This window comes from Dendropsophus ebraccatus, chromosome 13 (genome assembly GCF_027789765.1).
Source record: "Dendropsophus ebraccatus isolate aDenEbr1 chromosome 13, aDenEbr1.pat, whole genome shotgun sequence".
Lineage (NCBI taxonomy): Eukaryota > Metazoa > Chordata > Amphibia > Anura > Hylidae > Dendropsophus > Dendropsophus ebraccatus.
Window position 1 is genome coordinate 12,359,307 of NC_091466.1, and position 144,179 is coordinate 12,503,485.

The window sequence follows — 144,179 nt, forward strand, 5'->3', positions numbered from 1 at the left end:
TTAGGGGTATCCCAGTGTTCCACAGCCGAGATCTTCTCTGGATCGGGTTGTATCCCCTCAGCACTCACAACATGCCCCAGATAGTTCACTTGGGGTTTGAGAAGGTGGCACTTGGAAGGCTTGATTTTCAGGCCGTGATCGATTAGGACCTGGAACACTTCAGCCAGATGATGGACGTGATCTTCGTAGGTACGTGAATAGACAATCACATCATCTAGGTAGAGCAGGACACTCTGAAAGTTGAGATGGCCGAGACACCTTTCCATCAACCGCTGGAAGGTAGCGGGGGCGTTGCACAGACCGAAGGGCATGCTGGTGAATTCGAATAGTCCCATGGGGGTGGTGAAGGCCGTCTTCTCACGGTCTTCGGGTGCCATGGGCACCTGCCAGTACCCACTGGTGAGGTCCAAGGTGGAGAAGTAGGCGGCTGACCCCAAAGCAGCAATAGACTCTTCGATCCGGGGCAAAGGATAGGCATCCTTGTGGGTGATTGTGTTTATCTTCCTATAATCCACGCAGAACCGGATGTTACCGTCTTTCTTCCTCACGAGGACAATAGGGGCAGCCCACGGACTCTGACTTTCTTGGATAACGTTAGAGTCTTTCATCTCCTTGAGCAGTTTCTTGACCTGCTGATAGCTGGCAGGGGGAATTGGCCGATGTTTCTCTTTGATAGGCAAATGGTCCCCTGTGTTGATCCGATGCTGGACCAGGTTGGTCTTCCCGAAATCGAGGGAGTGTTTGCTGAAGGCCTCGTGATACCTTTTGGCCACCTTGAGGATGCCGTGGAGGTATTCAAGTGGGGTATTGGCATCGCCAATATGGAGTTCATCCCACCAAGGGGCGAGAGCCCTGTTTGAGTCCCTTTTAGTGCCACGGATGGAACTCTGATAGGCGATGGTCTCCTCACAGATGATGTCCTCAGGATCGAGTTGGTATAACATGGCCACGGTGGTGAACTTGGGTAGGTCAGCTGAGGAGTCTCCAAGGTTCACCAGACGGACAGGGACCTGACCATTGGAGACGGTCACCAGGCTTCTAGCGGCCCTGACAAGAGGTTGCCCCTCAATTTCAATAGCATCCAGAAGGGCCACATAATCAGCATTGTTGAGGCCTGGACGGACCCTGCACCAGATGAGGAACTCACTGTTAGCTGGGATGGTGATCGGACGAGCATCTCTAGTGCGGACACGGCAGATTTCTCCTCGAGGATTGGCAAATTTCCGCTGAGCGGCGAGCACCTTTATGGTCTTCTGAACGGCTTGCCTGTACTGAGGAGACATAGCACAAGACATAGAGGCATTCAAGGCATCCAACACTTCAGTGAATACATGACGGATAATATTCATGCCTAATACCACGGTCCCACTATCTCCCTGAGCCTCAGTAACAATGATACCCTGACGCGCTAGCTCCCGCTTCCCTATGCAGACAGTGGGTTCCCAGTAACCTAGTTGCACAATAGGACGACCATTACTAGCAATAAGTTTCAGACGGTATTTCTCAACTGGACCTAGGGTTCTCAGATCCCAATGTTCTTCAAACACATGCCTCGGGATAGTGGTAACCTGGGAACCTGTATCTACCAGAGCCTCCAGGGGGACTCCGTCCACCCAGAGAGTCACATGCGGGCATTGTGAGAGGAACCTTGAGAACCACTGTGCTTCCTGCGGGCCTGGATCTCGACCTCCTGGGTGTTGGCCCTCGGACCCAGGGGTAGCCCGTTTAACTGATAGCACTGAGAGCGGTAGTGTCCATGTCGCCTACAGTGGCGGCAATAGGGGCGCTCAGGGGATCTAAGTCTCGGTGGAGGAGGCCGATCGGGAACTGAATACTCAGGGCAGGGGTCCTGTGGTGGTGGAGGTGTTGGATAGGCCCCTTGTAGCCCCCTTAGGGCTTGGCAGAGAGAGTCAACCACTTGCGTAAGGAGAGCAGGGATCGCTGGTGAATTAGCCGGGATAGACTGTTGGGCAGCTTGTATAGCGGAAACTGGTGGAACCATAGTGGGCACTGGAGGTGGGGGTATAGGTCCCACCGGATCCGGGCAATCTGAACCTGGAGTACAGCCGGCACAGGGATTGTCAATGCCAACCACCCTCAGAGCCAGAGTCTTGAAGTCCAGGAAAGGCATTGTAGGGTTTTGGGCAGCTAGCATACGCAGTTGGCTCTGGATGAGTCTAGAGTCCACCCCCTCTATGAAGCGGTCAGTGATCATACTCTCCACAGCCGAGGGGTCTATGGTATCAACTTGTCTCAGGGCCCGGTAGGCAGATTGGAGTGCTAGTGCATAGTCTCTGAGGGTCTCACCTGGCCTTTGTCGTCGGTCATAAAACTTAAGGCGGACCTCCGTGGGTGACTGTACCTCAAATTCTTTACTCAGCCGGGTCAGGATCTGTTGTACATTAGCTTTCTCCGTAGCTGGCCATGACCGCACCTCCTCAGCAGCGGGACCCTCAAGTTGTCCTAGCAGCAACTGCACCTGCTGAGTGGGAGAGAGTGAGACAAGTTCAAGGGTGCGGGAAATTTTTTCCTTGAAATCAGCCAACGTGTGGGGTTCTCCTTTATAACTGGGAAGATTGTTGGGCCCAATGAAGAATGGGACCGCTGCGGTAGCCATAGCAACGGGAGCCGCGGGAAGCCTTCTTCGGGCCGTCGGCGAACTGCCGGACCCGTCAGAGTCACTGTGATGGCCGGTGGACATGACGAGGGGTTCTGGTGTAAGGCGCCTGGAAGAAAGTAGGGGCGAGGAGAGCTTGCGGGAACAGCAGGCACCGATAGGCAGGGTGTCCGGGACCGGAGAGGAATAGGGCGGAAGTCAGCATCAACACTTCCGGCGGTCCGGGCACAATCTCCTTCCCTCCTGCAACAGAGGCTTGGATACTGCAGGGCCGGTGCGGAGCGCGCGCGCGCGCGAAGACAGTGCGTCACCGGCTGACTTGACCCCTTAGCAGGCCGCAGCGCGGCAATAGCAAAGTCTCTGGGGGGGATTAGCAGTACAGTTCTGGGGACACTGACAGTTGGCACAACACAGTCTGTATCCTGTTCGTGACGCCAAAAATGCGATGCCCTGGCCCCTGGGGGCCACTTCCGCAGTGCTGGTGTTATGAGCGGGCAATGACCGGGGCAGCTGCAGGGGTTATACTTGTCACGGTATAGGCCCGAGGGCGGCACAGCTGTAGGGCCGGTCTGTGGAATCTGCGGGTGATGATGGGCATGCGATTCTTCGCTGCACTTAGTCAGGGCACCAGTTAGTGGACACCAATGCCAGGGTTCAGTAGCAGCGGTTTTATTATAGATGAGGTAACTAGTAGCAACAGTTCTGTCCGGATGCAACCGGGTATATAGCAGGCTTTGACAAATAAGGCAGGAGTGGTGCTGCATAGGCTGTGAGAATACGTGCCGGATGATGGGAGTAGGAGTATGAGAGAAATAGCGGTGCTGGGTGGATTAGCTTGAGAATAATACTTGCTGTGAATCCTTGCAGCGATGAGGAGAAATAACGGAATGACACCCAGATGAGAGAAAAGAATCCGGTCACTTGAGCAGGCAGAAACAGCCGAAGACTGGTATATAGCAGCAGACTTAGTCACTCTTCTGTGGGAGAGGATAGAACCACACAACCTCCTTGCTTGGAAGCAGGGGCTGAACTGACTTGTCAGCAGGAAGTGGGAGGTCACATGGTTGCTCCTGGCCAGAGCTAGTCGGCCATTGGAGGAACCATGGTTACAGGTCACGTGATCAACAGCCTTGCATACCACTGTACACTGTAATAATACACAGGAACACATGAGAATACACATGAAAATGCACAATACCAGAGAATACTAGGGGAAAACCAGCAGCAGTTGCAGTGCAAACACTTACCAGAACAGGCATTGACACAGCAATAGAAATGGGCATAATAGGAGTAGTAGTCTGCATGTTCTGGGACACTGCATAGTGTCATCTCAACAGCCTACAACACTCCATCAGTTGCCCCCCACCTCAGGTACCACATATTCCTAACGCCATCTATGCTTTACTCCCCTAACAGGACCTATAGCACCTTCTTACACAGACCCTTATATATGGGAAATGTGTGGAAAATCGTTATAGCGTTTGGATTTAAGCGATAATCATTCCGAGTAATTGAAGGCAATGACCGAACAATCGTTCACGTGTTGTTGATAGTTAATTTAGATCTGACCCTAAAATCATCGTTAATCGTTCGCTGTAATTCCGCATGCGTTCACTAATCGTTCAGGGTAATTCCAAATCGTTCCTTAAATAAATCTCGTTTGCCATCGTTAATCGTTAAAAATCGCTTAGTCTAATACGACCCTTAAGCCCCTATTATACGGGGCGATCTCCGGGAGCAAGCGAGCGCCGGCCTGTCAGGTCATCGCTTGCTTGCTCCTCATTCCCCGCGCTATTACACACACTGACAGCGAGTGAGGAAAAGGGGGGAGCGCAGAGAGCTGCGGTGGGGGGGGGGGGACGGGTGGACTATAGTCTCTATGGTCCACGGAGCTCCCACCACCTTCTCTCCTGTGTCTGCTGCACTTCACAGTATATATAAGGGATCATCTTTCCTGTCTAGTCCCCTCTCATCGAGCTTTTGCGCATAAATGCCAGAAGTATGAGGATCCACGGACCAATGCCCACCTGTTACAAATGCAGCCACCCTTTTACTAACATTGAGGGATAATTCAGCGGCAGCACTTGTTGAGGTGGGCAATGCTACCATGTAGGGGTACAGTGGCCCCCCAAATAAATTTGGTGACCCAAACTTACTGACATGGAGTCAACCTTACAGAAACAAGGGCAGGAATTCCCAACAGGATGCAGAGAAATGGGGGAGGTGATTACACGTAAGCCCTGGTCACCCCGTGTCGACACTGGTGAAGTACAGTATACTCAGATGATTTTCCGTTTCCCTGACATGTACAGTTTTTATTTTTTTTCTTCTTTCGGTTTGAATAGGTAAAAGATTTCCTGTTCTAGATTTGCAAAGCTGAGCCCCATGAAGCAGTACGGCTACACAGATGACTATACTGGAAGCATGTCTGTGTTTCGGTGTGTGCTATTTTATACGGCCGTGTGTCATTTTGGTGAGTATGTTTACATTTTATAGAACTTACTACACTGGTGAACTGAGGAGGTGTACCTGTTACTGTCCTTCTCATGCGGCTCCTCATGTAAGTGTATATTGGGCGGAGAGATTACATTTAGGAGTATTTTTGGACGCTCGGCAAGGTTTTTCTGATTTAGGTTTGGACTATTCTAAAATTTTAGGACCGGACAGTTCCTCGTAGCTTAATGGCTATATTTTTTTTTATAATGTAGGGGTTTTTGTAATCCATATGAGTTTTTTTTTAACTGATGCAGGGTTCTTTTGTGTTTTGTTTTTTAAACAGTTGTATACACTTAAAGAGGTTGTCCAGGCAAAATAAAATAAAAAAAATCAGGACAGCAGGGGGTAGTATACACATAATAAGTGAGACTCAACACATCCCACTCCCCCCAACCTCTGCTCCTGGTCCTTCTCTGGTCTCTATCTCTGTAGCTGTGTCCTGCCTTAGCCACTGATTGGCTGAGCGGGCAGTTCCTATGGTGACCTGACATCACAGGAACTGAGAGATAGAGGAGACCGGCAGGGGTCTAGGAGAGTAGGCTGTGGGGGACAGGAACAGGTAAGTGTGGCTCGTTTATTATGTTTACACCGCACACACACACAATCATGAAATGTATATTTTGCCTTGAACCACCTCTTTAATTAAATTTTTTTTTTTTTTTTTTTAGATGTATAATACTGAACAAAATTCTTATGTACAGTCAAGTGAATGTTTTTGGCAGTTTCATTGACTTTTACTTCATGCTTTTTCTCATCTAATTGTAATTTTGATATATTACGTTTGTATGAGGGGAATTGGGTACAACAATAACAACCAATAATCTTGAAATTGGGATTTGTCCTTTTTTATTTTTTGGGTTTACGGCACAGCTCGAATTTTCTTTTTTCTTCTTTTTTTCCTTCTCTCTGTTTGAATTGTTTTGTGTTTTCTTTGGTTTCTTGGTCTTACAATACAGCCGCATGACCTATGGTCAGCCTAACTAGTTTACCATTTATCATATTTTAAGCTTATTGATTCAGGATTTTTTTTGTCAGGTTCTTTAACGTAGCTTTATTTTTTTTTTATTAGGGTTAACAAACTTTTAAAACGATCTTAACCCCCTTAGAACGAAGCTATTTTTGGCCTATCCGAAAGACAATGTTTTTCATCTTGGTATTCCGGAATTACCAACAATTTTACTCCACATGAGGGCTTTGTAGACATACCATGTTAGGTAGAGGACCCCTTTAAGCCTATACACACTTGGTAAAGCCAATATGACTATAACCAATGTAGTTTTGAGATTCAGGATGTGGTTCAGGAAGTGAAAGGCAGAGCAGAATTTTTGACAGTTGATTAATGAGATAAGATACGGAAATAGGTTTATTAAAGGTGTTAACCCTTTGCTACCACAGCAGTTTTTATTTTATCATCATTTTTTTCTTCATCTTACCTACTAAGAGCTAGTGCTAGAGCTAGAAGCTGGTTAAAATAATTTTGGCGGAGTGGAGTTTTGTTTTTTAAAACTTCAAAACTTATTATTATTATAAAAGTATTATTCAAGATCATTCAGGAGAGGAGGAAGATGGTCTGGAGACCAAGTCTTCAGGAAACAGTCATCTTAGCCTTCTCTTTTAACTATACAAACCACAACCCCAGCCACTCACATGCAGATTATTATGCTACATTACTGACACCTACTATAGCCAGCAACCTTAAATGAGTCGATTCAATATATCTACATATTTGACAAAATTTTAATTTCCAAAATTGTGACATTTAAACCACACCCCTAGAATTGCTCCCCAAATGGCTATGAACTCCACCCCAAACTGTTTACTTTTGGGTGGGAATTTCAAAAACTCCTTACCTTTGTTGGCCCATTCAAGACTTCTTGTCTTCTGCTCCATTTTGGGTTCATCCATGTGATGTAAACATGGAAGCTCATAGTGCAGGGGAGGCTGGTGCTGCCCCCCTCAAGGGCTGTGTGATCTGCCGCCTGAGGTGAAGTCTTCACTTCGCGTCATGGCAGATGCGGCCCTGATTACTAGAGATGAGCGGAGTAAACCTGCCGAACCCAGATTTGTTTCAAACTTTGCAAAAAATTTGGTTCACTACCGAACTGAACTTTGTGCAAAGTTTAGAGGGGTTCTGTAAGAGGGCGCTGCTCATGTAGAAAAAACAAAAATAAACATTATTCTCCTGTCCGCAGTCCCCCAGTGTCTCCTGGTGGCTCTCTGGTCCCGTACCGGGTCTTTGTGGTGAAGGCTCACTCGCCCAGTCAGCCAATCACAGGCTAAGGTGCTGTCCGATTCCAGTTAGCCTTTCATTGGCTGAGCGAGAATCACTTTTGTCTTTGGCAGCACGCTCAGCCAATCACAGGCTGATTAGGATGGCATAGCACCTTGCCCTGTGATTGGCTGAGGGAGATGTCACTTCTGAGAACAGAGTGACAGCCCGCTAGGCCAATAACAGACTGATTAGGGCGGGACAGGACCGCAGCCTGTTATTGGCTGAGTGGGCCTTCACCATAGAAGACGCCGGGACGGGACCGGAGAAGAAGGACCCTGAGGGAGTGCAGACATGTAAGTATAAGAAATGGCCTTTAGGAACCGTATTAAAATAGCTAAAATCTGCAGTTGTTTAGCTGTTTTAGTGAAGTATGTTTAAGTTCGGTTCGGCACGAACCCAAACTTGACATTAAAGTTCGCCAAAACTGCCGAACCGAACTGTTGAAAAGTTTGCTCATCGCTAGTCCTCACCCAACTTTCCAGCAAATTTTTACATAATAAATAATAATAATAATAGTATTTTACATAATAAATAACAGGCGATCGGACTCTCACAGTGCACTCTTCTGTTCTTAGGTGAATCTAAGCTATGTGAACATGACATCAAGTTGGATGGGATCCTTGGAGAATCTTTAACCATATTTAAATTATCTACACGATCAGATTATGAAAAACTTCTTCTGAAATCCATTGCGAACAAAACAAAGACAAAATTACTATCATACAAGCTGAAAGGCCACGAGTCACACCATCATGGTCTCCACAGTAAATACATTTACCACGAAAATAATAAATCAGTCATGATAAACAATTTACAGAGAGGCGATGAAAAAAATTACGAGCTGACAGTGGAACAGACAAATGGAGAGGAAGAATTTTGTAACATTAAAGTGAAAGTCTACGGTGGGTAAAAAAAACTGAAATGACATGAACAATGCATTTAATTTTTCACATTTGGTTGTGTTGCGGCCTTGTGTTAGGTTTTGTTGATCATCCTGCACTCAATACTCAATAATGCGTTTGTTTGCGCTTGTTTGCTCCTCTATGTCGCCATGTGTAATAGGGGCTTTAGTCTTCTATTTGAGTCAATGGAGAGAGACACCACAGAGCTAGAGATGTTTCTTCTATGTTGCTTACTACAGCTAGCATGCAGTGCTAGAAACCCTAGGAGGAAGTGGTGTTCTATGAGAAAAACCTTGTCCACGCCAGGGATACCTTCTACAAGACGCAGGGCAGTCACCTGGAGTTCGGTACTGACCCTAGTAGGACAAATAGTGTTAGGAAGCTGAAGTATCCTACTGCTAAGCACAACTCTGAAAGTCTGCTCAACCCAGCGCAAGGTCCTGGGACCTCATACTACCCTATTAGGACGGGAAGCCGACACTGTAGGGCAAAAGGTGGTCAGATTAGTGAATCTATACATGAGTACAAGTATCTTCTTTTTCTTCTACTTCTGTTATCCACTATGTTATCCCGGCAGAGTACACTGCTACATTGGACAGGGCCCTCAAGACATTCCTCTACTCTACCCTGCAGTTACAGCTCTTACTATTACCTCCTGCCTGCACCTGCACCTATACACCTGTTTATGTGGTGTCCCACTGTGGGTGTTGCTATTCTTCACAACCCTTGTAAAAGTCTATACTTGTCTGTGGTCTTGTTGCAGCTGTAGTAGAAGATCACCACTAGATGTCGCTGTCTTTTGTAACTAAGGTCTAGAAGCTGCATGGCTGAAGTATCTCAAGGGTTATTTGTATGTGTATGTACCAGATTATGTTACCCAGTAGGATCCCTCCTTTCTTCTATCCTGTCCTCTCTTTCTTTCCCCCTTCTCTATTGTACTCTTTCCACCCAACCACAGCACATCTTACACGCTGGTTAGGAAGTCAGTCCCTTGGGTGAAGGAGGAGTCTTAGCTGAGCTTTGGTGGAGAAAGGATGCAGCTCAGATAGCTCTCCACCGGGGTTCTACCTGGGCCCTGGCCCCCTGCCCAGTCCCCTCTACAAGTTAGTTCTTAGTCAGTACTCTGCATGGGTACGACACAGAACAGAGCCCGCTTACAAACTTCTTTCTTGAGGCACCACACACGCTGTGTGATGCACTGTTAAACACTTCAAGAGAGGACTAGCCTACAGATCACCTCAACCCACGCCGAGGACTAGGAGTAGCTACAGTGCAGGACAGTCTCCGCAAAAGAGCAAAAGAGCTAGGCACTGATCCAGTTGGAGCAAAGATACTAAAGGTCGATGAACTCCATCTCACAGCGCGGGTGTACTTAGGAAACCCTAACCATTCCACTTATCCCAGGTAACAGGGTCTGGAGCCTGTGTCACCCATCAGTACGGTTCAGCCAAAGCTAGTGGGCATAAGGTGGTGTAAAGACTATAGGAAAGGTCAAAACACAGACCCAGGTTGTTTCTTCTTCTTCTTCTTCTTCTACAAGTATTCTTCTAAGCACTCCAACCTCCCGGCAGAGCACATTACTACTTGGGTTGAGACTGTCATGGCACCTTCCTCTCTACTACCTCAGTACAACCTCATCAACTCTACTACATCCTACTCAGCACTTATCTCGCAGATCTGGTGGTTCTAAGTTCGTGTATTTATTGGAACTGTATCAAGTGTATTTCAAGATTCGTTGTATTCCCTGCTGCACATTTACAAAGAGTAAAGCAAGTCAACCTTATCATCTAAGTCTGTGATTACTGGCTACCACCTGCACAGCTCGTACACCGCAACCTTGGGACATTTTCCCTCTCTGTGGGTGGCGGGTCCTACCACTATTCGGGAGGGTTACTACACCGCTCTGCCCACCTGTGACTACACTATCCCAAGGGACCCGGCAGCAACCCGACAGGACACCGACCACAAGAGAGAAGGGTACAACCTGCCTAATACTCAAAAAGCAGACGTGCCATCACACCTGTGTGCCCACCAGGCACTGGCTCCTTAAGGTCCGGCTGTATCTCGGCCATCCACCACCAACAGTGGCGTCACACTTCCACCTAGCAAGTGACCGGCCGTCCTACCGCTACAACATCATCGTGGGGGACACCAAATTTACACTTGAGTAAACCTCAAGCACAGTGCCCGTTTGTCCTGGGTTAGGTTCCAACACCACTCCTGGCCACCGTGAAAAGTGCCAAAGTGACCCTGCACCCACGCAGAAGCCACAACATCACATAGCTACCCTGGCATATGGTACTTAGAGTCATTGTCTTGTTGGAAAATGAACCTTTAGTCTAGTCTAAGGTCCAGAGCACTCTGGATCAGGTTTTCTTTAAAGGAGAAGTCCGTCGATTGTTAAAATTCCTCAGCTGATAGAGGCAGGGGGGAGGGGGGGGGCTGCGGAGGACATAATAAACAATCACTACTCACCTTTCCCTTTGCCTCTGCAGCGCTGGCTTGCTGCTTTGGGACCCCCGCCAGGCTCTGGCATCTCCTTTGACAGGAACATCCCAACCAGGCTGTGGCTAATGGGGCAATCCATCAGCCAGGTCGGGTATTTCCCCCCCGAGTCATGATAACATTGGAACTCTAAGTAAAATGCCTTCCCAGGGCCTGTGACACGGCACTTCGGGGGGCACAGGCAGAGGCAAGTAGTGATTATTTATTATGTCCTCCCCTCTCCCTGCCGGCTAACAAATTTTACAAATCACCAGACATTTCCTTTAAGAATATCTCTGTAGTGTACTCCAGTCAGCTTTCCCTCAACCCTGATCAGAGCTCCACGGCCGGCCGGATCATCTGGCCGGTACTTAAGTACCGGCCGCGATGATCCGGGCACAGACCGGCTGCTCTGTGACCCGGCCGGGGTCACGGAATGGCCGATCTGATACGCCGTGGGAACATAGCCGGGGGCTGGGTTCACACTATGTATATTTCAGGCAGTATTTGGTCCTCATGTCAGGTCCTCATAGCAACCAAAACCAGGAGTGGATTGAAAACACAGAAAGGATCTGTTCACACAATGTTGAAATTGAGTGGATGGCCGCCATATAACAGTAAATAACGGCCATTATTTCAATACCACAGCCGTTGTTTTAAAATAACAGCAAATATTTGCCATTAAATGACGGCCATCCATTCAATTACAACATTATGTGAACAGAGCCTTTCTGTGTTTTCAATCCACTCCTGGTTTTGGTTGCTATACAGCCTCACAAATACAGCCTCAAATATACATAGTGTGAACCCAGCCTAAGTTAAGGTGTATGGTTTTTTAGTGCAAATTCCCAGCAGCTTTCATGTGTCTGTCACTCAGGAGCATCTTCTTTCCGACCACTCTGCCATAACCCCTAGATTGGGGGAGCCTGCAATGATGGTGACCTTCTGGAAGTTTCTCCCACAGGATCTTTGGAGCCGGATTGACCATTGGGTTCTTGGTCACCTCTCTTTCCAAGGCTCTTCTCCTTGATTACTTAGTTTGGTAGGACAGCAGCTTTAGAGAGAGGCCTGGTGGTTCCAAACTCCTTCTATATTACAATTATGGAGGCCACTGTGCTCTTGAGAACTTTCAGAGCAGCTGAAATGTTTTTATCTGCTTCCCTACACAATCCTGTCTCTGAGCTCTACAGGCAGTCCTTTCCTCCTCATGATTCGGTGTTTGCTCTGATATGCATTGTCAGCTGTGAGACCTTATATAGACAAAGGCGTGTCTCTCCCCATCATGTCCAATCATCTGAAAGCAAGGGCCAAGAAGAGAAGGAAGCAATCCCACAAATAGAATGGCATTTTGATGTGAATGATTTATTATGCTCTTATATTTCCATTGGAACAGAGGGAATCTCAAATTTGACGGTCAGCGTAACAGAGGATTCTCGGAATGACACATGTAAGGTCATCATGAAGTGCTTGATGCAGACAGGAGAGAACGTGACCATCAGCTGGATGAAGGATGATGAGAACCTGAGCCATGACAGCAGCACCTTAGAGATCAGCATCACCAGTGACAATGCCAACAGCACCTACACCTGCACAGCCAGAAACTCTGTGAACGAGCAATCTAGTAACCACACCTTGTCATCCGCATGCAACCCCAGCAAAGGTAATATGGGAAATGACTGCACTTACTGATATGTGTTATGTACCTTCTGCTGGGATTGTTTGCTAAGTGTTTTATACCTTTTATCATTGTCTGTATACACTGAAACCTCTTTTGAGAAACCACATAAAATTACATTGAAAATTTTTTTTTTTTGTGGGGGTGTATAATGTATGGTAGACTGAAAATCCATTACATGAAATCTGAATAAGGTGGTCTTCTCAAAGAGCCGGTCTTTTCAAGAAGTTTTATTGTATGTGTAAATTGTATATTTGTTTTTTCGGGAATGAAACAGGAGCTGATGCTAAACTGTTGGTTGGGTCTTGTAAGTTGTTGCTGGAACTGACACACTTGGTGTTTGTTATTTTTGGTGCTTTGGTACATGGAGTCAGTGGGATGCTAATGTGACTTGGTTATACACCTCTTCCAAAAGGTGACCCAAGGTTATATAGGCTGGAACCAGCAGGGTGTGGTATGATAGGCTGCTGAAATGAGAGTGGAAGCTGAGGATGATGAGTGGTGTGGTGGTGATGAATGGTGTGGTGTGGATGAGTGGTGTGGTTGTGATGGGTGGTGTGGTGGTGATGAATGGTGTGGTGTGGACGAGTGGTGTGGTTGTGATGAGTGGTGTGGTGGTGATGAATGGTGTGGTGTGGACGAGTGGTGTGGTTGTGATGAGTGCTGTGGTGACAAGTTGTGTGGTTGTGACAAGTGGTTTAGTGGTGGTGGTGACGAGTGGTGTGGTGGGGATGAGTGGTGTGGTAACAAGTGGTGATGCGGTGGTGTTCATGAGTTGTGTTGTGATGAAGAGTGGTGTGATTGTGGTGACAAGTGGTTAGGTGGTGACAAATGGTTTGCTGGTGGTGACACGTAAGGTAGTGGGGATGAGTGGTGTTGACAAGTGGTATGCAGGGGATGAATGGTGTGGTGGTCGTGAGGAGTGGTGGTGGTGATGAGTGTGGTGGAGGGGATAAATGGTGTGGTCGTGAGGAGTGGTGTAGTGGTGGTGATGAGTGTTGTGGAGGGGATGAAAGGTGTGGTGGTCGTGAGGAGTGGTGTAGTGGTGGTGACGAGTGTGGTGGAGGGGATGAATAGTATGGTGGTCGTGAGGAGTGGTGTAGTGGTGGTGATGAGTGTTGTGGAGGGGATGAAAGGTGTGGTGGTCGTATGGATTGGTGTAGTGGGGTGACGAGTGTGGTGGGGGGGAGGAATGGTGTGGTGGTCATGAGGAGTGGTGTAGTGGTGGTGACGAGTGTGGTGGGGCGAGGAATGGTGTGGTGGATATGAGGATTGGTGTAGTGGTGGTGACGAGTGGTTAGGTGGTGACAAATGGTTTGGTGGTGGTGACGCAAAAGGTGGTGTTGATGAGTGGTGTTGACAAGTGGTGTGGAGGGGATGAATGATGTGGTGGTCGTGAGGAGAGGTGTAGTGGTGGTGACGAGTAGTGTGGTGGTTGTGGCTAGTTGGTGAGGCCAAAGCCTAGAGGTACTGTTCCCTGAATCAGCACTTTATAATACAATCTCATTATAATTCACTACCTAAGACAATGTTTGCTTTCTTTCAGTACATATTGTCAGGAACAAAAGACTCCTTGGCTGGTCTAAATTTCCTTATTATTATTAAACAGAAAAAGTCCCCCCATGGCTCCCTTTATGGGGCAAAGGAGAAAGTTTGTTTTTAATACTATATGGTTGGCTGGTGGATCTGGAGTAGGATCATTCATACATATTGTACTATTTGTGGTTTCATAGATATAAAATGTGGAGGTCCTATGTAGTGGAATTAGCCTGAACCCCAGGAGCATTTCAGGAGACGCACATGTTCTGAGTCATTGTAACAAGAGCTGCGTCATGATGAAAGTGAGACAATAAGGGTTCCTGGAATCACTGAATGTTTTGTCTTGCCACATGTAGGAATCTATGAAGACATTCCTATATATATCTATGGGTGACACATAGCAGCATTTCCTACGACTGGCACGTTCTTCGCTTTGTCTTCCTGTGTTTGAGGTTTTCATTGCTGCTCAGGATATCTTGCTGGGCGCTGGGGAAGGAACCATTTTTTTTTTATTACCAGAATGGTCTATGGGGAAATTACTGAAAGTTTTTCAAAAGCAGCGAGTAAAAGGAAAGGCTTAGCCAGAAGAGATTATGGTCTCCATTGGTCTAACTATTACTTATGATGCCCATAGCAGAATCTCATATACTGACATGAATGTGGCAACCCAGGGAAGGCAGCAATGGTGCAGCTGGGATTTGTAGTCTGTGTCATGCCAGTCAGAGGCGTAAAAGCTTCTATAGTAATTTCCCATGCTCCATGCATTGGCACAAGGATGTGATGGTAGCTGGAAGTCCCATGGGGCACAATATAATAAACATAAGAAAGAAGCCGTACTCACCTGTCCCCATGCCCCCCTAGTGCAGTGTCTCCAGCTCGATCTCAGCCTCTGGTGTTCAGTTTTCTCTCAGTTCCTGTGTTGTCATGACCCAACAGGAAGTATCCGCTCAGCCAGTCAGTGACTGCAGAGGTGTCCTGCCCCCGTCACTGACTATCTGTATGGACATTTCTGAGCTGGTTCGTGGCATCGCAGGATGGGGAGCTACAGGAGACTGGTGGTCTATAAGCGGTGGTGACTCTGCAGGGGCAAGGGGAAGGGTAGGTATAGCTTCTTTAATATGTCCCTATATTTTTACTTTTTCCCCGTATTCTCTTAAAAAGGGGAATGTGTCATCATCAGAAAATGACTTACTCTATAAATAATGCTTTTTTTGTTAAACATATTTTTAAAGAATTTTTGGTGATTTTTTTTTTTCTAATCTTCCATTTTTCTATCTATAAATATCTATCCATTTAAAGAAGAACCCCAGGATTTTTTTTTTTAATTAAAGTATTGTATTGCCTCCAAAAGTTATGCAAATAACCAATATATACTTATTATACAATATATACTGTACTTATTACGGGAAATGCACATAAAGTGTTTTTTTTCCCCCTGCATCAAGGCTTTACTTCCTGGATAACATGGTGATGTCACTTCCTGGATAACACAGTGATGTCACTTCCTGGATAACATGGTGATGTCACTTCCAGGATAAAATGGTGATGTCACGACCAGCCTTCCAGAGCGGACGGGCTGTGGCTGCTGGAGAGGATGATGGCAGAGGGATGCTTAGTGTCCCTCCAGTGCCCTGTGTCCCTCAGTGTCCCTCTGCCACCATCCTCTCCAGCAGTCACAGCCCGCACAGCTCTGGGAGTCGGGTCATGACATCACCATTTTATCCAGGAAGTGACATCACCATGTTATCCAGGAAGTGACATCACCATTTTATCCAGGAAGTGACATCACCATGTTATCCAGGAAGTGACATAACAATGTTATCCAGGAAGTGAAGCCTTGATGCAGTAGTAAGTGCAGGGAAAAAAGCACTTTATGTGCATTTCCTGTAATAAGTGTATATGGGTGATTTGTATAACTTTTGGGGGGCAATACAACACTGTCACCTGGGACGCTGGCGCAGAGCCCGCCCGACCCCCCGATGCAGCCCCGGATACTTATCTTTTCCTGCAAGTCTCACTCCTGGGACCGGACCCGGGACGGATATATCGGCGCCTAATCAGCAGAGATGAGTCTGATGCCCATAGAGAATGAATGGAGCTGTCATTCTCTATGGGCATCGGACTCATCTCTGCAGTGCGTGTGCACCGCTGTCGATGGGGATATCTTTGTCCCGGGACCAGGTCCAGGAGCGGGACTTGCAAGAAAGGGTAAGTATCCAGGGCTGCACCAGGGGTCGGACTGGCTCTGCGCCTGCATCCCGGGTGACAGGTTCCTCTTAATAAAAATTTTCCCCGGACTTCTGAGATCATGCAGTTTTCATTCTCACCACTGGGGCAAAAACTAAGCTGAGACTTCGTGTTGTGTCTGTGGTGATAAGAGGAGGCTGCTGTAAAGTGATCTGTACAACATTACAGTGTCATGTGACACCAGCAAATAGAGGTGACAATAGCAGCTCCCTGTGGAATGACCTCTTCACAGTGCACAGAGCACGCTTAATGATGTTTCAAATTCATCTCAAGGGCACATACTCTGTCTACTGGCGGCTCCAGCGCTAACAGTTGCAGCACGTCCCTGGCTATCACTGATAGCCGGGACCTGCCGCAGATGACAAAGGCACAGCTTTTGAGCCTTAGTCATGCAGGGATCGTAAATTAACATAGCTGCAACCTATGCCTGAGGCTGCAGCAACGTTAATTTACGATCCCTGGAAGTTAATTTACAGTGTAGTGGCGGTAGGGGGTTAAAAAATTTTTCCATTAACCACTGCCCCCCCCCCCCCCAAAAAAAAAGGATTAAATACAATTAATCAATAACTTACATGAATCTCAAAATGGCACCATAGAAAAGTAAAATTTGTCCCACAAAAAACGAGCCCTCATATGGCTGTGTCAACAAAAAAAAGTAATGGCTCTTGGAATGCAATGGTTAAAAATTTAGACAATAGGCCAATCACTAAGGGGTTAATGTACACTATTAACATACACTAAAATTGTAATGTGAGCCAAGCCTTTACCCTTTAAGAGACAGACAAACCTACCAGCGGACCCAGGAAATGACTAACACTGATTGATGGACTATCTAAGCCAAAAGAGTTTGCCAGAAAGATTGTCAATAATACAGTCTATGGAGTGATGTCATTCTGAACACCAGAGATGATTAGATGATTGATTTTCCTGATTTGCTGAACTGGCACCGGTTGCACCATTCGCTACATACAGTGTGTGAGTCAATAATCCTGAATCACGACGAGCAGACTAGCAATGGTAGAATGAGTGGTCTCCGCATCAGCTTAAACCATGCGCTCATCTCTAATACGATTATTATATTAACTGTAGATGGGATATACTTCCGGATTACTATGCTGAAATCTGTGCATTTGTTTTCTCCTCTAGATAACAGTCTTTGGTACTTAATGCCGTACACTCCAGTACTCTTGGTCATCTTTCTTCCTATAGTTGTTGTGTTGGTGGTGGTGATCAAAAGAAAATGTAACAAGGGTAAATACATGTAAATATTGTAGAAACTGTTTATAATATTATAATTCTATACGTATATCCAGATATGGCAAGCTAGGTGACAACTAATACGACCACTATTACAGCTCACATAGGGCAGAACAACCAATATGGCCACCATTACAGCTTAAGTTGTACAGGACAACCAATATGGCCACCATTACTGCTCACATAGGGCAGAACAACCAATATGGCCACCATTACTGCTCACATAGGGCAGAACAACCAATATGGCCACCATTACTGCTCACATAGGGCAGAACAACCAATATGTCCACCATTACAGCTTAAGTTGTACAGGACAACCAATATGGCCACCATTACTGCTCACATAGGGCAGAACAACCAATATGGCCACCATTACTGCTCACATAGGGCAGAACAACCAATATGGCCACCATTACTGCTCACATATGGCAGAACAACTAATATGGCCACCATTACAATTCACACAGCGCAGGAAACCAATATGGCCACCATTATAACTCACATAGGGCAGAACAACCAATATGGCCACCATTACAGTTCAGACAGTGCAGAAAACCAATATAGCCACCATTACAGTTCACACAGGGCAGGAAACCAAAATGGCAACCACTACAGCTCACATAGGGCAGAACAACCAATAAGATCACCATGAGGGAATGTACACACTACGGAAATCACACGAATAACCTCCAGCGGATTCCGCTGCTTGCCCCCTGCGCTCCCACTTGAAGTTCCGCCCATTCCATAGGCTCCATTCTATGTTCAGGCAGATCCCGCTGTCCACCCAAATGCCCAGCATAGAATGGAGTCATTGGAGGCCAGTGGAGGTCCAGCAATACGCAGCAGTAGTCATTGGAGGTCAGTGGAGGTCCAGCAATAGTCATTTGAGGCCAGTATCGGAGGAGCAGTAGTCAACATGGATGACAGGCATCAGCAACAGTAGTCAACATGGAGGCCAGACAGGAGCAGCAGTAGCCAACATGGAGGACAGGCATCAGCAACAGTAGTCAACATGTAGGTCAGGCAGGAGCAGCAGTAGCCAACATGGAGGCCAGGCAGGAGCAGCAGTAGCCAACATGGAGGCAAGGGCAGGCACACCAGTAGTCAACCTGGATACCAGTTAAGGTCCTGCACCGGGTATTTTTGTCTTTCAGGATAAGACGGATGTGATATACACACTATCAGAAGGGTCCAAGTATAGAAATTGTCTATATGTATAGCACTTTTTTAAAGACTTTTATGCTATACACCTGAACCAGGTATTTTTGTCTCTCAGGATAAGACGAATGTGATATACACACAGAAATATAGAACTTGTATATCTGTAGAGCACGTTTTTGTTCCGTGCACCCTTTGCTGTCCTATGCCTAATCTATCTTTTGCCCTCTCTATATTTCTCTCTCAATCACTAGATGTTTCTCCTCTCCGCTTTCCTAATCTTTTCTTTCCATTCCTACAATATTTTCTCAGTAGTCTGTAGTACACAACAGCAGCAGCACCAGCAGCGTTTTGATAATCACAAGCTGTGTGCACTGCAGCCAGTAACAACCTCCTTCCTCTCTCTGTGCAGACTGCGTGGTGCGGTCATGTGACCGCTCCTCTGAAAGCAATACCGACGTCACACAGGGGGTGGGCTAGTGCAAGATCCCTGCTGATTGGATGTGTTCCGGGCATCATGGGAAAGCACTTTTCCTGCTTTCTAAAATAGCGGCTGCCATTTTAGAAAGCAAGAAAAAAAAATAAAAAATCGGAGCGGATTTCCAAAAATCTGAATCCGATTGGACTCGGATTTTTGGAAAAATCTGAACAGGATCCCATACCGGCCGAACCGGTTCGCTCATCTCTACTTATAATGTGCATGTTCTTTTTTGTGACTTTTGATAGGTCAGCATAAAAAACAATGCACCAATCCTTCAAATGGCGAACAAAGTAGACCCCCAGCCCCCGCACCAGTATTAGAGGAAACGCCTGATCCCACCCATACAGTGTATGCCACAGTCAAGAAATCTGAGGTACGTGGGAAGCAATAATATCTAAGAAGTATATCTTCTATTAGTTCACGTCACTAGTTTCTTAGGACATAGTGTAGAATTAGACAAGGTATATGGCTTAGGGCCCTATTGTATGGCCCAAGCTACAAAGATGCATGTCTCCTGTTTGATACCATTGATGATGGAATCTTTTTGCCGATTATTTTGCCAAAAATATCATATTCTTTAACTGCCATTCAAGCGAGCCTACGAGGAAGCTGAAAATAGGAACATCAAGTAGTTCTTTATGTAGACCAAAGAAGTAGCCATAGAATTAAGCACAGCTGTCCTGTAGTCTTCATCTCAGTTATATGTTTTTCGTTTTTCATTTTTAAGAATTCAAACCGCCCTTTCTCATCGGTGTACGAGCTGGCTGGTCCTAGTGATGATAACTCACATATACAGAGCAGGAACAGTGAAGATACAAGGATATGTAAGTAAAATGGTGCTGCAATGGTGGGGGTGGGGGTGGTGTCAGGCAGTGGTCACCTGGCACCATGTATCACAATGTGACAGTTGCCTTAACGGGACTTTGTTAGTGATCACAACAGATCACACAGGATGATGGAGATCATGTTCCCCAAGGAATCCATATAGATGGGGATAAGTGATACCACTGGCTCCAGTCTGCACCCACTATGATTTCCTAAGATTGTTAGAGGCACTGGTTTCTGTTGGAAAGCCCTTGTAATAGAATTTAGAATTTCATTGCACTTGAAGACCAATCAACCTCAATTGAAGCTAAAACAACCAGTTATATTCCAAAGTCCAAGGGCATTTTTCAGCTTTTCCTGCTCGGAGGAGTGAATGTTTGAGTGCCCCATCTTTGTATGGTGGGAGCCACCTGACCAAGAACTTCATTCCCTGTCCAGAGACCGCCTATTACTTGTCTCATAAGTCTTTATCTGTAGACATCACCACTGTTCAACTGCCAGACGGTGCAACTCTTCAGGCCAAAGATATGTAAAGCAGGTACATGGCAGCTTCTCCGGCAGGCCCAGGGAAACACCATTATTGTCTTTTTTTCTATGACAACAACCAAAGTGAGACACCCACAGTCCTGCCCCAGCCACAGACATTGCCCTGGTACACAGGTGGCTACTATGAAGCCTATTCTGCAACAAACAGGCTTAAAGATTTTGGTTGAGGACACAAGTCTTGAACCCAGAGCTCATCCACTCAATGAGGCCAAAATACTGGATGGACCGAGGCTAGAAACGTTGAGGTGGGAGATGAGGAGACAGTAAGTGAACCTACAGTAGTATACCCCTCATGTAAATATTTTATTATATCTTTTCATGTGACACTATGTCAGCCTGTATAACCCTCAAAATAACTCGACACGCAGCTATTAATGTCTAAACCCCTGGCAACAAAAATGAAAATGGCCTGTGTGGCCTCCATTATTTTCCAGCACTGCCTTAACTCTCTTGAGCATGGAGGTCACTAAAGCTTCTCAATTCTGATCCTCATGGCCACCAACAGGTCATGTTTTGAGTATTTCCTTAGTATTTCACACATGATAAAATTATATAGAGTCACCATTGCACGAAGGAAGCAACATGGGACCACACAACACCGATGACTCTGACTATGGTAATGCTGGCCGGGGGGGGGGGGAGGATGGTTTGGGGGATGCAATGCTTGTGGTGTTCTGGTGGTGGTGGTACTGGGCTCTACATTGTGATGGCTTCGGCTGATGGGGGTGCTGGACCATATTGGTACGCCGCGGCTGACGGGGCAGGGTGGGGTGATTATTGTTATAGTGGGCAGTAAATTAGATAGTGTTCATAGTTTATAATAGACATAGTCCATGACAGACAGCGGGTGTGGGGTGAGGGAGCCAGCAGCTGATGCACGGGGGAAGGGGCTGGGATTAGCCCCGACCCTCAGAAAGAAGATCATATGTATTGCGTGTACAAAGGGAGAGGAGAAGAAAAAGCTGAGCGTGGTCAGAGTGGACACAGAGAAGAAGATTTTAGACACCCAGAGCAGGTAGGTGTGAGAAAAAAAAAAAAACAGGGAAAGAGTGCAAGATAGGTTATACATGTATATTAGACATAGGGTGGTATTGGGAAGGGGAATCGTTTGGAATATTGTTTTTGTTACCCGTATAAACCCTTTAATGGCTGTGTGATGAGATTTTTTGAGAGCATACCATATTACACTGGTATACAAGCTTTACACTGACTACTTTACATTGTATAGCAGGGTCATATCCTCAGGGTTGTCCCATCAAAAGATAGAAAAACATATTTACATGTGAGTGTGGACTCATTCTTGTAAAATATTGTACTTTCTATGAGATCTCCCAGCAGTGACTTGGCCTCTTCTGAAGCTTCTGGGAAGGATTAAGGAAGTTAATAGTGATGTCGGGCTTCTTAAGTAAGAAATGCAGAACTTCCACAGAACACATATCTGACCAGTTAGAAAATATAAGAATAAATAATCGGAGCATCATTCAACTACATGAAAATGCAGAGACCTAAAGTTTTCAATAAAAACTTGCAAAATAACAGCGGTAAAGACCCGGCGCACCCAATAACTCATCTTTGCACTGAAGGTCACACAAGGTACAGAGTCTTGGTGGTTGTAACCTTACAGTAGGTGTTACCCACAATCAAGTAGTATTTTCAGTATATGTTTTGACTCTGCTGACGCATCTGTTTTGACTCTGCTGACTCATCTGGTTAGCTCTTAGTCTCTATATGGAGGCTCTCCTCAACCCAATGGGAAACAGTTCAATCCTCCTCTGCTTGTTTCTACCGTGACACTTTCTTTCTTACCATGGAAACCTGCCTGTTTTATTAGCTTAGGTCTACCATACTCAATGGAAACATGTCCTTCACTCTACCATCTCCCACATCGTTTAAACCATGCACTCTACAACCCAAGCAGATTGTACACAGTAAGGAGATAGTTGTACCTTGTAAAGGGTAGGATGCCCCCCTGCCCCCAATTGATTAATGGATAGGCAGTACCTAGGTACCCCACGTGCCTTCAGTGGTATAGCTATAGGGATTGCAGAGGTGGCAGCCGCAACTGGGCCATAAATCAGGGGCCCATAGGCCCTCCTTACAATCATAAGGTTAACTGCTTATGCCTGACCTGCAAAATGTTAACTCTAATGCTCAGCAGTATATGGAGGTCTGTGCATTGGCACTGACAGGAGCAGAGGTGTCACACAGTTTAGAGGTCAGAGGAGTAATTTCATACCAAAGTCTGTGTGTTAACCCCTTCCTCCTAATTTGCTGTCTGCCTACGCTGTGAAGATCCCTTGAATCTTTATCTACGGCCTTGGCAGTGAAGTGCCTATTAGCATACTACTACTTTAATGAGGAGGGGCACTTGAGGGTTGCTGATCGGTTGGGGTTATGGCAGTCAGACCCCCAGTGATAACACATTTATCAACTATCAAGTGGATAAATAATAAATGCTATGACTGGGCTAACTCCTATTCTTACACTCTCTACGTAATGAATCACTATATGTACACAAGTCCTCCAGCCGTGTGGTGTTGCAGCTGCGACCAGTCACTTGCTAGATGGTACTGTGTGACTCCACTACTGTGGTGGTTGGTTGGTGGAATATAGCTCAGCCAGGTGGTAGGTTGTGATGGGTCCCTTGGCCGCTTATCACGGTTGTCTGAAGTGGAGTTATGACCCACCCGGAATGTTGGTACCGCCACCCACAGAAAGGGGAGATATCCCAAGGACGGTAAAATATATAAACTCTTCCTTTACTGACGAATACATTGGCATACAAAAAGACAATCACTTTGGACTTGACTTGACTAGATCAGCACCGAGGACTGTAGAGGTAGTGAACGTAGAGTAGCAGTGCCGACTTGGTTGCGTGCTGAGAAGAGTAGAGTGAGTTCAAAGAAGTGGAGAGAAATAGGTCATCACGAGAGTTCAGAGTAGTGAAGAGGAGTGTGTCTTGAGAGTCCCAACCCAATGTAGTACTGTGCTCTGATGGAATTTTAGAAGAAGAAGAATACTTGAGAATACTTGAGACCTTTGACGCTGTAACCACCTGTTGCCCTACAGTGTCGGGTGACCCATCCTTCTAGGATGACACAGGCCCCAGACCTTGTTACCTGAATTGAGCAAGGTGTCCAAAGTTATCTGGTTTCACCTGCGCTGCGAGATACGTAGGCTCTTGGCTGCTTTGCTCTATCCAGATCAGTTCCTCTAGCTTGTAGGATACTGTCCTGCACTGTGTTTGAGTTGTTTGCGGTGTGGGTTGAGGTGATCCCTGACTTGTCCTCTCTGTTGGTATTAAGCACTGCATTAGAGGTAGAAGTGTTGCTTTAAAGAAGAAAAGGGTCTCTGTGTCTTCCATGTGTCTGTCCACTACCAAACTCCAGACTAGACTACACTAGACTGACTAAGTGTTCCTGACAGGGGACCTGGCAGAGCCAGGGCCCAGCGTGACTACAGCAGGGAGCACCCTGTCTTGCGTCCTTTCTCTACAGAAACTTGACTAACACTCCCTAGGTGTGGGTGTACACTTCCTTTCCCCCTGTGACAACTTCCTACAGGGTGTGTAACAGCTCATGTGAGTGGTGGAAAAGAGTGTGTAAGAAGAAAGAAGGATAGAGATAGGTTGAAGAGAAGAGCAGCTCTCATTGGTGCGCAGATCATAAACAAAACAATAACCCTTTGTTCACTCCAGCTGAGCAATATACAGACATGAAAACACATACTACTGACATCTAGTGGCAAAACTTATACATAACTTCATTACCACTATACTTTGAGTACAGGCTTTTGTGAGGGGTATTCAGACTAGTAACACCCGTGGTGGGACACTATATATCTTTAGTGATGTCCATGCATGCCCTTGCATTAAAACTGTAAAATAATAAAGTAAATACATACCCATGCATACTCCCCCGTGTCTTCCTGGCCTCCCTCCGCTCCCTGCAGCCACTGCTGGAACTTTAGAGCCGGTCTCCTAAATGACAGACCACTCAGCCAATAACTGGCCACAACGGTCCCATCCTGGCCGGTGATTGGCTGAGCAGGCAGTCACTTCAAAACACCAGCTCTGAAGTTGCTCTGGCGGCTGCAGGGAGCGGGGAGAAGCCAGGAAGACACCGGGGAGTGTGGAGAGGTAATGTATATACGTTATTATTTTCCGTACACAGTCATCAGCCGTCCTTTGTTGGCTGCTATTACATGTGGGTTTGAAGTCAGTGGGTTACAGTGTAATAGATAGTAACACCAGGTCCTCCATATTTACCCCCCAGCCGTTTTGGATTCCTGTCTGTGACATCTTTAAAAGTCATATGGTCGGGGGGAGGTACAGGGGGTGGTTGATGCGTGAAGATATTTGCAATAGGATCTCCAGCTGAGCACATCTCATCTCTCTATATTACTAATTCTCCGATTGTTTTTCACCAGGAGAACGTTCTCTCGGCTGTAAGATATTGCTGAGGGAACTTCAAAGCTTCGTTCAGGAAATCAGACATCACCCACATCCTCCAACCTTCAAAACATGTTTTTATGCTACAATACAACCTGCGTAATACAACGTGGAGGTGACTGGATCCCAGCAATTGTCTCCCGTGTTGGCAGAGGAGGACTCATCGGGCCAGAGCATCATAATAGTTTCCATTTGTTTTCTTTGAATGGGAATCAAGTCTACAGATCCGGCCTGCGCTCATAGTCAGAGGCCTACGGAGTTATATAGACGTCATTGAGGGGGTCTGTCCAGGAACCCTTCTCCTAGATTGGAGAGACGGGTTCGAAGCAAAGAGTTAAAGGGCTGTTTTTTAAATCAACTGGTGTCAGTTATATAGATTTGTAAATTACTTCCAGTACCTGCAGAAAGTGGTGCATTGTCTCCAGTCTGACACAGTGCTCTCTGCTGCCACCTCTGTCTATGTCAGGAACTGTCCAGAGCAGGAGAGGTTTTCTATGGAGATTTGCTGCCGACATGGACAGAGGTGGCAGCAGAAAGAACTGTGTCAGACTGGAGACAATACACCACTTCCTGCAGGACATACAGCGCTGATAAGAACTGGAAGACTAGTTTTTTTTCAAATACAAAACTTTATAACTAACACCAGTTGATTTGAATTTTTCTTTTCCTCCGGAGTTTCACTTTAATGTTTCTCCTGGAGGAGAGGACCAAAAAAGCAATGTGGAGACCTATAGACTATTCGTGCTCAACTGGGAATTCTGGGAAGAAGGATGTGAGAAGCAGCTGTCTGGTGCCACCACAGTGAATTTCTCCCTACCCCGACCTGTATACCGCTGCCATTGCTCTCTCTCTATATATAGTAGCTATACTGCTCCTCTGAGGCAGTGTTCACACATTGCATTGTTACTGCATTTGGTTCTGCAGCAGAAAGAGCCAAAGTGCAATAAACATTCCCTAAAGAGTTCAGACCCCTCAGCTGTGATTATAGGGGGACTATATGGAATATGGCAGCTTGAATAATGCATTAAAACTGCACATGTGAACGGACACTGACCACCCATGGGTCTCACCTGTTTACCTAACTAGCCAAAAGTTCCAAAATGCTGACACTGTTAGATGCTGTTAGGACAAGGAGACACATGGGACCTTCCATATATCTGTCTGCTCTTCCAGAACATAGGAACTTCTTTTATTCTCCCTTGTAAAGAGTCAGAGAGGCATTCTCAAGTGCTGACGGCTGTAACATCTCCTCACTCCCCCTCCCATCCCTGTCCCTGTTTGAGCAGGAATAGAGGAGTCTCAGAAATCTACACCAGTTCTCAGCTACCGTATGTGAGCACTATAGGGGAGATTTATCAAACATGGTGTAAAGTGAAACTGGCTCAGTTGCCCCTAGCAACCAATCAGATTCCACGTTTCATTTTCCAAAGAGTCTGTGAGGAATGAAAGGTGGAATCTGATTGGTTGCTAGGGGCAACTGAGCCAGTCTCACTTTCACCATGTTTGATAAATCTCCCCCACTGTGTTAGTGCAACATTTATGGCTGAACAAATCTCCCCAAATTTACCACCATAAACACATATCCCACCTGCTGTAATTCTGTCAAAAAGGAAAGAAAGAAACGCTATATGTTATGCTATAAGTCTTAAGCAATGAAGAGAGCCGTGAGTGATGTAGAAAAATATATATTGAGACCCAACAGGTTTCTCTGTGTCATCGCAGCTTCCTCAGGGGTAAATGAGAAGTTTACATGTGGAAGATACAATCATGCAAGAGCTTACAAAGATGCGAGAGGGTTAAGACAGTGGTCATGTGATTATTTCTGAGAGACTGTCCATGAACAGGAACATCTACTGCACATAAGGACACAGACTGGACAAAGTTACACTAAATAAAATAATACTAAGAAAAGGAAAGACAACGTGTCCAATATGAGCAAAACTATAAAAAGTAGCTACATAAATAGCGCTCCAATACAGGCGCCTGACAGTCAGAATAAATATCCAAGTGGTAATCCCCCATACACTATTAGGATTTCCAATCATAGTTACAGATAGCGATAGCATATAGACAGAAATCGGGAAGTCCTGAGACCTCGAGCCGAGAGGAAGCTACAATGACTGTCCCATAGTATTACAATAATGGAGGCAGCCAGTGGGGGGAGCATCAGGGGAGAAGCAGGGAGGGTAGTGGTTAGGGCTATATACTATATTGAGGGGTCTGTTAGGCCCCTCCATTATCCATAATGACAGCTGGTGGGAATAAGGAGGGTCCTCAGGGCAGTAAAGGTCATACAGAGTCCTATGGGAAATGGGGGGCTCCTCTGAGGGAAACAGGATCCGGTATAAAGATAGGAAGATTTGGTGTCAGTGAGGGTAACGGGACGGTAACATAGTGGTAACAATGGTGAATGACTTCATGGCCCTTCGTATTCGGTTATCGGGCAGGAATCTCCCTTTACAGTCATGTTTTAGTATATTTTTATTATTCACAATGAAGCTTTCCATATAATGGACATTTATGTAATAAATACGGCGGCCATGGCCTCTCACCACCTCCTGTTCTAGTGTCTTCTATGGGGTAATGGTTGGTAAAAACAGTGGCTGGCCGCCAGTCCGCTATCTACATGGTTACACTCGTATTATATCTGGATATAATAACTATAAATTCTATGACGTATGCTGGAGATCACAGTGTGGTGATGGAACCTAACTGGATGGTCACTGGAGGTCTAATACAATGGCCGGATAGCTGGGATTCACCTGTTTTTTTTTATAATGGATATTACAATCATCTGGATGAGGGATCATTTTTGACCATCTGGATCCCCCATTTGTCCTTGTACATTGGGCACGGTTGGACGTGTATGATCATTAACATAAAGGACGGTTTATACCCTGGATACTATTATAATACAATGGGACAGTCATTGGACCTTCCTCTTGGCGCTCATTCAGGGGACTTCCCTATGTATGTCTATAGGCTTTGTCTGTAACTATTATTGGAAATCCTAATATGAGACACCCTGATAATAGTGTAAGAGGGGGCTCCCTGGATATCTATAGTGTATGGGGGCTCCCACCCGGATATGTAATGTGAATGGCAGGCGCCAGTATCAGAGCCGTATGCTTTATGTAGCTACTTTTTATAGTTATTTTGCTCATGTTGGACCCGCTGTCCTTCCTAGTATTATTTTATGTAGTGTAACTTAGTAGGCTGTATTTGTTATGTGTTGCTCAACAATTGTGGCGTATTGTCAGTTTGTTGAGTAAGGATAGCTATTACTAGTTTTATATGTATTCTAGATGGAAAAACATATACATCAATGTGTCCTCTATATATCGCCATCCTCTTGTATATTAAACAGCTATATGTTGAGATAGATAGATAGATATACAGTGTGTGTATACATATGCACATATAACTATTGTTTAAAGAGGTACTCCAATGAAATGTTCAACTGGTGTCAGAAACTTATATAGATTTGTAATTTACCTTTATTTAAAAGTTGTCAGTATGTTGCTGTATGTCCTGCAGGACGTGGTGTATTCTCTCCAGTCTGACACAGTGCTCTCTGCTGCCACCTCTGTCCATGTCAGGAACTGTCCAGAGCAGCAGCAAATCCCCATAGGAAACCTCTCTTGCTCTGGACAGTTCCTGACATGGACAGAGGTGGCAGCAGAGACCACTGTGTCAGACTGGAAAGAATATACCACTTCCTTCAGGACATACAGCAGCTGATAAGTATGGAAGACTGGAGATTTTTTAATCAAAGTAAATAACAAATCTATATAACTTTATGACATCAGTTGATTTGAAAACAATTTTTCCTCCCTGGAGTACCCCTTTAAGGAATCCTATTGCTACCATTACTGTTATACATACCTAGTGCTTTCTTATTGCAGCTCAGTTCTATCTATATTGTTCTAATCCTGGATAACCCCTTTAAGCAGCCAGCATGTGACTAATTTCTATGGTCTGTGCCACAAATCTGCTTATAAGTAAAAAAAAAAAACTGTGCAAAATATACATTTTTTTTTTTTCCAAAAAATCATCCACTGCCTACATGTGGTATAGGGGGACTTTTTTTTGTTTTTAGTGATACTGTAACAGATGAGTGAGCGCTCCTGTGCGGGGGATGCTTTACCTCACACCCCCTCAGCACAGATGTTATTGTAGCTTTTATGCTAATTTTAGAACCTGAGAAAGTTTCTCTTCTACTTTTAGAACATGTAATTTTTTTTCCTTTTTAACATTGCATTGTAGAAATGACTTTGTACAGAATTTCTGAAACTATGTTTGTGCTTTGTATATAACTGTGTGAAACCTGAATAAAATGTTTATGAAATCTCTGTGTCATAACCATTTGCTACCACAAGGTGGAGACATAGCACCACTAGATCAGGGTAAGAGTTCTGCAATCCATGGCCACATAACAGTCTTTATTTGTGAGTGTAATAGAGCTTTTACACAGAGAGATTTATCGGACAGATCTTTGAAGCCAAAGCCAGGAACAGTCTATAAACAGAGAACAGGTTATAAAGGAAAGACTGAGATTTCTCCTCTTTTCAAATCTATTCCTGGCTTTGGCTTCAAAAATCTATCAGATAAATTCTCTTAGCGGCAACTTTACGTAAATAAGTCATTAAGATCAAAGTCAATAACTCAGCGACCAGACTGATCCTAATTCCAGATGAGCCCCCCATGTAGGATCATTATACAAAAAGGAAAATGTTACCTGGTATCTGTGGTCAGCATGTATTCCAGAACTAATAGTGTATCCATATAGTAGTTAGACAACTGTGTCCCTCATTAAGTAGTTAGACCCTTTTCTACCCCCCATATAGTAGTTAGACAACTGTGTCCCTCAAGTTAGACCCTTCTCTACCCCCATATAGTAGTTAGACAACTATGTCCCTCATTAAGTAATTAGACCCTTCTCTACCCCTATATAGTATTTAGGCCCCTCTGTGCCCGTATATAGTAGTTATACCCCGCTGTGCATCTGTATAGTAGTTAGGCCTCCCTGTGCTGGTGGTCCCTCTAGTAGGTAGTATCCCCCATGTAGCTATTTCTCCCATAGGTAGTTTCCCTGGTAGGTAGGCAATCCCATGTAAGTAACCCCCCTGCCCCCTATGTGGGCAAACCCATGCATGCTAATTCCCCCCTCTAATGTAGGCAATCCCATGTAGATTAACCTCCTCTCTCCCATGTAGGCAATCCACAGCGTACCTGCCCTGCAGCTGGTCCTTTCTTGATATTGCAGCCAGTAAGGTGCAAACGGCAGACCATGTGACAGACAGCCGGCTTGTAGCTGCTCTCCTCAGCCAGAATGTCCCTGTCTGGGAGGACAAGCGTGTGGAAGCCACTCTGGTCCGTAGGGGGACGGGCTGAAGACGGGCTGTCATGGAGGAAAGCTGCTGGCCGGGTGAAGTGGCGTGTTACGTGCACGAGGGACGGCGCACTGCTAGGCGCGCAACAGGCTGTCACAACCGTGGGGGGGGGGGGGCGGGGTGCTGGCGCGAATCACGCTGTGACAGGAGGCCCAGCAGATTGCACTGTTATACTCAGCACAGCATGTTTTAACGCGGGGGCCCCCTGCCCCCCTAAAGCCCCATAGCGACGGCGTACCCTGCCCCCTAGATGTCGGCGCCCCGTGCGGTCGCCCGGCCCTCCCGCCTCTAGAAACGGCCCTGCTTTGTGGTCCCATGTAGTATAAAGACCCAATTTGGGCCCTAAAATCATATTTAGGCCCCTCTATGCCCTCATTTAGTAGTAAGGCCTCTCTGTGACTCCATATAGAATATAAGCCCCCACTGTGCCCTAAATAGTATTCTGGCCTCTCTGTGTCCTACATATTAGTTAGGTCCCTTTGTGCACCCATCTAGTACTCAGGCATCCTTTTGTGCTTTCATATAGTAGCTAGACCCTTGTACGCCCCCATACAGTAGTTAGGTCTCTCTGTCCTCCCATATTGTAGTTAGACCCTTCTGTTTCTCCATATATTATAGGTGCTCTTTTTGCTCCCATATAATAGTTAGGTCCCTCTATGCCGCCACATAGTAGTTAGGCCCTATTTGTGGCCCTATAAAGTGGTTAAACCGCCCTGTCTCAGTATAGTAGTAACACCCCTCTGTGCACCAATATAGTCAGGACCCCTTCTGTGTATCAATATAGTGGTTAGGCCCCCCTGTAGGTAGTTTCCCTTGTAGGCATCCTCCTGTAAGTAAGTCTCCAGTAATAAGCCCCGAGTATGTAGATTTCTCCATGTGGACATCCCCTGTAGGTAATCCCCTCTGCCAATTACCCTTGTGGGACTGTATGTTAGGAGGGGAGTGGGGTCATCCAGAGTGATATTGATCACTAGTTACATACTGCCTATGACAAGTCACTTTATTTATTGTAAAATTTATTTTCACTATATACTTGGGTTTTTTCGTGATTCTTCACTCCGCTGTGTTAGGGCTGAAGCAGCATAGAAGAAATCTGATGAATCTACAAGAGAAAAGAGCAGAGTGAGGGGGAGTATGGTCTATACTGGGGCCAGGATGGGGGAGTAGGGTCTATATATAGCTATTTTATCCTACCACCACTAGGGGGCGCTCACTGCATAATGCTCTACCATACAGATCAGTAGGAGCTGTAGAAATCCTTGTGCAGTGAGCTCCCTCTAGTGGTAGCAGCATCAGGTAAACTATCACTCACTTGTTCCTCTTCCTCCTCAGATACTTGGGGATCCTGGAGTTTCTCTGTCTGCGCCTAAAGAAAAGAGAAAGATAAGATCAGCGTCATTTGATGATCTCAGGATCAGTCTATAGGGGTCTATACAATGAGAGGAGACTCAGTGAGAGATGAATGCACAAAAAGTGAAGTGTTCTATATACTTACTGGGCCTCCTGGATCCCCAATGATTCCTTCGATAAGGGTTGCTTTTTTTGCTGTATGTAGTGGCCTGGGTCCTGGTCCGACTATAATAGAAAGCACAGAGATCAATCCCATCATTCTCCCTGTACTATAATGTCTGTCTGTCTATAATGTCTATACTCACCTCCTCCGTCCTTCCTCTGTCTCTAGCTCTGTCTTCCTCACTGTTACACATAGAAGATAAATGGTCTCCAGGGTCTGCAGGGTGCTCAATCCCTTAATTGTTCTTATCCTTTAAAAGAAAACACAATTCCCTTAACTGGAGCTGCCCCAAATGTGTAGGAGTCTACAAGAAAGGCGCCCCCCATTGGTGATGATGACATCATTCAGCAGTGTTAATTCTATGGTATACTTACAGAACTGGCCTCTTGGAGCGTTGCACTTTCTCTTTCTATCTGTGGGGAGAAACAGGACGTATTCAGGTTAAGACTATTCTATGGAGCAGTTGCCCATAGCAACCACAATACTTTATTTACTGTAAACTTTATAAACCTATAAAATCAATGTCACCTATAATAATAATAAAAAAAAAACTTTACGTACTTTTCATGTGGGTAGTCCTCCTCCTCATCGCTCTTCATCTTTAGCACCTGATCCTTCTCCACCATCTCCTTTCTAATTTTCTTGTGGTGAACTCGCATTATATGAGCACCAGGTGGGGCCAATTGGGAATCAGGTGTGGTGAGCCAGGACGTTCTTTCTGTAGTCCTTGCATGAGTTCTTTCTGTGCTCCCACATGTCTGCCAGGTCTGAAGTCCTTACTTCCAGGAACAGCGGAACGTGAACCCACTGTGTCTTCTTCTCGTCTATCCCTAAGGGCGTTGTCTAAGCGAATCCTCTGTTCTTCACAAGATACTCCTGATGGTGGAGATAGACTTTGCCAGAGGATACGCCAGGTCGCTACTTTATGAGATAGACAATGGGACAGCTGGTATGTGTTGCCAACCTGACAGTACAGACAAATATGCACAGGACACACCGGATAAACATACCGGATACAGGTGACAGATGCTGGGGACGAAGACACAGGTGCTGGTCACAGTACCTTGCAGGAATGATAGCAGGTGCAAACACGGGTTGGGTCAGGTTCACATTCAGGACAGGAATTTGGAGCCACTGGGAGTGTAGATTCACACAGCAGGAAGCAACAGGACACCGGGACACAACAGCTAGAACACTGTAACAGGAACGCTTTTGCAAAGCAACCACAGATACACCTTTTATAGTATCGACGCTCGGGCAGAGCACATGTGCAAGAAGCCTCCTTATATACCCAAGCCACAGGGGTGGAATAATAAAGGCACTAAGCCTAAACTCTAAGACTGTGCTTTCTATTATAGTGGAAGAGAAGATAGGCCACGATACCTGGGTAACAGATGGACATCCCCTCTGCCAGGGAAGCGGCACTACTATATGTCCCATATGGAATCAGGCCCTGATAGGTGTCATTGAGTGATCAAGGTGAGGTAACAGGGAGGCCATTTCCAGCCATCCACCAATCACCTTAGGTTAGATTGTAACAGACACGGCCATTAATTCATATACGCCTGTCCTCTTCTTTCATACACAGGAAATTCCATGAAAGTCGGACCAGGGACCCGGGCCACTATATAGAGCAAGAAAAGCAGCCCTCATCCGAGGTGAAGTGGGGATCCAGGAGGCCCAGTAAGTATATAGAACACTGCAGGAGGAGCCCAGGGGGTCACATACTTTTTGTGCAATAATCTCTTCCTCACTGAGTCTCCTCTCAATGTATAGAGCCCTATAGACTGATCCTGGATCATCACCACCTCCTCCATGTTGGAGATCAACATGAACGATATTAGGAATTTTATATAAAATATTGAATAAGGCCTAATATCAAGAAAGGTGACAGGATGGACAAAATCTGTCTGAGACATAATTGGAATATCAGTCCAATGGACAATGGGCATTCATCAAGCTTATGTAAGGTCGCCTAGGTGCTTGCTAACATCAGACCACTACAATGGACAATGTAAGGTCGTATGTGAGATTGCCGAGGAGTATGTTATCATCAGCAAGCTCATGCGGATTCACATACAATGGACAGTGGGATAATCAACAAGGTATATGTGGGGCCAGATCATTTGCCTTGGATCTGGATCATAAACTCAACCCCTGTTGGGCACTTCAGAAGACTCAAGGAGTGTGATGTCCTCTTATCTGTGTGGAGGGAAATTGAAGGGGCCAACTAATATATACCCTGGGCTAACGGAGGCTGCCTCAGGCCCAGTGGGTATACAGAAGTACAAGGACGCCACCCGCAGGAGATGGAGGATTATTGCTACAAACTGGTGAAACGACCCCTATCGTATTACCAATAACCTGATTGGAAGGACTGTTGTAAGGAAGGCTGGAAGTTACATGTACCAGTACCAAGTCAGCCATGAGTAAGGGTGTATAGGCACCAGAAACGCGTAGGCGTCGCAGCCTGGAGTTCGTTATTGGAGTTCTGTTGGCATTACCCCCACCTCATTCATCATCGCCACCCCCTCCTCCTCCACAGCAACCGCTTCTCATGCACCTCATCCACCAATTCCGCATCCTCCTCCACCACCCCCTCCTCACCACCTCCTCCTCCGCATCATCCATCACTGCCACCTCCTCCTCCACCACATCATCCACTACCGCTTGCTCCGGCACCTCATCCATCACCTCCTCCACCATCTGATCCTCCACGACCATCACCTCCTCCACCACCTCCTCCTTCTTCGCCACTACCTCCTCCTTCTTCCTCTCCTCCTCCACCACTTCCACCTCTTCAGCCACCACCTCCTCCTCCTCCTCCTTCCTCTCCTCCTCCACCACTTCCACCTCCTCCTCCTTCCTCTCCTCAACATCCTCCTCCTCCTCCTCCTTCACCTCCTCCACCTCCTCAGCCACTTCCTCCTCCTCCTCCTTCACCTCCTCAGCCACTTCCTCCTCCACCACTTCCTCCTCCTCCTTCACCTCCTCAGCCACCACCTCCTCCTCCACCTGCATCTCCTCCTCCACCACCTCCTCCTCTACAACCACCTCCTCCACTTGCATCTCCTCCTCCACCACCTCCTCCTCTACAACCACCGCCTCCTGCTGCACTACTCTCTCCACAAACACCTGCTCTCTCACAACCACCTCATCTGCCACCACCTCCTCCAGCAGCACCCACCCCTCCACTATCACTCTCCTCACCACCATCACCTCCTGCATCACTGTCTCTCTCACCACTCTCACTACCACTCCGTCCACTACAAACTCCTCCACCACTCCAACCACATCCTCCACCAACACTACCTCCTCCTGCAGCACCCCCGCCATCTCCTCCTCCTCCGACACTATCTGCTCCAACAACTCTGCTCGCTCCTCGCTTTTCTCTCTCCTACAAGTAAAGAACAGTCAGGAGTTACTCAATGAGCTTTACTGATGCAAAAGTGAACATCAGACAGTAGTGGATATAGGAGTAATGGGCAATTCTCATATATCAGATCTGTCCTTAAAGGGGTTATCCAGCGTTATTAAAACATGGCCACTTTGTTCTAGAGACAACACCACTCTTGTCTCCAGTTTGGGTGCAGTTTTTGCAACTCAGTTCCATTGAAGTGAATGGAGTTTAATTGCAAATCGCACCTGAACTGGAGACAAGAGTGGTGCTGTCTCTGGAAGAAAGTGGCCATGTTTTTCTAATGCTGGATAACCACTTTAAAGGCTTAGAAAAACATGGCCGCTTTGTCTGCTTGTCCTAAGTTTGGGTGCGGTATTGCAGCTCAGTTCTATTAAAGTAAAAGGAGCTGAATTGTAATACCACACACAACCTGAGGACAGGGGTGGCATTGTTATGGCAGGAAAGTCTTCAGATCCCGTATAACCCCTTTAACTTGTAACTGCACTTAAAAACATGGCTAGATCTATTACCATAACTCCGTCATCTATACCAGGGATGGGCGCCCCCATAGTAATGTATAGGAAATAAGATCATCAAAATGACATTGACTTATTGGGCTGCTGCACTATATAAGGCACTAGATTATTTATTGTGTATCCAGCAGGGGGAGCTCACAGCATATGGCCTTATCAGACACATTGTACATCCAATATAGTTATACCTGTAGGGGTCAGGATAGCGGGGTACTCCCATCATACATAATATACTATATACCTGTAGGGGTCAGGATAGAGGGGTACTCCCATTATATAATATACTATATACACTGGCGTAGCTACCATGGGGGCAGGGTACGCCGTCGCTATGGGGCCCGGGCCCCCACGGTAAAACATATGCCCTATTTCCATGGTGGGTGCTAAGAGTGCGATCTGCCAGGCCCCCTGTGACAGCACCTCCCCCCCACCCCGCGGGTGAGACATCTTGCCGTGCGCCTTGCAGTGTGACATCGCGATCGCACGTGCAGCCGTCCCTCCTGCACGTCACACGTCACTTCACCCTCCCAGCTGCTTTCCTCCATGACAGCCGCCTTCAGCCCGTCCCCCTACGACCACAGCTGCTCCTCCCAGACAGGGACATTCAGGCTGAGTATACATATAATACCATCCTATATACCTCTCCCATGTGTAATATCCTCAGTAATAGTACAGTATTATCCTGATATACAATATCAGTAGGGCTCAGGATAGAGAGGTAATTACATCATATATAATATACTATATACCTGTAGGGATCAGGATAGAGGGGCAATCCTATCATATATAATATAGTATATACCTGTAGGGATATAGTATATACCTGTAGGGATGAGGATATTCTAGCAATAGTTTCACCCTATAGTACAGAAGAGAAGGAAGGACACAGCAGACTTACCTCCACCAACCACTAAACACCTCTGGAGATTATATAGCTCTGCAGCTGCTTATATACTGTGTGTGATGTCATCATGACCTATACAGGAGCCTTTTGTGATGTCATCACGTGTGGGGGAAGGGCCAACAATAACCAGTGATGTCATCATGTACAGGAGAGACATGATGGCCCCGCCCCCTGTCCCTGCCCCATGCATAGAAGCTCAGGCCTATAGATATAAGCAATGTGCTGTGGCAGTTATAGCTGGAGGCTGTATATTCTCCCTGCAGCCACTAGAGGCCGCTCTCTCCTCCTCCCAGCTCCAGTATATTCTCCCTGCAGCCACGAGAGGCCGCTCTCTCCTCCCAGCTCCAGTATATTCTCCCTGCAGCCACTAGAGGCCGCTCTCTCCTCCCAGCTCCAGGGCCTGACAGGGAGGACACTCCTGCAGCTAGACCATAGAGAGCCTGAGGGGAGAGAGGAGGCTGCCGGGAGCCGGGACCTGTGTAATGGGAGATGGTGCCCAGGAATGGTGCCTGCCTGCCGCTCATCCCCTGGGTATAACATGTGTGGTGACCAGTCATCTGTATACAGTATATACCATGTGTGGTGGGTGACCAGTCATCTGTATACAGTATATACCATGTGTGGTGGGTGACCAGTCATCTGTATACAGTATATACCATGTGTGGTGACCAGTCATCTGTATACAGTATATACCATGTGTGGTGGGTGACCAGTCATCTGTATACAGTATATACCATGTGTGGTGGGTGACCAGTCATCTGTATACAGTATATACCATGTGTGGTGGGTGACCAGTCATCTGTATACAGTATATACCATGTGTGGTGACCAGTCATCTGTATACAGTATATACCATGTGGTGAGCAGTCATCTGTATACAGTATATACCATGTGTGGTGGGTGACCAGTCATCTGTATACAGTATATACCATGTGTGGTGGGTGACCAGTCATCTGTATACAGTATATACCATGTGTGGTGGGTGACCAGTCATCTGTATACAGTATATACCATGTGTGGTGGGTGACCAGTCATCTGTATACAGTATATACCATGTGTGGTGGGTGACCAGTCATCTGTATACTGTATATACCATGTGTGGTGGGTGAACAGTCATCTGTATACAGTATATACCATGTGTGGTGACCAGTCATCTGTATACAGTATATACCATGTGTGGTGGGTGACCAGTCATCTGTATACAGTATATACCATGTGTGGTGGGTGACCAGTCATCTGTATACAGTATATACCATGTGTGGTGACCAGTCATCTGTATACAGTATATACCATGTGTGGTGGGTGACCAGTCATCTGTATACAGTATATACCATGTGTGGTGACCAGTCATCTGTATACAGTATATACCATGTGTGGTGGGTGACCAGTCATCTGTGTACAGTATATACCATGTGTGGTGGGTGACCAGTCATCTGTATACAGTATATACCATGTGTGGTGACCAGTCATCTGTATACAGTATATACCATGTGTGGTGGGTGACCAGTCATCTGTGTACAGTATATACCATGTGTGGTGACCAGTCATCTGTATACAGTATATACCATGTGTGGGGGGTGACCAGTCATCTGTATACAGTATATACCATGTGTGGTGGGTGACCAGTCATCTGTATACAGTATATACCATGTGTGGTGGGTGACCAGTCATCTGTATACAGTATATACCATGTGTGGTGGGTGACCAGTCATCTGTATACAGTATATACCATGTGTGGTGGGTGACCAGTCATCTGTATACAGTATATACCATGTGTGGGGACCAGTCATCTGTATACAGTATATACCATGTGTGGTGACCAGTCATCTGTATACAGTATATACCATGTGGTGAGCAGTCATCTGTATACAGTATATACCATGTGTGGGGACCAGTCATCTGTATACAGTATATACCATGTGTGGTGGGTGACCAGTCATCTGTATACAGTATATACCATGTGGTGACCAGTCATCTGTATACAGTATATACCATGTGTGGTGGGTGAGCAGTCATCTGTATACAGTATATACCATGTGTGGTGGGTGACCAGTCATCTGTATACAGTATATGCCATGTGTGGTGGGTGACCAGTCATCTGTATACTGTATATACCATGTGTGGTGGGTGACCAGTCATCTGTATACTGTATATACCATGTGTGGTGGGTGACCAGTCATCTGTATACAGTATATACCATGTGTGGTGGGTGACCAGTCATCTGTATACTGTATATACCATGTGTGGTGACCAGTCATCTGTATACTGTAAATACCATGTGGTGACCAGTCATCTGTATACAGTATATACCATGTGGTGAGCAGTCATCTGTATACAGTATATACCATGTGTGGTGACCAGTCATCTGTATACAGTATATACCATGTGTGGGGGGTGACCAGTCATCTGTATACAGTATATGCCATGTGTGGTGGGTGACCAGTCATCTGTATACAGTATATACCATGTGTGGTGGGTGACCAGTCATCTGTATACAGTATATACCATGTGTGGTGGGTGATCAGTCATCTGTATACAGTATATACCATGTGTGGTGACCAGTCATCTGTATACAGTATATACCATGTGTGGTGGGTGACCAGTCATCTGTATACAGTATATACCATGTGTGGTGGGTGACCAGTCATCTGTATACAGTATATACCATGTGGTGACCAGTCATCTGTATACAGTATATACCATGTGGTGACCAGTCATCTGTATATAGTATATACCATGTGTGGTGACCAGTCATCTGTATACAGTATATACCATGTGTGGTGGGTGATCAGTCATCTGTATACAGTATATACCATGTGGTGAGCAGTCATCTGTATACAGTATATACCATGTGTGGGGACCAGTCATCTGTATACAGTATATACCATGTGTGGGGACCAGTCATCTGTATACAGTATATACCATGTGTGGGGGGTGACCAGTCATCTGTATACAGTATATACCATGGTGTGATCTGTATAGAGGTGACAGTATGGGGGAGATTTATCAAACATGGTGTAAAGTGACACTGGCTCAGTCGCCCCTAGCAACCAATCAGATTCCACTTTTCTTTCCTCACAGACTCTGAAAAATGAAAGATGGAATCTGATTGGTTGCTAGGGGTGACTGAGCCAGTGTCACTTTACACCATGTTTGATAAACCTCCTCCTATGTTCTCATATACAGGGGTATAATGCAGTATACAGTATATACCATGTGTGGGGATCAGTAATCTGTATATAGGGGCATAAAATAACTATATAGGTCACAGAGGGGGCAGGTAAACACTATACTGGGTGTAATGCTCTGCAGCATCTGTGTACACCTGGTAAGTGATATCACCGCTGTACAAGGGGACGTGTATCCGGCTACAAGGGGACGTGTATCCGGCTACAAGGGGACGTGCATCCGGCTACAAGGGGGCGTGTATCCGGCTACAAGGGGGCGTGTATCCGGCTACAAGGGGACGTGTATCCGCCTACAAGGGGACGTGTATCCGGCTACAAGGGGACGTGTATCCGGCTACAAGGGGGCGTGTATCCGGCTATAAGGGGACGTGTATCCGGCTATAAGGGGACGTGTATCCGGCTACAAGGGGACGTGTATCCGGCTACAAGGGGACGTGTATCTGCCTACAAGGGGACGTGTATCCGCCTACAAGGGGGCGTGTATCCGGCTACAAGGGGACGTGCATCCGGCTACAAGGGGGCGTGTATCCGGCTACAAGGGGACGTGCATCCGGCTACAAGGGGGCGTGTATCCGGCTACAAGGGGGCGTGTATCCGGCTACAAGGGGACGTGTATCCGCCTACAAGGGGACGTGTATCCGCCTACAAGGGGGCGTGTATCCGGCTACAAGGGGGCGTGTATCCGGCTATAAGGGGGCGTGTATCCGGCTACAAGGGGGCGTGTATCCGGCTACAAGGGGGCGTGTATCCGGCTACAAGGGGGCGTGTATCCGGCTACAAGGGGGCGTGTATCCGGCTACAAGGGGGCGTGTATCCGGCTACAAGGGGGCGTGTATCCGGCTACAAGGGGGGCGTGTATCCGGCTACAAGGGGGCGTGTATCCGGCTACAAGGGGGCGTGTATCCGGCTACAAGGGGACGTGTATCCGGCTACAAGGGGAGGTGTATCCGGCTACAAGGGGAGGTGTATCCGGCTACAAGGGGAGGTGTATCCGTCTACAAGGGGAGGTGTATCCGGCTACAAGGGGACGTGTATCCGGCTACAAGGGGACGTGTATCCGGCTACAAGGGGACGTGTATCCGGCTACAAGGGGAAGTGTATCCGGCTACAAGGGGACGTGTATCCGCCTACAAGGGGACGTGTGTCCGGCTACAAGGGGACGTGTATCCGCCTACAAGGGGACGTGTATCCGCCTACAAGGGGGTGTGTATCCGGCTACAAGGGGGCGTGTATCCGGCTACAAGGGGACGTGCATCCGGCTACAAGGGGACGTGTATCCGGCTACAAGGGGACGTGTATCCGGCTACAAGGGGGCGTGTATCCGGCTACAAGGGGGCGTGTATCCGGCTACAAGGGGACGTGTATCTTGCTACGAGGGGAATTATGCAGCTCCATGGGGCATACCTGTCTGCAGGGGGCACATACAGCTGCAGGGGGCACATACAGCTGCAGGGGCACATGTGACTACAGGGAGGACCTGGCTGGATCAGTGTGGGACCATCGCCTTCCTGTTTCCAGTCCACTCCTGGTTTTGGGTGAATTATACTGATGCAAACATACTGTGTGTGAACATGGCCTAAGGGCTTATTCCCGCACATATCCCTGCTGGCTATGGGACTAGTAAGATCTCTGCTTTCTCTCTCAGTCCCATAGACAGTGACTGGAGCAGCAGTGTGTATGTGTGATGGCAGAGCAATCATACAGGTCCCCTCCCCCAGTGCTGTGACCGCTGCTGGTCCCGGCCATCAGACACCAGGGAGTATATGGCTGCCACATATCCTGTGTATAGGTAATAGAGAGTCTTTATGCTCCGGACTCTATGAAGGAGTTTTCCTAACATAGACGACCGGCAGCTGTTTTTGAGATGATTAAAATTGTCTGATTGCAGATGGCCTCACTCCTGTGTCCTCAGTCATCACTTATCCTGTGATCCTGTGTCTCCTATGAGAAGCAGAGTCCCTGAGAACACTGAGGAAGAGCTCTGACTGCAGAGAAGAGGCCGTGTAGGAGTATTGGTGCCGGGACATCCTCACATCCCGGTGTCCTGGTGCGGCCAATCAGTGTGTGGAGATCGGATCCATCACAGGTGCAAGAACTTTTCTTCTAATGTGACAGATGAAACCCCGTACTGTGAGCTTCAGCTCCTGAACCTGCAAGAAAGGCTGTAACCTGTACAGAAGAAGGGTGACTGTCTTCCATCTTTAGCACATAAAAGGGGTACTCTGGTAAAAATCTTTTTTCTTTCAACTGGTGTCAGAAAGTTATATAGATTTGCAATTTACTTCCATTTAAAAATCTCCAGTCTTCCAGTACTTATCATCACATGTCTCGACGTCAGTGAACTAGCCAGACCTTCCCTCCGGGAAGCAGGGGTGATTCTAGCCTCTCTGCTGCCCGAGGCGAACTATAGAATGACGCCCCCCCCCCCCCCCGGTCAATCCGCCCACATTATAATCCACTACTGCCCCCCCCCCCCCCCCCCCCCCCCCCACTGCTGTCCCCAATAAACATAATGTTTGGTCCCTTGCTGCACAGAGGATGTCAGGAGAGGAGGGGGCTGACTTTATAGGAGAGGTCCCAGCAGCACAGAGGATGTCAGGAGAGGAGGGGGCTAATCCTATAGGAGAGGTCCCAGCAGCACAGAGGATGTCAGGAGATGAGGGTGCTAATCCTATAGGAGAGGTCCCAGCAGCACAGAGGATGTCAGGAGAGGAGGGTGCTAATCTTATAGGAGAAGTCCCAGCAGCACAGAGGATGTCAGGAGAGGAGGGTGCTGATCTTTTAGGAGATGGTCCCCCTCTTCCCCCCTTATAGATGGTCCCCCTCTCCCCCCTCCCTTATAGATGGTCCCCCTCTCCCCCCTCCCTTATAGATGGTCCCCCTCTTTCCCCTCCCTTATAGATGGTCCCCCTCTTCCCCCCTTATAGATGGTCCCCCTCTTCCCCCCTTATAGATGGTCCCCCTCTTCCCCCCCCCCTTATAGTTGGTCCCCCTCTTCCCTCTCTCCCCCCCCCCCCTTATAGATGGTCCCCCTCTCCCCCCCCTTATAGATGGTCCCCCTCTCCCCCCCCTTATAGATGGTCCCCCTCTTCCCTCTCCCCCCCTTATAGATGGTCCCCCTCTTTCCCCCCTCCCTTATAGATGGTCCCCTTCCCCCCCTATAGATGGTCCCCCTCTTCCCTCTCTTCCTCCCTTATAGATGGCCCCCCCCCTTATAGATCGTCCCCCTCTTTCCCCCCTCCCTTATAGATCGTCCCCCTCTTTCCCCCCTCCCTTATAGATCGTCCCCTCTTTCCCCCCTCCCTTATAGATGGTCCCCCTCTTTCCCCCCTCCCTTATAGATGGTCCCCCTCTTTCCCCCCTCCCTTATAGATGGTCCCCTTCCCCCCCTACCTTATAGATGGTCCCCCTCTTTCCCCCCTCCCTTATAGATGGTCCCCTTCCCCCCTACCTTATAGATGGTCCCCCTCTTTCCCCCCTCCCTTATAGATGGTCCCCTTCCCCCCCCTATAGATAGTCCCCCTCTTCCCTCTCCCCCTCCCTTATAGATGGTCCCCCCCCTTATAGATGGTCCCCCCTTATAGATCGTCCCCCTCTTTCCCCCCTCCCTCATAGATCGTCCCCCTCTTTCCACCCTACCTTATAGATGGTCCCCCTCTCCCCCCCCCCCTGCACAGCAGATAAAACAAAAACAAAAAACAGCACACAACTCACCTACCCTCCGTTCCCCCGTCGAGCCTCTCTGGTCTGGTCCCGGCTGATGTGCGGCTGCCCGGGGTGTCCCGTCCTGTCCCCGGCAGCGCCCGCATCACAAAGCTCCCCGTGCGCCTGTGACTTCCGGCGCACAGGGATCTCTCTGATGCGCGCGCTGCCGGGGACAGGACGGGACACCCCCGGCAGCCGCACATCACCCGGGGGACTAAGGCTGCATTCCCACGTTCCGTGATCCTGACGGATCACGGACGTGGAATGCATGTACTGGAGCCCCCCCCGCGCCCGGGCAGTATCTGTAATGAGATGCTGTGAGCGGGGGGGACTGTATTCATAAGCGCCGCACTGTAGTATCAGCACGGCGCGGCTGATTCATTACAGCGCGGCGCTTATGAATACAGTCTCCCCCGCTCACAGCATCTCATTACAGATACTGCCCGGGCGCGGGGGGACTCCAGTACATGGTACAATCAGTGGCGGATTATAATGTGGGCGGCCGCCGAACCGCTCATATTATAATCTGCCACTGAATGCCGCCAGAGCCGTTTTAATACATTGGTGGGCCCAGTGCACAGCCCTCAAGAGTGGGCCCCCCCTTCCCTTTCGCACATTGTATAATGTACTGAATTTGCCCCCACACTGTATCAAGAGCCCCAATACATACAGTAGTTACCTTATAACACTATTTACACAATACAGTGATTACATATTACATAAAAACTGCACTAAACAAAACAGAAAGATATCACCAATGATACCATTACATAATACCGCCACATCATGACCCCTAACACTACAATCCTATAACAGAGTGCAGTTACATCCAGTGACTCACCGGGGGCGTTTTCTCCAATCAGAGTCTGTCACCTTTTCTTTTTCTCTCCATCCAGCCTGGGCCACCTTGAAGTCTTCTCCTGGCTGTGAATCTTCTCTCCAGAATCTGCCAGACAAATATTTTAGGCTCCAACACATACAGTAGTTAGGTCCCTTGTACCCCTATACAGTAGTTACACCCCTCTGTACTCCTACATAGTTACACCCCTCTGTGCCTCCATAGTTTTAAGGTGTCCCTGTAGTATATAGACCCTCATGTGCTCCTCCAGTTATATACAGCCCTCCTGTGCGCTCCCCCATTAGTATATAGCCCCCCTGTGCACTCTCCCCAGTAGTATATAGCCCCCCTGTGCTCTCCCACAATAGTATATAGCCCCCCTGTGCTCTCCCACAATAGTATATAGCCCCCCTGTGCTCTCCCCCAATAGTATATAGTCCCCCTGTGCTCTCCAATAGTATATAGACCCCTATGCTCTCCCACAATAGTATATAGCCCCCCTGTGCTCTCCCCCAATAGTATATAGCCCCCCTGTGCTCCCCCCAATAGTATATAGCCCCCTGTGCTCTCCCCAATAGTATATAGCCCCCCTGTGCTCTCCATAATATATAGCCCCCCTGTGCTCTCCCCCATAGTATATAGACCCCTGTGCTCCTCAATATGATATAGCTCCCTGTGCTCACCAATAGTATATACCTCCCCTGTGCTCCCCAATAGTATATAGTCCCCTGTGCTCCCCAATAGTATATAGCTCCCCAGTGCTCCCCCATAGTATATATTCCCCTGTGCTCCCCCATAGTATATAGCCCCTCTGTGCTCCCCAGTAGTATATAGCCCCCTGTGCTCCCCAGTAGTATATAGCTCCCCTGTGCTCCCCAGTAGTATATAGCTCCCCTGTGCTCCCCAGTAGTATATAGCTCCCCTGTGCTCCCCCATAGTATATAGCTCCCCTGTGCTCCCCCATAGTATATAGCCCCCTGTGCTCCCCCATAGTATATAGCCCCCCTGTGCTCCCCCATAGTATATAGCCCCCTGTGCTCCCCCATAGTATATAGATTCCCTGTGCTCCCCATAGTATATAGACCCCTGTGCTCCCCAGTAGTATATAGTCCCCTGTGCTCTCCCATAGTATATAGGTCCCCTGTGCTCCCCCATAGTATATAGCTCCCCTGTGCTCCCCCATAGTATATAGCCCCCTGTGCTCCCCCATAGTATATAGCTCCCCAGTGCTCCCCCATAGTATATAGCTCCCCTGTGCTCCCCCATAGTATATAGCCCCCTGTGCTCCCCCATAGTATATAGCTCCCCAGTGCTCCCCCAATAGTATATAGCCCCCTGTGCTCCCCCATAGTATATAGCTCCCCTGTGCTCCCCAATAGTATATAGCCCCCTGTGCTTCCCAATAGTATATAGCTCCCCTGTGCTCCCCAATAGTATATAGCTCCCCTGTGCTCCCCCATAGTATATAGCTCCCCTGTGCTCCCCCATAGTGTATAGCCCCCTGTGCTTCCCAATAGTATATAGCTCCCCTGTGCTCCCCCATAGTATATAGCCCCCTGTGCTCCCCCATAGTATATAGCTCCCCAGTGCTCCCCCATAGTATATAGCTCCCTGTGCTCCCCCACAGTATATAGCTCCCCTGTGCTCCCCCACAGTATATAGCCCCCTGTGCTCCCCCATAGTATATAGCCCCCTGTCCTCCCCTATAGTATATAGCCCCGTCCTCCCCCATAGTATATAGCCCCCTGTGCCCCCCCATAGTATATAGCTCCCCCTCCCATATAACATTGAAAAAAACAAACACTGTTACTCACCTGGGTCCACGCGTTCCTCTTCTCTTCCCTCTTGTGGCCGCACTTCCTCCGGTCACAAGAGGCTGCACTCCCCTTACCCTCGCGCCGACGCTCCAGTGACGTCGGGCGCTAGAGGGAGAGTGCGGCCTCTTGTGACCGCAGGAAGTGCGGCCACAAGAGTGAGTGACTGACAGGGAGGGAGCCAATGGCTCTCTCTCTGTCAGTGTCGCTGCTGCTGCAGCGCTGAAGAGCCGCAGCAGCAGCGGGCGGGGGCAGCGGTGATCGCCGGGGGGGGCCCTGCAGGGGGCGCCATGGAGGGGTAAGTAGATTACCCATCCATGGCGCTCCCCCCTGACAGGCTGGTGGCCGGAGCCCTGTGCGACCGCATTGGTCGCACATAGCCACGGCCGGCCTGCTCGGGGGGGCCCCTTTAACCAGTGGGCCCGGTGCACGTGCACCATGTGCCCTCTGGTTAAAGCGGCCCTGAATGCCGCCCCCATTAAGATAGCTGGTGGCGCCGCCTGAGGCAGACGACTCAGGTCGCCTCATCATTGCGGCGCCCCTGCCGGGAAGGAACAACCAAGCCAAAGCGTTCTCCAGTCAAGGAAACCACCTCAGCAAGGTATCCATCCACAGACAGCTGTCTGTGGATGGATACCTTGCTGAGGTGGTTTCCTTGACTGGAGAACGCTTTGGCTTGGTTGTTCCTTCCCGGAGGGAAGGTCTGGCTAGTTCACTGACGTCGAGACATGTGATGGTGTCTCTGCAGTGTTCTTTTGCATATTCGATTTCCCAGGGGGCAATGTTCTAGAATACACTGACGTTGAGACACGTGATGGTGTCTCTGCGGTGTTTTGGTTGATCTCCCTGAGGTCAACCAGCGTCCTTTTCCAGTACTTATCAGCTGCTGCATGTCCTGCAAGAAGTGGTGTATTCTTTCAATTGTGACACAGTGCTCTCTGCTGCCACCTCTGTACATGTTAGGAACTGTCCAGAGTAGGAGAAGTTTTCTATGGGGATTTGTTACTGCTCTGAACAGTTCCTGACATGGACAGAGGTGGCAGCAGAGAGCACTGTGTCAGACTGGAGAGAATATACCACTTTCTGTAGGACATACAGCAGCTGATAAGTACTGGAAGACTGGATATTTTTTATTGGAATTAAATTACAAATCTGTATAACTTTCTAATACCAGTTTATTTGGACCATTATCTGGCCGTGTGGGGGCATGGAAGAGGGATGCACATTCACCATGTCCAACACTGTTATCAATGCCTAACCAAAAGGGGGACAGAGTACAATGTTTAATAAAGCCTAAAATATGGCATACACAGTTCTGTAGAGGCCTGTGGGCAGAGGGGCATGGCAGAGTGTGAACACAGCCTAAAGCAGAGTATTGCAGCACAGGGACACTTGGACATGCTTGCACAAAGATCCCAGAATATAATATGTAGAAGAAATATCAAGGGAATCCATTAATCAATATAGAAATAAATATACAATTGTGACTATTAAATATTCCAGAATCTTATGTAGACGCCCAAACCAGCTCACATAGTAACATTTACTATCATCATATAGTAATCTCTAGTAATCTAGTATCTATCTATTTACCTATCATATATCTATTATCTATCTCCTATCTATCTATCTATCTATCGATCTATCTATCTCCTATCTATCTAACAGAAAAAAAGAAAAATTTGGCAGCACATCTATGACTCTGTTCACACTGCAGGTTGCACGCTGCTTGTGATTTAAGTACAGACAAAAAACGGAAGGTGCAACAGCAACCCACAGGTGCAAGGGCCTACCGTATATACTCCTCCCAGTGTACACACAATTAACACCTGCTCTGTAGACATTAAAAAGTGAGGATCTTAACAAACTATTTGATCAAACAGAGTGTACCATGTCACCAACGTTAACGGTAAGACCTTGCACCTGTGGGTTGCTGTTGCACCTTCTGTTTTTTTTTGTCTGTATTTTAGCCACAAGCAGCGTGCAACCTGCAGTCTTACTCAGATTCTCGTGGGAGGAGGACACACAGAGTAGACATCCCTGCTGTAGCCAAGCCAGGGCCTGGCTTTGCCAGGACCCCTGTCTGGGACAGTCCAGTTGTGTTAGTGAGTCTGAGACACACGTGTATGAAGCAGTCAGAAACACTCAGTTCCTTCAGTCTACCTACTCAAGCTACTATGCAGTGCTAGACACTAGAGGGAGAAAAGTGAGTCGGGAATTAAACCCAGCCCACGCGGAGAACCTCTCTACAAAGTGCAGGACAGTATCCTGAAAACACAGAGGAACTATCCTGAAAAGAATAAAGCTACCAGGGGGTCTACATACACCGGGGAACCTTGGACACTTAGCTTTACCCAGGTAACCACGGCTGGGGCTTGTATCACCCTATTAGGACGGGAAACTGAACACTGTAGGGCAGAAGGTGGTCAGACACGGTCTAAACACAGGTTCAAGTTAACTTCTTACTCTCAAGTCTCAAGTATTCTTCTCAAGTTCCGGCAGAGCACAGTACTACTTTGGGTTGGGACTCCCTTGACAAACTCCTCTTCTCTACGCTGCGCCACCCTACTCTAACTCTCAACTATACAAGCACCGCTACAACTACCTCTCTCTTTCAAGTACCTCTGCAGCACAGATCCAGTGAAGCACTAAAGTCTGTATCAAGATAAGCTATCTACTACCAAAGTGTTTATATTGTTCAGAGACTGTACAGTAAAGCCATTCTATTTATTTTACTGAGACCCACTATGCAAAGACCATTATTATGGCCATATAGTGACCATAGAGATTCCAGCTCTGGAGGGTACTGTAAGATGCTACTTTATATCAGGGCTTCCTGTGTCTTTATTTCATTGTACAGAACGGAGGTTTCACATTAGTCACAGTCTCCGACCACTGGTAGAATGACAGACTGTCCACAACACGTGTAACGTCCTCAGTATATCAGTCACCCAGTGACACAGGGAGGAGAAGCATCTCAGGGGGATGGGGGAGAAGCTCTATATGTGTCTCTTCATCTTACTCCATCAGCATAATGGTAAGTCTTATGGTCCTGGGCCTGTGATTTGCTATATCTTAGGGGAACCTATTCCATGTAGTTTATACAGTGATCCGTAGCTCTTCTTTACCTTATTGCTCCCCTTATATTCTCCCTGAGATCCACACACCTTGCCCTCTTACTACCACATTTGTATGATTTTCCTCATTAGCTTATTAAAGGGGTACTCCGGTGGAAATCTATTTCTTTCCAATCAACTGGTGTCAGAAAGTTATATAGATTTGTAATTTACTTCTATTTCAAAATCTCCAGTCTTCCCATACTTATCAGCTGCTGTATGTCCTACAGGAAGTGGTGTATTCTCTCCAGTATGACACAGTGCTCTCTGCTGCCACCTCTGTCCATGTCAGGAACTGTCCAGAGCAGCAGCAAATCTCCATTGAAAACTTCTTCTGCTCTGGACAATTCCTGACATGGACAGAGATAGCAGCAGAGAGCACTGTGTCAGACTGGAGAGAATACACCACTTCCTGCAGGACATACTGCAGCTGATAAGTATGAGGAGATTTGAGATTTTCAAATAGAAGTAAATGACAAATCAATATAACTTTCTGGCACCAGTTGATTTGAAAGAAAAAGTTTTCGCCGGAGTACCCCTTTAAACATGAACATTTTTTAAGCATCTCCTTTTTATCTGTTTAGCTATCTCCCATTCTTAGATCTGTTTCTGTCTATGAAAGACGTAAAAGATATACGTTTAAATATGTTTATTTATTTGCACATTTTCTGTGTTTTCAACCCACTCTTGGCTTTGGTTGAAAAAAGACTGACAGAACTACATATATATTACAAAACTAGGGAACCTCTATGAGCAATACTGTGATTGTTTATAGAGATCAATGCAATACCTATGCACTGCATTGAACAATGTTCTCAGCACTGGATTGATACAGGCTGCTGAAGGTCAATCGCCAAGCCAGGACAGCAAAAAAAGCTGGAGCTGGATAATTTAATATTATCTTTTGTTCTATACAGATGTGTCCAGTGAATCACCTTGTGGAGAGAGGAGGAACGTGACGGGTGAGATGGGAGAAGCATGAGCAGGCATGAGGTAATATTGCTATCTCATAGAGGGGGATTGAGGTGGTAAGACAGTATTAAGAGCCTCTGTATCTATAGCATCCTACACCCTAGATATACTATCATAGGTGTTTGCATTACCAGGCACAAACATTGTGATCCGGAGATGTCACTTACACCATATATTTGGAGTATATGCCATGGACTCATCTAGAGGTGACCCCTGAAGACGCTCATGTGAGCAAAACATGTTGGAGGTTATGTGTCTGGATTTACTTGTAGAATGCAGCTATCAGTGTGTATTGCACTGATATACACTGCTGAGTATCACACAGTCTTATCAGTATACACAGGCTACAGGATACAAAGTGTATGGGACTATTGGTATTCCTTCTCTGGGTGGCTGTTGGTATAGACATTACTTTTTATTTCTATACTTATGAAAGCTAAGGTTTTTTTCCAGGTGGTGATGGGGGGGGGGGGTATAAATTAGGATGCTTAGTGGTCCCTGAGTGGGCTTGTTAATGTGATTGGAAATCTATAGGTAAGCACCACGTCTATTACCCAACCAACCTGCGATGTAATTCCATGTCAAAGGTCACACATCTCTACCAAACCGAGAGTGATGTTCTGTGGATAGGAAGAGAATGTGGACTGTGGTGTACTGTGTGTAGGACTGTGTGTAGTGCTGTGTGTAGTACCGTGTGTAGTGCTGTGTGTAGTACCGTGTGTAGGACTGTGTGTAGTGCTGTATGTAGTATTGTGTGTAGTGCTGTGTGTTGTACTGTGTGTAGGACTGTGTGTAGTGCTGTATGTAGTACTGTGTGTAGTGCTGTGTGTTGTACTGTGTGTAGTGCTGTGTGTAGGACTGTGTGTAGTACTGTGTGTAGTGCTGTGTGTTGTACTGTGTGTTGTACTGTGTGTAGTGCTGTGTGTTGTGCTGTGTGTTGTACTGTGTGTAGTACTGTGTGTAGGACTGTGTATAGTAATGTGTGTTGTACTGTGTGTAGTACTGTGTGTTGTACTGTGTGTTGTGCTGTGTATTGTACTGTGTGTAGTACTGTGTGTAGGACTGTGTGTAGTACTGTGTGTTGTACTGTGTGTAGGACTGTGTATAGTACTGTGTGTTGTGCTGTGTGTAGTACTGTGTGTAGTACTGTGTGTAGGACTGTGTGTTGTGCTGTGTGTAGTACTGTGTGTTGTGCTGTGTGTAGGACTGTGTGTTGTACTGTGTGTAGTACTGTGTGTTGTGCTGTGTGTAGTGCTGTGTGTAGTGCTGTGTGTAGTACTGTGTGTAGTACTGTGTGTTGTACTGTGTGTAGGACTGTGTGTAGTACTGTGTGTAGTGCTGTGTGTTGTACTGTGTGTAGTGCTGTGTGTTGTACTGTGTGTTGTACTGTGTGTAGTGCTGTGAGTAGTACTGTGTGTAGGACTGTGTGTTGTGCTGTGTGTAGTGCTGTGTGTAGTGCTGTGTGTAGGACTGTGTGTAGTGCTGTGTGCAGTACTGTGTGTAGTGCTGTGTGTAGTGCTGTGAGTAGGACTGTGTGTAGTGCTGTGTGTAGTACTGTGTGTAGTGCTGTGTGTTGTACTGTGTGTAGTGCTGTGTGCAGTACTGTGTGTAGTGCTGTGTGTAGTGCTGTGAGTAGGACTGTGTGTAGTGCTGTGTGTAGTGCTGTGAGTAGGACTGTGTGTAGTGCTGTGTGTAGTGCTGTGTGTAGTGCTGTGAGTAGGACTGTGTGTAGGACTGTGTGTAGGACTGTGTGTTGTGCTGTGTGTTGTACTGTGTGTAGTGCTGTGAGTAGGACTGTGTGTAGTGCTGTGTGTAGTGCTGTGTGTAGTGCTGTGTGTAGTGCTGTGTGTTGTACTGTGTGTAGTGCTGTGTGTTGTACTGTGTGTAGTGCTGTGTGTTGTACTGTGTGTTGTACTGTGTGTAGTGCTGTGAGTAGTACTGTGTGTAGGACTGTGTGTTGTGCTGTGTGTAGTGCTGTGTGTAGTGCTGTGAGTAGGACTGTGTGTAGTGCTGTGTGCAGTACTGTGTGTAGTGCTGTGAGTAGGACTGTGTGTAGTGCTGTGTGTAGTGCTGTGTGTAGTGCTGTGATTAGTACTGTGTGCAGTACTGTGTGTAGTGCTGTGTGTAGTACTGTGTGTAGTACTGTGTGTAGTGCTGTGAGTAGGACTGTGTGTAGGACTGTGTGTTGTACTGTGTGTAGTGCTGTGTGTAGTACTGTGTGTAGTACTGTGTGTAGTGCTGTGTGTAGTGCTGTGAGTAGGACTGTGTGTAGGACTGTGTGTTGTGCTGTGTGTTGTACTGTGTGTAGTGCTGTGAGTAGGACTGTGTGTAGTACTGTGTGTAGGACTGTGTGTTGTACTGTGTGTAGCGCTGTGTGTAGTACTGTGTGTAGTGCTGTGTGTAGTACTGTGTAGTGCTGTGTGTTGTACTGTGTGTAGGACTGTGAGTAGGACTGTGTGTAGTACTGTGTGTTGTGCTGTGTGTTGTACTGTGTGTAGTACTGTGTGTTGTGCTGTGTGTTGTGCTGTGTGTAGTGCTGTGTGTAGTACTGTGTGTAGTGCTGTGTGTAGTACTGTGTGTAGGACTGTGTGTTGTACTGTGATTAGTATTGTGTGTAGTGCTGTGTGTTGTACTGTGTGTTGTACTGTGTGTTGTACTGTGTGTTGTACTGTGTGTAGTGCTGTGTGTAGTACTGTGTGTAGTACTGTGTGTAGTACTGTGTGTAGTACTCTTAATACTTCAGAACCAATATGAAGCCAAGTCGTCTCTATGTTTTTTAGATTTAGATGGAATCTCCTCCACCCCTTGTAATGTACAGATGAGCAGCGGGTGGTATGATAAGGACAGTGCAGGTCAGTATATATTATACATTATATTAGTCTGACGTGATATTATACTATTACTAACTATTGGAGGAGATTTACTTTACATTGGCGGCCCACAATGGATGACTCTGTTACCGCATCTGCTTTACATCACACACAATATCTGCTTAGTAAAGCCATAAGTCTGCTCTCTTCTACGACGCCTCTTCTTCTGGTCACAATAACTTCTTATCATCTTTCTGGATCTTAGGATCAGATTACACGACAATAAATCTCCTCCGCCTGACATTGTCCGCCATTGTACTGTGTCTCACCTGCTCCATATTCACTCACCACATGAAGACCGTGGTCATACAACAGCCGCCTGACCGACCAGGAAGATTCCGATGACGCAAGGAGGAGAAGATATCTTGACCATTCCTTAAAGCTGACTTGAAGCTTGTTAGAAATATTACAATGACTCCTGAAGTTTTCACCATTAAGTTGTTTGTTGTATTTTGCTTATAAATTTGCTCTTTTGTCATATCTAAGCAGCTAATCCCTTTATGTTACCTTCATAGTGTTTGACATAATCGTCACTGTTCAAATGGTCACTTTCGTTATTTATTTTATTTTTTTTCCATTATCATGCTTTATAACAAAACTATACTTACCCGTATGCAGGTCCAGTCTCCTGAAGCTTTTTAGTTTTGTGCTGGTTGAAAAAAAAAAAGGCCAAACACATGAAGTCCAGATCATCAGCGCTCACAGAGAAATGTTATTGATTGACACATTGAGCCGCGACTCTCTGTACTGGCCGGGATTTCCTGTGTTTGATCTTATTTTTTCAACCAACAAAAGACTAAAAAGCTTCAGGAGACTGGACCTGGATACAAGTAAGTACAGCTTTCTTTTACAGCATGATAACTACAAAAATAATAAATGTATATTGCAAACTTGCTTTATATCACATCTACTTCTGATTTAGATTTTGAAAGCTATAACAACAGCGACACATTAAGATTTTAAAGGGAACCTTCGCTATGAAAATGCTACCTTTTTGTTCCCCGTTTGTTATCATGCTTTATAACAAAGCTATACTTACTTGTATCCAGGTCCAGTCTCCTGAAGCTTTTTAGTTTTATGTTGTTTGAAAATAAAAAAAGAGACCAACCACATGAAGTCCTGGAGAGCCACGACTCTCTGTACTGGCCGGTATTTCTTGTGTTTAGCCTTAGCAAAAGACTAAAAAGCTTCAGGAGATTGGACCTTGATACAAGTAAGTTTAGCTGATATACAGCTGCCTTCAGGAGACTGGACCTTTTACAGCATAAAAACTAAAAAAAAATAATGAATGTAAATTGCAAACTTGCTTTATATCACATCTGCTGATTTAGATTTTGAAAGCTATAATGACAGGTACACTTTAAGATTTTAAAGGGAACCTTTCATTATGAAAATGCTATCTAAGCTTTTAGCATCGTGTTATGGAGTAGGAAGAATTGAGCAGATTGATATATAGCTTTATGGGGAAAGATTCAGTATAACTTGTAATTTATTGATTGAAGTCTCTGATGTTTCCATGCTAAAGAGTCCAGTCCAATGAGTGACCCCGCCCACTGGACTCCTTATCACAGAATGAGCAGGGATTTTAATCAAGATGTTACAAGTTATACAGAATCTTTTCCTAAAAAGTTATATATCAATCCGCTCAGCTCTTCCTGCTCTATAACATGATGCTCATAGATTATATTTATCTTACCAGTTGCTGCCATTCCTGTCCTGGAACATCTTGGGTCACCCACAGGCTCTTACATCATGGTCTCTCTCCACAATAGACATGTTAGTGCCCTATTACACGGCCCGACCTATAGAAGCAAGCGAGTGCCCACCTGTTATATCATCCGGGTGACCTATAGAGGATAGAAAAAGTCTTTTAGACAGCACTTCTGTGTTTATAGGTGGTGCTCGTAGTAATAAAAAAAATTCCCAGCAATATTATAAAAGTTCAATCTCGGCACTCACCATAATGCTTCATAATATTTATTGTAGAAGAAAATTCATCACAAAAATACAACGGCAACAGGACGTCTGAGACAATTGAGGAAGGCTTGACGCCGAAACGTCCTGTTGCAGTTGTATTTTTGTGATGAACTTTCTTCTACAATAAACATTATGAAGCATTAAGGTGAGTGCTGAGATCGAACTTTTATAATACCTGTAGGGGATAGGCGCGGTCTGCTGCCGCTGCTACTATTGCTCGGATTGGCAGCCAGCAGACAGTCACTTCAGCCTGTTAAAAGACAAGGTTCAACTGACATAATGCATGCCTATTACACCAAATGATTACCAGCAGAAACGGACAATAATCGGCCACATACATCCCATAATCCCTTGGTGTAATAGGGCCTATAGTAAGAAGGCAATGGGTTGGGCCACTCTTTAGGAGGGGATCTTCATTACTCTCTAGGTTTTCACTCTCAGAATGCAGAAGCCAGACATCTGCTGCTAGAGGTTACCGGATGGCTCCTCGCGCTTAGCCCTGGCATAGTGGATGGCTCAGCAGACCAGGGGGCACCAGGGCAAGAACAGAAGGGTTCTGCAGAGATGGAATCCATAACCACAGCAATACTTAGGGAAGGTAAAGGGGAAATAACGTCATCTGTATATCTCCTATCTATCTATCTATCTCCTATCTATCTATCTCCTATCTATCTATCTCCTAATCTATCTATCTCCTATCTATCTATTATTTATCTATCTATTATCTATCTATCTATCTATCTATCTATCTATCTATCTATCTATCTATCTATCTCCTATCTATCTATCTATCTATCTATCTATCTATCTCCTATCTATCTATCTCTATCTATCTATCTCCTATCTATCTATCTATCTATCTCCTATCTATCTATCTATCTATCTATCTATCATCTATCTATCTATCTATCTATCTATCTATCTATCTCCTATCTATCTATCTCCTATCTATCTATCTCCTAATCTATCTATCTCCTATCTATCTATTATTTATCTATCTATTATCTATCTATCTATCTCCTATCTATCTATCTATCTATCTATCTATTTATCTAGACTCTTCAGAATGGTGCGGCACTCAATGATAAGTGATTGCTGGGTGCCAGCCGTTACACCCTGACCCACGGGTGTATTTACGTAGAAAACAAAAAATATAACTGCAGCACTCCAGTCTTGTGATAAACAAACGGTGACGGTTTATTCCATAAAGAAAAGAACTTGGAACAGCAGTAGCGACGTTTCAGTCCTTCAATGTGGACTTTTTTCAAGCTCAGTGAAAATACACATACAGGTGAGTTATATAGCATACGTGATTTGAATAATTAGTGACGTGAATCACTCAAACATGTGAGACATAATGAAAATAAATTACATAAACAGTGTTAAAAATTTAAGGGAACAACATTTGTTCCAAAAGTGTACAGTGTATAATGTGTACATAAAGTTACAATCATAAATAACTGAAACAATACGGATCGGACCTGGTTCACCCACATTCTAGTATGACCTTTCATCATGATGTTGGACCGCACGCTGCCGTGGAACGCACGGCCATATTGTTGTGAACGTGCATTGAGGTATTAGCGTCCTAGGTTGCTGAGCAACCAATTGCATGAATGACATGTTTGTGCCGTGGCGAATCTCAGGCACAACAATCAGACAGGATGTATAATAGGTTTGTTGCCGCTTGTGTCGCTGAGAGTCCAACCTATTAACACAGTATTCCCGAACTGTGACACTTGATCTTGTTTCCTCGCAACAAAGACTGAAGCTTGGATATCACCGGGTAACTGTGGGGGCTCACCAGCAGACGGCTAAATGTAAGATGTCACATCCCGCTGAATAAAACATGATATGGGCATATACCTCAATGATGGATAATGTTGATGCTTGTTAAAGGTCATACTCAGTGAGGAACATTCACTCCGATCCGATGGATAAGCTTGATAATAATGTAATCTGTGAGAAAAAGAGAGATTTTCTATTATTACAATTGATCATGTCATAAATGGTTAATAGTGTATTTTCTATACTCAAAAATGGAGAAAAAGGAGCAACATGATTACAGGTTAATGAATACAAAATCATATGTAACATAATTGTTCGTCTATCTCTGAAGACAATATCGAGGTAGGATCTTAAAATCAACATTGAGTCCATTGGGTTTTAATGAATTAAAGCGAAAAATCCATTGTAGTTCTCTATGTTTCAACATAGCTACCCTATCACCTCCTCTACTTGGAGGTGGGATATGATCAATGAACATGACTTTGAGATCACTCTCCCTGTGGCCATGTTCACAAAAGTGTTTAGGGACTGGGAGATCTTGCTTATTCTTACGAATCGTGTATCTATGTTGGGTTATCCGAGTCTTTACATCATATGTGGTTTCACCCACGTATAATAAATTACAGGGGCACCACAAGACATATATCACAAACTCAGAATTACAATTGATGAATTTCTTGATATGAAAACTTTGCCCTGTTTGAGGATGTATAAATTGACTACCCTTTTGTACATATTTACAGTTAACACAATAACCGCATGGAAAACAGCCTATTGACCGAGGGCCCAAAAATGTAAGTGATGGAGTTCTAGAACTAACTACTTCAGTTTTGACTAACATGTCTCTAATGTTCCTCACTCTTCTGTAATGTCATACAGAAGAGTGAGGAACATTAGAGACATGTTAGTCAAAACTGAAGTAGTTAGTTCTAGAACTCCATCACTTACATTTTTGGGCCCTCGGTCAATAGGCTGTTTTCCATGCGGTTATTGTGTTAACTGTAAATATGTACAAAAGGGTAGTCAATTTATACATCCTCAAACAGGGCAAAGTTTTCATATCAAGAAATTCATCAATTGTAATTCTGAGTTTGTGATATATGTCTTGTGGTGCCCCTGTAATTTATTATACGTGGGTGAAACCACATATGATGTAAAGACTCGGATAACCCAACATAGATACACGATTCGTAAGAATAAGCAAGATCTCCCAGTCCCTAAACACTTTTGTGAACATGGCCACAGGGAGAGTGATCTCAAAGTCATGTTCATTGATCATATCCCACCTCCAAGTAGAGGAGGTGATAGGGTAGCTATGTTGAAACATAGAGAACTACAATGGATTTTTCGCTTTAATTCATTAAAACCCAATGGACTCAATGTTGATTTTAAGATCCTACCTCGATATTGTCTTCAGAGATAGACGAACAATTATGTTACATATGATTTTGTATTCATTAACCTGTAATCATGTTGCTCCTTTTTCTCCATTTTTGAGTATAGAAAATACACTATTAACCATTTATGACATGATCAATTGTAATAATAGAAAATCTCTCTTTTTCTCACAGATTACATTATTATCAAGCTTATCCATCGGATCGGAGTGAATGTTCCTCACTGAGTATGACCTTTAACAAGCATCAACATTATCCATCATTGAGGTATATGCCCATATCATGTTTTATTCAGCGGGATGTGACATCTTACATTTAGCCGTCTGCTGGTGAGCCCCCACAGTTACCCGGTGATATCCAAGCTTCAGTCTTTGTTGCGAGGAAACAAGATCAAGTGTCACAGTTCGGGAATACTGTGTTAATAGGTTGGACTCTCAGCGACACAAGCGGCAACAAACCTATTATACATCCTGTCTGATTGTTGTGCCTGAGATTCGCCACGGCACAAACATGTCATTCATGCAATTGGTTGCTCAGCAACCTAGGACGCTAATACCTCAATGCACGTTCACAACAATATGGCCGTGCGTTCCACGGCAGCGTGCGGTCCAACATCATGATGAAAGGTCATACTAGAATGTGGGTGAACCAGGTCCGATCCGTATTGTTTCAGTTATTTATGATTGTAACTTTATGTACACATTATACACTGTACACTTTTGGAACAAATGTTGTTCCCTTAAATTTTTAACACTGTTTATGTAATTTATTTTCATTATGTCTCACATGTTTGAGTGATTCACGTCACTAATTATTCAAATCACGTATGCTATATAACTCACCTGTGTGTGTATTTTCACTGAGCTTGAAAAAAGTCCACATTGAAGGACTGAAACGTCGCTACTGCTGTTCCAAGTTCTTTTCTTTATGGAATAAACCGTCACCGTTTGTTTATCACAAGACTGGAGTGCTGCAGTTATATTTTTTGTTATCTATCTATCTATCTATCTCTTATCTATCTATCTATCTATCTATCTATCTCCTATCTATCTATCTATCTATCTCCTATCTATCTATCTATCTATCTATCTATCTATCTATCTATCTATCTATCTCCTATCTATCTATCTATCTATCTATCTATCTATCTATCTCCTATCTATCTATCTATCTATCTATCTATCTATCTATCTATCTATCTCCTATCTATCTATCTAGAAAAAGCAAAGTTCACGCAGCACTCAAGTGAAAAAATCTTGCTGGGTGCCTGCTGTCACACCCTGACCCACAGGTGTCTATTTAGATAAAGAAAATTCAACTGCAGCACCTCCAGACTTAAAGTTGATAAATACGTGATTTATTCCACACGTGATATACAGGGAAACAACAGCGACGTTTCGCTCCTCCGTCGCTGTTGTTTCCCTGTATATCACGTATGGAATAAATCACGTATTTATCAACTTTAAGTCTGGAGGTGCTGCAGTTGAATTTTCTTTATCTATCCATCTATCTATCTATCTATCTATTTATCTATCTATCTGATATATACGGCTAGCTTGTGGATATGCCATAAATGTCCCAGATGGGTATACCCCTTTAGGCTATGTTCACGTAAAACTACGGCCGTAGTTTTGCGGTGTGTATTATAGCCTAATTTGTAATGGCCGGAGCATACACACATCGTATTCGTTCCGGCCGGGATCTGTGCAGCGCCGGAAAAAAACTGACAGGTCAGTTTTCTGCGGCCGGACTTCAGTAAATTCCGGCCGCAGAAAGCCCTGTCAGTTCACACAGTGAAGCCGCTCCCTTCACTCTGTGCTATGGGAAGCTCTGATGCGGCCAGAGACCGGCCGTTCTGTGACCCGGCCGAGGTCACGGAACGGCCGGTCTCATACCAAGTGTGCACATAGCCTTAAGAGAGATTACAGCAGATTAGGCCATAGTCAGTGCCATGTGTAGCATGTAGAGCGCCATCTATTGTCATATATCACTGTGACTACTGTAGACAGGTCACAGGAGATGTGTTCGAGGGGGTGTACATCTCACCTAGGTTGATGCGCACGGTGAGATGGTAAGTCCAGGAGGCATCTGTGCTCAGCAGTGTTATGCTGCTGAGTTATTATTTATTTTTACCAGGCCAGACTTACATGGAATGGCAGGTAGGTTTTGGTAGCGGGACTTGCCATTCCCTCCCCCCGATCCAGTTTGGGTTTTGCCATCAGGTGAGCTCTGATCCCAATCAGCCTGAGAAGGTAAGAGCTCCACAGAGATGCAGGTGAGGGCTCTCAGCCAGGAGTGATCAACCTGGCTATAAAGCCTCTGCTGGAGCTTATATATATATATATATATATATATATATATATATATATATATATATATATATATATATATACCCTGCGGTATCCAGGTGGAAGACGCACTGTGATAAGTGTTAGATAGGTGAGCTAACCTGTTAGTAAGCGCCCAGACGGGCAAGACCTTTTTGTTTGTTTTGTTCTTAAAAGCATGGTGTTGCTGTATTTCTGTTTGCTGGACTGTTTATGCTGCAAAAGTCCAAGTCTGATGTGAACTGTGTCCAAACACACCATCCCTCGGGAAGATCCCTACACTACATACACTGTGCTTTTCTCTATACCAATAAGCAAGATGGGAAGTGAGATACCCGGTGGGATACCAGCTCATGTTTCCGGTCGCGGTACGGAGCCCGCTGTGGGATCATACTCTGGTGAGATACCAGGTGGGATTTCTAGTGAGGTCATTCAGAGAAAATGAAATTCTGTCACTGCTGGACGGTCTTATGGCTCCTCAGCCTGCTAAAACAGCTGGTATAACCTGGGTGCCTCCTGTATATAATTATATATATATATATATACAGCTGGTATACCTGGGTGCCTCCTGTATATAATTATATATATATATATACAGCTGGTATACCTGGGGATCTTCTGTATATAATTATATATGTACAGCTGGTATAACCTGGGTGCCTCCTGTATATAATTATATATAATTATATATGTACAGCTGGTATAACCTGGGTATCTCCTGTATATAATATATATGTACAGCTGCTATAACCTGGGGATCTCCTGTATATAATTATATATGTACAGCTGGTATACCTGGGTGCCTCCTGTATATAATTATATATATATATATACAGCTGGTATACCTGGGTGCCTCCTGTATATAATTATATATATATATACAGCTGGTATACCTGGGTGCCTCCTGTATATAATTATATATATATATACAGCTGGTATACCTGGGTGCCTCCTGTATATAATTATATATATATATATATATACAGCTGGTATACCTGGGTGCCTCCTGTATATAATTATATATATATATATATATATATATACAGCTGGTATACCTGGGTGCCTCCTGTATATAATTATATATATGTACAGCTGGTATACCTGGGTGCCTCCTGTATATAATTATATATATATATACAGCTGGTATACCTGGGTGCCTCCTGTATATAATTATATATGTACAACTGGTATACCTGGGTGCCTCCTGTATATAATTATATATATACAGCTGGTATAACCTGGGGATCTCCTGTATATAATTATATATGTACAGCTGGTATACCTGGGTGCCTCCTGTATATAATTATATATGTACAGCTGGTATACCTGGGTGCCTCCTGTATATAATTATATATGTACAGCTGGTATAACCTGGGGATCTCCTGTATATAATTATATATGTACAGCTGGTATAACCTGGGGATCTCCTGTATATAATTATATATGTACAGCTGGTATAACCTGGGTATCTTCTGTGTATAATATATATGTACAGCTGGTATAACCTGGGGATCTCCTGTATATAATTATATATATACAGCTGGTATAACCTGGGGATCTCCTGTATATAATTATATATGTACAGCTGGTATAACCTGGGGATCTTCTGTATATAATTATATATGTACAGCTGGTATACCTTGGTGCCTCCTGTATATAATTATATATATGTACAGCTAGTATACCTGGGTGCCTCCTGTATATAATTATATATGTACAACTGGTATACCTGGGTGCCTCCTGTATATAATTATATATGTACAGCTGGTATAACCTGGGGATCTCCTGTATATAATTATATATGTACAGCTGGTATACCTTGGTGCCTCCTGTATATAATTATATATATGTACAGCTGGTATACCTGGGTGCCTCCTGTATATAATTATATATATATATACAGCTGGTATACCTGGGTGCCTCCTGTATATAATTATATATGTACAGCTGGTATACCTGGGTGCCTCCTGTATATAATTATATATGTACAGCTGGTAAAGCCTGGGGATCTCCTGTATATAATTATATATGTACAGCTGCTATAACCTGGGGATCTCCTGTATATAATTATATATGTACAGCTGCTATAACCTGGGGATCTCCTGTATATAATTATATATGTACAGCTGGTATAACCTGGGGATCTTCTGTATATAATTATATATGTCCAGCTGGTATAACCTGGGGATCTCCTATATACACTCACCGGCCACTTTATTAGGTACACCATGCTAGTAACGGGTTGGACCCCCTTTTGCCTTCAGAACTGCCTCAATTCTTGGTGGCATAGATACAACAAGGTGCTGGAAGCTTCCTCAGAGATTTTGGTCCATATTGACATGATGACATCACACAGTTGCCGCAGATTTGTCGGCTGCACATCCATGATGCGAATCTCCCGTTCCACCACATCCCAAAGATGCTCTATTGGATTGAGATCTGGTGACTGTGGAGGCCATTGGAGTACAGTGACCTCATTGTCATGTTCAAGAAACCAGTCTGAGCTGATTCTAGCTTTATGACATGGCGCATTATCCTGCTGAAAGTAGCCATCAGATGTTGGGTACATTGTGGTCATAAAGGGATGGACATGGTCAGCAACAATACTCAGGTAGGCTGTGGCGTTGCAACAATGCTCAATTGGTACCAAGGGGCCCAAAGAGTGCCAAGAAAATATTCCCCACACCATGACACCACCACCACCAGCCTGAACCGTTGATACAAGGCAGGATGGATCCATGCTGCCAAATTCTGACCCTACCATCCGAATGTCGCAGCAGAAATCGAGACTCATCAGACCAGGCAACGTTTTTCCAATCTTCTAGTGTCCAATTTCGATGAGCTTGTGCAAATTGTAGCCTCAGTTTCCTGTTCTTAGCTGAGCGGAGTGGCCCCCGGTGTGGTCTTCTGCTGCTGTAGCCCATCTGCCTCAAAGTTGGAGGTACTGTGCGTTCAGAGATGCTCTTCTGCCTACCTTGGTTGTAACGGTTGGCTATTTGAGTCACTGTTGCCTTTCTATCAGCTGGAACCAGTCTGCCCATTCTCCTCTGACCTCTGGCATCAACAAGGCATTTCCGCCCACAGAACTGCCGCTCACTGGATGTTTTTTCTTTTTCGGACCATTCTCTGTAAACCTTAAAGATGGTTGTGCGTGAAAATCCCAGTAGATCAGCAGTTTCTGAAATACTCAGACCAGCCCTTCTGGCACCAACAACCATGCCATGTTCAAAGGCCCTCAAACCACCTTTCTTCCCCATACTGATGCTCGGTTTGAACTGCAGGAGATTGTCTTGACCATGTCTACATGCCTAAATGCACTGAGTTGCCGCCATGTGATTGGCTGATTAGAAATTAAGTGGTAACGTGCAGTTGGACAGGTGTACCTAATACAGTGGCCGGTGAGTGTATAGTTATATATGTGCAGCTGGTATAACCTGGGGATCTCCTATATATAGTTATATATGTGCAGCTGGTATAACCTGGGGATCTCCTGACTGGACTGAACAGGCTGGCGCATGTACTGTACACTACTATAGATAATATGTGGTGGGAGGGGGTTACTGATGTACTGGACTGAACAGGTTGGCACTGTGTACTATACACTACTATAGATGATGTGGTAGGAGGGGGTTACTGATGTACTGGACTGAACAGGTTGGCACTATGTACTATACACTACTATAGATGATGTGGTAGGAGGGGGTTACTGATGTACTGGACAGAACAGGTTGGCACTGTGTACTGTACACTACTATAGATGATGTGGTAGGAGGGGGTTACTGATGTACTGGACAGAACAGGCTGGCACTATGTACTATACACTACTATAGATGACATGTGGTGTGAGGGGGTTACTGATGTACTTGACAGAACAGGCTGGCACTGTGTACTATACACTACTATAGATGATGTGGTAGGAGGGGGTTACTGATGTACTGGACAGAACAGGCTGGCACTATGTACTATACACTACTATAGATGATGTGGTAGGAGGGGGTTACTGATGTACTGGACAGAACAGGCTGGCACTATGTACTATACACTACTATAGATGACATGTGGTGTGAGGGGGTTACTGATGCACTGGACAGAACAGGCTGGCACTATGTACTATACACTACTATAGATGACATGTGGTGTGAGGGGGTTACTGATGCACTGGACAGAACAGGCTGGCACTATGTACTATACACTACTATAGATGACATGTGGTGTGAGGGGGTTACTGATGTACTGGACAGAACAGGCTGGCACTGTGTACTGTGCACTACTACAGATGACATAGGAGCGAGTGTTTGCCCTTTAAGTAGCAGCAAGGTCATGTAAGCATACTCTATGGGTCAGACCAGGCATAGCTGGAGAGGAGAAATAAACATGGCAGCGGCCAGGGACAGTACATGGGGTGTAGTACGGAAGCCATAGGTGGTGAGTAGCAATAGTGACAGTACAGCGGAGGATGCCAGCCATCATAGTGACCCATAGAAACAAGTGATCTCACACACAGGGACGGACACACACTTTCTTAGTCAGAGACAACTTGTTGCTATCACTATACAAGGATCAATAATAATACCACCAGACAGTAACCATATAAAGGTCAGATACCAGGTTTATACAAAAGATGACAGTATAATCGGGGGAGGGAATACATAACTAATACAGGGGACCCAGTTTTCATTGAGGGACATGTCATATGCTGAAAATATTCATGATAAACAATAGAAATACTTAGTGTGTTTCATTTCATTCCTATACTTTATACAGGGGCTGCATTCTATTATCTGACCACTAGATGTCCTCACAGTACCACTCATTCCCTTTCCTCCACCAGCTCTCTGTAATGTATTGGCTTTCTGATTGAGGTGGAATAGCTGCATCCTGTGTCCAGAACCTGGTGAAAGTGAATGGGAGGGAGAGGACAGGGGGGTCTATGGTGTTATTGTACAGCCAGTAATAAAGGGCTGAGGTGGGACTGATAACAAAATAAATCAGGACTAAACCTCAGGATGTGGCTTCTCCTATGATGGGCCATGTATGTTGGGGTCATAAATAACAGAGGAGGGGGGGTTACTCTGCTTTCTTGATGATTTTTACTATAAGAATGATTCAATAGAATGACCCCCATTGGACAGTTTGTCTAGTTTTTTATCCAAAGATGATAGGAGTTGTAGTAAAATACCAATGTAACTCATTTACTAGGAATGATATAACAGGTAACAGATATAACATATTCTGGGGCAGATAATGAAGCTTCTGGGGCAGATAATGAAGCTTCTGGGGCTGAAAATGAAGCTTCTGATGCAGATAATGAAGCTTCTGGGGCAGATAGTGAAGCTTCTGGGGCAGATAGTGAAGCTTCTGGGGCAGATAATGAAGCTTCTGGGGCAAATAGTGAAGCTTCTGGGGCAGATAATGAAGCTTCTGGGGCAGATGGTGAAACTTCTGGGGCAGATAGTAAAGCTTCTGGGGCAGATAATGAAACTTCTGGGGCAGATAATGAAGCTTCTGGGGCAGATAATGAAACTTCTGGGGCAGATAATGAAGCTTCTGGGGCAGATGGTGAAACTTCTGGGGCAGATGGTGAAGCTTCTGGGGCTGAAAATGAAGCTTCTGGGGCAGATAATGAAGCTTCTGGGGCAAATAGTGAAGCTTCTGGGGCAGATAATGAAGCTTCTGGGGCAAATAGTGAAGCTTCTGGGGCAGATAATGAAGCTTCTGGGGCAGATGGTGAAACTTCTGGGGCAGATAGTAAAGCTTCTGGGGCAGATAATGAAACTTCTGGGGCAGATAATGAAGCTTCTGGGGCAGATAGTGAAGCTTCTGGGGCAGATAGTGAAGCTTCTGGGGCAGATAGTGAAGCTTCTGGGGCAAATAGTGAAGCTTCTGGGGCAGATGGTGAAACTTCTGGGGCAGATGGTGAAACTTCTGGGGCAGATAGTAAAGCTTCTGGGGCAGATAATGAAACTTCTGGGGCAGATAATGAAGCTTCTGGGGCAGATGGTGAAACTTCTGGGGCAGTTAGTAAAGCTTCTGGGGCAGATAATGAAACTTCTGGGGCAGATAATGAAGCTTCTGGGGCAGATAATGAAACTTCTGGGGCAGATAATGAAGCTTCTGGGGCAGATGGTGAAACTTCTGGGGCAGTTAGTAAAGCTTCTGGGGCAGATAATGAAACTTCTGGGGCAGATAATGAAGCTTCTGGGGCAGATAATGAAGCTTCTGGGGCAGATAATGAAGCTTCTGGGGCAGGGAATGAAGCTTCTGGGGCAGATAGTGAAGCTTCTGGGGCAGATAATGAAGCTTCTGGGGCAGATAATGAAGCTTCTGGGGCAGATAATGAAGCTTCTGGGGCAGATAATGAAGCTTCTGGGGCAGATAGTGAAGCTTCTGGGGCAGATAATGAAGCTTCTGGGGCAGATGGTGAAGCTTCTGGGGCAGATAATGAAGCTTCTGGGGCAGATAATGAAGCTTCTGGGGCAGATAATGAAGCTTCTGGGGCAGATAATGAAGCTTCTGGGGCAGATAGTTCTCTATGTGACAGCAGTAATGAGATACAATCATTTATTGCTTATATCTGTATCTAAATAAAAACATGAAACATTTCATGATCTGAATCAGGGTAAAAAGATGATTGTGGATAAAGAGGTAAAAAGTCCAGATTTTCTTTATCAAAGTGATGAAGTTGAATAGGAGGATTTGTCCCTCTGACCCTTATTGTCTGTGACTTGGTAGCCCCCCGTCCTTAATCTCTTGCCCCTATTGTGAATATTGCTGATGCTTACCGTAGACTTTCATCATGTTCTAGGACACAATCTGAATGCAAAGGTTTAGCCAGATGTTATAGAGCTAAGGGATTACTAGTACTATGAGGACATCTAGTGGTCAACGACCAGAATGCAGTCTCACTGAAACAATACATTTGTTATGGATATTTGCAGCATATGACATATCCGTAAGTGACTAGTCAGTGTTGTTGTGTGCTTGGACGTACATCACTGTTCCTAATGGCCTTACCGCCAGTGCCTGTGCCCACTAGGGAGCTATAAGCAGGTTAGATTTGTCTAATCTGCTGATCTTTTCCCTTTAAGGCTAAAGGTCAATTGGTTGTATTCCTGCAGTGTCAGCATCTCCATGTGATACCCAGGGGATTCTAAGTGTCCAAGCAGGGGCACGTCCTCTGACATAGGGAAAGGTAACGCCCCATGATACCCATTAGTCCTGGACTACACAGAGGATTTCTTATAGCTACAGATTGGTGACAGCCCACACTATATCATACATCTCTGCATTGCTGTATTCTCCACAGATAATATCAGATACAGCAGCAAAAGTCCCCATGTAGACCAGGCCTTAGTAATACACATCCAGGAGGAACAACAGAAGAACACACCAAGGTCTATAACAGTCATTTCATACGAGGCTTTGCTATAAACTAAATCACAAAACATAATTTATAACACACAGATTACTTAAAACAACGTGTCACATGACCATGTTAGTATCTTATTTACTTGTCTCTATCATTACATTTGTCAGTTACAATTTAATTCATATTATGTTTCAAACTGTCATGTCACTAATTCACCACTAGATGGCCTCAGAGCTCAATGCAGCACATGCTCATAGGGATGACTGGAACCTGCAGCAGATCTCATATAGACCCTGCGGCTGCTGAGACTAGTAGGTAAATCCAGTAGGTCTCTTTTTGTAATAAGATCTTTTTCAGTCCATTCTGGCACGAACCATCTGAGATCATATACCCTATGCTTTTTATCAAAAAAGTGTTTGGCAACTGTAGTCTCTCCAAAAGTTTCCTTGTTCATATCCTCTTATCCTTTCCTCATACAACCTGGTTTCAGAGCGATGGTCATTGAGTCTGTTTTTTATTGCTCTGCTCATCTGCACTACGTTTCCAGTCATTGAGCTCTGAGGCCATCTAGTGGCGGATTAGTGGCATGACAGCCGGAAACATAATATGAGTTGAAGTGTAACTGACAAATGTAATGACATAGACAAGTACTAACATGGTCCTGTGACACCTTGTTTCTAACAAGTAATCTGTGTGTTATAACTTATGTTTTGTTATTATAGTCCAGGATGTGCTGACGTTAGGACATGCACTATTTATTAATGGTGGGTTTCCCCAAAGACACTTGAGAAAGGATGGATAAGCTTCTGAAACATAGCATGACCCCGCTAGCTACTGGCCTCTCGGACTGAACCGGAGGTCTCTGCCTTCATGGATGCACGGACCATGCAGGACGTGACGACGGAGGCCATTTAATGCATCCCCACCATATGCTTTGTAATGGTTTGACTTATGTTGTATTTAAAAACATAATAATAATAATAATAATAAGATTTTCTGACTGCAGTCAGTAGTTGTGCAAGGTTACTGTAAGAAGTAGTGGCATACAGCCATCCCCTTATTGACACAAACACCTCAAGCATTTATACATGGTGGACATATGGACTGATGGTCAATAAAGTCATCACTATCAGCCGCACATTGCCGTGGGTGCACAGGGCATGTATCTGCTAGGCAGACAGACCCCCCAATTAGTTAGTTAGATGGGCAAGTAGCTAATCCCACCATTTCATAGGTAGTCTACCCTCCACTGCACCAGTATTTCCCAGTATTATGTATGTAGATCCTTCACAGGGGCGGAAAGATTGCCATAGCACCTGTAGTGGCGCCTACAGGGCCCACCGCATCAACTGGGCCCCTGAGATGAGATCATTTGCCGCACTGGTGGTTTCCTGGGTACTACAGATGGCCTCTAAACCGCCCCAGATCCGGCCCTTGAAACGCAAGCGCTCCTGATGAACTGTCAAATTTAAAGGTGGGGCTCTGATTGACAGAACAAGGAGCCAGTGTCCCCCCCCCACCACCCACTCCTGTGGCCGCAGGCAGCATTCTACCTCTGGTAATAAGACACTGATCTCCTCCACAGCTCCTGTGCATGAGCGACATCACTCGTGCACTCAGAGGAGGGAGAGGAAGGAGATGCTGGAGGGGGTGGGGTTACTACTGGGGGTAGCCCTGGTCCCTTATATTAGATAAATAAACTCCTTCCATATGGGTTGGTCTTAACATGGCAGTACATTTCTCTCAGTCAGAACTCACAGGGCCCTGAGGGCTGATCCACTGGGAAATCTCAATCGGGTTCAATTTTGGGGTTGAATTTTATGGACAACATAAACCCTGCCTTGTAGATGACCTTATAATCTAATGTTCACCTGCTGCAGATCAGCTGCACCAAAACAAATCAATGTATTTAAAATCAGTTGCAGGATCTGCAATGTGTGAACGGACCACAGGCTGCTGTTTGTTTGTTTTTTATCATTTTTATTTATTTATTTATTTTAAAAGTGAGCCCCCCCCCCCCCCCCCCCCCATTCCATAACCAGCCAGGTAGAAGAACAGCTGCAGCCTAGTAATTCCTGGCCTGATACTACCAGCCTGCTGCCACCCCAGACCCAGAGCGCCTCCTACAGTACAATAACTGATGGTAAACATATAAGCATATATCTATAGTAAGATAATAAGAAAGGACTAAATAAACGTTTTCAGTCTTCTACGTTTCTACTTCTCTGGTCATTCTTTAAAAATAACAGAAAAAACTGTATAAAACCTAAATTTTTTGCCTTTAAAAAAAAAATCTGTCTGATGTTTCCCTTCCTTAGTGCCTGTTCGCAGTCTGATGCTTCGGAGACACAATAGAGGGAAACATGAGACAGATTATCCAGAGGAGGACATACAAGGTCTTCCTTAGACAACGCTACACATATAGAAAACAACAGATCCCGTAATTCTCTCTATTACAACATAGAAAGTAACACTAACACCAAAGGGGCCTTACTTTCGGGGGCTTAGCTTAGAGAAGCAGGTAATTTTTGACAAGATTCTGTATATGGTGGTAAAAAATCACTTTCAACGTCCAAACCTTTAAGGTCTATCAGTGAAGTTGTCTCCCAAACCTTATAAGATCGAAATATATTTTAAACCAATGATTCTATTGCTGGGGCCAAGAGTAATTCCCAAAGACAAAAGACGATTTTGCTGCGGGGAAAGTGGGACAGAAGGAATATTCACCACATTGGTGTCGCAGGTTCTTTCCACGTTGTTGGTTTTGGGTGCCGATCTACTTTCCATATGAAGCCCGGTTCTCCCTTGTTCTTTGTCTTTTTCCTCCTCCTCTCCTGGGTTTAGTTCAGGGCGTTGGTCTAAAAAAACATTAGTGTCTTCCTTAGTGTTCACACTTTGGTTTTGTTGATCTTCTAAAGCTGCCATTTCTATTCCACATATAGATTGTATCAGACAGACAATCTTTGAGTCTCTATACCCCTTCATCCTGATGCTGGGATTGTAATTTATCCAGAAATATATTTTTAGTTGTTTGATAAAGTTTCCATAGTTCCAAGATGATAAAATTCCCCGTATAACATGGTGTCCACTTGGCTCGGTCTCCTGCGGGAATCATTGAGTTTTGCATTCAGTATGTAATAATATAATGGCCAAAGTGTAATTCTTAGAAATAAATTCAAATCTCGTGAAAATCTCAGTCTGCTGAAAACATGCTGGGTCATAGCCGGGATCTCATGCCCCTCAGTATACGATGCAACTGATAGCATTTGCCCAGGGTACTGATATAACTGTAATGTAGTAATCCGGTTTAAAGGGGTTATCCAGTGCTACAAAAACATGGCCTCTTTCTTCCAAAGACAGCAACACTCTCCAGTTTGGGTGCAGGTTTTGCTACTCAGTTCCATTGAAGTGAATGGAGCCTTATTGCAAACCGCACCTGACCTGAAGACAAGAGTGGCGCTGTCTCTGGAAGAAAGTAGCCATGTTTTTGTAGTGTTGGATAACCCCTTTAGTGTGTTTTCAAAATTCAGCTGAGCATTAGTTGCGGAGGGTACATGAAGGAAAGTCACACCCTCATCTCCATCAATGTCCCTGAGAGTCCTGCTCCTCCATAGATCGAACTGAACCCTATACAGTATGGGATGCTTATATCCTTACTCTGCTGCCCCTTTTCCCTGCTACTTCCTTTCCTTCTTCTTTTCTTGGTCTAGCTCGATGATTGTTCCATCGTTGGCCATTATATTCCTTGCAGTCACTGTTGGTCGTTCTTGCTCCACTTGGAATTCTGGGAAGAAGAATATACAAAGCAGCTCCATGTTAGCGGACCATGGTATGTTGCTGGTTAAACTGCTGGCAATGAATTTCCCTCCAATCGCAGCCGCTCTCAGTGGTTGTATGCTGTAGTAATAACCTGGCAGCCGCAAGCTCAGCTCCTGGGTCCGAGCCATACTTCCTTCCCGACATTATGAAATACATGAACGTCAAATTTTGGGAAGGGGTTAAGATAACTGTGTTGGATTACTCAATCTGTGAACATTGTCCCAGACATGGTAAATAAGAACGTGCTGTTCATCTTCTTTAGAGAGCACTGACTATTCTCCGGGACCGGAACTTGAGAAACTTGAGAAAATGTGACTAAAACGATGATTTCTAACATGATGACGATTTCCCCAGCTCCATGGGATATGGTCTGCGGAGGAGCTTAGCTGGTGACTCTAACATCTACCCAAACTTGGTCCCCTCCTCCTCCATAATACATCACTGTTACTAGGCAGAACATGCAAAGAAATGAACAGCAAACTCACTTGCAAAACAGTTATTACACCATCACATTAAAACATTACATATCATGGGGAAGAGTGCCGGGAGCGAGGACTGGTATAAAACAGAGGAGTGAGAGCAACAGGACAGGTAGTAGACTGCGATGATGGAGAAGAAGCCATCAAGAACTAGATTATAAGACATTGGGAAACCACAGTGATCGAACACTGGATTATGGTTAACAAGAAGGAGAGGACCATAGGATGTGGTAGGGGAGCTCCTATACCAACTGGTGCTGAGCCCAGGAAGCAAACACCATCAACTGTGATACAACGGTGACATCAGGGACCACCGGTGACATCAGGGACCACCAGTGACATCGGAGAGCACCGGTGACATCAGGGACCACCGGTGACATCAGGGAGCAACGGTGACATCAGGGACCATCAGTGACATCGGGGACCATCGGTGACATCAGGGACCACCAGTGACATCGGGGAGCAACGGTGGCATCAGGGACCACCAGTGACATCGGGGACCAACAGTGACATCAGGGACCACCAGTGACATCGAAGAGCACCGGTGACATCAGGGACCACCAGTGACATCGGAGAGCACCGGTGACATCGGAGAGCACCGGTGACATCAGGGACCACCGGTGACATCAGGGACCACCGGTGACATCAGGGACCACCGGTGACATCAGGGAGCAACGGTGACATCAGTGACATCGGGGACCATCGGTGACATCAGGGACCACCAGTGACATCGGGGACCAACAGTGACCACCAGTGACATCGGGGACCACCGGTGACATCGGTGACATCAGGGACCACCAGTGACATTACGGAGCACTGATGACATTGGGGAGCACTGGTGACATCAGGGACCACCGGTGACATCACAGCTGGGAGACTACAGAAGACCCTGAGATTCATACAAGCGTTATGGAGATTCAGGGCCTGGCATTTTTGCCTTGCTTCTGGGCCACTTGGACACTATTAGGGCTCTTTGTTGCTTATACCGTGACCATCATTGAAGGCCATGCTCCAACTTACTTACTGTATATCAGGTAAGAAGAGAACACGTCTGATACAGTTATTACTATATACATTGCATTATATCAGTTTTATATAATCGATTTATTTATTAATTTATTATTATTCATATTCTATTCTATTCTATTCTATGTATATATTCTCTATAGTTCTTCTTCTCCAGCTGATCCAGACCGTGATGACTTCTGTCAGCTCTTGTATATTTCATCCCTGTAGTGTTTGCTGCCCACACATTATTCACTCTTCACTTTTACAAGTACTGCCATGTGCTATGCATTCTATATTTCATACTGCCACACACATATATTCAGCCCAGTTGGGCCAAATCCCACCCCTGTACTGTCCCCCAATAAACTCCTTTGTGCTCTCATAAAGACCCCTCTATCCTCCTCCAGGCCCCTCTATCCTCCCCAGACCCATCTGTCCTCCTCCAGGCCCCTCTATCCTCCCCAGACCCATCTGTCCTTCTCCAGGCCCCTCTATTCTCCTCCAGACCCCTCTGTCCTCCTCCAGACCCCTCTGTCCTCCTTCGGCCCCTCTGTCCTCCTCCAGACTCCTCTATCTTCTTCCAGACTCTTCTATCCTCCAGACCCCTCTGTCCTTCTCCAGACCCCTCTGTCCTCCTCCAGACCCCTCTGTCCTCCTCCAGACCCCTCTGTCCTCCTCCAAACTCCTCTATCTTCTTCCAGACTCTTCTATCCTCCAGGCCCCTCTGTCCTCCGCCAGATTCCTCTATCCTCCTCCGGACCCCTCTGTCCCCTCCAGATTTCTCTATCCTCCTCCAGGCCCCTCTGTCCTCCTCCAGACTCCTCTATCTTCTTCCAGACTCCTCTATCCTCCAGGCCCCTCTGTCTCCCTCCAGATTCCTCTGTCCTCCTCCAAACTCCTCTATCTTCTTCCAGACTCCTCTATCCTCCAGTCCCCTCTGTCCTCCTCCAGATTCCTCTATCCTCCTCTGGACCCCTCTGTCCCCTCCAGATTCCTCTATCCTCCTCCAGGCCCCTCTGTGCCCCCCAGACCACTCTGCCCTCCTCCAGACACCTCTATCCTCCTCCAGGCCCCTCTATCCTTCTCCAGAACTCTCAGTCCTTCTCCAGACCCCTCTGTCTTGCTCCAGGTCCTTCTGTCTTCCTCCAGACCCCTGTGTCCCTTCCTCCAGGCCCCTCAGTCCCCTATTCAGATGCTAGCAGTGTGGCACTGTTGCTACAGATCTTGCTAGCAGGGCCTACTAGCTCACTAACTGTGGATTTGCTGGATGGATTATGGAGAAGCCACGGTCTGCTGCCACAAGGTAGGCCGCAATGGCTGTGCACAGGGGTTCTGGTGGGAGAAAGTGCAGTGAAGCATTTCCAGGAGCTGGCTCACAATAACATGGACACCAGTCTGACAGGTGTCATTGTTGGCACTGTGGTCCAATAGGCCCGCTCACAATTTAATGTCAAGGAGCTCTTCAGTTGTCAAGACCTCTGCTAGGCCTCAGTGCCTATAATGACTGCTCTGCTGATAGAGTCTGCTTGTGACAGACTGTACTAAACGATTGCTGATAACGTAGATAATAGAGACTCTACAAAACGATTAACTTTCCTCTGGTGTTTAATTGATTCACTATATTTTATGTTGCTTTTCAGTGAAACAGGATCCTATTTCCCAGAGTCTGTTGTATTTTCTACGGTCTTTATGTTGTCTTCCATTCTTGGTAAGTGACTGTAAAGGAATCACATGTTCTTAAAAAATAAATAAATGTTTTTTGTTTTTTTTGCTGGGCCCACTGTAAAAATTAAAAGGAGAAGCATACTTACCTATCCCAGACCCCCACAGCTCCCATTCCTGCTCATATCTTCTCCCTTCTTCTGAGTGAAAGAGATGGAGGCTTGGCCTACCCAATCAGCCAATCACAGACCAAGAGGGGACATTGCTGTGGCAAATGATTGGTTGAGTGGGCAGGTCCTCCTCCAATGGGGACCAGAGTACAGTAAGTACATACCTTTTTTTCTCAATTTTACAGCAGGCCCAACAACATATAAACATATTTCTACACCAGAATACCCCTTTAAGTGGATGTAGCAGCTGGAGAAACTGCGATCACTGATGACCAGAAGACCCCAGACCATGACCTGTAACCCCATATATCTTCTATTACAGGAGCTGCCACCATATATTTGCAGTCCAGGTTCCTTGATATTCAGTCTGCAGCCATTGAAGATCATTGTTCCATTGCCCAGAAGGTATTACTCGTAGTGGGGTTATCCTCAAGTATTGGGACGTTCACTGTTGCTGTGTTTCAGGTTTGTGGACTTATTCTTTATAGTACATAATGCCGCCTATCATTGCAGGGACACATTCAAAAGTCATAGAGTACTAAAGCAAAACCCACGATGGGGCCCAAATCCCACCAAGAGCAACACAATGTTCTTAGCTATAGAAAGAGCAGAGGTCTGAGCGGTCCGAGCTGCGGAGTTTGGGCATTGCCAAAGTAGAGGATCACTATGGACTAAAAGAGGAGCAGGGAGCTGCGGGAGGGGCTGTCCAGAAGATCTTTAGATCATCCCAGTGGCCCATAGAAGTGGCGGTCTCCTATTACATGGAGCGACGTCCGGCAGACCATCGCTAGCAGGATCAGGATTTTGGTTGAAATCTTTTGCTTTTTAACACTATCTATTACACCAAGCGATTATCAGCTGTAATGGCCAATAATCGGTCAAATGCGGCCAATAATCGCTTAGTGTGATAGGGCCTTAACCCTTTAAATCCAGATTCCAGAAAATTTGGGCACCATGGTGCACACCCTCCCACCTCCAAGAAACTGAGATCTTAAAGGCATTTTCCAAGCAAAATGTACAGATGAGCAATCCACAGTCACTGATTAATGGGGGGCCGACACCCCTGACAACCAGCTGTTCGGCACCAGCACTAGACAGTCACTGGGGCCCAAAGCTGTTGGCTTCATTCTGTGTGGCCGTGGCCATGCTTAACTGCAGCTCCCACTCAAGTGAACAGCTGCAGAGCTGCCACTACACAGTGAAAAGAGACAACTACTCTACTTCCAGCCTCATTCACTGTGTAGTGTGGGCAAGTGACCGGGTTTTACCGTGCACCTGTCTCGGGATTGCTGGCTGGGTGAGCTGACCACTACTTGCTGCGCTGTGTATAGACTTTGGTCTGACCACCTTTTGCCCTCTGGTATCGTCTAACTGTCCCATTAGGGTAGTACAAGCCCCAGTCATGGGGATCTAGTAAAGACTAACTGTGCACTTCCTTCACCAGTGAAACTCCTCCTACAGGATCTTGTAGTGTGCCTCTCTGTGAGTGGTGGGGATGAGTGTGTGCAGGAGAAAGGAGAAAGATAATAGGTTAGAAGAAAAGAGCACTTGTGATAGGTCAGCACATAACACATGGTACAAAACAGTAAACCCAATAACTACAGCTGTGCATAGAAATACATAGACAATACTGACACCTAATGGTGAAACTTTAGAATGCATCTTCACCACTTAATCTGAGAACTTTAAGTGAGAACTTTGTGACAGGTGCAAAGGAGAAAGAAAAAAAACAGTGGTGGGAAATAACAGTTTGACCTCAGGAGCTGACACAAGTGTGTCTTGTATGTTACAGGTAGAAGCCTTTCCTGTGGTCCATCGGACTGGAGCTGTGATGTCATTGGGATTGGGCACCATATACAACATTTACCAATCGAAATGCTTGTATCGGATGTCACTCAGCAATCCATACGTGTGTCATATAAGAATGACGCTATCCCTCACGATGACTGTGACACTTATCACATGTATCCTTTCTGAAAATATAGCTGTTTCTGGGTGCCTGGGTGAGCAGTATCGCTGGCCATGTTATAGGGGTTGTCCGTGTCAAATTTTTTGCTTTCAAATCAACTGGTGCCAGAAAGTGCCAGAGACTTGTAATTTACTTCTATTAAAAAATCTTGTCTTCCAGTACTTATCAGCCACTTCCTGCGGGACATACAGCAGCTGATAAGTACTGAAAGTCAAGATTTATAGATGTAAATTACAAATCTCTGGAACTTTCTGGCACCAGTAGATTTGAAAGTAAATTTTTTTAGTGAACAACCCCTTTAAGTCCGTGTCTATGTATCACTATATAACAACCTGACATACACTGGGGTAGCTTTTTCTTTTACAGATCCTTTCAGTTCTTCTTTTTAAGATCCCGCTTCTATACCAGCTATGTAATGGAAGCCCTTGTGAGGAGGTAGGTCTATTATACTATGTGTAATAATTGCTGGTATAGAGGATATCATTGCTTAGATCACTGATATATAGAATATTATTTGGAGCTATTGATCTTGGGTATGTCAGTGTACCAGCACCTTGCCTTTATTAGGCACCAAACCACTACCCCTAAATCCCTCTCTCCTGAAGTCTTGCCATTATGATACTTGAATAGAACATTCTGGCATAAGTAAATGATACGTGTTTATAAAGAAATTTCATTCTGATCCATTCCTAAAGCCCCTATTACACGGGGCGACATAGAGGAGCAAACGAGCACTGTCAGCAACGGCAGTGAGCAGGTAAGTGCAGGGGAGGCCGCGGGCTGCCCGGGTAATCACTAGATCGTTCGGGCAACCTAAATGAGATAGCAGCGGTCTGCTGCTGCTCCTATTCCACGGAGCCGTGGCAGCAGATCGCTGCTATCACAGTCAATTGTTTTTCAATATGTTGAAAGACAAACAACAGCAATGATCAGCCGACATCATTCATGTCGACTGATCGTTGCCTCCTACCACACGGGACAATTATCGGCCAAAACGGCCAATAATCGTTCTGTGTAATAGGGCCTTTAGGGAAGTCCTACATGGACTGGACCAAATGTACTGTCCTGGAACCCAGATTCCACTGCTGCCCTACAGGATGTGAATCACATACACAGAAGTATATAGTAATGTCTTCTCATTCTCCTGTTTAGATCTGTAATGCATCTGCAGTGATATCGGAGTGGCTGTCTGTGCTGACATTCATGCTGCACTATCTCACTTACTATACAGATTTCCAGGTTTGTACAGACATTATTTGTGCAAAGAGAGCAGTATTATAGTAGTTATATCCTTGTATATAGGGGGCAGTATTATAGTAGTTATACGTATGGTGAGAGTTCCGGCCGGCACTAACTACAAGGTACACCCAATGTGGGAAACCCGGGACTGGAGTATATAGCACACAAACTGTATCCAAACCGTGGAGCGGCGGTGCAGAGACAAAAAAGGCAGGATAAATGAACAAGGATCAAGAAACAGAGTCTCGCACTCACCGGACTGAAGATGCAAGTGGTTTATTTCCGATACATCAGAGTAGGCTAGGCGGGGAGAGGGGAGATGGTGAAGCAGGTGTGTTCAGCAGGAGCAACAAAATGTTTCACGCCTACAGAGGCGCTTCGTCGGGCTAGGAACGCGGTTCCTAGCCCGACGAAGCGCCTCTGTAGGCGTGAAACATTTTGTTGCTCCTGCTGAACACACCTGCTTCACCATCTCCCCTCTCCCCGCCTAGCCTACTCTGATGTATCGGAAATAAACCACTTGCATCTTCAGTCCGGTGAGTGCGAGACTCTGTTTCTTGATCCTTGTTCATTATAGTAGTTATATTCCTGTATACAGGAGCAGTATTATAGTACCTATATTCTTGTATATAGTGGGCAGTATAGTAGTTATATTCTCGTATATAGGGAGCAGTATTATAGTAGTTATAAAGTCCAGTAGGTAAACCGAGTTAGCACCAAAGTGCATACGTGGCTGGGAAGACTAACCGGGCTAGGACGATAGAGGTAGAGGATATAGAGGCATAAGGATAGGTAGCTCGGTGGTGCATATAGCTAATGAAGACAAATCCAATACGATCCAAAAGCAAGAAAGAGCTTAGCACTCACCGTTTGCTGCCAACATAGTCCACTTTATTCAGATCAATTCAGCATGAATACAGGGGAGGGAGGTGGAAGCAGGAGCGTCAAGGCGACAGACTGTTTCACTCGCAGTACGCGAGTTTCGTCAGGCCCACGAGCAGTGTTATAGTAGTTATATTCTTGTATATAGGAGCAGTATTATAGTAGTTATATTCCTGTATATAGGAGCAGTATTATAGTAGTTATGGTTCAGGGAAGAAAAAGAGTGCTGCACCTCACACCTATGGCTGATACTAGTACCTCTCGGCTGCATAAAAAACATCAGAATTCTGTATGTGAATTGATCAAGCCACACTGCCCCATGTACCACGTGCAGGTATCTGATACACATGGGTCCCTACACTAAGTCCACACTGTGCCGGTCAGCGACCACCACCCCCGCAGGCGTGCACAGTCAGGGAAGGGAGGCCATGGAACGGCCCTGCAACCCCCATGCCACAGGACCAGACCCAAAAATGCCACACCAAAACCCAGCCAGCACCACCGGCGGAGGAAGCTGCCCCCAAACAGCACAAGTCTGGATAAGGTATTGCACTCCCCATAGCTATCAAAGATAGAATGGGACAGACAGGAGGGATTAAAACCATGAGCACTCAGGTGTCTCCTGCTAATTGCGGTCATGTGGGTCTCACCAGGAGGAGTGCAAAACACGGAGAAAAGAGAGAAACAAAATACGGTTCAGGGAAGAAAAAGAGTGCTGCACCTCACACCTATGGCTGATACTAGTACCTCTCGGCTGCATAAAAAACATCAGAATTCTGTATGTGAATTGATCAAGCCACACTGCCCCATGTACCGCGTGCAGGTATCTGATACACATGGGTCCCTACACTAAGTCCACACTGTGCTGGTCAGCGACCACCACCCCCGCAGGCGTGCACAGTCAGGGAAGTTATAATTATAGTAGTTATATTCTTGTATATAAGAGCAGTATTATAGTAGTTATATTCCTGTATATAAGAGCAGTATTAGAGTAGTTATATTCTTGTATATAGGGGGCAGTATTATAGTAGTTATATTCTTGTATATAGGAGCAGTATTATAGTAGTTATATTCCTGTATATAGGAGCAGTATTATAGTAGTTATATTCCTGTATATAGGAGCAGTATTATAGTAGTTATATTCTTGTATATAGGAGCAGTATTATAGTAGTTATATTCTTGTATATAGGAGCAGTATTATAGTAGTTATATTCCTGTATATATGAGCATGATTATAGTAGTTATATTCCTGTATATAGGGGCAGTATTATAGTAGTTATATTCCTGTATATAGGAGCACTATTATAGTAGTTATATTCTAGTATATAGGAGCAGTATTATAGTAGTTATATTCTTGTATATAGGAGCAGTATTATAGTAGTTATATTCCTGTATATAGGGGCAGTATTATAGTAGTTATATTCCTGTATATAGGAGCAGTATTATAGTAGTTATATTCTAGTATATAGGGGGCAGTATTACAGTAGTTATATTCTTGTATATAGGAACAGTATTATAGTAGTTATATTCCTGTATATAGGAGCAGTATTATAGTAGTTATATGCACAAGCCAAAAAGACAGAAATGGCTGCACATCGCACCCATGGCTGACACGAAAGCTTATTCAGCTACATTTAAAACCAACATCAGAAGTTAGTATATAATTTGGCCAAACCATATTGCCTCATGTACCACGTGCAGGTCTTCTGATACACATGAGTCCCTAACCAAAAAACATCACTGTGCCGGTCAGCGACCACAATCCCCGCAAAACGTGCGCAAGCAGAGAAGGGGGGCCACGGAATGGCCCTGCAACCCCATTGTCACAGGACCAGACCCAAAAGGGCACCCCCGAACCCCGCAGGCGCCATCGGCGGAAAAAGTGGACGCCAAGCAACACAAGTGTGAACAAGCTCTTACCTCTCTCCATTCCTCTGTAGGTAGAATGGGAGAATACTAGGAGATCCTCCCCTTATGTACACAGGTGCTTCCTGCTAATTTGGATCACATGGGTCTTACACAGCACGAGTGCTAGCCACAATGAAAAAAGGGACAGAATACATAAAATATGCACAAGCCAAAAAGACAGAAATGGCTGCACATCACACCCATGGCCGACACGAAAGCTTATTCAGCTACATTTAAAACCAACATCAGAAGTTAGTATATAATTTGGCCAAACCATATTGCCTCATGTACCACGTGCAGGTCTTCTGATACACATGAGTCCCTAACCAAAAAACATCACTGTGCCGGTCAGCGACCACAATCCCCGCAAAACGTGCGTAAGCAGAGAAGGGGGGCCACGGAATGGCCCTGCAACCCCATTGTCACAGGACCAGACCCAAAAGGGCCCCCCCGAACCTCGCAGGCGCCACCGGCGGAAAAAGTGGACGCCAAGCAACACAAGTGTGAACAAGCTCTTACCTCGCTCTCCATTCCTCTGCAGGTAGAATGGGAGAATACTAGGAGATCCTCCCCTTATGTACCCCTGCGGGGTTTGGGGGGCCCTCCAGGGTCTGGTCCTGTGACGATGGGGTTGCAGGGCCATTCCGTGGCCCCCCTTCTCTGCTTACGCACATTTTGCGGGGATTGTGGTCGCTGACCGGCACAGTGATGTTTTTTGGTTAGGGACTCATTTGTTTTAGAAGACCTGCATGTGGTACATGAGGCAATATGGTTTGGCCAAATTATATACTAACTTCTGATGTTGGTTTTAAATGTAGCTGAATAAGCCATGGGTGCGATGTGCAGCCATTTCTGTCTTGTCGTGCACATATTACAGTAGTTATATTCCTGTATATAGGAGCAGTATTATAGTAGATATCAACTTGTAGAGCAGGTCTGAGTTAGCACCAAAGTCCGTATAGTATCGACTGTATACCCATGAGCTAGGATCATATACGTGAGGAATCTAGGCAATGGAGAGCAGCATGGAGGTGCATAAAGCTTATAACAGGGTAAATGAAATCCAAACAAAGAGAAAAGAGCTTGCACTCATCAAAACCTCAGGCCGGAAGATGCGTGGTTAGCCACGGGAAACAGTCTGTAGCCATCAGGACGCCCCTGCTTTCACTTTCCCTCCCCACACATGTCTGTCAAGACTGAATAAATGGATTGATTTGCAGCGATTTTTTGGTGAGTGCAAGCTCTTTTCTCTTCGTTTGGATTTCATTATAGTATATTCTTGTATATAGGAGCAGTATTATAGTAGTTATATTCTTGTATATAAGAGCAGTATTATAGTAGTTATATTCTTGTATATAGGGAGCAGTATTATAGTAGTTATATACTTGTATATAGGGGCAGTATTATAGTAGTTATATTCTTGTATATGGGGGCAGTATTATAGTAGTTATATTCTTGTATATAGGAGCAGTATTATAGTAGTTATATACCTGTATGTAGGAGCAGTATTATAGTTGTTATATTCTTGTATATAGGGGCAGTATTATAGTAGTTATATTCTTATATATAGGAGCAGTATTGTAGTGGTTACATTCCTGTTCAGAGTGGGCAGTATTATAGCATATAGTAGATATATTCATGTAATCCCATTATGCTAATGTAGATTTAATCTTTTGTATAACTTGTTTTACTTTTTTGTTTCCACCAGCATCTATGTATAATATGGAGGGGTGACAAGACTGAGTTTGTAACCTTAAGGAAGAAGATTCATAGTGAAACCAAAATCATTATCTTTCAGCAAGAAAAGGAATGTACTGCAGTGCTGTACGAACCTTTAAGAATGTATCACACATGACAGATTCAGATACATCGGCTCAAACTTTGAACATGGACGCTTATTATACCTGTCCCATATGGCTATCACCTGATTAAACAGGTAGCTGCTAGTGGAAAGAGAGGACATATGGATAAGTACAGGTAGTGCTAAGATTACATGGAAATGTATAAGTCTGAACATGGTGTTAGTCTGAAAGAAAAGAGACCTTGGTGTCTTCCAGGAAACCAAGAACCATGACTGTATTACTGTACATGTACAGAACTGTAGGTCAGGTAGAAGGGTAAAATGGACTTTTGTTATCATCCTTACATCATATTGTGCACCACGTACAAGAATATAAAGGTTTTTTTTATATTTTGCACTGTTACTGTCTGTGTCCGATATTCAGAGTGAAATCCCCCAAAATATCCAATGCCAGAATTGCCTTATCCTTGAAGATATAGATTATAGATCGAAACGTCCCATCTACTAAAATAACTGCTCGCAATGTGGAGCCTAGAACGTTTGTCCGAAAGATTCTCTGGGGATTGGAGTGAGAAAAAATCCTTTATTTAGGATTTTTTAGGTCTCAGGCGTACCCCCTAATATCCAATCTTGGAAACTATACCCCCCCAAGGGTTTCTAGATGCATTGAGCATTTTGACCGTATAGATTTATACAATTTTATAGGGGTTTTTGCAGGGGTGTAGCTAGGATTCAGGGGGCCCAAAAGCAAAAAACTGTGCTGGGCTCCCCTCCCCTTGGCTTCAAAAGTGACTGGCAGAGCAGAGAGCCAATGGCTGCTTGCTCTGTCAGTCCACTGTATATAACTATAAGGGCCCATTAGGAGAGGTTATGGTTAAATACATAGATGCAGGAGCAGACTACCTTCTACTTTACCCCTTATAAGCTGCAACACAAAAAAGAGCTAAAAAGGAAAACAAAGAGAACAACCTCTGACCTCTGGCACATTTTCCTACTTGACTGCAGCAGCCAGAGAACAACAGTCAGGGGTTATCATAGCAGTGAAGCAGAGATCTCCTTGTCCTCTGCTTTTTAACCCTTTTTTATGTTGGAGCAGGTAAGAGAACACTGGGTGACTTAAGGTCACTGGGTTAAGCAGAATGACAGAGGAGACTCTTATCTTCCCTGTGCATCCCCGGGCCCCCCTCCTGCACGGGCCCCACAGCAACTGCCTCTATGGTAGCTATGCCACTGGGTTTTTGCCTTCTCCTGGATCAACACAGTAAGGTTTCTCTAGGTTGAACCTGATGGACTCTTGTCTTCTTTCAACCTTATTAACTATATTATTATACAATTGATAGCACAAGATTGTACATGCTCATTGGGATACAAAACCATCTCTACATAATTTGGACTCAACCAATCCACAGTTAGGCCATGTTCAGATATCGTGACCTGGCCGGTGTTACTGAAGATGATCTTCTTCTGCTGAATTCGCCGCTGCACACAATGGAGCGTGCGGCCGGAGCTGCACTCTCCATTGTGTGAACTGACATGTCTGTGCAGCCACTATTCAATAAATAGCAGCCTCTGAAAACTGACATGTCAGTTTCTCGTGCGTCCAGATGGAAACCCGCCTGGAGCGTATACTACGCGTATACGCTCCGGCTTGGATTCCATTCCTTCACAGACAACGTATGGTTTGTATAATTCATGGCCGTTGTTACAAATTGCAACAAGGACCGTAATTTATACAACACACACATTGTGTGAACATGGCCTTAGGGTGGATGTTCACAATGAGGAATAGGCGAGGAATGGAAGAAGAAAAGTGTTATGCTTAAAACTTCCTCTTCTTCAGCTCTGGCGGAAAAAACAAGGAATTCGAGCGGAAAGTGGAAATTTAATGACCTCTAAGGGATTTCTTTATTCTTTGAGCGGAAAGTGAATCTGCGGCAGAAAATTCTGGGTGTATATTCTGCAACATAGTGGAAATCACATTGAGCATAATGAGACATTGCTATGTTTTAATAATTTACTGTAAAATGTACCATTGTCATTTTCTAGCTGTTTTGTATTGCATCTATTTGAAAATACTAAAAAATTTATATAAAAAAAAAAATGAGCAAAATTTTGTGCGGATTCCACTCCTAATTCCACAGTCTGATTGTATCCTCAGACAGATTGTGTACAAATGGAGGAAATTCCAGATTATTACCATTCCCAGAAGTCGACCAACAAAGATAACACCCCGCAATGTCACAAAAAAAAAATCCAAAAATTCAAAAAAAGAAAGTGAATACAATCATTATTGAAATATCACAACTATTAAAATAAAACCTTTATTGATGAACACTGTGCATGGATTAAAGAGAGGTAAGGATTCCCCATCTAATTCTCAAAGCGGTTATTCGGGACTAGGAAAATTACATCTACTTTCTTGAAAAAACAGCACCACGCCTACCCCAGGTGGTGTGTGGTATTACAATATAGCTCTATTCACTTCAATGGAACTGAGCTGCAATACCACATCCAAAGTGAGGACAGGGGAAGCGCTGTTTCTGGAGGAAAGTGGCCATGTTTTTCTAAGCCTGGAAAACATTTTTTTCCCCCCTTTTTTTTATAAAATAGTTAAAACATACCAAAACTGAGTACTTACAAAGCTACAAAAATAGAACACAAAAAAGTTATAGCTAACAGGATATGGGGATCCAAACCAATTTTTGTTTAATAGTTACACATTGCTGTGATTGTTCTTGCCCTCAGAATAAAATTAAAGTAGCACTCCCACTGATTTGTTTGCCAATGCACTCTCACCATCGCTATTCCTCAGTGTCATCAGTTTCATCCCAGCTCTGCTGCACTCACACATTTCATTACGGCATCTGGGTCATGTGACCTTTGATCAGCCTCCATGGTTGAAAACTCAATCTTCTCTCTTTCAAATTTGCCCTCAATCCCATAATGCATTAGCAAAGTATCACATGTTTAGCTAAAGCCAGCGCTAACTCTGCCTGCTGGGAGGTTAGTGTGATAATCCTCATCTCCATCTATCTCTAAATAAGTAGAGGTATACAGTCATAGTGAATAGGATCATCAAATAGGTCATCAAATCCCTTATAACTGTGCGACAGGAGCTGTAGAATTAACATCAGTAACTGTGACGGGAGTTTCTGTCTCCCCCTCTGTGGCCAGAATATGTGGAACAGTCCATGCAACAGAAACACATGAATTTCCAGGGGGTCACAATGAGATCAACTGAAGGAAACAATTCCAGGAATTTTCAAATAGAAAAAAAAACAGTAAAATGAGGAAATGCTTCAACTACATAGTCAATATGAAGGGTCCGCCATACCCATACAATATGCTGTAAGCTACTCTATCAGTGAAGCTCCTCTTTCTTGGTCCAAAATGTATTACTATCATGCTATCATACTCTTCTTCTCTACACAGTGATGTATGATCATTTGATCTTGAGGTATCGGGGATCCTCAGAAGTCTCTGCCCCACATTCTGACTTCTGAATAGACCTGTGAAGTAATAGGATAGAGATAAGAGCAATGTAATGTCTAACATTGAAGTCTATGGAAACAACGGCCATTGGTGCACACAATGTATAAAATAACGGCCACTGTTCGCATTGGCCAGCAAATTAATGTTCATGTCATTTATTTGCAGCCATTATTTCAAGTTGTTCACACATAGTACTCGAAACAATAGCCATTATTTTGAGTATCAATGGCTGGAGAAAATCATTGTGTGAACATTGCCTAAATCTTTGCGCTGCTGTAGTGATACAGTCACATAGCTGTGTCAGTACAGTACTGTGAGGATTTAAACAGTTGAGCTGCTCCTGGCATCATAATGATACACAATGCCGGAAGGTCCTAGAATCTGGTCTGTAGCAGATCTTCTATGCACGGACTATGTTCATGGAATGTGTGAATACCCCCTAAGCCTCTATAAAAAATGAAAGGGATGAGGGGAGTGGTGTGTGGCGTAAGATGCCAGACAGTATAATTTATAGCCACTCCATACAACACGGCCCTCTTTAGAATTTCTGCAATATGCTGACTGAGGCAAGATACTCATCTTGCCTCATGGCAGATATCCATACTTTAAGGACCTTTCATGAAAAAAAACTTTTGACATGTCAAAGATGTCAAGGAAATTCAAAGTCCAACTGCATACACTGTGAAAGTAATCCAATTTTATTCAGTCAAGTGCCATACAGTGTGTCGACCAATCGCTGGTCTTTACCAGTGATTGGTCGAAGTGTTGTATGGCACTTGGCTGAATAAAATTGGATTACTTTCCCCATGTATGCTGTTGGACTTTGTATCTCCTTGATGTTATAGTTCACTTATATGGGATTGTGAACCCCTGACGTGCATTGCTTTTGACCTACTTGAGTATCTAGTGATCTACTGGTGCTGCTGGATCTCTCATCTCTTGGCATGTCATAGAGACTAGTCAAACGTTTTGATCGGATGGAGCTGAATGTTCAGACTGTGGCTGATTGGGGGCATGAGCTGGTAAAATTCTATGTGCAGCATGTTTTCCTCCCGGCTCTGTGTTATTTGACCTGGATGGTCACATAATGTAAGCCACTAGCCATGTCGGACAATGACACATCAGAGTTTACAGAAGTGAATGTGCGGCGCACAGACTTCTCCCTGACTGATCAAAACTTTTGACACTTTTCTGACACTTGAAAAGTTTTTTTTATCTTCATGACAGTGCCAGTTTAACTTATGACACCCGTTTGCCAATCTAATTTGTATGACTTTATTCTTGGTAGCAAATCCATGATCCGTGAGAAATTTGGAGTGGTCCCTCTTCTGCCTTCTGTAATTGTACCCAGAAAGAAGGGGCTCCTCAGGGGGAATTACATATCTTTCTTATTACTGACAGCAACTTTAATTTAAAAAAATAAATAAATAATTATATATATATATATATATATATATATATATATATATATATACTATGCTTTTATCATACTCACAGTTTCAGTGACTCTTTGTGGGGAAGAAGCTGAAAATATAAAGGCAGAATATTATACATTATTATTATTTAGTTATAGAGCGCCCTTGATTCCGGAGCACTATATAAGAGATAGGGGGTAACAAACAGGAACATTACAAGATCAAAACATATTACATAAAGGTAAATGGCAGACTGGTACATGAAGGAAGAGGACCCTGCCCGCGAGGGCTTACATTCTATATGGTAAGAGGAGGGAGACAGGAGGTAAAGTGCAGCCAGTCAGGTGTGATGCAGAATTGTAGCCTAGTTGGAAGAGGTGGGCTTTCAGGTTATTCTTGAAGGTCTTGATGGTGGATGAGAGCCGGATGTGTCGGGGTAGTGAGAGCCGGATGTGTCTTGGAGGCGGTTGTGTGAGGTACGAACAAGGGGGGAGCACAGAAGGTCACTGGAGGTTTGAAGGTTGTGTGAGGGACGGTAGCGGGATATTAGGTCGGAGATGTACGGAGGGGACCGGTTGTGGACGGCCTTGTATGTCATGGTCAACAATTTAAAGTGAATACATTGGGCGATGGGGGCCAGTGAAGGGATTGGCAGAGGGGAGAGGCAGAGGCAAAGTGTGGGGGAGGGTGGATTAGTTGGGCAGCAAAGTTAAGGATAGACTGGAGGGGAGTGAGGGAGTTAGATGGAAGGCCAGAGTGATGTTACAGTAGTCCAAGCGGGAAATAATGACATGAGCATGGACCAGAAGTTTTGTGGAATCAGGTGAGAAAAGAGCGGATTTAGGAGGTGAAAGCAGCAGGAGGTGGTCAGGGCCTGAATGTGCGGTTTAAAATATGCGTACTTAACATAGTAAAGTACACATATATGAACGCTGTTCATATATGGCCCTCAGCCAAAGATTATTATGAAGTAAATGGTAAAAAAAAAAAAGCTGTAATGAGAAAAAAGCAATTGAAGACAATCCATGAATCCTCTGCCTAAACAAAACCAAGGATTTTACCCCAACTACACAGGCTAAATAGCACCATTTGTTAAAGTTAAAGTTTAGTGGTACGTGTAGGATACAGGTTCTGTATGGCGTCCTGCATCATATTTCCTTACAGATGTTACAGCTGGACCTGTAGATCCTGTATACCTGTAGGTTGTTGATAAATCTGGTGTCTGGGCAGGAGACATTGCTGGAAACCCTTGTGTGTGTGTGTGTGTGTGTGTGTGGGGGGGGGGGGGGTGACCATTATCCTGCAGCTGGAAGCCATGAGGGACAACATATGTGGCTGCAGAAAGTCCTGTACTTATCACTTATCACTACTAATCATCATCACCAATTGTCATATGTAATGGCTCCTACATCATCACACCAGCAGGGGTCAGTGTGTCCTCCCCACATCATCACACCAGGAGGGGGCAGTGTGTCACTTCACAGAAAAGACAGGATCGGAGTGCTTACCCCCAGTTCTCCATATTCCAACCTATCATCATCAGATTTCAAACAGAACCTGGATTTATTGCTAGGCATTATACATTTTTAGCTTATAGCAGTCCAGGTTTTACATTGACAAAACCAGTGTAAGTTAAGGTGATGGTGGTCTGTCCACCAAATGTATGTTCCCTCATGTAGCCACTTCTCTTTACACCTCCTAAATGCTTAGTCAGAGGGGCCTAGATGACCATCCTGCTTCTCTCAGTTTAGAGATGTCCTCAAACCTCAAATAATGCTCTCAAAATGTGTCAGCTGCACAAAACATCTTCCACATCTCACACTATCCAAAAGTAGCCTCTGAGAGACATTTTATAAGACAGTGGAAGAAGTGCACTTACGCCCTCTTGTGGCAAGACCCAGTTTCTAATAAACCTAACCTATAATCATTATACATCTGCCAGACCACGTAGAAGTTCTTTTTCCTATGAGTACTGACCTTTTGCAGGGAAACCGAGGGTCGTGTAACAGACGTCATCATTTTCAGTGAGATCTATGGCGGAAAAAAAAAGAAACATAGAAGAGTAATAAAATCTGGGTTCAATGGCTTTGGCTGATAAGTGTTTAAAGCACTGGAATAGATGTGGCATTTAGTTGTGTTCCCATTTTGTCTTCATACTGTGAACCTGTATGTGTCCTGTACATCACAGACCACAGTGCAGACTATATGGGGATATCCTGCTACTCTGTATAAGACTTCACATATATGTCCACTGTATGTAGAGTCGTCCTATGCCCTAATAAAGAGGCAGAACTATATATGCAGTGTACTCTGTGTACAGTATACCTGTGGAGGTTACTTGGGGTCCCTCGTATAACACCTTGTAAACTATATAGTCACTATAGTCACTCACCTTCCTGGCTCAGTTTTACTTCCATGTAAATGGTCTCCACAGCAGAAGTGTTTATTGCCGAAGTACTGACTAGGAGCAAAAAGGGAGAACAATAATAAAAAACATTGGGTTTTTTTGCACTGCAACTTATAGTAGTTATATTCTTGTATATAGGAGCAGTATTATAGTAGTTATATTCTTGTATATAGGAGGCAGTATTATAGTAGGTATATTCTTGTATATAGGAGCAGTATTATAGTAGTTATATTCTTGTATATAGGGGCAGTATTATAGTAGTTATATTCTTGTATATAGGAGGCAGTATTATAGTAGGTATATTCCTGTATATAGGGTGCAGTATTATAGTAGTTATGGTTCAGGGAAGAAAAAGAGTGCTGCACCTCACACCTATGGCTGATACTTGTACCTCTCGGCTGCATTAACAACATCAGAATTCTGTATGTGAATTGATCAAGCCACACTGCCCCATGTACCGCGTGCAGGTATCTGATACACATGGGTCCCTACACTAAGTTCACACTGTGCCGGTCAGCGACCACCACCCCCGCAGGCGTGCACAGTCAGGGAAGGGAGGCCATGGAACGGCCCTGCAACCCCCATGCCACAGGACCAGACCCAAAAATGCCACACCAAAACCCAGCCAGCACCACCGGCGGAGGAAGCTGCCCCCAAAAAGCACAAGTCTGGATAAGGTATTGCACTCACCATAGCTATCAAAGATAGAATGGGACAGACAGGAGGGATTAAAACCATATATAGCAGTTATATTCTTGTATATAGGAGCAGTATTATAGTAGTAATGCGGTTCAGGGAAGAAAAAGCGCTGCACCTCACACCTATGGCTGATACTAGTGCCCCTAGGCTAAATAAAAAACACATCAGAATTTTGTGTATGAATTGATCAAGCCATACTGCCCCATGTACCATCGTGCAGGTATCTGATACACATGGGTCCCTACACTAAGTCCACACCATGCCAGTCAGTGGCTACCAACCCCGCAGGCGTGCACAGTCAGGGAACGGGGGCCATGGGACGGCCCTGCGACCCCCATGCCACAGGACCTGGTGAGACCCACATGACCGCAATTAGCAGGAGACACCTGAGTGCACATGGTTTTAATCCCTCCTGTCTTTTCCCATTCTGTTTGCAGCAGCTATGGTGAGCGCAATACCTCATCCAGACTTGTGCTGTTTGGGGGCGACCTTCTCCGCCGGCGGTGCTGGCCGGGTTCTGGTGTGGTGTTTTTGGGTCTGGTCCTGTGGCATGGGGGTCGCAGGGCCGTCCCATGGCCCCCGTTCCCTGACTGTGCACGCCTGCGGGGTTGGTAGCCACTGACTGGCACGGTGTGGACTTAGTGTAGGGACCCATGTGTATCAGATACCGGCACGAGGTACATGGGGCAGTATGGCTTGATCAATTCATACACAAAATTCTGATGTGTTTTTTATTTAGCGTAGGGGCACTAGTATCAGCCATAGGTGTGAGGTGCAGCACTTTTATTCTTCCCTGAACCGCATTATAGCAGTTATATTCTTGTATATAGGAGCAGTATTATAGTAGTTATATTCTTGTATATTGGGGCAGTATTATAGTAGTTATATTCTTGTACATAGGGCAGTATTATAGTAGTTATATTCCTGTATATAGGAGCAGTATTATAGTAGTTATATTCCTGTATATAGAAGGCAGTATTATAGTAGTTATATTCTTGTATATTGGGGCAGTATTATAGTAGGTATATTCTTGTATATAGGGGCAGTATTAGGCTATGTTCACACAACGTTTAACAGCGTCTATTGCATAGCAGCAAACACTGTTAAACAGCCGGCCGCCGGGCTGCACTCAGCCCTTTCCTGCAGCCGATACCTCTGTTTTGGCTGCAGGCACATTTTTTCACAATTGATTTGCAGCACCGGCGGCTGTGCCCGCAAATCAATTAGCCATTCACTCCAATGCAATGTGCGGCCGCGCTGCACATTGCGTTGTGTGAACAGCTGATGTTTCCGGGCGCTGTTCAGTGAACAGTGTCCGGAAATAATGTACAGGCACATTATTCTAACGCTCCTTCAAAAGACCGGGCGTTAGAATAACGATGTGAAAACAAGCCGCCCCTGCAGTAAAGAACGGACGCTGAGGCAATTGCAATCAGTAAATAAAATAAAATAAATAACAATATGAAAATAAACTTGGTTACCTTGGTGTGGATCTCTGGTTTGATTTTTTTTATTGAATAATGTCAGTATATGATGTCTGTGTCTGAAGATCATAATAGCTGATACGATGGCAATTAGCAGCAGAACCAGGTACCAGTATGTGTCATGTCCACGTCTATTGGCCTCTATGAGAGTAGCACATTACATTATTATTACATAAAGAACATCACACATGTATAACACAATTATATAGTATATTTTTCCAATACTTTATAACCACTGTGGCCTACTAAACATTTGGGTGCAATACTATGATGCTTGGCCGCACGAAATGTGAAAAGTGTAAAATTTTAATTTTGACACCTGCCCCATATAATCAAGAAATTCTCAAAGTTCAGTAATAGAAAGAGCAAAATTAGTCAGAACCGGTGGTCACAGCCTAGTCTTACTTATATATCTATTATATGTATACTTACTGTATATCTGTACAGGGAAATCTTGACTTGTTTTCCAAACTCTGTCATCTAAGGTTCTTGCTGTACAGGAATAATTCCCAGTATCCTCCTGAGCGGACAGGACACCGTATTTATTAGATGGGCCAAATCCCTGGACTTCCTGCCCATCTCTGTAGAAAGCAAAGTGCAGCTCTGTGGTGTGTGTGTGCGGACTAAGCCTGGTGTCACATGTCAGGGTCAGGCTGTCACCCTCCATAGTCACCGACTGGGTCAGGCTGTCACTCTCCATAGTCACTGGCTGGGTCAGGCTGTCACTCTCCATAGTCACTGGCTGGGTCAGGCTGTCAACTTCCATAGTCTCTAGTGGATTCAGTGTTATTACTGGACTGGAGAACAGATCTAATAAGAAATATAACATTAGGAAGTTTAATCCTCCACAACATACTGTATAGGCCATTAGTTTTCATTTCAGGTCTTAAAGGGAACCTGTCACCCCCCGTGTCGGGGTGACGCCCGCCCGTCCCCCAGGGGAGCACCATAAACTTATTCCTTCCACGAAGTCCCGTTCCTGGACCCGCTCCAGCCGGCGCCATATTGCCGTCGGAAGCCGTGCGTGTCATTCTCTATGAGCCTTCATTCTCTATGAGCGTCGGACTCATCTCTGCAGCGCGCGTGCACAGCTTCCGACGGCGATATTGCAGCGGGAGCGGGTCCAGGAATGGGACTTCGGGGAAGGGGTAAGTATATGGTGCTCCACCAGGGGGTCAGGCAGGCGTCACCCTGGCACGGGGGGTGAAAGGTTCCCTTTAAGGCTAGACTTTTTTTGGTACATAACATTTTTGGGGGGGTCAAAAACACTGCAGACAGATTTAGCATAGAGTCAACTAGGAAAAAATTATACACAATTACACAATACTCTACAGGACTTTGTTTCCTATATGACATTTTTCAGTGCGACTGCTGTACTGTGACATTGCAGCAGGGTGTGGTGTTCTGCATTTTTCCATAGGAACTTTGTTGTTTTTCCTTATAGTGTTCTGTGAGAGAACCAGCTGCTAATAGAAGCTGCTACTCATCAGGTATGGTGCAAGCTCACTGTATTATCTTGCTTCATATAGGAACATGGTAGAAATTTTTGTGTTCTATGGCTATGTCCACACATAGTATTTCCATCAGTCTTTTGGTCAGTCTTTTTTCAACCAAAATCAGGAAGGGGTTGAAAACACGAATTTTCGCAATAACGATTGCATTTGAGCGATAATCGTTCCGTATAAAAACAGCAAACAATCAAGCGATGAGCGAGAAATTGTTCATTTTGATCTTTCAACATGTTCTCAAATCGCCGTTTGTCGTTCGCTAAAAATTCGCAGATCGGTCTTAAGCGATCTTAAAAACGATCGCAATAACAATTTTTCTTACTAATTTTCTAATGATTTTTCTAACGATTTATTCATCTAAACACTGATCGTTATAAAAACCAAATTGTTGCATTAAAATTGTTAAACGATCGATTGGACGAATTATCATTTTGTGTAAACACAGCATAAAAACCACTCCTGATTTTGGTTAAAAAACGACTGACCAAACGATTGACATAAACACTATGGGGGAGATTTATCAACCATGGTGTAAAGTGAAACTGGCTCAGTTGCCCCTAGCAACCAATCAGATTCCACCTTTCATTTTCCAAAGAGTCTGTGAGGAAAGAAAGGTGGAATCTGATTGGTTGTTAGGGGCAACTGAGCCAGTTTGTGTGAACAAAGCCTAAAAGTCACAATGATAGAACACATTAGTAAATTTAGGAATAGCTTTGCCCGGGACTGGTTGTATTTTGGAATAATCAGAAAAAAAAATTATATATATATATTTGTGCAGTGAAGATGAAAAAGATGTCTAGGGCCATAATCTATCCATATTTTCCAGGCACCCCTCGGGATGCCACCAGGAGTTAAATGCCGAGCCTTCATGGTTTCATGAACCCGAACATACTGTAAATTCTCTCATCTCTAAAAATGACTATGCTTAGAATTGTCCTGTTCTAACTCCGATATCTTTTTTTCTCTGCCTACACAGCTGTGTTGGGGCTCATTATTTCCTCCTTGATCTGTAGTTTTCATGCTAGAATAGATCTCATTTTATAATATTTTATCTTTGTCATGATATGCCATTCACCATGCAGGATTTGTACAATTAGGACAATTCCACACACAGTGAAACAAAATATGTTTATTTGGTACTTGGTTCATGTGAGGACAATACAAGAACCAGGAGAAGTATTACTAGACATAAGCGAACCTTGAGCATGCTCAAGTACATCTGAACCCAAACAATCGGCATATGATTAGCAGGGTCTGCTGAAGTTGGATAAAGCTCTAAGGTTGTCTGGAAAACATGGATACAGCCAATGACTATACCCATGTTTTCCACATAGCCTTAGGGCTTTATCCAACTTCAGCAGCCACCGCTAATCAAATGCCAAACGATCGGGTTCGGATCAACTCAAACCCAAACCCAGTTCGCTCATCTCTAATTGTAAATAATCCGTTTTTAGAGGACAGTGGTACCTCGGTTCTCAAACTGCTTGGAACTCAAACTGTATTTTCAAGGAAAGTTTGCTTTGGTTCTCAAACTCTTGCTCGGTTCTCAAAACACTTTTCAGGCACTCAGTCTTGAAGTACTCGCTATCCGAACATTTTTGTGAGCGTGGATGGTGGGCTGTACCTGGTGAGTTTAGAACTGGTGAGGCTTCACATAGAGTACAGTACTCTATAATACTGCTGGAGTGCATTTATAGCACAGTAGTAGTACAGTCAGTGCACCACCATCTCCCAATCTGTACAGTACTGTATAAGATTGCTGGAGTGCATATACAGTACAGTAGTAGTACAGTCAGTGCACAACCATCTCCCATCCTGTACTGTACTGTATAAGACTGCTGGAGTGCATATACAGTACAGTAGTAGTACAGTCAGCGCACCACCATCTCCCATCCTGCACCACCATCTCTCATCCTGTACTGTATAAGACTGCTGGAGTGCATATACAGTACAGTAGTAGTACAGTCAGTGCACCACCATCTCCCATCCTGTACTGTATAAGATTGCTGGGGTGCATATACAGTACAGTAGTAGTACAGTCAGTGCACCACCATCTTCCATTTATTACAGTGCTGAGGTGAGGTGGGGTGGGGGCAGTAGTGGATTATAATAGGGGCATTTCGGGCTGTAGCCCGGGGCCCTGAGCTCCTGGGGGGCCCATGACCACCCAAAAAGACTTATACTTTCAGTGGTGTACTGTCTCCTGGTTACACTTCCGCCATGATTTGCAAAAAATCACAGTTTTTTTAATGGAAATTTTGCACAAATCAGGACATTATCTATACTGTACTATGAACGCCAGGCTAGTGCTGCCATAGTTACAGTGGGGTGGGGGGGCCCAGGCTTGGTGAACAGCCCGGGGCCTATGGTAATGTTAATCCGCCCATGGGTGGGGGCTCTATACAGTAAAGGATGAGTGAGGAGTTAGTGACTACTGTACTATAACTGCTGGTTTTGTTGAATGTTTCTTGTGTTTCAGTATATAGTGCTGCTCTGTAATGTCCTGTGGTGATTACACTGGGCACTTTCAATGCAATAAATGGGTACTGTAGGTAATTGTTGGTTGGTGCTGGAACCAATTAAACACTGCTCGGTTCTCAAACTGCTTTAAGGAACCAATTAAGTTCGAGAACCGAGGTACCACTGTATTATTATAATTTCAGAATGTTTCATTTGTGCTTTAATAGACTTTTATTTTGTATGCCGATTCCATTGTTTATCACTTTGAACCAAAAGTTTTATTTTGTTTTACTACAGTATAGAAGACCCTGTTAAGGCTAGGTTTACACTATGTATCTGTGCGGCTGTATTGCGAGCCGCGAATATTCGCCCGTAGTTTTGAGGTTGATGCGTACGCTGGAAAGTATACGATATACGGCTGCCCAGTGCACACTATGTATGAGCCTACGGCCCAATCGTAAACGGACCCGTAAAAAATGAACAAGACCATTCTTTGCGGCTGGAAATGTGCAAATTCACGGCCGTGGATTGACAGGCGGTCCGTACGGAGTACTTCAAAAATAGCCGGCAATGATGCCGAATGCCGATGCCTCTAATAGTTAATATATTAAATTAATAAAACACATTTTCTTTGTAATAAAGTCTCTTTCGTTGTTCAATAATTTAATTCTAACAAATCCATCATTGTGCAATTAAATATACTGTTAAAATAAATATATATATAAATAAATGTATATTTATATATACATTTATTTTTTGACACTATATTTAATTGCACAATGATGGATTCGTTAGAATTAAATTATTGAACAACGAAACTGATTTTATTACAACAAAAATGTGTTTTATTAATTAAATATTAATTAGTACAGGAAGCTCCATAAGCCGTTAATTCATATTGCCGGCAATAGAGCTTTCTGTACTAATCATCACTTTACTTTAATTAAAACATCAAATGTTTCTTCTAATTATGTTATCACAATAGCATTATTAGAAGAAACATTTAGAATTATATGTGCGCTCAGCTGATTGGCTGATCGGCTGAGCGCACATATAATTAGCGGGTCCGCAGTACAGTGACTTCATTGTGCTGCGGACCAGCGAAGAGACAACATCGGGGTGAGTATAGAGCTCTCCCCACCCCCTCCCCAGCACTGCACCCCTCCCAGCAAGGAAGGGGGGTCAATTAACCCATTACATCCTCCTACAACGCATTACATCCTCCCTTAACCCCTTGGGGGCCAGACTGTAAGCAGCGATCTGTAAAGATGCTGCATACTGTAAGGAGCACAACACCGCTCACAATGATGGGTGTTGTGCTCCTGTTTGTGTGTTTTTTGTGTGTTTCTCCCTTTTTGTTTTTCAGATATCGGTATCCTGTGGATTACGTTGGATTCCATGGACTACGACGATGACCAGCGGTTGTTTTTTTTTTTTTTTTTTTTTTTTAATAAAATGGTCAATGAGGGGTGTGGGGGTGTTTTTATTTGAATAAAAAATTTTTTCCACTTGTGTCTTGTCTTTATTTCTTTACTTTATAGACTTAGTAGTGGAAGCCGTCTAATAGACGGAATCCATTACTAATTTGGGGCCTAGTGTTAGCCGGTATAAAATGGCTAACACTAACCCCCCATTATTACCCCAGTACCCAATGCCACCAGGGGTACTGGGAAGAGCCGGGTGCCAAAATTGGCGCTCCTGGACTGAGGCGGCAGCAGGATGGTAATATTTAGGCTGGGGAGGGCCTAAACCAATGGCTCTTCCCACCCTGGTGTTACCAGGCTGCTGTCGCTTGGTTTTTAACCCGGTTGGTTATAAAAATAGGGGGGAACCTATGCGTTTTTTTAAAATAAATAAATAATTAAAAAATACACAGATACATAGAGTGAACATAGCCTTATAGTGTATTATACCTGATGAAGGCCCCAGTATGCAAAGACCGCAATGCACGGCCACTGTAAGTGAATAAACTATTGGAATACTATTGAATGGCTCTAATCTCCATCTTGTTCAGTCTACATCCAAACTTACTCTATGACCAAATTTGTCTTTTTTTCTGTGTTCCAGATGGGGGGGGGGGGGGGGGGCTGCCTCTACTTGGTCGTGCACTCCACCTATCCCACCCAGGTGGTGTAATTACTTTTGCCGGTACAAGATGGATCTTACATGCCCAGAGCATAGGTGTATTTCATGCCATGGAGAGGCCATAGTACAGTGTAGGACTGCCCCAAACATGAGGCCACCGTAACGTAGTGGGGTAGTTTACACCATTTGCAAGTGGTAACCAAGAGCCTCATTATTTTTGAGGAAGTTTTTTTGGCAGTTGGGGGGGGGGGGGGGCTGATTTTAACTATTTTCATGTCTGTAGTGGGTCTGTATCTTGCCATTGCGGTGAGCTGTTGCATTTTTTTTGTGTTTTTGTGTGTTCACCCTATATCTCTACCTATTGTGGTAAAGCTCTGGCAGGTCAAAAGAGTCAACATAAATGCTTGTGTCGGGCGCATGGTGATTTATAGGTTATTGGGGGCGTCTTTTCTGCTTTATTTCCGAAAAGTCCAAACTGACACAAATTCTTCAAATGAAAAAGTGAACAGAGGCCAATCTTATATATCTATTACATGTATACTCACCGTGTATCTGTACAAGGAAATTTTGACTTGTTTTCCTAACTCTATTATCTAAGGTTCTCGCCATACAGGAATAATTCCCAGAATCCTCCAGCCCAGCAGACAGGACGCCATATTTATTAGATGGGCCAAATCCCAGGACTTCCTGCCCATCTCTGTAGAAAGCAAAGTGCAGCTCTGTGGGGTGTGTGTGCGGACTAAGCCTGGTGTCACATGTCAGGGTCAGGCTGTCACCCTCCATAGCCACCGGCTGGGTCAGGTTGTCACTCTCTGTCGTCTCTGACTGGGTCAGGGTTATCTCCGGACTAGAGAACAGATCTGACAGGGAAGGTAACAATGGAAATAAATGAACAGCAGAAGCATATACAGCATGGAGGAGTCAGGTTATATAATATATCAAATAAACACATGTATAATAAACAGAATAGGTGCTCACAGCATGTCGGCCCAGATAAGTACAGCGTGAGCCGACTGCTGTAGTGACCCGGTACGGGCCCCTAAACCTTTATTGCACCTGAGTAAGGTAACTCCTTCGGATTCACACAAGTGGGATGAAGTATCCACGTTGGTTGGTGTTTTTCCCACTAAAGTGTCTGTTGTTTATTGGGCACAGCTGAAGAAAACTAAGGGTTAACTATTGTATGTCACATGTTGATCTTCATCCACTCACAGGTGCAGGTGCTTTCCCTCCTTTCTTTAACCTATCCTCTGTTCTCTTTCTCTACACACACAGCTCCACCAAATCACAGGCAGGGTTAGACAGACCCCTGCCTGTGATTAGTGGGGCTATGTGTGTAAAGAGAGAACTTACTTCCCGGTTGGACAGACTTAGTTTCCAGTTGTAGGAGTTATTGAGTTGTTGTCTGGAGTGAGTCTGAGAGAGACACAACTAAGCCAGCCCCAATTCTTCCTTATGAGTAACACCACCAAGATGCAGTGCTAAGGAAGTACCAAGGGGAGAGAAGCCACACAGGGATCACCTTGTCCATGCCAGGAACCTCTCTAAAAAGTGCAGGGCAGTTACCTCAGCAGTCACAGGAACTGACTCCAGTGGAACAAAGATACTAGGAAAAGTCTAGGTATTCCACTGAGCAGTACAGGATGACAGGAAAGTCCCGGGAGTCTGCATAGCCAAGATAACAAGACCTGGGGCTCGTATTACCTACCTAGGACAGGTAGACCGCAACTAGGGGGCAGAAGATGGTCAGACTAGAGTCTGTCCGTGAGTATGAGTGTTCTATATCTCTTCTACACACCTCTACAGTTCCAGGGAAGGTACGCTTCTAAATATAAAGCAAGTGGAAATCAGGTCACCTCAATCAATCTTTGGAACCTGGTGGCCAACTGCTGATTAATCTAACAAGTTGAAGATAATGTGGCTCCAGCACTCCAAAAAATAGTTAAAAATATTAACTTTATTAAATCATAGCGTTAAAATAGGTGGTACAATCCACGCTGTCTCGTAAGATCAATGCGTTTCGCGCATGCATGCTTAGTAATGATCATGACTAAGCACGTATGCGCAAAGCACATTGATCTTACGCGACGGCGTGGATTGTACCACTTATTTTAAGGCTATGATTTAATAAAATTAATATTTTTAACTATTTTTTGGAGTGCCGGAGCCACATCATCTTCAACTTGTTAGAGTACACTTCTCCATTGGACAAGGCCCCTTAGGCACCTCTCTTCTATCAAGCTCTCTTCTTAAAAAAACATTGGGAGAGATTTATCAAACATGGTGTAAAGTGAAACTGGCTCAGTTGCCCCTAGCAACCAATCAGATTCCACTTTTCCTTTTCCAAAGAGTCTGTGAGTTGCTAGGGGCAACTGAGCCAGTTTCACTTTGCACCATGTTTGATAAATCTCCCCCATTGTCTACAAGAACCTAAGTCACTCGCAAGATTGTACTTTTGTATTGCACTGAACTGTATTCCTACCAAATTCCTTTTTTGTATTGCAAGTAAATTGTTCTATTTTTATTCTAAGCATTGGATTCTGGCCTATCCTTACACACCTGAAGTGTAAAAAGGAACCTACATGGCCCAGATACCCAGATATGCTGAGACATACTAAGAAAGAGAATGAGGATATTACTGACTGGGAATGGTTCTTCTGGAGGTCGTCCTTTAGTTCCCTTGGATATGAGGTGGTATACTATCAGGTTACAATGTGAGATCCTGTACATAATAAATATAAATGACAGTCACCGCTGATAACATCCATATTTGAAGTTTAATGTGGAAAAATGTAAGGTTCTGCATATGAGCGTAGAAATATCAAGTACAGTTATGTACTAAATAATAACACACTGAGTTACATAGCTGCCGAAAAGGGTGTATTGGTGGACATTAACCTCATATATTGTGATCAGTGCCAGGCTGCAGCAGCTGGCAGGGGTCTCCTCGTGGCCCCTCTAGTCACTGCCCATCCTGCTGTATTGGGGTCAGTTGTGGGCAGGTGGTAATAGGGAGCAGAGCTGCGGTTACTGCCCTAATACATGTCATGTCTTATGGAATCTATTCTGCCCAACATGTTATATATTCACTGTATCCTGGTCATCTGCAAGATACTTAACAAAAAAGTGTGAAACAACTGACAATATGTCTTACATTTTTGGTTCTTCAAAGTAGCCGCCTTTTGCTTTGCACACTCTTGGCATTCTCTTGATGAGCTTCAAGAGGTAGTCACCAGAAATGGTTGTCACTTCCCAGGTGTGCCCTGTCAGGTGTAATAAGTGGGATTTCTTGCCTTATAAATGGGGTTGGGACAATCAGTTGTGTTGTGCAGAAGTCAGGTGGATACATGGCTGATAGTCCTACTCAGTGGCGTAGCTACAGTGAAGGCAGGGAAGGCGACTGCTATGGGGCCCCTGCATGAAGGGGGCCCGAGGAAGCCTGCCCTGCCTTCATGGTAGGTACCCCGCTCCCCCAGGGGTCCAAAGAGGAAGAGGGACCCCCACTGCACTGTTCAGCCCCCTCACTGTAGTGCCGGGTGAGCAGGCTGAACAGAGGAGCAGGACCTGCCAGACGGCACAGGAGAGGGATTTGGGTCACATGACCCAAAGGTCCTCAATACTTCTATGTGAAGATCAGCCCGGGCTACAGGAGGAGGAGGGGGAAGCCTGGGAGCTGTAAGTGCTGTGTATGTGTGTCAGTGAGTGTATATATGTATCTGTGGGTATATGTATCTCCCGTTCCACCGCCTCCCAAAGATGCTCTATTGGATTGAGATCTGGAGACTGTGGAGGCCATTTGAGTACAGTGAACTCATTGTCATGTTCAAGCAGAAATCGAGACTCATCAGACCAGGCAACGTTTTTCCAATCTTCTACTGTCCAATTTCGATGAGCTTGTGCAAATTGTAGCCTCAGTTTCCTGTTCTTAGCTGAAAGGAGTGGCACCCGGTGTGGTCTTCTGCTGCTGTAGCCCATCTGCCTCAAAGTTGGCCGTACTGTGCGTTCAGAGATGCTCTTCTGCCTACCTTGGTTGTAACGGTTGGCTATTTGAGTCACTGTTGCCTTTCTATCAGCTGGAACCAGTCTGCCCATTCTCCTCTGACCTCTGGCATCAACAAGGCATTTCCGCCCACAGAACGGCCGCTCACTGGATGTTTTTTCTTTTTCGGACCATTCTCTGTAAACCCTAGAGATGGTTGTGCGTGAAAATCCCAGTAGATCAGCAGTTTCTGAAATACTCAGACCAGCCCTTCTGGCACCAACAACCATGCCACGTTCAAAGGCACTCAAATCACCTTTCTTCCCCATACTGATGCTCGGTTTGAACTGCAGGAGATTGTCTTGACCTTGTCTACATGCCTAAATGCACTGAGTTGCCGCCATGTGATTGGCTGATTAGAAATTAAGTGGTAACGTGCAGTTGGACAGGTGTACCTAATAAAGTGGCCGGTGAGTGTATATATATAATACATCTGCTATATATATATATATATATATATATATATATATATATATATATGGCCGCCATCACTCCTATAATGTGTCCATCCTTTCTGTATACTCCTGTAAATAATAAGATTTACCTCTGATGGGAACAGACACCGACTCAGAGTAAGATACAGGATCCCTGTATAGTCTTTTCTCACATCTGTATCTCCCGGCCACCTGTGCTTGTGTGAGGAATAATACATCTCCTGAGTCCTGTAGAAGTTTGTCACCTTTATAGAATCTTGTCCAGTCTACAGAATACTCAGGCCGGCTGTGACATCTCAGATGTAGGACCCCAGATACACGGAGAGGAGCCTGCAGGATGACCGGGCCTGAAATACAATGTAAGGATATAATGGTACCCGGTAACTGGAAGATCACAGGACGTCATCTCTTATTACTCCACAGTATACAGGATGATTTGTCTTCTTCAGCTCTGGTTCTTATTACATCATACATTGTGTATCACCCTGAAGCATGATACAGACAAGCACAAGGTCAGACGCCATTTGTATCTGCTGTTATATACGTCCTTTGTTCATGTTATCACTGCACTTTATATACTATATTATAAAGCAGCAGATCTCCTCCTTATGTGGTAACAGAGGATATATTCGCCTTTACAAACAATTATTTTTTCATAAATGTCCGACAACCTATAGAAAACACAGATGGAGGAACCAGTGGGATGGCTGGGTGCAGTAGTTCCTGTCACTGTCGGGTTGGCACAAGGACTTCCACAAAGTCATCCCATTCTTTGTGGTCTGGTACAATAGCAGGGGGGCTGCACAGCAGCTTTAGATAGCACTAGTTCCTTCAAGGGATATCCTGCGTAGTGTCCCATCCAGGTAGTGCTTCTTGATAATGACGGCCACTAATAATGCTCCTTACAGGGAACACCTAAACATTACGCAGGTACCCCAGGAGAGATAACTGAACGATCATTCAGGTGACATTTTTTAAAGGTGCATGACAAGTTATGGATCTTGGAGGGCAAGGAGGAAAAAATGCTAGTAAAGAAGAAACGTATCCAGTTCAGTCACTAGTGACCTTTACATTGTCTTCTACTCTTATCCCATAATTACATGTATTGTTAGTAGGTGTTACAGCAGCGCCCTCATAGTCAGTTCTGTAGAAGGTGTCATATAGTTTTATCCTGTGTCTGCATATACAATGTCTACAGCTCCTACCACACATAATATATACTTTATATAATATATACATATAATAATTTAGCAGGTTTAGCAGCAGCTCATACATGGTATCACTATGGTGGAAGATAACTGGTGAACTCACCATCACTGACATCCAGCCTGACCCCAGTACTAAGACCAGAACTGGTTCCACACTGATATGTCCCACTGTCACTTCTCTGGGCAGAACGGATATCAAACTTCTTATTATCTTTCAGAAATGTATTATCTTTATACCAGTAATATGGCCCAGAGTCTCCTCCGCACATCATTCTTATATTGCCTCCTGTGAGGATCTTTCTCCAGTTAGGATAGAAGGTCATCCTGATGGGGGCGGCTCCTGCAAAACATCACATTGGTCAGAGGAGCAGACATGATGGGATGTATCTGGTATAGAAATGGTGGCCATAGGCTGGAATTAGGATGGGCTGCAGCTCAGTATATTACTCTGATATGTAATATGTCCATGATTCTAGTTCTTACCACTGATTATAAGAGAAAAGTAAGAAGGGGCAGCATTGTCCTATAGAGACCTGTTTGCTGTGATAACAGTCTGATAAGTATTCATACATAACCACCACTCACAATTATATGTCTATTCCTCGTGTTTTGTATCCATGCATCATCTGTTGTATAGACTGGGGTATTGTGAGCAGCAGATAATAATGACAGCTCTATTGTATCACTGTAGACCTAATTAAAAGGGCACTATCATTAGCAAAAAAAAAAAAAAAGATACATCAGAGAAACATGAGTGTTTAGACCAATCAGGAGAAAAAGCTGGGAGAAGTCAGCGCACAGTGCACTCACTCCCTGCTCTGTGTCATGTCAAAATCTTGTGTGGCATTCTGGAAGTTTTATGTATAGTTTAATGTTTCTAAATGTAAAATAAAGCAGAAGGGGAATCTTCTATTTGAGTATCATATCGGCAGTTCTGTGATAGCAAAGACTTAAGAAGAGAAGGATTTAGGGGTAGTGATTTCTGACAGCCTTAAAATGAGTCCAGTGCAGCCAGGCGGTGGGGAAAGCAAATCGTATGCTGGGGTGTATAGCTAGAGGTATAACCAGTAGGAAGAGGGAGATTGTGATCCAGGATAGTTGTGTGTGTGTGTGGGGAAGGGGGGGGGGGGGGCTGGGGGTGGTAGTTGTGTGGGGGAGGGCTTGAGGTGGTAGTTGTGTGGGGGAGGGCTGGGGGTGATAGTTTTGGGGGGGGGGGGGGGGTCTGGGGTTGGTAGTTGTGTGTGTGTGGGGGGGGGGGCTGGGGGTGGTAGTTGTGCAGGGGGGCTGGGGTGGTAGTTGTGTGTGTGGGGGGATGGGGGTGGTAGTTGTGCAGGGGGGCTGGGGGTGGTAGTTGTGCAGGGGGCTGGGGGTGGTAGTTGTGTGGGGGAGGGCTTGAGGTGGTACTTGTGTGGGGGAGAGCTGGGGGTGGTACTTGTGTGGGGGAGGGCTGGGGTGGTAGTTGTGTGGGGGCTGTAGTTGTGTGGGGGGCTTGGGGTGGTAGTTGGGTGGGGGAGGACTTGAGGTGGTAGTTGTGTGGGGGAGGGCTTGAGGTGGTAGTTGTGTGGGGTAGGGCTGGGGTGATAGTTGTGTGGGGGAGGGCTGGGGGTGGTAGTTGTGTGGGGGAGGGCTGGGGGTGGTAGTTGTGTGGGGGGCTTGGGGTGGTAGTTTTGTTGGGAGCTGGGGGTGGTGGGTGGGGGCTGTAGTTGTGTGGGGGGCTTAGGATGGTAGTTGTGTGGGGGGCTGGGGGTGGTAGTTGTGTGGGGGGCTGGGCGTGGTAGTTAGGTGGGGTGGTAGTTGTTTGGGGAGCTGTAGTTGGGTGGGGGCTGTAGTTTGTGGGGCTTGGGGTGGTAGTTGTTTGGGGAGCTGGGGGTAATAGTTGTGTAAATGGCTGGGGGGGGTAGTTGTGTGTATGGCGGGGGAGGGGGGTCGGGTGATGGGTGTTGTCTGGAGGCATGGAGGGCTGAAAGAGCTTTATGGTATCTTAAGGGAGGGGGGGCACAAAAAAACTTTCGCACAGGGCGCCATTTACCCTAAGAGCGGCCCTGCCATGATCCCGCTGTATAGAGCTCTAGTGACATCACATCTGGAATACTGTGTCCAGTTCTGGAGACCTCACTTACGAAAATGGAAAATGGTGGAGGGTGTCAGGCATAAAACTTATCAGGAAAGACTTAAGAATCTAAATCTGTATAGTCTGGAGGAAAGAAGGGAAAGGGGGGACATGATGGTAACCTTTATATATGTTAAAGGAATAAATAAGGTTTAGGTGGAAAGAAACTGAACACAAGAATGAGGGGACACAACCTGAGGTTATTGGGGGAAATTGGAAGGGGATCAAAAGCAACGTAAGAGAATATTACTTTACTGAGTAGTAGATGCTTAGAACAATCTCCCAGCTGATGTGCTTGGTGAATCTACAGTAAGTGTATGTAAACCTTCATGGGATGAACATAAAATGGTATCTCCAATTTCAAATTATAATCTGTTCCAGAATCGGGCAGTTCGAGTAGCCCAGTCAGAACCCTGACCTGAACCCAATGGAACATCTATGGGGAGACCTGAAATTTGTGTCTAACAACAGCCCCCAATACAACCAGATAGAGCTTGAGAGGATCTGCAAAGAACAATGGAAGAAAATCCCCAAATCCAGTTGATTAGAGATAAGCGAATCAGTCAAAAATTTGTTTTGTGAGATTTGTGAATATTTGTGAATCGAATACTATAGAATAAAACCGCTAAACCATTGTAGCTACAATTGTGGGAATATTACAGAGTAATGTTTTGTCCAACAGATATTGCTGTCACAGTCTCAAAGATGGGAAAATGTATTTTTTTATAAATGTAATATTTCACATGGCAGCAGTGGACATTGGTGTATAAGCAGTGTAAAATAAAAAAATCTTTCTAATTAATCATTTAACACGTTCCAATGCCCCTTCGAGAACCCTTTCCCTCCCCTTGTGGCACCCTTTGTATCCCTTATTAGTTTATATGGTACCAATTGTCATTGTAATTTCGATTTTGATTATTTAATTCCAATTAAATAATTAATGTAATTTCAAATGAATACTGTTATGAGTATCCGCTGCTCATTGAATGAACATTGTAGTGGAACTTGGGGTCGTGATAGTGGCGATCCTAACAGGCTTAGACCAAAGCTGCAGCTCCCAGTAAGACCAAGTAGTCAGGTGAATACTAGTCAGGCTGTTATTGTGGAATGGATCCTTTAAAGTTCCAGCTCCTCGGCATTCAGTGGTCAATCTTGGAGCCAGCAATTATTTAGAGGGTCCTTACTGCGCTAGGTTTGTCCAAAGCTTTCTGGCCGATGTTCCCCTAAGGTGACTTGCTGCCAAGACACAACAGGAGACAGGGCCGAGGAAACTCCCCCTGGACTCTCAGCCACTGTACTCAGATGATCTTTTTGAGGAATGGGAGGATAGTCAGCATTTTAAAGGCAGCGTCGCTGGGTCCGAAAGCAGTCAGGAAAGCCAGGCAGGGGAATCTTCTTACAAAGCGAAAGAATTGAGAGGTACTGTATGCTACAGGAGCAAGACAGCCTTGAGGAGGAAACCTTCATCCCCATTATGGTGATCATGTGACAGACTCCATGTGAAATCTGGGAGCACAGACGTCACCATTTTCATCTGGGGCGAAGATGTGTTTCTTCCACCAAGCCAACGCCAGGTGCCAAGCACAACTCGTGGTTGCAGAGGCAAAAGGGTACACCAAGGGCTACATCATCAGCTATTTGGCAGATTAACGTTCAGGAAGGCCCAGGGTGCACCAAGGGGTACACCATTAGCTAGTTGGCAGACTAGCATTCAGGAAGGCCCGGGGTACACCAAGGGGTGCATAATTAGCTACTTGGCAGAGTAGCGTTTAGGAAGGCCCGGGCATTTAAAGGGTACCCAAAGGCAGTGGCGGCACATTCACAGCAGTCACTCAACACACTGTGAGGTGTGGCAGGACTGCATATACACTCCAACCAATCCCCCTCAGCCTCTTAACAGGTAAAAACACACACTTGTGGTGGCCACAGCAATCTTTATTTAACTTAATTAATACAACCAGGCACACAGTGCCAGAAAACCAGAGAATACTGTAACGCCTGGAGTAGTGGATCCACTGGACCGTCACCAGCGATGGCACTAACCTCACCAGGGAGCAGAGTCTAAGGGGCCGCTGGTTTTCACCAGAGCCCGCCGCAAGGCGGGATGGACTTGCTGCGGCAGGCGACCCCCAGGTCGCTACCCCTGGCTTGGTTGCTAGTGACGGCAGGCGAGGCGTGGCAGGAGCAGTAGGCAGGAGATGGTGCTGGCAGAGGTCTGTAGGCGTAACCAGTGGCGTAGCTACCATGAAGGCAGGGAAGGCAGTTGCTATGGGGCCCCGCACTACAGGGGGCCCGGGCCCGCTTGGCCCGTCTCCCCTGTCTCCAAGGTAGCTACGCTACTGATAGTAAAGCACCCTGCCAGAGACGCAGAAGGGAGCGTCTGCAATCCCATCTGAAACACCTCCGCACCTCCCCCTGACACAGGCTCAGAGCGTCCTGCACCAGTGTCCCCCTCTCCACAAGTGGAACAGTCCCGGGACGTTCCGCTAAGCCCCGCCCCCATCGCGACAAGCCCCGCCCCCAGCACCCACCGCAGGTGGGATATTCGCTCATGGCAGAGTGCGCAGGGCCTGAGGAGGAGACACAGCAGGAGGATGGTAACTATCACTGCCAGCTGGAAGACACTCAGCTTCCCTGGCATCCTGTATAATGGGGTCACCAGCTTCCCTGGCATCCTGTATAATGGGGGTCACCAGCTTCCCTGGCATCCTGTATATTGGGGTCACTCAGCTTTCCTGGCATCCTGTATAATGGGGGTCACCAGCTTCCCTGGCATCCTGTATAATGGGGGTCACCAGCTTCCCTGGCATCCTGTATAATCGGGTCACTCAGCTTCCCAGCATCCTGTATAATCGGGTCACTCAGCTTCCCAGCATCCTGTATAATGGGGTCACTCAGCTTCCCTGGCATCCTGTATAATGGGGTAACTCAGCTTCCCGGCATCCTGTATAATGGGGTCACTCAGCTTCCCTGGCATCCTGTATAATGGGGTCACTCAGCTTCCCTGGCATCCTGTATAATGGGGTCACTCAGCTTCCCTGCAACCTGTATAATGGGGGCCACTCAGCCTTCCTGGCATCCTGTATAATGGGGTCACTCAGCTTCCCTGGCATCCTGTATAATGGGGTCACCAGCTTCCCTGGCATCCTGTATAATGGGGGTCACCAGCTTCCCTGGCATCCTGTATAATGGGGGTCACCAGCTTCCCTGGCATCCTGTATAATGGGGGTCACTCAGGCTCAGCTTCCCTGGCATCCTGTATAATGGGGGTCATGAGCCTTCCCCTGGCATCCTGTATAATTGGGGTCACTCAGGCTCAGCTTCCCCTGGCATCCTGCATAATTGGGGTCACTCAGGCTCAGCTTCCCTGGCATCCTGTATAATGGGGGTCACTCAGGCTCAGCTTCCTTGGCATCCTGTATAATGGGGGTCACTCAGGCTCAGCTTCCCTGGCATCCTGTATAATGGGGGTCACTCAGGCTCAGCTTCCCTGGCATCCTGTATAATGGGGGTCACTCAGGCTCAGCTTCCCTGGCATCCTGTATAATGGGGGTCACTCAGGCTCAGCTTCCCCTGGCATCCTGTATAATGGGGGTCACTCAGGCTCAGCTTCCCTGGCATCCTGTATAATTGGGGTCACTCAGGCTCAGCTTTCCTGGCATCCTGTATAATGGGGGTCACTCAGACTCAGCTTCCCTGGCATCCTGTATAATGGGGGTCACTCAGGCTCAGCTTCCCTGGCATCCTGTATAATGGGGGTCACTCAGGCTCAGCTTTCCTGGCATCCTGTATAATGGGGGTCACTCAGGCTCAGCTTCCCTGGCATCCTGTATAATGGGGTCACTCAGCTTCCCTGGCATCCTGTATAATGGGGTCACTCAGCTTCCCTGGCATCCTGTATAATGGGGTCACTCAGCTTCCCTGGCATCCTGTATAATGGGGGTCACTTAGCCTCCCTGGCATCTTGTATAATGGGGTCCCTCAGCTTTCCTGGTATCCTGTATAATGGGGTCACTCAGCTTTCCTGGCATCCTGTATAATGGGGTCACTCAGATTCCCTGGCATCCTGTATAATGGGGTCACCATCCTCCCTGGTATCCTGTATAATGGGGTCACTCAGCTTCCCTGGTATCCTGTATAATGGGGGTCACTTATCCTCCCTGGCATCCTGTATAATGGGGGTCACTTAGCCTCCCTGGCATCCTGTATAATGGGGGTCACTCAGCTTCCCTGCATCCTGTATAATGGGGGTCACTCAGCCTCCCTAGCATCCTGTGTAATGGGGTCATCCTGCTTCCCTAGCATCTTGTATAGTAGTCAGTATAATGGAGGCCACCCCCCTGGACTCAGAGCACCCCTCAGACCTGCAGGGACTCAGAGCAGTCCCTAAACCATCCCCCCCACACACACACACTGTCTTAAAGCAGCCCGCACCCCGCAGGTGTCTCAGAGCTGCCCCAACCAGCAGGGACTACGAGCGGCCTGCTACCACTCCCCCCCCACCACCACCACCACCCCAGGGCACAGCGTCTCAGAGCTGCCGATGGCGGGGGGACAGCTCCATATTGCCGGTACAGGTAATATGTTGGGGGGCCCCATACAATTTTTTGCTATGGGGCCCAATGAATCCTAGTTACGCCCCTGGGCGTAACCGCAGGTGACAGGCTGAACACAGGAGCAATAGTGTAACAGAGGAGCAGGAACCAGGAACAAGGACTAGGGACCAGGTAGCGGACAGGAATCAGGAACAAGGACTAGGGACCAGGTAGCGGACAGGAATCAGGAACAAGGACTAGGGACCAGGTAGCGGACAGGAATCAGGAACAACAGGGAGCAGGGCCAAACGCTATGGGAAGCATGTAGAGGCTCCAACACCTGGAAGGGGGCAGGGCTGGAACTTATAGGGGAGTGATTTACATGCAGGCCAATTAGGAGCGCACTGCCCCTCTAAATCTGAGACAGCCGGCGCGCGCGCGCCCTAGGAGGCGGGGACGCGCACGCCGGCCGGCACAGCGATGGACAGGAGCGTGGTGAGGTGAGGTGCCCCCCGGGGCCGAAGCAACAGCAGCGCCGTGTCCCTGCCTATGGACACCGGCTGCTGCAGATGCAGGAGAGAGGGTGCGGCGGCGGTCCGGAGCACGGGACGCCGCCGTGGCCCTAACAAATACGTTAGCAAGCGGTATGCCACGGAGGACTCCCACCCTGCAAGTCCACCTTGCTACCCCAGAGGTCTACCAAAGATGATTCCTGCCTGCTGTGACTTGAAAAACCGGCTGCACCCATTTCCAGGACTGAGGTTGGTGAAGCAGCCCTGTAGCTTATAATTAAGGGGGCAGGACAACCCTGGAGCCACAGACATAGGTCAGATAACCCGGGAACAAATAGGGAGTTAACCCGGGGTTAAATAGGGAGTATGAACTATCTAGCTTCATGTATTAATCACATCTCTCCTTCCCTAGGCTGCCCTCCTCAATTGACTAGGACATCACACCGCGGACTAGCCGAGGTATGTCTTTCTCTGCCCACTACATGCCACTACTGACCTGCCCATCCTGCAGTATGCTATAGGGGGCCCTTCCCATCTCTCCGTATTCTTCAGCCCCATGAGATATTTGCCTTCTGGATTCCCCCATGATTTCCGATCTTTGATCACATTACTGTACAGATACCTACTGTATATATGTTGTATATATGTTGTGTATTATTTGCTGTATATATATGTATATATCTCTATTTCCCATGCGGCTCTTTTCTGTGCCGCCACTATGAGCGCTGTATCCTGCATTCTAATACCTCTGTATTCCCTTATTGAATTTGCATTGTGATACTAGTTCTACTAATTGTTACCACATGTATTAGATTTACCGGTACATTGATGCGCTGTGTCTTTCTTAGATACTTTGTTGCAGCCGGTCTCAGCCCACCGGCCTCTTCCTGACACTCCGGCAAGCGGCTTGTCTGCCTCGGCGCATCATAGGGCACTACAGAGCTGCCGATATGCACTTATTTCGTGATTCACCGTGTCTCCCTCTTCCCCCGACCCTCATTCTCACCTAGTGCATCTATTATTTGGACGTTTTGTGCATTATTTCTTTATACTGTACCATGCTTGTTCTGTTTACTGTGGACACGTCATTATGACGTCACCGCCGGACCACCCCCCCCCCCCCTTTACATTTGGCGGTCTTTTTTTGTTATTTAAACATGCGGGTTACCACTGTACTTTGAGCTGATGAAGGCTGCATAGCCGAAACGCGTCCTCCTGTACATACTGCACCTGTTATGCAAATAAACTAAGCAGAAGTCTACCTGATGTGTGCCGGGATTAATTTCTTCTACTGATTTCGGGACGAATCCTACCACGAGCACCATCACCTCCACAGAGTGCCATCTTTCATCCCTATACCTGCTCAAAGAGTCGCGTCCTCTAAAGGGATCAACAATTTGCAGGACATGTTCGAAGAAACCTGTGCACTATGAGGTTTATCACATGTGCCATACAAAATGTATGACTCAGCCCTCCCTGCTGCACTGCAGAGAAAAGGTTCCTTCCTTTGTGGGCTACAACACTTCCCACCGTTAGTTGACCTTGGGTCAGCCATTTATATATCTCCTTCCTGATGGTCCGGAGGAGATCCTGCCCACTGTGGCTCTGTTCACCCAGGCTCACAAAATGGAGGACAGCCTGAGAGCGCCGGGCCTGACATCGTTGGTAAGACACCGGGGCAGGTTGGACTGCAGTCAAAGCGGTGGATGGTTGCAAGCTGGTAGAGGCAGAACTTTTGCAGAACTGGCCCCCTAAAGCACCGGGGAGGTGACAGTGGCAAGAATGGGCTAACTTTCTGGTGGTCTTCTGGGGGAATGTTGACCCAATGAGCAATAACAGACATGTACTGCCCTTGCCCATAATTAAAGGACCAGACATCAGCACTGGGGTGCACGGTATTGAACACCAAGAATCCCAATGAATCGCCAACATTTTTCTACACAACTGTGCAGTGATGGGACAGCTGATGGGAATTTTTTTTTCTCGGACAGTGATGGGACTTTTTTTGGCCTTTTTTTGTTAATCAGACAGTGATGGGACTTTTTTTTTGGACTTTTTTTTTCTCAGACAGTGATAAACGGTGCTAAACGGTGTTCTCTTATTTTTTGAACCTTATTGTAAAGATATGAACTGATTTTCACTTAATAAATTCGGTAAGCTTGAACACTGAAGTTGCTTTCATGTGTTTTGGTTAATACTCACAGACAGCTGTCACATTACATTTTTGATTAGGCAGCACCCAGGTACATCTGAGGAGACAAATTTAAGGTCTCACCCTAACAGGGGTGACGTTACACCTCTTGATATTCACAGAAAACCAGGATACAAGGGATTATAGGAGTAATAATCCCTTGTATCCTGGTCTATTCTGTGAAAAAAGTACAATTTTGCGTCGCCGTTGTTATTTTTAGCGGATTCGTAACGAACTTTCTCAAAGTTCGGTTCGGTGCCGAACCGAACTTTTTGCAAAGTTCGTAACGAATCTGGTTCATTACAGTTCGGTTCGCTCATCCCTACTATATACATTACTATATACAATTAACCTATATAAATAACTAAATGTGAGGCCCGTTACCTGCTGCCATCCCGTTGTCCTCTACCGCCCGATGAAGAGCTACACACAGTCTGGCATTATCCCATTGCCAACCGCCATACCATAAACTGTCACTGTTGTGCTGTATGAGCGTGCTGTGGTGAGCTCCCCTGGTGGCCAGAAGCTGCCATACTGTACGTTCTGTCACTGCTGTGCATATGACATGTGAATTCTTCTTCTGGAAAAATAAGACGTCCCCTGAAAATAAGACCTAGCACATCTTTTGGGTCTTATTTTTGGGGAAAGAAAACTACAACTAACATGATACAAAAAATAAACTAAAACTAGACAATACATTTATTTATTGATTATGGGCCCTGAGCTGGTCCCGCATCCCATTCCCCAGTACATGATTGCCCTGTAGTCTCTCCCATTGCAGATAGTAAAGTCCAAACCATTTAGGGAGCTGATGGCTGGTGCACAAAGATGGAGAGAGGCATGTCGCCCTTTTCTGGCCAATAAGGCAATTTTACCTCTGTAGACCTGGAGAAGAAGGCAACTCCTTGGGTCTCTGTGTCTCTAACCGGGTGCACCTCAGAGTGGATCTTTGGACAAGGGAGGTATATGTGCATCATTGTTCACTAGATAAACGTTCTTCCAGGAGAGGTGTAGCGGCAGCAACAACAAATGGAAGTCACACCACTCTGGCCTCCTAAGCTCCTTTGGGGCCATTATTCAGACACCTCATCATCTGACTCCAACACTTTGTTCAGCCATCATGATGTAACAGACCCTATAACTATGGCATATCGAAGTTGCCAAACCCACGGCTGACAGGCTGTCCTGCACTTGTCTGGCCTGGGTGAACACACCCGCATTGGGCAGGAAGTGTTCTCACCCCTCAACATCTGCAGGTGGGCACTGTAGTGATAGACGACGGGAGGAACATCATGTCTGCATTGCAGCAGGGAAGGCTGACACATTTTCCATGCATGGCTCATGTACTGAACCTACTAGTGAAAAGGTTCATACACTCCTTCCCAGGACTTGAAGTAGCTACTAAAGACGTTCAGGAAACTATACACCCACTCCAACCACTCCTATGTGGCATGTAAGACGCCGTCCGCCAGTCAGCATAATACTAATGCTGAGCATTTGGGCCATCCGGCTGGGGGTGGTGTGAGCCCTGGACAGATACACTAGGGATGCCGCCGATGCGACCCTAGCAACCAGCCAGCCCGGTTACCAGGGATGCCATCAGGGTGCTCTGGCACTGTCAGAAGCCACACATGCTGGCCTGTGCCAGCTCCTGACAATATGCATCCGAGACAACACAGGAGACAGGAATGGTGGTGGCAATGCTCAGGAACGACGCTGATGATGACTTCAGGATTAGCTATAAGCTGCCACAGAGCTGGAACTTTTCATGTTCCAGTCAACAATTCCACTAGGTCTTCAACCTTTCTCCAATCCGGTTGGGATCACCACTTTCACAAGCCTGTGTAAGTGGACCACTTGGACCACTTTGTGTGCCACCTCAGCCGCTGAAACTGACCACTGGACACGGATGTAACCTAATTGGGGATGGGGGTCACTGTCGGAATGGATGGGGTTGAATACCTTATTGTACAGGAGTTGGAAGGGGTTTGATGGGGATTTAGATGCTTTTTTTTTTTCAAATGTTTTTTTTAGAACAGTACAGTACAGATTTACAGATCCAACTCTCCACTAAGCAGGGAATCCAAGCAGGGATACTGGGTTAATTTCACCCACAGCACCCACACTGGGTTAACTGAACACTGGCTTAAAAGTAGGTTAACTTCACCCTCAGCACCCACACTGAGCTAACTGGACACTGGCTTAACACTGGGTTAACTTCACCCACATGCTGGGTTAAGTGGACACTGGACTAACACTGGGTTAACCTCACCCACCGCACCCACACACTGGGTTAACAATGGGTTTAACTTCACCCAAAGACACCCACCTACAATGAACTCTACTATCCTTGACTCTCCTCTACTTAGCTCTCTCTTTCTCTACTTGTCTCCTATACCTCGCTCTTTCTTCTCCCTGCATTCACTAATGTGCCTGCTACAATTCCTTACTCCCCTACACACACAGCCATACCACAGAAGTGGATGACTATATATAGAGTGTGAGAGGTGCGTGCTGACATCAAAGTGAAAAGTGCACACGATTGGATAATCCCTTGCAATTGCTCAGTGACTGTACTGTTATAAAACATCTTTAGCGAATTTGTGAAGGAAGCATGCTGAATTCTCTTCACAAACAAAGTGAATTACCACACGCTTTACAGTGAGCCCAGCATTGCTGGATTCACTTCGCTTATCCCTAAAAGTGATCTGACCCTGATTGATAATTCAATGAAGAACTGTACAATACAAATAGCAGGTTGGCGGAAATTTACCTTGAGCTCTGATGTCTGTCTCATCGCTGTATATACTATATCCAGCAGTCAGTACTTGTTTTGTACATCTGTATACAGCCATCTTTTCTCTTTCATTTCTAAGTTGGATTTCGGAGTCATTGGCAGATGAATGGATCAGTTCATCGTTTCTATAAAACTTTATTGGTCCCCGATATTCCTTGGAGCCGCTGTGACATCTCAGTAACAGGTCATCTCCTTCATGTCTGTAGGGCGGTGACTGCAGGACGAGCGGACCTAAAGGACAGAGATCACAGCTGTAGTCTCTATAGGACATATATACTGCCTGCTGATACAGCATGACATTGAGGTGGCTGGCTATGCTGGCAGCGCCGGGTCAGCTGGTACAGTGGTGTGGTAGCTGAGTGAGTCTAGGGTCACTTGGGCACTTGTCACAGTAGCCCAGAGTGGTGTTGGACCCACCTCGTGCACGGCAGCACCACAGTACAGAGGAGATAACCCAAGTGTACAGGTGTGTGTAGGTGCGCAAGTAGGAAGCCAGAGTCTAGTGCATTTACCAAAAGTGGAATAGTTTACTGGAGGTCACCGTAGTGCAGTACAAGTAAACTAATAGCTGGATACAGTCCAGTGCAATTCAATCAGTACAGTTGTTTATAACTTAGGTGCTCACAGTTGAGGTAGAAAGCTGGTGCCTGAAGTGGTGAGTGCTTACAGTAGAGAGGGGAGAGGAGTTGCCAAAGGGGCCCTGATGTGGTACTGTACTTTGCCGGGGTGGTAGAGTACAGTAGCACTAGGTGGTTAGTACGAGCCCCAGTTTTTGTTTCCTGGGCGAAGCAGACTTCTGAATAAAGCACTGGGTGCTACAAAGAGAGTTGCTTCTGCCATGAGGCCAAATTAATTTATTAATCAGGCGGCAGATTTTATGGAGTGGCCATAAATCCTACTGTCTGCTACACAGCACTGACTTCATTGCCCCCATGACCTGCAAATGATAGATGGATACAGATGTAGAATGCAAGGAAGTCAGAACTGCAAACATTCCGCAGGTATTGTTATATGCTTCACACATCACTACACTACAAGTGATCATTACTCCTTTATATGGAGCACAAGGTGTAATGGTAGTATGACCATGAATAAGATCACCAGTAGTCACATTGCATTGACTCCTGTATATATGTCAGGGGCTTTTTTTCTTGGAGAAGCAATAAAGATAGAAGAATCGTTTACACACTAGTGAATTTGAAAACTTCAAAACGTTCCCTGTCTTGTCCTTCCCAAGGATGGAAGGTAGTGCTGGAACAGGGTGATGTATGGTGGAGCTGGATTGTGTATGCACTTATTATTAAAAGCTGCACGTTTTCTGAACACACACCTTACTTAGGATTTTCAATAGGCTTGGGGGACGATTGCACCCACACTGTTAGGCCATGTTCACACGTATGTTTTGTATAAATCACGGCCGTTGTTGCAATTTGCAACAACGGCCGTGATCTGTACAAAACATACATTGTATGTGCATGAATGGAATCCTGGCCGGAGCATATACACATAGTATGTCAGTTTTCTGCAGCTGCTATTCATTGAATAGTGGCCGCACAGAACATGTCAATTCACACAATGGAGCGTGCGTCCAAAACCGCACGCTCTGTTGCAGTAAATTGAGATATGGGCACACACTGATGCGCCCACATCCCAATTCATCAGAAGTGAAGATCATCCGGCCGTTACTGCAGTATCAGCCGGGATGATCTTCAGTGACACCGGCCGTTCTGTGACCCCGCCGGGTCACAGAACGGCTGGTGTTTCACAATGTGTGAACATGGCCTTTTGGAGTATAATACATCGGGTACGGGATTAAATGCCAGTATGCATTTAGCCCCACTGTTATTCTGGACATGTGGTATATACATTTCTGGATGACAGTACTTTATTCTTTGCTGCTGTATGTATATATATTTGCATACTGGCGTTTAATCCTGTACCTGGTGTAATATACTCCATAACAGTGAGGGTACACTCTCTAACATTAGGATGTTGCAGGATTACAGTGTTTTTAAAGTAGCAGTATTTTTTTTATTCAACCCCCCGTTCAGGCTGCCACATTACCCATGATGGTTGGTGTTCCACGGTGTTGCTTTGTTCAGGTCCTACACTGACGGTAACGTCACAGCCCTTCTGACTCCTCTTCTTTTTAGAGATCTATTGGAGGCCGGAAGTCAGGGTTTCCACTGCATCTCTATTGGAGACCCTGACTTCCGGCCTCCTGAGATGCAGAGCTGAAGCTGAAGAGGTCACGTGGGCGCCAGCAGTATCCAAGCTTTGTCATAGGACTGGAACAAAGCCGCCGCGCGGGACATGATGGTCATTGGTAAGTATATGCACCAGCCTGCAGTGGGGGAAAGAATAAAAAAAATAGAATGCTTATTTAATGTTTAGCCAAATTAAATAAAGCTATTTTCCTATTATTGGTGTGCACAGGTTCGTATATTGTCAAGTGTTTTCTCTTCCTTAGGGTCTGTTCACACGTACAGACTCGCTGCGTATTTATCGCTGCTAGTTTCTCGCACATAAATCCACAGTGATACTGATTGCTATCAAGCCAATGTATGTGTATTCTCACTGCGTGTTTGGTGCGATTTTTACATGCGAGTTTTGATTTTCACAGGCGAGTTCAACACCACAAAAAAACGCAGCTACTTTCGTGCGAGTTTGATGCGAGTTCCGTGCGAGTTTTACGCAGCGAGTCTATGCGTGTGAACAGACCCTAAGTGTGTATATATTATACATCACTCACCCCATGTAACATTAAGTGTCACAGCCTCACTGATATCCTCCTCACTGGTCCCGCACTGGTAATAAGCACTATGCCAGGATCGGGCAGACTGAATGGTAAAAGTCTTTCCGGTATGGAGCCACTTATAGTTCCTGTACCAGGTGACGTTTCCCTCCACATCACAGATCATTGTTACAGAGTCTCCATGTAAGATCTTGTTCCAGACTGGGGAGAAGGTCACTGCGGGTCTCATAGAAGCTCCTGGAAATATAACAGGTAAGTTATTGCTGACTTTGCAATCCAATCCATGATCTAATGTTGCATGGGAGCTTTATAGGTGTCCCTGGCTGCATATTCCTAGAGCTCTCTCTATATTGGTCACAGCCAAAAACGGCAAAAGCCACAAAAACATGAGGCACAGGGCGAAGAAAACACAGCCACTGTCTACATGTTCAACCGGCTGATTCATCATTTCATTTTAATTGGAATGCGGTTACTTTTGGGTGAATATATATTAGATTCAGGTGTGCCCACGCTCCAATTAGCCATAGCACACAATGTAAAGTACGGCCAGGAGCCGTACTTTACATTGTGAGTACAGCGTATCTTGTGGGGCTGCATAAAACAGTGTGTATACAGTGCGGCTGTAAAGCCACGGTGTCAATAAACAGTGGTCATTAATGCAATCTGCAACAATGGGCGTTATTTATTGAAAAAATACATAGTATGAATGTGGCCATACACTGATCAAAGCGTTTCACTTTACAGGAAGTTTACTTTTTTTTTTTTTTTATTTATGGTTATATTGTGTTTCTTATATATATATTTTTTGCATCAAAACAATGGCCGCCCAAAATGCGCCCCTCAAAAAAAGAAAAAAAAAGGTTTTGTGAAAATAACCTTAGAGTGTCTTGGTTCCATAGTAGAAGCTAGTTCCCCACAATGCAAAGATAAGGACAAATAACGTCCGTGGTTGCAAAACAATGGCCGTTATAAAGCATCATGATCATTAATTAAACAACCATTATTTGCCCTTATTTTTACATTGCGGTAACATAACCTTAAACAGATCATGATGCAATTTGATGTGTAACTCACCTGTTACTCCTGTAATCCCGGCTGTAATGGCTGTAGGAGAAAATGGAGACATATTGTTATCAATGCACCTTATCCATTATTTGTCTTCTGTAAATATTCGTAGGCCATGTTCATTATGTAACTGTAAAAAAATGGCCATAATTTTAAATAAACAGTAATAAACAGTACTATATCAACTATTACGTCTGGATTTATTGTGACACTGCCCCCCCCCCCGAGTCTTCATACCTTACTTAATTATAGAGTTCTTGGTGCATGGTGCAGTGGAAAATGCTTGGTGGATGGTGCCACCTGGGCAGGGCTTTAAGCCCATTGCACCACTTAGCCCCGTCCACATCATCACTGTAGACTCCTATGACCTTATCAGCGTCTAGGCCCTGCCCCCTCGGCAGCCATTGGAATGGGCCGGCCTAGAGGTCTAGGCCCCATACCCTTTAGGTTGGTTTAGACACTGACGACGTCATGGAGGGGTGGGACCTACGGTGCAGATGTGGGTGGGGCTAATTGGCACTGCAGTCATGAAGCCCCGTTCAGGTGGCATTTTTACCTGGACCAAGCACCAAGAAATCTATTATAAAGTAGGGTATGAAAACTGCAGGCTTTACAGCTGTGTAGAGAAGTCTTCATACATAAAAGGGGGGACAGTGTCACTTTAAAGACTTTTCAACTAGTGGTTTATACATTTTTTAAAAAATTTAATGTTTATTTTGTTTTTTGTTTTTGTTTTTTTTTTTTACATTTTACCACCATCAAACTAAAACCATGTGAGAACAGGTGAAAAATAAGGCTGTTTATTATAAAAACAGTAAATAAAGGCCATGTATATTATTCTAATGCCTATACTCAATAATGGAGGTTGTTCTTTCACCCCCCCTTTCTACCACTGGAAAAATATTTTCCCAGTATCAGGATATAACACTCTTTCTGGGGAAAGGCACAATGAATAATGCCCCCCTTCCCCCCAAGAAAAGATCCCACTGGGCATATAGAGTGCTGGGAGGAGGACTACCACACCTGATAGTGGACGCTTCTCAGAAAGTCTGTTCTTTCATTAAGAAGATAAACAAGTGCAGGTATTTAGCTGTTTTAATGTGGTTTCTAAAGGCCGCTCCTTCTATTTACATGTCAGTGCTCCCTCAGGGACCGTCTTGTCTGGTCCCATCCCGGCATCTTCTACGTCACTCTTGTCTCAGGAGTGACAGCCCACTCAGCCAAACACAGGCTGATTAAGACAGGACAGCACCACGGCCTGTGATTGGCTGACACTGTGAGTGGGCTGGCACTGTGATTGGCTCAGCCAATCACAGGCCGCGGTGCTGCCTCATCCTAGTCAGCCTGTGATTGGTTGAGCGGGCCTTTATCACAGAAGAAGCCGGGACAGGACCAGAGAGCCACCAGGAGACATCAAGGTTGTACAGACAGGTGAGAATATGTATATCTTGCCGAACCCTTACGTACTTTGCAGAAAATTTCATTTGATAGCGGGCTCCGGTCTATTCATGTAAAAAATTTAAAGCAATGTACCTGATGGTACATTCACTTTAAACTCAGAAGTGCTTAGTGTATATAACCAGGGAGCGATGTCTTCCAATTGGAATCCTAGGCCAACTTCTCCTTTCCCTCTATCTGAGTGGAACTCTATTTCTTAGTTACATTCCTTGCCTATCTTTCAGGAATTACCAGATATTGGCGTATATAGTCTTATTGCTAAAGGACCATGATGCTCAGGTAAAAAAAACGTTTGTACGCCTCACTGCCCCCTGTCTGGATAAAAGTTTCTCCTTTCATCAGGGCTCCAAACTCCAAACATCACCCACCATACCAGTAAGACAGTCTCTAGTAGAACTAAAACTCTCAGGTGATTTCAATAGGGTTTTTCTATTGTTCTAAACCAGGGATGGGGAACTTCGGCCCTCCAAACTGTTGCAAAACTACAATTCCCATCATGCCTGGACAGACAAAACTAAAGATTTGGCTGTCCAGGCATGATGGGAACTGTAGTTTTGCAACAGCTGGAGAGCCAAGGTTCCCCGTCCCTGTTCTAAACACTCATGGACAGAGGTGGCAGCAGAGAGCACTGTGTCAGACTTGAAAGAATACACCACTTCCTAAAGGACATACAGCAGCTGATAGGTACTGGAAAACTGCAGATCTATACATGGAAGTAATTTACAAACATTTTATTTCTTCAGAGTACCCCTTTAAATGTTTTAGAACAGTTTTTTTCCCATTGTTACATAAGGGGATGTGGCCTATATTTTAAAGTGTAGTAAATATGGCCTGGCTATAATATGGCACTTTGCAACAACATTTTGGTTTTATCACAGTCTAGAGATGCAGCACAGCTGACACAGCACCAGACACTGACAGCTTGGGTGTATTTAGCCTATTCTAAGCCTCTGTGCCTCATCAGATCCATCCCTCTACTATACTCTATAAGCCAGAAGGGCATCGTCCACCATTAACTGCAATCCTACTGCTCCCATCGCTGTTGATGAAGCCACACTCTGTAATCTGAGCTGCACTACACGGCTCAGCCTGCAAACAAGCCATTTTCTTGTCAGTTTCTGCATTTGTGTGTTACATCTCTTTATATATCCTCCACAGCCACAGGTTCCTCAACAAAACCAATATCTGTGGGGACTCTGGGTTCTTTATGGTTTGGGGTTTACTCCCATATTGTTCTTCCTCTTCCTCCTCAGGCTCTGGCTTGTACTTTGGCCTCATTTACTAAGATTGTTGGGTTTTCAAAAACCTCACACATTAGGGCTTTGGTTTTCCAAACTGTTAGATGTATTATGTGTCTTAGTAGATTTACTGGATCTTTCATGACATAGGTAACGTAACCAGGGGTGTAACTACCACTGTAGCAGCCATAGCAGCCGCTATGGGGCCCACCACATCAGGGGGCCCCGTTGCCCGCTTCTGCAATACACTGGGCTGCCACAGCTGTCATCATTTGCAGCGGAATTGGTGGAGCAAGCCTCCAGGGATCTTTAACTGAAAGCACTGCAGTTAGGACTACACTTCATGACTTTGGGGTCATTTCGGAAAGGAGCCCCAATCAAAAGTTTGCTATGGGGCCCATCCATTTCTAGTTACGCCCCTGAACGTAACCTTACCGCCATACAAGTCGCGGCAGATTTGCAGAATCTAATATCTGTCAAAATCATCTTTGCAACGCACAGTCACTGGGGGAGATTTATCAAACATGGTGTAAAGTGAGACTGTCCCGGGAGCAACCAATCAGATTCCACCTTTCATTTTCCATAGTGTCTGTGAGGAATGAAAAGTGGAATCTGATTGGTTGCTAGGGGCAACTGGGCCAGTATCACTTTACACCATGTTTGATAAATCTCCCCAATGTTAGTAAATGTGAACAGGGTAAAACTAGCAAAAAAAAAAAAAAAAAAAAAAAAAACAGCAATTTGATCACTGAAATACCTTTATATCTTCCAACCTTTTATGATCTTTTTCAGAATGAGTGTGAATACTTTATCTATTGTCACACAAGGGGTAGTACCACACATAATAAACCTACTGTCAGGATCGGGCGATACAGATACAACAAGACAGTGGGCCCTAGGTCTGAACCCACCCACTGTCCCTGCCTGCTTGCCTCGATCGGCCCTAGGCGGCCGTGGACAACCACGTAGACGTTCTCTACGCTGATAAAGTGCGCAAAGAACGAGACGGACGAACAAACATAAAAGAATGGTAAACAGGCCGGGTCAAATCCAAACAGGCAGCGCAGTACAAAATCACTAGGCAAAGGGATCGTCAAATAGTCAGACAGAAGGTCAGATAACAAGTCGAGTCAAACAGAGGGATTAGGAGAAGGGTTCACAGGAATAGACGGGGGAGCTGGAACCAGGAGTTAACCTAAATAGCCAGCGCAGGAACTCTGCCTCAGCTTTGTTTTATGCTGAGCCGAGGCCCGGTCCAGATCCTCATTGGACCGGCGCTCTGATCCTCCAGGCTGCAGACAGGCAGAGAAACCCGTCAATCAAACAGGCCACCCAGCTGTGTAATCAAGTCCCACAGCTTCTCAGCTTAACTCCTGCATAGCCAGGAAGCTGAGAAGCAAGCGGGTGTGTCACACAAAAGCAAAACAGACCCAATTCAGACCAGGTTACTGCACAATGCTGACACCTACATCTAGTACATAGGTCTGTTATGTTTGGTATTATCTTATGAGTTGCCTTATATAAGAGCTGTATTACACGGCCCTGACAATCTGCTAGATTACAGAGACTATTACATGACTTGTGAATCAAGTGGCTGATGATTTACAAACATGTTTAAAGACAGCGATCAGCCAATGGCCGGCTCCTCCTGTTTCTTTTACATGAGGTTATATTAACAACAATGAATATATATATATATAGTCGTGTCCCACATGTCAGCTTAGCGTTCCAGTGTCGCATTTCCCCATCATAGAGGTACCTTTTGACCGGATCGCAATGGACTTGGTGGGTCCCATTGTAAAGTCGGCAAGGGGACACCAGTACATTCTAGTTGTATTAGACTACGCGACCCGCTATCCTGAGGCTGTACCCCTAAGAAATGCTGCATCTAAGACAATTGCACGTGAATTGTTTTATATGTTTTCCAGGGTGGGGATCCCCAAGGAGATCTTGACTGACCAAGGTACCCCGTTTATGTCAAAAGTGATGAAAGAGCTATGCAAACTGTTTAAAATCTCACACCTACGTACCTCTGTATATCACCCACAGACAGATGGGTTAGTGGAGAGGTTTAATAAAACCCTGAAACATATGTTAAAAAAAGTGGTGGAAAAGGATGGTCGTGATTGGGATCACTTACTACCTTACCTGATGTTTTCTATTAGGGAAGTACCCCAAGCGTCCACAGGGTTCTCTCCCTTCGAATTAGTCTATGGTCGTCACCCTAGGGGTTTGTTGGATATAGCGAAAGAGACATGGGAAAGTGAGTCCACCCCATACAAGAGTGTTATAGAGCATGTAGCACAAATGCAGGACCGTATAGCCACTGTAATGCCCCTAGTAAGGGAACACCTCCAGAGGGCGCAAGAGAGCCAAAGCAGAATTTACAATCGTTCTGCAAGAATCAGGACATTTAGCCCAGGTGACCGGGTACTCATTCTTGTTCCCACTGTAAAAAGCAAATTCTTAGCAAAGTGGCAGGGTCCCTATGAAATTGTAGAGAAGGTCAGTGAGGTGAACTACAAGGTACACCAACCAGGTAGAAGGAAGCCTTTCCAAGTTTATCACATAAACTTGATCAAGCCCTGGAAAGACAGGGAATCCTTGGTGGCGACAAATCCTGTTGGTCATCTGTCACCACCAATCCCTCCGGTCAGGATTGGTGACACCCTATCAGTGTCCCAGAAGCAGGAAGCTAAGGAGTTCCTGCAGAAAAATAAAGACAAGTTTTCTGACCTCCCAGGGCGTACACATCTCATTAGTCATCATATTGAAACTGAGCCTAGAAGCAGAGTAAACCTTAAGCCCTATAGGATACCAGAAGCACGGAGGGAGGCGGTATCCTCTGAGGTAAAACGTATGCTTGACCTAGGAGTCATTGAGGTGTCCCAGAGCGACTGGTCCAGCCCGATTGTGTTAATCCCAAAGCCCAATGGAACTTGGAGGTTCTGTAATGACTTTAGAAAGTTAAATGAGATCTCCAAGTTCGATGCGTACCCCATGCCCAGGGTAGATGAGTTGATTGAAAGAATGGGTAATGCCAGGTACATAACCACCCTCGATCTCACTAAGGGCTACTGGCAGATCCCACTCACTCCTGAGGCTAGAGAGAAGACTGCATTCTCCACCCCTGATGGGCTCTTCCAATACGTAGTGATGCCATTCGGGTTACATGGAGCCCCTGCCACTTTTCAGAGGTTGATGGACTTGATTCTGCGACCACATCGTGATTACTCCGCTGCCTACCTCGATGATGTGGTCATTTTTAGCCCGGATTGGGAAAGTCACCTCTGTAAGGTCCAGGCGGTGTTAGATGCCATAAGTGATGCGGGGTTAACCATCAATGCAGAGAAGTGTGCACTAGCCTTAGAGGAGGCCAAATACTTGGGCTACATTATTGGAAGGGGGTTAGTGAAACCACAACTAAATAAAATTGAGGCAATACAGAATTGGCCTCAACCCCTCACAAAGAAACAGGTCAGAGCTTTCCTGGGTATTACGGGCTATTACCGAAGGTTTGTGCCAAACTTTGCCACAGTTGCAGCCCCGCTAACTGACCTGACAAAGGGAGGTAAGTCAACAATGGTGACATGGACTCCAGAGGCCGAGAAGGCTTTTCAAAGCCTTAAGTCTGCCCTGTGCCAACAACCTGTGCTAGTTACCCCTGACTTTAGGCGAGAGTTTTTGGTACAGACAGATGCCTCTAACACAGGGTTAGGTGCCGTCCTCTCACAGGTCGTGAATGGCGAGGAGCACCCGGTGATGTACTTAAGTAGGAAGCTATCCTAGGCCGAGAAAAACTACGCCATTGTGGAGCGAGAATGTCTGTCAGTGAAGTGGGCCCTAGAGTCCTCCCTCAGGTACTACTTACTAGGCAGGAAATTCAAGTTAGTGACCGACCATGCCCCCCTAACATGGATGAAGCTTAACAAGGAGAAAAATGCGAGGGTGACTAGATGGTTTCTGTCACTACAAAACTTTAATTTTACTGTGGAACACCGGCCAGGGAAATTACAGGCAAATGCTGACGCCTTATCAAGGGTACACTGTCTGTGGGGACAAAATGCTCAGCCCTCTGGTCTGAAAAAGAGGGGGGGGATATGTGGACATGTCACGGGAAAAGTGCTCGAAGGGAGGTACAGGAGGAGTCCAGGAGGGATCTGTTGCTCAGCAGTGTTATGCTGCTGAGCTATTATTTATTATTGCCGGGCCTGGACTTACATGGAATGGTAAGTAGGTTTTGGTAGTGGGACTTGCCATTCCCTCCCCCCCCGATCCAGGTCAGGTTTTGGGGTCAGGTGTCTCTGACCCTAATCAGCCTGATAAAGAAAAGCCCTGCAGAGGGTACAGGCCCTTGCTCTCAGCCAGGAGTGAACAGCCTGGGTGTCTGTTTGGGAGCAACTTGTGCCTCTGCTGGAGCTAATACACACCCTGTGGTATCCAGGGGAAAGACGCTGTGTTATAAGGGTGAGGTAGGTGAAGAAGCCTGTTGGTAAGAGCCCGGACGGGCAAGACCTTTTGTTTGTGGTGACACTATCAATAATTTCCATGCAGTGGTGGTTTATGAGAAGAGGAAATAGTAGATAGTTAGTAGAGAAGTAACATGTAAACTGTGAGAAGAAGAAGAAGAAGCCTCATAGTAACATACAGGGGAAACCTCAAATGAGAATGTGTGAGATTTAGAGGAAAAACATTGTACAGGTTTCTGGTAACTTCTATGCATATAATAAAGCCAGAAAGGTCATTTCCATTGTTGAATTTTGTTTTAAATTTAATTATCCTTTATACCTTGGAGACACCTGATGTACATGTACAGCATGCTTTTACTATGGTACTAGGAAGTGAGCTCAATGTTAAAGGGGTTATCCAGGCTGTGTGTGATGTGCTGTACCCATGGCTGTACCTATAACACGTGGCTGTACCTATAACACATGGCTGTACCTATAACACGTGGCTGTACCTATAACACGTGGCTGTACCTATAACACATGGCTGTACCTATAACCTGTTGGAGGTCGGAACAACCCCCCCCATCCACACACACACATGATCTCTTACTTGTCTCCTGTCCTGTTGATAATTTTTCATTAAATACCCCTTTAAAGTGACACTATATCCACCAACCCACCCCACCAAATCGCTAGTACCATCCATTTGGTGAATGTAAATCCTCGCTAGTCGTGCCTGCTTTGTTCTGGTTGTTGTGTCTACTACATGTCAGCTTGCTAATTGCCTTTTTGGCTACGCCTTATCCAGCGCTTGTTTTTGTTATATTTTAACAAACTTTTATAAAATTGAGAATTTTCTTTTAATCTGTAGCTGGCAAGTTAAACTGGTGTCACCTAGAGTGTCTGTGCCCCAGGTCTGCAACGCCTCTCCTTTCTCCCTCCCCACCCTCCTCATTATTAGAAACGCCCCCAGGCAGGATTTCTAGTCTCGTCTGAACTGCACCTGTGTCACTACAGGTGATGAGTAGGAGATAAAATCCTCCCTGGGGTCGTTCCTAATGATGAGGAGGGTGGGTGTCTTGTTGGAAGATGAACCTTCAGCCCAGTCTGAGGCCCAGAACTCTCTGGAAGAGGTTTTCATCTAGGATTCTAGGATATCTCTGTACTTGGCCACATTCCTCTTTCCTTCAATTGCAACCAGTCGTCCTGTCCTTGCAGCTGAAAACCACCCCCATAGGATGACGCTGGCTGCCATGTCTCACTGTCTGTCTCCCATAGCATGATGCTGGCACCGCCATGTCTCACTGTCTGTGTCCCCCATAGCATGATGCTGGCACCGCCATGTCTCACTGTCTGTGTCCCCCATAGCATGATGCTGGCACCGCCATGTCTCACTGTCTGTGTCCCCCATAGCATGATGCTGGCACCGCCATGTCTCACTGTCTGTGTCCCCCATAGCATGATGCTGGCACTGCCATGTCTCACTGTCTGTCTCCCATAGCATGATGCTGGCACCGCCATGTCTCACTGTCTGTGTCCCCCATAGCATGATGCTGGCACCGCCATGTCTCACTGTCTGTGTCCCCCATAGCATGATGCTGGCACCGCCATGTCTCACTGTCTGTGTCCCCCATAGCATGATGCTGGCACCGCCATGTCTCACTGTCTGTGTCCCCCATAGCATGATGCTGGCACCGCCATGTCTCACTGTCTGTGTCCCCCATAGCATGATGCTGGCACTGCCATGTCTCACTGTGTCTCCCATAACATGATGCTGGCACCGCCATGTGTCACCGTCTGTGTCCCCCATAGCATGATGCTGGCACCGCCATGTCTCACTGTCTGTGTCCCCCATAGCATGATGCTGGCACCGCCATGTCTCACTGTCTGTCTCCCATAGCATGATGCTGGCACCGCCATGTCTCACTGTCTGTGTCCCCCATAGCATGATGCTGGCACCGCCATGTCTCACTGTCTGTGTCCCCCATAGCATGATGCTGGCACCGCCATGTCTCACTGTCTGTGTCCCCCATAGCATGATGCTGGCACTGCCATGTCTCACTGTCTGTCTCCCATAGCATGATGCTGGCACCGCCATGTCTCACTGTCTGTGTCCCCCATAGCATGATGCTGGCACCGCCATGTCTCACTGTCTGTGTCCCCCATAGCATGATGCTGGCACCGCCATGTCTCACTGTCTGTGTCCCCCATAGCATGATGCTGGCACTGCCATGTCTCACTGTGTCTCCCATAACATGATGCTGGCACCGCCATGTGTCACCGTCTGTGTCCCCCATAGCATGATGCTGGCACCGCCATGTCTCACTGTCTGTGTCCCCCATAGCATGATGCTGGCACCGCCATGTCTCACTGTCTGTGTCCCCCATAGCATGATGCTGGCACCGCCATGTCTCACTGTCTGTGTCCCCATAGCATGATGCTGGGACCGCCATGTCTCACTGTCTGTCTCCACGCAAGATGCTGCCACCGCCATGTCTCACTGTCTGTGTCCCCCATAGCAAGATGCTGGCACCGCCATGTCTCACTGTCTGTGTCCCCATAGCATGATGCTGGCACCGCCATGTCTCACTGTCTGTCTCCCATAGCATGATGCTGGCACCGCCATGTCTCACTGTCTGTGTCCATAGTATGATGAACCTCAGACCTCAGACTAGTTTGTCTTTCAACAAGACATTGACCCTAAGCACACAGCTAAAATAACAAAGAGGTGGCTTTAGAACAACTTTGTGACTGGCTCTTGACTGGTCCAGCCAGAGCCCTGACCTAAACCTAACTGAGCATCTCTGGAGAGATTTGAAAATGGTGTCCACCAATGTTCACCATCCAACCTGAGGGAACTGGAGAGGATCTGCAAGGAAGAATGGCAGAGGATCCCCAAATCCAGGTGTGAAAAAACTTGTTGCATCATTTCCAAGAAGTACTAGCTCAAAAGGGAGGAGGGGGCAGTATTTGATACTGAGCATAGAGTCTGAATACTTATCACCATGTGATACTTCAGTTTTTTTGTTTAATACATTTGGGAAAATATTTCAATTTTTTTCCTGTCAAGATGGGGGGTGCAGAGTGTAATGAGAAAAAAAATTCAAGAGTGAAAAATTTACAGGGGTCTGAATACTTTCCATATCTACTATCTATCTATCTATCTATCTATCTATCTCCTATCTATCTATCTATCTATCTATCTATCTATCTATCTATCTATCTATCTATCTATCTATCTATCTATCTATCTATCTATCTATCAGGGGTAGTGTCTTACCTATAAGAGACTGCAGGAAAATCTTAGTATGAAATTTTAATATTTTAATATTTGTGTTAAAATGTTTAAACAGTTATAATAGTAATATAGTAAAAATCTAAAAGCCAAGACCCCCTTTGAACATCAGGAGGAAAGGGGAGGGGTACAGTATTTTAGATAGAGCCCTGCTTCCCTTTGGCTTCCATTAGGTTCTCTCTGTGATCTGCTGTTTCCATTAAAATTTACATTGCTGCAGTGTCCTGTCCACGTCTCACAGACCATTACCCATAAATTGTTCCACCATGAACAGGTGTGATAAACACGGCTATATATTATATAGGGGATTTCTTGTTCATTGTTTTACTTTGAAGTTTTATATAATTAACTGCAAAAGTCAAAATAATTTTTAAACCTCTATAAGGACACATTAACACAGAATATTTTTTAGTAAAGCAACGGCCGTTGTTAACTAAAAATACTCCATTCCATTGCATTATATAGAACAACGGACATGGTGCATACACTCTGTATTCACTGCGGCCGGTGTTCTATGCAGCTGTACAGAAAACTGACATCTATTTTGTGCGGCTGCAATTATGTGAACAGCGGCCACACAAGATTGGCTGTGCTTACAGTGTAAAGTACAGCTCACGGACATACTTTACATTGTGTTCTTTGGCTAACTGGAGTGTGGGCACACCCAAATGTAATATATATATCCGAATGTGCCTGCATTCCAATTAAAGTGATGTTCACCTGGCTGATCGGCTGGGTGATACATGTAAGGCAACGGCCAATGTATGATATTTGGTATAAACATTTTCTTTATTCTGATACTGAGAATAATGCTGGTAACAATGAGAATACTTACAGATGATGAGGATGATCTCGGCCATTCTTAGCTGGTAGGTGGGTGCTGAGAATCCCATTGATGGTTATGAGCGTTCTATATCTGGTAAGGACGTTACATGACCTACATGAGGTACAGCTCTCCGGCTTGTCAAGGAAACAGCAAAAACAAACTAACCAGTGACCCAGTGATGTACAGGACGCAGATCACCAATCCAATAGGGTGCGGGTAACACTGACTCCGAGCTATTATACAGCAACAGCTTCCTGGAGAAGGAGACACCATATATATAATACAAAGTGTATACATGTGTATAGAGTCAGTAAATTGTTTCGTTTCACAGATAAATAGGGAAGTTACACTTCTTTATAGGAAGTGCTGAGCCCTTTACTGGAGTTCTTCTATCTGTGCAGTAATATGGAATCCGGTTCTCATCACACGCTCCACTTTTCCCTGACAAGTGATATCTCTCCCCTCTATATACACCATCTAAGGATCTCAGTGTATACCACTCTGTATACCCTCCGGCCAGGAATCCTTGCAGCCGCAGAAAACACTGTCATTTCAGTTTTGTGTGGCCACTATTCACAGAAAGACTGACAGAGCAGACAATGTAAAGCGCGGCTCTGGCCGCACTTTAAATTGTCAGCTATGATCAATTGGGATGCGGGTGCACCTGAATGTGCCCATATTCCATTTAAAAAGAAATGAAGTTCATCCGGCCAGTACTGCAGTAACGGCCAGGATGAACCTTACTGACACCGGCCGTTCCGTGACACTAGTCACCTGTTCACTAGTTATCCCACTCCAGGATGCGGAAGTTGAACTCTTGCAGCTAGAGGACACCAGGCTGCTCCACAATGTCCTGATATAGATAGCGACTGATCTTCAGAAACAGACAGTACAGGTGGAAAGCACTGGAGAAACAGGAAGAATATGCATAGTCAGAATGGTAACCGGGATGAGGCAGCAACGTTGTTAATCAGGTGGAGTATCAGGGCAGGCGGCTTCAGATGCAGATCAGTCAGTCCTGGTTGGTAACGGGAGAAGCAAATGGTACAGAAGGCGTCAGATAGGCTAGCATAATCTGTCAGACAGACACGGGTCAGAATACATAGAATAGCAGACACAGGAAGACACCTTTGCTCAGTAATACATGGAACCAACAACACTCAGGTTAAGGTGAAAAAGGAGGAGCAACTTTAAATAGGTGCAAAAGAAACTGGATAGGTGGAGGGAGAATAGAAGGAAACACACTGACCCTTTAAATACAGGGGAGGCTGCCACATGTACAGTACATCCTAGTGGACAGGGGTGGAATTACAGATGTTTTATTTAAGGGAATGTGTCATCAGAAAATCACCTATTGTTTAAAGTTTTTATTTTAAATATATTTTTAAAGAAAATATAAAACTAAGCAGAGACTTCCTGTTGTGTCTGTAGTGATAAGAAGAGGCTGCTGTAAAGTGATCTGTACAGCATTGCAGCGTCATGTGACACCAGTAGATAGAGGAGACAATAGAAACTTCCTTTGAAATTACCTCTTCACAGGTCACAGATTATTACTTTTTCTCCTCCTGAATAACCCCTTTAACCCCTAGACGACCCTGGGCGTACAGTTACGCCCTGGAAGTCTGTCACCAGACGATCCAGGGCGTGACTGTACGTCCCGGGTTTTTGTGCTGCTATTATCAAAACTTCCACACTACACAAATATGGTCTTAATAAAAACTAGAGATCATGTAAATGTACGCCCTGGCACGGTCCCGGGCTATGGAGCGGGCTCACGAGCTGAGCCCGCCCCATACCGGGTGAGGACCGGCTGCTTTCTGCAGCCAGGCCCTCACCCTCAATGGTGGGCCGCCGCCATTGCGCGGCCGCCCGCCATTAACTCCTTAAACGCCACGATCACGCCACGACCGCGCCGTTTAAGTATAAGTGACTGGAGCATCTCCGGTCACTTAACGATCGGGACACGCTGTGGGGATCCCGATCGCTTTTCCTGACTGCCGGAGGTCTTCTCTTTACCTCCGTGCAGTCCTCGGATCGGTCCTCTGATCAGAAGATCACAGATAACACTGATCCCTGCAATGCTATGGTATAGCAGGGATCAGTGTTACTGATCTAACATATGTAAGTGATAGTTCCCTAAAAGAACTATAAAAGTGTAAAAAAATAAATAAAAGTTTTACAAAGTGCCCTAAAGCCCCTCCCCCAATAAAAGTGTAAATCACCCCCCCCTTCCCATTGCATACATAAAACACATAAAAAGTCATAAAGTTAATTAACATATTATATACCGTAGCGTGCATAATCATCCAATCTATTAAAATAAAAAATTACTTTTCCCACACGGTGAAAGTCGTGAAAAGAAAAAGCGGTAAAAATACGCAGAGATTGCCTTTTTTTAATGACATTTTATGTATAAAAAATTTAATAAAAAGTAATCAATACATTTGATCTACAAAAAAATTTTACTAATAAAAACTGGAGAGCATGACGCAAAAAATGACACCCCATATGACCCCGTAGGTGATAAAATAAGTGCGCTATAGGAGTCACAATGTGGCCATTTTAAATATGCCCATTTGCAAAGAAAAAGTTTTACTGCCAATAAAAATAGTAAAACGTAAGAAAACCTAGTAAACCTGCATATCACAGTGTTCAGACCGACCTATAGAATAAAGGAAAAATGCCAGTTTTACTGTTAAGTGCATTACGTAAACGTGGAAGCCCCCCAAAATTTGACGAATTGAATTTTTTGACCCAAGTTCACCCTATAAATGATATTTTGGGGGTTCCGTCATTCATTTAATGGCAGATTGAAAGATGCCATTACAAAGTACACCTACTCCTGAAAAAAACAAGCCCTCACATGGCCCTGTAGGTGGAAAAAGGAAAGAGTTATGGGTCTTAGAAGGCGAGGAGGAAAAAACGAAAACACAAAAGTGACAATTGTCCCTGTCCTTAAGGCCATTTCAGGCTCTGTCCTTAAGGGGTTAATGGCAAAGAGGCATACGTTTACATACTTTGTCATTAAGGGTAAATTCACACGGGCGAATCCGCAGGAGTTTCAAGCTGCGAGTATTCCCGCACAAGATTCAGTTGTGATAATGATTCCATTAGGTTTAGTGTGTTTTTAGCAGCATGTTTGGTTAGTGCGGATTAGCTGCGAGTTATGGTGCGTTTACACGAAACGATTATTGGCCCGATCGTACGATTAGCGATGTCGGATTTACGATTTTTTTTCATAACGATCAGCGTTTAGACGGTACGATATATCGTACGAAAATTCGCTCTGCGATCGTTTAAGCCTATCTCACACATTGGTTAAATCGGCGAACGACTGTTCACACGGAACGATTTGCGAATTTTTTGCGTACAATGAACGACGATTTGATGACCTGTTGAAAGATCAAAATGTACGATTTATCGTGCGTCGTTCGATCGTTCGCTGCGTTTACATGTACGATTATCGTTCGAATTCGACCGTTATCGCGCAAATTCGCACGATAATCGTTACGTGTAAACGCACCTTTAGCTGTGGATAAGCTGCGGATCCGGCCGTGTGAATTTACCCTAAAGGGTTAAGTGCTGAGTCATCGTTCCTGTGCTGTTCATACAAATTGTGTGCAGTTGTGAGATTTGGAAGTAGGGCCAAGATCTCAGCTGACAGGGATGGAAGGGGGAGTGAAAAAGCATTACATCTCTCAGCACTTCAGGGACTTAAAAAATATACGACCTTTATAGAACTATTTACTAAAAAAGTATTTATTTTTCAAAGTAAACAAAAAAATATCCGATTGCTGTTTCACATCTGAAAAATCATGGAATACAAAATAATGCAAATAAAAAAATAAATAAAAAAGCGACAAAAACAACAAAAAAGTTATAGAAAGTCAGAATGTGGGGACTCAAAGCAATTATTTAAGCTACAATTTGATTCTAAAAATAATTACACATCTGTTCTAATCATTCTAACAGTCAGGGGGAAAAAAATTAAAAAAAATATTTTTTTCTGGCAATTGATTATATTTTAATAGAAAAGGGCACTATTAAGAGGTAAAAATGGCCTCAAAGAAATAATTCATTTTGTTTTATTATTTTTCATAAAAAGTTTTATACATAAAAAATAAGTAAGGATCTTAAAAATTCAAAATGTCTGGTCATTAAAGGGAATAAAGAAAAATGTTTACAATATGTTTTTTATATTAAAAAATTCTTTAACAAGAATTTTTGGTGACTTTTTTTTTCCCCTTCCATTTTCTATCTATATTACACAATAATCCTGAGATCTTGCAGTTTTCATTCTTATCACTGGGGCTAAAACTAATCTGAGACTTCCTGTTGTGTTTGTGGTGATAAGAGGAGGCTGCTGTAAAGTGTGCTGATAAGAGGAGGCTGCTGTAAAGTGTGGTGATAAGAGGAGGCTGCTGTACAGTATTGCAGCGTTATGTGACACCAGTAGCTAGAGGAGACAATAGCAGCTTCCTGTGGAATGACCTCTTCACAGGTCACAGAGTGCACTCAGTAATGTTTCACAGTCATCTCAAGGGGACAGAGTTTGTCTATTGTTGTCTATGCCCATGAGGTTTGCTGTAAAGAAACTCACTAAATGCTGTTAAGATAAGCCCAGACAGCCCCTATAACAATGTACATAAAGTGAAATAAAAAAATGACAGAAAATAGAAGCAGATTAGAATAAAAGAAACTTTTTTGTATCTGATTCTAATCAGTAAAAGAAAATTTAAGTGATGCATACCCTTCAAAGTGTCACTGTCGCAATTTTTTTATTTTTTTTTGCAGAAATCAATAGTACAGGCGATTTTAAGAAACTTTGGTTTATTAAACGAAAAATGCATTTTTATCATGAAAAAGCAGTTTGAAGCTCTCCCCCCCCCCTGTCTTCATTGTTCTCCTATGGAGAGAGCTAAAGAAAAGACCAAAACAGGACAACAAAGAGTTAATCTACAAATAACTCACCCTTTATCTCCTCTGACAGTCACCACTGACCTCTCTGAGCTCTGACTACAGCTGTCACCCAGCTCCGTGCCTGTAATCCTCTGTTATCTGCTTTCTGACTCCCTCCTCCCCCCCCCCTCTCTATAGAACAGACAGGGTTGTGTCTGATGCAACAAGTCCCAATTTCCTGATTTTTTTGCAGTGGATGGAAAAGAGGAGGGAGGGGGGGGGGGGCCTGGGAAAAGGCTTTTTACATGCAGATAATGGCAGATTTGGCTAATAAACCCAATTACAAAGTTTCTTAAAATCGCCTGGACTATTGATTTCTGCAAAAAAACAAACAAACAAAAAAACAACAGTGACTCTTTAAGGGATTGAACCCTCCAGTCCTCCAGCTTTGTTGCTCCGCCCTAGTGTTTTGGCTGCAGTTGCTTCATAGATATGCAGCAGGTCATTACGACAGGAAAGTAAAAACCAGTGGGAACCAGCAGAAAATCTGAACTGGATTGGTGGGGGATTTAGCAGTTCACTTTTTAAATTTTATTTTTATAATTTTATATTTCCTACAGTATTTCCCCACCCCCTGCCACACAGTGCTATATAGTGCAAGGTCCCCCGGGTGTACTGTATATTCTTATATATTGTACTGGTGGGGGGCTGCCCATCACTATAGCACAGTGCGGCTGTCTCTCCACAGCGAGCAGTGAGTCTATACAATACACTCGGTTTTTAGTGAACTTTTCTGTCTCAGTCCACTGTATATTACTGGTATTGGGCTCTTATTCTAAACACAGTGATGTGTCCCGGTCTGTAGATCCTCAGGGGCTGGGTTCACACTATGTATATTTGAGGCTGTATTTGGTCCTCATGTCAGGTCCTCATAGCAACCAAAACCAGGAGTGGATTGAAAACACAGAAAGGATCTGTTCACACAATGTTGAAATTGAGTGGATGGCCGCCATATAACAGTAAATAACGGCCATTATTTCAATACCACAGCCGTTGTTTTAAAATAACAGCAAATATTTGCCATTAAATGGCGGCCATCCACTCAATTACAACATTATGTGAACAGAGCCTTTCTGTGTTTTCAATCCACTCCTGGTTTTGGTTGCTATACAGCCTCACAAATACAGCCTCAAATATACATAGTGTGAACCCAGCCTTAGGGTACGTTCACACGTACCGGATCCACAGCAGATTTTTCGCCGCATATTCGCAGCGAGACCCGCTGTGGATCCCTGCACAAACTCGCAGCAGGATGCACGATCGAGTTTGTCCGCAGCCCGCCCCGTTAACCTCCTGGCTGCCGGAGCATATACTTCACCTGGTCCCCGCTCTGGCTTGCTTTGGGGCTCCCGGTACGTCCCGCCGCAGCTCACTGATTGGCTGAGCAGGACATGAAGACACTGGGGGCCCCGAAGCAAGCTAGAGCGGGGACCAGGTGAAGTATAGGCTCCAGCGGCGGGGGGTTAACGGGGCAGGCTGCGGACAAACTCGCAGCAGGATGTGCATCCTGCTGCGAGTTTGTCTGCCCAGAGAGTTTACTGGGCAGAGATCCGCAGCAGGTCTCGCTGTGAATACGCAGCGAGAAATCCGCTGCGGATCCGGTACATGTGAACATACCCTAAATGTAGAATCCAATGGAGTAGACTGAGGTTTTTTTTTTCCCCTTCAGATTCATACAAAATGTATCAGAAATAAAACTCTCTCTATATGAAATTACAGACACCATACATCTCCCTGGAAGGACTATTAATGCTCTGTACAAAACAGAGGCAAGTGCATCCACGGTCATGAGGTCTTAAAGGAATATTCCATGAAAAAAAACGACTTGTGGAAAATAATAACTTCTATGGATAGGGGACAAGTGAGAGATCACTGCCGGCGACTTCAATAAAATCCCTATATACTCACAGTTTCAGTGACTTTGTGTGACAAAGCTGCAAATATAAAGGCAGAATATGATAAAGTATTAAGCAGATACATTATGTATTATAATACAGAGCCCCCGGGCCAAGGCCGATAATGATAACAAAATGGCGGTGATGAGGAAAAATGCACCGAAGCTCTGCCTGCAACTCTTCACCCCCCTCAATTACTGGCCTGTCTGTGCCGTCCTGATGCAATCCAGTCCATGATGCGTATGAAGGAGCATATGACCATTACATCCCTCAGCCTCCTCCAAGGGAATATACTGGGTGGCATTGTATGGTCACGTTCCCCTCTATATGTGCCATGTCATGGACAGGAACCCATCAGGATGGCCCGGACGGACGAGCAATGAAGGGGGCGGATCATCAGTAATACACTCATTGGGGTACACGTCATCATACCAGCATGTGCACTAAATACATTATTATTTATATAATTTTTTAAAAGTTTTCTTAAGGGTACAAACCCACACACCGTATACACAGCAGATACGCAACAAAAACGCAGCAGATTTGAAGCAGATTTGGTGGTGCAGATTTGATGCTGTGTCCAGTTATTTAGAGCTAATCTGCTGCGTATTTGTTGCGTGTTTGTTGCGTATCGCAGCAGTAAATAAGCTGCGTATACGGTGTGTGGGTTTGTACCCTAAGGGTACAAACCCACACACCGTATACACAGCAGATACGCAACAAATACGCAGCAAATACGCAGCAGATTTGATGGTGCAGATTTGATGCTGTGTTCAGTTATTTAGATGTAATCTGCTGCGTATTTGTTGCGTATTTGCTGCGTATTTGCTGCGTATCGCAGCAGTAAATACGCTGCTTATACGGTGTGTGGGTTTATACCCTAAAGGGAACATAAACAATGTACATGCTGCACATGGCCAACCCTTGATAAATAAAACTACTATAATGTTAATCAACGATGATAGAAGTTTTTTATACTTTCTGATCAATGCAGGTCATTCAGAGATCCGCCACCTTGCTCTGCAATTTTTCATTATATGTTAATGAGCTTGTCTGGGGCACTGGAGGCGGGGCCAGCGCCGCTGGTGTATCGATATCTCCTCCCATCACTGTTACGCCTCATTCTGTTCATGGGATAGTGATGGGAGGAGTTATTGGTAGACCGGGGGCGCTGGCCCCGCCTTCAGCACCCCAGGCGAGGTAAAAATAAATTGCCATATCTGCAAAACAGGGGCGGCGGATCTCCGAATGAACGGCACAGCATATTTGAGTTAGCTGATTCGAAATGAAAAAGGAAAGTCTAAAACTGTTGAATTGTGTATGTGCAGATTCATCCAAACTCTTTCTTTCTTAGTTTATTATATTAAAGGGGTAGTGCGGCGTAAAACATTTTTCTCCCATTCTGACCCTTTGCCAAAGTTATACATACCCCCCATATGCTTCCTGTACCTGAATGGCCGTTTTCCCAGACTTTGAGCCCCTCTCCAGCTGCACCGGAAGTTCTGAAAATCTTTTCTCTGTCCTCCATTTTGTGCCAATATGTCACAGAAGGTGGGCGGTCCTGGCAGTGAGACAGTCCCTCCTAATTGGTCCCTTCCTCATGGCTAATTTACATATGTGGGCGTCTGAATTCCTATTGGTCTTACAGACTTGTGTGAGCAGCAGGCAGATTCTAGCCCATGTAGAATAGCTGACTGCCGCTGTAATGTCTGTACTGTGATCTCCCTGTATATACATATAAGCTCTGCTGGATTACAGCATCCTCCTGGTGTAGCAGAGCTGAGTTTCACTACGGTGCTGCCAAAATTACCTCCAGGAACATGGCAGCTCTGCAGTGGAAGTCAGCTCTGCTACACCAGGAGGATGCTGTAATCCAGAAGAGTTTATATGTACATACAGGGACATCACCCCGCCACCAACCATCCCCTATATGCCGCTCACCTCCGGCCCCGCTGCCATGCCCGCCAAGATGATGATGGGGGTGATGGTTGCGGTGTGCCGGGTTCTCTGTCTCGTTGCTTCTCAGTCTCTTCACCCCATGCTGTGCAGCAGCTTACGGAAGTCGGTCACAGTCAGGCACTGGTTATTCTCGCCGTAGCGGTGGAGCAGCAGAAGCAGATTTCAGCGACAAATAACCAATGCCTGACCCCCCTGCGGCACCTGTAGGAGTATATAGACCCCCGCTGTGTGTTGCCCCCGGTTATATAGCCGGTTATATGCACCCGGTTATATGCACCCCCCCAGTAGTATATAGGCCCCCCTGTGGACCCCCGCTGTGTGCTGCCCCCGTTATATAGCCCCCCTGTGCGCCCCCCCAGTAGTATATAGGCCCCCCTGTGGACCCCCCCAGTAGTATATAGGTCCCCCCCTGTGTGCTGCCCCCGGTTATATAACTCCCCTGTGCGCCCCTCCCCTAGTGGTATATAGGCCCCCCTGTGGACCCCCGCTGTTTGCTGCCCCTGTTGTATAGCCCCCCCCCAGTAGTATATAGGTCCCCCCCGTGTGCTGCCCCCCGTTATATAGCCCCTCTGTGCGCCCCCCAGTAGTATATAGGCCCCCCTGTGGACCCCCGCTGTGTGCTACCTCCCCGTTATATAGCCCCCCCAGTAGTATATAGGTCCCCCCCGTGTGATGCCCCCCCAGTTATATAGCCCCCCTGTGCACCCACCCTCAGTAGTATATAGGCCCTCCCTGTGGACCCCCACTGTGTGCTGCTCCCTGGTATATAGCCCCCCCTTTGTCCTCCCCCTCCCATTAGCATATAACAAAAAAAAAAAAAAAAACTTTCTACTCACCTAAGTCCGCCCGTCTCCCCTTCATTTCACCTAGCCTCACTCTTGTGGCCGCAGGCAATGCTTTGCCTGCAGTCACAAGAGGCCGCTCTCCCCCCTCAGTGACGTCACTCGAGCGCTGATACCACTACGGGAGAGCGGCCTCTTGTGATCACAGGCAAAGCACTGCCTGCGGCCACAGAGTGACTGGCTGCGAGTGATTGGCTCCCGCCCTGTCAGCGCTCATTACGAGTGCTCATAGCTACAGTGCAGACCGCAGCAGCAGGCGGGGGGGGGGGGGGGGCCTGCAGGGGGCACCATGGATGGGTAACTTACCCATCCAGATGGCGCCGCCCTAGCAGTCTGGTGGCTGGAGCCTTGTGCAACCGCACTGGTCGCACAGAGCAAAGGCCGAACCCTGCTCAGGGTGGGCCCCTTTAACCAGTGGGCCCAGTGCACGTGCATCATGTGCCCTCTGGTTAAAGCGGCCCTGCTACCATATAACCAGCAATATAGGGGGCGGGTGTGTACTACTACTGTCATATAACCAGCAATATAGGGGGGGGGGGGGGTGTTATACTACTATCATATAACCAGCAATATAACGGGCAGGCGAATGGTCAGGATGCAGCCACATGTACTTACCCCACTCTGGATTTCATGCTGCGGATATTAGCTATTTATTTCAATAGATGTAATCGGCAGCATCAAATCCACAAAGGATTAAGTATGAACATGCCCTTAAAGGGGTATTCTTTCTCCTATCTATCTCCTATCTTTCTCCTATCTATCTATCTATCTATCTATCTATCTATCTATCTATCAATCATCAATCTCCTATATATTATCTATCTATCTATCTATCTCCTATTTGTCTATCTCTCTATCTATCTATCTATCTCCTATCTATCTATCTCCTATCTATCTATCATCAATCTCCTATATATTATCTATCTATCTATCTATCTATCTCCTATCTATCTCCTATCTATCTATCATCAATCTCCTATATATTATCTATCTATCTATCTATCTCCTATCTATCTATCTCCTATCTATCTATCATCAATCTCCTATATATTATCTATCTATCTATCTATCTATCTATCTATCTCCTATTTGTCTATCTCTCTATCTATCACACCTAGCAATGATCTGTTCTCTGATTGGCTCTCTGCTTTCTCCCCAGCACAATGTAGGCCTTTGTGACATCACAGAGTGACCTCAGCAGCACATGATGACATCACACAGGTGATATAAGCTGCTGCAGAGCTCAGAACTGCTCAGAGTTGGAGTAGGAGTCGTAGTGTAAGTATCTCCTTATTGGCCCCATCCTCTCCCCCTCCCCCGCCCTGCACTCCCAATCCTGGTGTCCCCCAAATCTCTCCCAGTAGAACTTACATTTGTTGGAGATCCGGTAGATCCAAAGAATAAGAGGTTTCTGGCTTCTTCTTCAGGTTTTCCTGTTCTTGTATTATTGAGGACTACAGAGCACACACCATGTTGGATATGAAGGTAAGAGCCTGTTCACACTGTGTATTCACTGCAGTCATGTGTAAGCCTATAGGGGGCGCTGCCACCATTACACACACCAACCACATCACATAAACCCAATCTCAGCTCCATAGCAACCAATCACAGGTCCATAGCAACCAATCACAGATCAATACCAGCCAATCACAGATCAATACCAGCCAATCTTTCATAATACCAGAGCAGTGTGGGAAGTAAAAGCAGATCTATGATTGGTTGCTATGGGCAACAAGGAGAATCCTTGTATAGTGCAGCACCATAAATCTTCCCCAAGGTACCTGCTGTGTGTTTGTGTTGCTGCCCCCTGGTGGTCTTCCTCTATTTCTGTTGAGCTGCCCTCTGTTATATATGAATATACCCCTATGTATCATTATATATACATATATATATATATATATATACACACACACACACACATATATATTTTACCCTCTATATCAGTGTATAAGTATATATATGCCTCGCTATCAATGAATAGCTATATATTACACACACACACATATACAGACAGGTATAATCTGATATGGGGGATATCCCTATCATAACTGTTTATACCCCTCTGTATCATTGTACATTGAACATTGTATATATAGAAGGGGGTATCTATTATAAAAAAATTTTTGTATACTAACCCTCCGTATCATTGTATAAATGTGTGTGTATATATATATATAGGCTGGGCGATATACTGTGAAAATACCGATACCATCTCTGGCGTTGGGCAACTGACCTTAAGTTTGCCAGGATGGTATTCGCGGTATTGTGCTGCACAGGTTGGTACTGGCACGGAGTGTCAGAGCGCACCCATCCTCCCGCTACACAGACCACGGAGTGTCAGAGCGCACCCATCCTCCCGCCAGCACAGACCACAAAGTGTCAGAGCGCACCCATCCTCCCGCTACACAGACCACGGAGTGTCAGAGCGCACCCATCCTCCCGCCAGCACAGACCACAAAGTGTCAGAGCGCACCCATCCTCCTGCCCGCACTGACCACGGAGTGTCAGAGCGCACCCATCCTCCCTCCAGCACAGACCACGGAGTGTCAGAGCGCACCCATCCTCCCTCCAGCACAGACCACGGAGTGTCAGAGCGCACACATCCTCCTGCCCGCACTGACCACGGAGTATCAGAGCGCACCCATCCTCCCACCAACACAGACCACGGAGTCTCAGAGTGCACCCATCCTTCCACCCACACTGACCACGGAGTGTCAGAGCTAGGGATGGTCTGAAGCAAGTTCGGTTCGGGTTTGTACGAACCCTCGGTAATGATTCCCGCTGTCTGCCCGCTCTGTGGAGAGGGCGGATACAGCCGGAGGACCGCCTGGAAAACTGGGATACAGCCAAAGCCATAGGCTGTATCCCAGTTTTCCAGGCGGTCCTCCCGCTGTATCCACCCGCTCCACGGAGCGGGCAGACAGCGGGAATCTGATGCCGAGCGTTTGGGTTCATACGAACCCGAACCTCGGCAGGTTCGGACCATCCCTAGTCAGAGCGCACCCATCCTCCCGCCCAGACCACGTAGTGTCAGAGCGCACCCATCCTCCCGCCTGCCCAGACCACGTAGTGT

General features: G+C 45.5%; 3 protein-coding genes and 2 long non-coding RNA genes across 9 annotated transcripts in view; 4 read left to right on the plus strand and 1 right to left on the minus strand.

Annotated features, from left to right (window-relative positions):
• Positions 1-5,028: 5,028 nt before the first annotated feature.
• On the plus strand, positions 5,029-25,410 carry LOC138771364 (signaling lymphocytic activation molecule-like). The gene is made up of 7 exons (XM_069951011.1): positions 5,029-5,090; positions 7,961-8,287; positions 12,165-12,431; positions 17,379-17,483; positions 19,374-19,501; positions 19,856-19,952; positions 24,928-25,410. Coding segments are annotated over exons 1-7 (975 nt in total). The 5' UTR covers positions 5,029-5,041; the 3' UTR covers positions 24,930-25,410.
• Positions 25,411-37,125: 11,715 nt separating this feature from the next.
• On the plus strand, positions 37,126-53,680 carry LOC138771367 (uncharacterized). 4 transcript variants are annotated; one of them, XR_011359603.1, is made up of 6 exons: positions 37,126-37,223; positions 41,832-42,105; positions 49,098-49,274; positions 50,271-50,346; positions 53,106-53,177; positions 53,401-53,680. It is a non-coding gene; the product is annotated as an uncharacterized lncRNA (long non-coding RNA). The 4 variants fall into 4 exon arrangements; XR_011359602.1 differs by lacking the exon at positions 37,126-37,223 and adding an exon at positions 39,884-40,020 and having other exon boundaries at positions 41,829-42,105; XR_011359604.1 differs by lacking the exon at positions 37,126-37,223 and adding an exon at positions 39,884-40,020 and having other exon boundaries at positions 41,829-42,064.
• Positions 53,681-73,132: 19,452 nt separating this feature from the next.
• LOC138771366 (DNA damage-regulated autophagy modulator protein 1-like) lies at positions 73,133-85,100 on the plus strand. Of its 2 annotated transcripts, none has more exons than XM_069951013.1 (7): positions 73,133-73,385; positions 75,000-75,067; positions 75,514-75,656; positions 76,984-77,155; positions 77,537-77,595; positions 78,313-78,399; positions 82,898-85,100. In XM_069951013.1, exons 1-7 carry the CDS (start codon positions 73,261-73,263, stop codon positions 83,042-83,044), a joined length of 801 nt encoding a protein of 266 aa, XP_069807114.1. In that variant the 5' UTR covers positions 73,133-73,260; the 3' UTR covers positions 83,045-85,100. The 2 variants fall into 2 exon arrangements, with proteins under 2 accessions (XP_069807114.1, XP_069807115.1); XM_069951014.1 differs by having other exon boundaries at positions 75,514-75,596.
• Positions 85,101-85,297: 197 nt separating this feature from the next.
• LOC138771363 (uncharacterized) lies at positions 85,298-120,284 on the minus strand. Its single transcript, XM_069951010.1, has 11 exons — positions 120,196-120,284; positions 119,119-119,358; positions 116,343-116,597; positions 104,325-104,561; positions 103,124-103,360; positions 99,086-99,400; positions 92,485-92,628; positions 90,290-90,358; positions 89,875-89,928; positions 87,978-88,006; positions 85,298-86,499 (listed from the first exon to the last, which is right to left on the minus strand). Exons 1-11 carry the CDS (start codon positions 120,245-120,247, stop codon positions 86,461-86,463), a joined length of 1,671 nt encoding a protein of 556 aa, XP_069807111.1. The 5' UTR covers positions 120,248-120,284; the 3' UTR covers positions 85,298-86,460.
• A 22,249-nt stretch (positions 120,285-142,533) lies between these two features.
• LOC138771284 (uncharacterized) overlaps positions 142,534-144,179 on the plus strand; it is a 7,658-nt gene continuing 6,012 nt past the window's right edge. Inside the window, exon 1 of the long non-coding RNA XR_011359591.1 lies at positions 142,534-142,591. This is a non-coding gene — a long non-coding RNA (uncharacterized lncRNA). The remainder of the gene's footprint in view (positions 142,592-144,179) is intronic.

Bases quoted from the DNA above. Each gene is read 5' to 3' on its own strand.
- LOC138771363 (XM_069951010.1), bottom strand. From the start codon at position 120,247: ATGTCTCCATTTTCTCCTACAGCCATTACAGCCGGGATTACAGGAGTA. The intron at 104,562-116,342 runs GTAAATTTCCGC...GATGTTTTGCAG, and splicing joins GACAGACATCAGAGCTCAAG to GAGCCGCCCCCATCAGGATG. The intron at 99,401-103,123 runs GTAAATCTTATT...CTTCCCTGTCAG, and splicing joins GGTGTCTGTTCCCATCAGAG to ATCTGTTCTCTAGTCCGGAG.
- LOC138771364 (XM_069951011.1), top strand. From the start codon at position 5,042: ATGTCTGTGTTTCGGTGTGTGCTATTTTATACGGCCGTGTGTCATTTT. The intron at 5,091-7,960 runs GTGAGTATGTTT...TTCTGTTCTTAG, and splicing joins TACGGCCGTGTGTCATTTTG to GTGAATCTAAGCTATGTGAA. The intron at 17,484-19,373 runs GTAAATACATGT...GACTTTTGATAG, and splicing joins CAAAAGAAAATGTAACAAGG to GTCAGCATAAAAAACAATGC.
- LOC138771366 (XM_069951013.1), top strand. From the start codon at position 73,261: ATGGAGATTCAGGGCCTGGCATTTTTGCCTTGCTTCTGGGCCACTTGG. The intron at 75,657-76,983 runs GTTTGTGGACTT...TGTATGTTACAG, and splicing joins TCACTGTTGCTGTGTTTCAG to GTAGAAGCCTTTCCTGTGGT. The intron at 77,596-78,312 runs GTAGGTCTATTA...TCTCCTGTTTAG, and splicing joins ATGGAAGCCCTTGTGAGGAG to ATCTGTAATGCATCTGCAGT.